Source organism: Euleptes europaea, chromosome 14, assembly GCF_029931775.1.
Source record: "Euleptes europaea isolate rEulEur1 chromosome 14, rEulEur1.hap1, whole genome shotgun sequence".
Classification (NCBI taxonomy): Eukaryota; Metazoa; Chordata; class Lepidosauria; order Squamata; family Sphaerodactylidae; genus Euleptes; species Euleptes europaea.
This window is the reverse complement of record NC_079325.1, coordinates 53,464,624-53,585,927: the sequence shown is the minus strand read 5'-3', so window position 1 is coordinate 53,585,927 and position 121,304 is coordinate 53,464,624. Positions and strand designations below refer to the sequence as shown.

The 121,304-nt window shown below is 45.9% G+C and overlaps 3 protein-coding genes across 4 annotated transcripts; 1 reads left to right on the top strand and 2 right to left on the bottom strand.

The window, feature by feature from the left end:
• Window positions 1–12,091: 12,091 nt before the first annotated feature.
• Window positions 12,092–55,730, top strand: LOC130486883 (kynurenine--oxoglutarate transaminase 1-like). Its single transcript, XM_056860182.1, has 25 exons — window positions 12,092–12,134; window positions 13,726–13,784; window positions 17,903–18,050; window positions 20,119–20,268; window positions 22,776–22,862; window positions 24,341–24,469; window positions 25,788–25,908; window positions 27,489–27,565; window positions 27,764–27,853; window positions 29,190–29,376; window positions 31,008–31,084; window positions 32,242–32,328; window positions 34,859–34,923; window positions 39,654–39,732; window positions 41,184–41,226; window positions 42,741–42,857; window positions 44,287–44,446; window positions 45,612–45,701; window positions 47,102–47,151; window positions 48,756–48,886; window positions 50,142–50,214; window positions 51,538–51,636; window positions 52,001–52,103; window positions 52,987–53,134; window positions 55,639–55,730. The coding sequence occupies exons 2-25, from the start codon at window positions 13,732–13,734 to the stop codon at window positions 55,711–55,713; spliced, it is 2,439 nt and encodes an 812-aa protein (XP_056716160.1). The 5' UTR covers window positions 12,092–12,134; window positions 13,726–13,731; the 3' UTR covers window positions 55,714–55,730.
• Window positions 55,731–58,821: 3,091 nt separating this feature from the next.
• On the bottom strand, window positions 58,822–63,669 carry ENDOG (endonuclease G). The gene is made up of 3 exons (XM_056860975.1): window positions 63,154–63,669; window positions 60,946–61,055; window positions 58,822–59,134 (listed from the first exon to the last, which is right to left on the bottom strand). Exons 1-3 carry the CDS (start codon window positions 63,667–63,669, stop codon window positions 58,849–58,851), a joined length of 912 nt encoding a protein of 303 aa, XP_056716953.1. The 3' UTR covers window positions 58,822–58,848.
• Window positions 63,670–73,578: 9,909 nt separating this feature from the next.
• On the bottom strand, window positions 73,579–101,460 carry TBC1D13 (TBC1 domain family member 13). Of its 2 annotated transcripts, XM_056860972.1 has the most exons (12): window positions 101,421–101,460; window positions 92,436–92,509; window positions 89,488–89,528; window positions 88,784–88,845; window positions 86,696–86,795; window positions 84,769–84,851; window positions 84,437–84,596; window positions 83,458–83,668; window positions 82,436–82,599; window positions 78,844–79,004; window positions 75,855–75,912; window positions 73,579–73,644 (listed from the first exon to the last, which is right to left on the bottom strand). In XM_056860972.1, the coding sequence occupies exons 1-12, from the start codon at window positions 101,441–101,443 to the stop codon at window positions 73,579–73,581; spliced, it is 1,203 nt and encodes a 400-aa protein (XP_056716950.1). In that variant the 5' UTR covers window positions 101,444–101,460. The 2 variants fall into 2 exon arrangements, with proteins under 2 accessions (XP_056716950.1, XP_056716951.1); XM_056860973.1 differs by lacking the exon at window positions 75,855–75,912.
• Window positions 101,461–121,304: the final 19,844 nt, after the last annotated feature.

Below are 121,304 nucleotides of genomic sequence, written 5' to 3'. Positions count from 1 at the left end.
GATGCAGGGAAACTTGCCTGACAGGACAGGTTTACTCAAAATCCTACTTCAGCTCAATGGAGCTTACTCCCAGGGAAGTGTTATTAGTATGGTTGCCAACCCCCAGGTGGTGACTGGAGATCTCCTGGAATTACAACTGATCTCCAGACTACATAAATCACTTATTTATTTAAAAAAATTATTCCTCTTGGAGAAAATGGCTGCTTTGGAAGGTGGACTGCATGATGGCATTATACCCTACCGAGGTCTCTCCCCTTCCTAATTCCCACTCTCCCAGGCTCCACCTTCAAATAATTTCTGAGCCCAGAGCCGGGAACCCTAGTTATTAGGATTGCATTGTGAGAGAGGAAGGCAAACAGAGCGCTCTGCTCCCATAGGGCAAAGAAGTCTGAAGTCCCCATGCTGATTTCAAATACTGGGGATTTTATTTGATTAGTATTTTAATGACTTCTTCTAAGCTGTCTTGGAAACCACTCGGCCAAGAAATAATAAATAAAATAAATGAACCATAAGGGGAGGGAAACCACTAGCACAACAGCTCTTCATTACGCCTGAATCCTGATCTAGTTGAGTCAAACAGGCTGATTCAATGTGAAAGGTGGTTAGTTGTCCTGTGTTTTAAAATGTGTATTTTTGTACTTCTTCAAGCACTCTGGGTTCGTCTGCAGGGGCTTACAGGAGAAACAGGACAGTTGGCAGCAGAAACAAGGGAAACGGAGGGGCAATGCAGAAAATTTAATTCATTTTTCTTTTGAGAAGTTTTCCCCCACAGAAGCAAAATTAATTGAGAACCAAAGTGGCATAATGTTTAAGAGACAGGCTGTGTAGACCTAGATTAAAACCTCCCACTCTTTGTATGGAGAAATAATGTTTTTCTGCAGCAAGCTATCTTCTCCTAGCCCCTGTTGAACCCAAGCCCGAGAGTGTAAAATCAGAAATTCCAATCTCCCTTCCATCCTTCTGCTGTATGTACCCTTGCATATAAACAAAAAGGAGTGCTTGTGGTGCTTTAAAGACTAGCCAATTTATCGTAGGCAAGGTCTAATCCATGCAAGAGAATGTCTCAAGAAATCTGCTAGTCTTTCAAAGGTGCCACAGGATAATACGACTACCTTTCTGGAATCAGGCCTATATATTCTGACCATATCCTCATGTCTTTGATGCAGGACACTTTGGACATATATGGATGGCCCAGGCTAGCCTGATTTCATCAGCTCTCAGGAGCTAAACAGGGTTGGCCTGGTTAGTATTTGGATGGGAGACCACCTGGTTAGTATTTGGGTGGGAGAACCCCAAGGAAGTCCAGGGTTGCTACGCAGAGGCAGGCGATGGTAAACCACCTCTGCCTTGAAAGCCCTATGGGGTCACAAACCGGCTACAACTTGCCGGCACTTTCTACCACCATGCACACGTGTGTATATAATTGAGTATAGATGACAGATGTTCTCTGTGTGTGTATACATACAAAGCATCTGTTATAAATATTAGCTCTGGATCACAGAGCATCTGTCATATATGACAGATGCCCTGTGATCCGCAGCATCTGTTATAAATATTAGCTCTAGATCACAGAGCATCTGTCATATATGACAGATGCTCTGTGATCCGCAGCTAATATTTATGACAGATGCTCTGTCATTCAGATCTTGCTTCATCAAAGCCATAGTGCTACAAGGTTCTTTGCAGTTTCGGCTTCAGCAAGCTTACAGAGATCTGGAACCGAACAGGCGTTAGCAACAGGAACCATGGCATTCCCTCGCTCCCTCCCTCCTCCTGGAAAGCCTGCCCTTCTTTGTCGGGATTGGTCAATGGCCCTGCTCTGTCACCATCCAGGAAGTCATCTAGCAGCAGTGGGCGGAGGGTGGGGGAGAAACACGTCCGACCTAGAGAGTAAACCTTAACCCTGGGGTACACGCTGGATTCTCAAGCATTAAAGAGACTTGGAGTGCTTTAGTAAGTGAAGCCAACTTTCCAAAAACTGCCTTTTTTTGTCATTCGCTTGCATTTGCTGCTGTCCTCCTCCCCTGAAAATGAAGTCGTGGTGTTGCCTCCGTAAGCATTCTTGCTTTTAGCCAGCTGTTTTGGGCCTCTAGCTAAATTTTCTTTGAGCTGACCTTCCTTTGAGACATGCTGTTATGTCTAAGGGTAGCCAGAGACCCAGGGGTGTGTAGCAAACAGCCCGGCGTGGTTAGGTTCTTAAAGTAATTCTGCCTTTCCTAGAGGGCTGGCATGACTCCTTAGAAAAAGAACTTGCCTTGAAATAGACCAGCCTGATGAGAGCATATTTAAAGGAGAGTCTCAGTTCAGATCCTCGCTTTGCCAAAGGGTAAAGTCAAGCTCATGTGAGGTTTGAAATCTATAAGGCTTTACTTTACTTTTATGTTTGTTAACGGTCTTTGCATATTCACATATATAAAACATTCAAGTGAAGAAGAAAACAATTTTCGATAGGACAACACCAGAAGACTTATTCATGATCATAGTAAGACCGTTTTACCACTTGTATAATTCCAATGACAATGGAGTCTATACATAAATCTATAAAAGCTAAAATAAACATAAAATACAATAAAAATATGATTATTAAATTTGAGATTTAAATTCATTTAACATTTTTTCCATTGTACTTGTGGCGAACTTCATATACAAAAGCACAGAACTTAGCAACATTACTTGTTACCTGTGAATTTTCATCAGGAGTTTTAATCTATAAGGCTAAATTTAACCCTAAAAAGGCAGAGTCTTTAGCCTACTGGGACTTAAATTGGTGTGTGTGCATTTTCATTTGGGGGGAAGAGCTAACCCCTCTTTTACACAGCACTACAGCTGTGATCCAACTTTTTCCATTCCAGTTGCTCTATTTAGGGCCCAAGTGATCAGTTTGGACTTTCAAATCATGGATTCCCAGCATCTGATGAATAGTTTGCCCATTATTGGGGCATCTTGGGTCACTCATTCTTCCAGCCTAACCTACTTCACAGGGTTATTGTGAAGATAGAAATGGACAGAGGTAAGCTGTTTGGGCTCTTTGAGAGAACAAGAGAACAAAGATTTGCATTTCATGGTATTCCGTTTTGTGCAAGTCTTTGTTCTGTAGAGTACTACAAAAGAGCAAGATCTTATCCCAGGGGTTCCCAACGTGGTGCCTGCCAAGTTGCCCAGCATGGCGAGTGGCCACTGGAGATCTGAGTGGCTGGACGGATGTCAGGCCTTTGCTTCTTTAGAAGTAGAGGTTTGCAGGCCAGAGGCTGGCTCCCTGTCAAGGCCAGGTTCTGGCTGCTGGTCAAGGGTTTGTTTTCATGCTGCGAATCCTGTTTATCCCGTCTCCGTGTTATGTCTTTGATTCTATGGGAACCGTTATCTCTTAGTACGGCACTGCAGTTTCACTTTGTATTGCTTTTTTGCCTTGAATGCTTTTAAACTGTAACCTGTCTGCACTGACTCCATTAATACCCTCTCCTGCGAGAGAGGCAGTCAGCTTCTGTAAATCTGTCTTTTTGCTCCTAATAAATTAGCATTGCTTAGGTTCACATGCCTGAGCGTGTCTGTTTATGGGACGCTAGGGATAGACACCGGAGCTGACATTGGATCAAAAGAGCATTGTTTCAACAGCGGCTGCCATCACAGGGTTGGTTTTATTCTCTTTCACTCCTCTTTCCCAGTGTTGTTGTTGTTTTTAATTATCCCTCTTCTCCCCTGCACTTGGGCTTCTTCTGTGAGTCTGGCTGTGTTTCCTGTGGTGGTTATTTTGTACCTGTAGCCACCACCCTGTATCAGAATTCCAAAGGTGCCCACAGGCTCAAAAGGGTTGGGGACCCCGGCTTAGCCTGTGATATGCTAGAAGAAGAAGAGTTGGTTTTTATATGCCAACTTTCTCTGCCACTTAAGGGAGAATCAAACCGGCTTACAATCACCTTCCCTTCCCCTCCGCACAACAGACCTCCTGTGAGGTAGGTGAGGCTGAGAGTGAATGACTTGCCCAAGGTCACCCAGCTGGGGAAACCAACCCAGTTCACCAGATTAGCCTCCGCCGCTCATGTGGAGGAGTGGCGAATCAAACCCGGTTCTCCAGATCAGACTCCACCGCTCCAAACCACCTTAACCACTACACCACGCTGGCTCTCTGAACACATGTTATATAAGGAGTTTTGGCTCACTGCAAGTTTGCTTTTTGTTTCATTTTTAATCGATGGTCTGATTTGTCTTTAAAAGCCACAGGCTCCCGCTGCATCTTCAAAACAAACTGATGGCACTTAGAAACTTTAAAGATCTACTTACCTTGCTTTAATTGTAAGCCACCTCGAGCAGGACTTGAAGAGGCGGCTTAGAAATATCCTAAATAAAAATAATAAGGCACATTTTGTCACATACAAAATGGAAGTGGAAGATACACAACGGTATGAAGAAAGAAAATCTGTCAGTGTTGAGGTCAAAAAGCCACAGTAGGAAATAGGAAGCAATTGGTCTGTCACCTCTCTTAGTCTTTGTCCTAGTGATCAGCCTCCATCTGGGCTGCATTGCTTCAAACCGCCAGTGCGTGCTCATGTGATTGAATTATATATATATTCCTATATATATAGGTGATTGAATTATATATATATATATATATATATATATATATATATATATATATATATATATATATATATATATATATATATATATATATTCAACCACCTATTCATAGAAAGCTAGCTGATTACATTTCCCTGACATCCTATTCTTCTATGTGCAGGGATTTTAAAATGGAGAAGTACTGATTCCTGTGAGTCCACTCCTGAAGTGATACAGCCCAGAAGTGGACTGATCACCTCTTTAAGAAGTAGGCCTTTTGACTCTTTACATTCAAGTGTTTCTGGACCCGTTCTTCTTTCCTCTGTTCTATGGTTAAAGGACTAAAATGGCGATCCTGGCGTCTGTTGGCAGTACAGAAATCTCTGGGGCGTGCTGGTTTATTTCTGTAGAGCTGCTGGCTCTGATCTGTATTGTGGTGTTACTTGTAAGGCTGTAAAGCATAAAACATGTAGCGAAAGAAAATGAGTTGAGGGTCAGTCGTGGGTGATAATGACCTTCCCAGTGATGTTCAGCCTTGCTGCCAGCTCCTGCGACTTCATGTGTAAAATTAAGAAAGAAGCTATACTATAGTAAGAGCTGGGCTGGCTCTTTAAAGGGCAGTCTTGGCCTTGAGAGGTTCACGCCCTGGGGAATTACAGCTGGGATGGTTTTGGGAACAGCTGAAACTAATCAGGGTCAGATGATGCCAAAAGCGGCCCATTAAGTGAAAAAGGGAGGTTTTTCCACTGGGTAGCTTTTCTTTTGGGGGTTTCGTCTTGTGTTACGTAGACTGGCAGTAAAAGTAGGGTTGCCAACCTCCAGGTACTAGCTGGAGCTCTCCTGCTATTATATCTGATCTCCAGCTGATATAAATCAGTTCACCTGGAGAAAATGGCTGCTTTGGCAATTGGACTCTATGGTGTTGAAGTCCGTCCCCTCCCCAAACCCCACCCTCTTCAAGCTCTGCCCCTAAAACCTCCCGCTGGTGGCAAAGAGGGACCTGGCAACCCTAAGTAAGAGGCAATGGGATCAGCTCAGCTTTGTAAGTAATTAGCACCGCTATTTAGTATTTTTTTTTATTTTCCTTTTTATTGCCTTTATTTTATTACTCTTATAAATCAATTAAATTTGTTGAGTTATTTAAGCAGAGGCGTAAGGCGAGTTTGTGCGTGGCTCTTCCCCTTCCCAGAAAAGAACCTCAAGGCTGGAGTAGTAAAGCCTGAGTGATGGGAAACTACCAGCCTGAAATAAAATAGGTCCAGGTCTCTCTCTCTCTCTCTCGTTTGTGGAGTAGAGGGGAGGCTGGAACCTTACTAGCATTGCCAGGTCCCTCTTTGCCACCAGCGGGAGGTTTTTGGGGTGGAGCCTGAGGAAGGATGGGTTTGGGGAGGGACTTCAATACCATAGAGTCCAATGGCCAAAGTGGCCATTTTCTCCAGGTGAACTGATCTTCATTGGCTGGAGGTCAGTTGTAACAGCAGGAGATTGCCAGCTAGTACCTGGAGGTTGGCAACCCTAGCATTTCTCCTTAAATGACAAGTAACTAAGGGTCTGGTGGCATACACCTGCTCAGAGGCAGCTTGATTGTCAGGTGATGTCTGGTAACACTTTGGCAAACTGGGCCTTAGTTGGTTTTGCATCGTATTGGTCTTAAACATGGGCAGTGATCCATCGGCATCATTTTGGAACTTGTGTACCAAGAATTACAGGCAAATGATCATGGTGTATTCTGTCACTGTTGCACTAATAGGACGGGGGATTCTGGCACATATCCCTTTTTAATAGCATATTTAAGACAAATGTTTGACAGTGGGATTTTTTTTTTTGCCAGAATAGAAGTGTTTGCTAAAGTACAGGAAATGCCTGCCAAAGCTTGTGAGAAACAGGCTGTATCTGATGCTTTCTGGATTCAATTTCTTGGATTTGCAGAGTTGCCTTTTGTAAGACTGCAGAGCTGGCTTAATATTGAGTTACACTTTGGCATTTGCAGGCGGATTGAACAAAGTAGACTTAACCAACCACCTTGGGGGGTAGGGAGGCCCTATTTTCATCCTTTTAAAGGCTCTTGACCAGGTTACTGTTTCTTTACCCCAAACATTTGCTTTCTATTAAGTTTAGCTCCATGTGCTGGTAGTGGAGGAAACAAACAGGCAATGTACTTCAGTGCCGCCAAATTAACTCTAAGAAACATGTATACCTCCTTCAGGGCACAAAAGCATAGTGGTTGCTGAAAGGAAGTGGAGAGCTGAATTTATTTTAACCAGCATATTTAAATCTGCCTTTCTTTACTGCAAGTGGGAAGATGTCATCATACCTGACTGCACCAGAGTTCCCTGCAGCCTTTCAGAGGTGTGCGTAACCTTGGCCAGATCATTAATAATAATGGCTCAAAGTGTTAATTTACAGTTGCCACCCTCCCTTTTTATTGCAGTGTCCTCTGCCTTTGTTCATGATGCTATGTCACTCCTTAGACAGTGGTTGCTGCCTTAGCCAGTTTCCACACCTGCATGGTGTAGTAGTTAAGAGTGGTCAACTCTAATCTGGAGAACAGGGTTCAATTCCCCACTCCTTCACATGCAGCCTGCTGGGTGACCTTGGGGCAGTCACAGTTCTCTCCTCACTCTCTCAGCCCCACCTACCTCACAAGGTGTCTGTTGTGGGGAAGGGAAGGCGATTGTAAGCTGCTTTGAGACTCTTTATAGGTAGAGAAAAGCAGGTTATAAAAACCAACTCCTACTCCTCCTTCTGTTTTAGCTGTCTGATTTGCGCTGCTTTTCATATTTTGTAATTCACCTTGAGTTGCAGTGAGAAAGGAGGGCTAGAAGCGAAGTTAATAATAATAGTCACTAAAACAATTTATATTCAGAGATTTAGGAAATAAACTTCCACAAAAGGAAAACAGTTACTCCGCTTCTATATTGCAGGGGTGATTTCTGTAACGGCGCCTGTAATAACAGCTTTGCAGGCAGAGGTAGCTCTCAGCCTGATGTCTTGGAGAAGCTTCCCTTGCAAATACTTGAAAATCAAGCTGTAGCTATTTATTTATTTATGTCCTTTATAGTCTGCCTTTCTCTCCAATGGAGACCCAAAGCGCTTACATCACTCTCCTCTCATCCATTTTATCACATGAACACATGAAGCTGCCTTACTGAATCAGACCCTTGGTCCATCAAAGTCAGTATTGTCCACTCAGACCAGCAACAGCTCTCCAGGGTCTCAGGCGGAGGTCTTTCACATCACCTACTCGCCTAGTCCCTTTAACTGGAGATGCCGGTGATTGAACCTGGGACCTTCTGCATGCCAAGCAGATGCTCTACCACTGAGCCACAGCCCCTCCCCCTGATATCCTCACAAGAGCCCTGTGAGGTGTGGTAAAAAAAGTGCTCTGGAGCTCTGCAAGGAAGTCAGGGGCTTCCAGCTTCACTTCCGAGCCATTTTTGCCAGTGGAAACAACCACAAAGGAGTCTTTCAGTGTTACTTCAGTGTTACTCCTCTGAAGATGCCTGCCACAGCTGCTGGCGAAACGTCAGGAAAGAAAATACCAAGACCACGGTTACACAGCCCGGATAACCTACAAGAACCAACAAAGGAGTCTGTTTGCCCCGCCCCCCACCACAGCTGTTTCTGCTGGTGAAAATGGTGTTGTAGGGAAGCTGGAAGCCTCTCCTCCCTTGCAGTGCTCCAGAGGCGCATGGAGTGTTTTTTAAGTGAGTAAACACTTTTCATATAGGGTTGCCAGCTCTGGGTTGGGAAATACCTGGAGATTTTAGGGGTAGAGCTTGATGAGATCAGGGTTTGGGGAGGGGAGGAATTGCAATGGGGTAAAATGCCATAGAATCCACCTTCCAAAGTGCCCATTTTCTCCAAGTGAACTGATTTCTGTCACCTGGAGATCAGTTGTAATAGCAGGAGATCTCCAACCCTCACCTGGAGGTTGGCAACCCTAATTTTATATGAGTTGTTACGTGGGACAAGGTTAGAGTTTCACTTGTGGCATCTAGTTTGAAAGGCATCTCCAGTGAAAAGGATCAAGTTATAGGACAGGTGATGTGAAAGACTTGTACTTGAGGCCCTAGAGAGCTGCTGTCAGTCAGAGGAATCAAGACTGACTTTGCTAAGTCAAGAGAATGACTCTGTAGAAGGCAGATTCATGTGTTCAGCTCCTTGGGAGTGAGGTCTTGGTTTAGTGGTAGAGCACCTGCTTTGCATGCAGAAGGCTCCAGGTTCAATCCCGGGCATCTCCAGTTAAAAGTATCAGGGATTAGATGATGATGAGTTGGTTTTATATGCTGACTTTCTCTACCACTTAAGGAAGAATCAAACCGGCTTACAACCACCTTCCTTTTCCCTCCCCACAACAGATACCCTGTGAGGTAGGGGGGAGCTGAGAGAGCTCTAAGAGAATTATGACTAGCCCAAGGTCACCCAGTAGGCTTCATGAGTAGAAGTGGGGAAACCAACCTGGTTCACCAGATTAGTGTCCGCCGCTCATGTGGAGGAGTGGGGAATCAAACCCAGTTCTCCACATTGGAGTCCACCACTCTTAACCACTACACCACGCTGGCTCTCTTAATGTGAGTCCCCTGGAGAGCAGCTGCCAGTCAGGGAAGATGATGCTGACCTTGATAGACCAAGGATCTGACCCAGGTTACTGCAGATTCATGTGTGTTCATATTGGAGGTAATACTGGTCCCCCTCAGGAGCCCGTGGCGCAGAGTGGTAAGCTGTAGGACTGCAGTCAAAAGCTCTGCTCATAACCTGAGTTCGATCCCAACGGAAGTCGGGTTCAGTTAGCCGGCTCAAGATTGACTCAGCCTTCCATCCTTCCGAGGTGGGTAAAATGAGGACCCAGCTTGCTGCGGGTAAAGGGAAGATGACTGGGGAAGGCACTGGCAAACCACCCCGTAAACACAGTCTGCCTAGTAAACGTCGGGATTTGACGTCACCCCATGGGTCAGGAATGATCCGGTGCTTGCACAGGGGACCTTTACTGGTCCCACTCCCCCTCACAACGTTCTTATAAAGATGACTAAGCTAAAGTGTTTTAAACATGCAGGGAAATAGCTGGGCCAAGGGTTCTTCCTGTTGTGGTGGTGTGGTTAATAAGTTTGGCATCCTGGTCCATTGGCAGCCTGTTATTTAACTGTGGTCAAATATTTGCAAGTGTTCCATGAAGTCACGGATGCCAGCGTGTAGGTGGCACCTTCCTCCCCTTTTGTTCCTCGTTCCGGGGTGATGTATAAGCAGGGGTGATGTATAAGCAGGGGCAAGTGGAAGGGGTCCTTGCCCCCAAAGCCCAGCAGCACAACAAGGCTTCTCTTCCTAGCCATCTGCCATAACCGGAGGCATCTCCAAACAGGAAATTTGTCCGGTTGCTGTTATTTTACTTTCGTTCTGTTTAAAAAATGTTTGGAAACGTAGGCTGCCCCCAGCGCTCCAAGATAAAAGCCAAAAGGAAGACTTGTCTTGAATTGTTCCCACTGTTACTAATCTCACCTGCAGGTGTTTGGTTATAATAATTTATTCATTTTTGCTTTATAAAAATTAGTTTGGTTGTTGTACAATAGCAGGTGATTTTTTTTTTTAATTGGCATACATATAGGGTTGCCAGGTCCCTCTTCGCTACTGGGGGGAGGTTTTTGGGGCGGAGCCTGAGGAGGATGGGGTTTGGGGAGAGGAGGGATTTCAAAGCTATAGAGTCCAATTGCCAAAGTGGCCATTTTCTCCAGGTGAACTGATATCTATTGGCTGGAGATCAGTTGAAATAGCAGGAGATCTCCAGCTAGTACCTGGAGGTTGGCAACCCTACATACATATCACATTCAATTATTAAAGATTATGTACCAAATCAGAGAATGGGGTCACGCTCCACAGGAAAGCACAAGTTCTCAGTCTTGGGGGCACTGTTAGATCTTTGTTGACAAATGGAGGCACAGATCCCCTCTGTGACACTTAACTCCTTTGACCAAGTTTTTTGGTTTACCAGCTGCAGTCCTTCCTTGAGAGAGGTGATTTGGCCACAGTTATGCATTTTATAGCTACCTGCAAGCTAGACTACTGCAGTGTGTTCGACTTGGGGCTCCCATTGAAGATGGTTCAAAAGCTTCAGCTAGTTCAAAATGCAGCAGCAATATTACTAGCTTCTATAAGTATAGAGAACTAGCATGGTGCAGTAGTTAAGGTGTCTGACTAGGATCTGGGAAACCCTGGTTTGAATCCCTGCTCTGCTATGGAAACTTGCTGGGTGCCATTGGTCCAGTCACACACTCTCAGCCTTGACCCTGGCAAGTATTTGGGTAGGAGATCTCCAAGGAATACCAGGGGTGTGGCTTGGAGGCAGGCAATGACAAGCCACCTCTGAATGCCTCTTGCCTTGAAACCCCCCCTACAGGGTTGCCATAAGTCAACTGTGACTTGATGCCAACCCCCCAACCCCCACCTCCAGAACTCATATGCCCTGATCTGCATAGCCCAGACTAGCTCTATCTTGTCAGATCTAGGAAGCTAAACAGGATTGGCCCTGGTTAGTATTTGGATGGGAGACCACCAAGGAAGTCCAGGGTTGCTATGCAGAGGTAGGCAATGGCAAACCACCTCTGAACGTCTCTTATCTTGAAAACCCTAAGGGGTCACCATAAGTAGGGTTGCCAGGTCCCTCTTTGCTACCATAGCATTAGCTTCATTAGCCATAGCAGCTGTTCCTTTTTATGACATTAGCTATTCCAGCTCAAGTGATATTTTTTGTATTTAAGTACCTGGAGGTTGGCAACCCTAACCATAAGTTATCTGTACCTTGATGGCAGAAATAAATAGAGCACAATTACCCCAGTGCTAAAGAATTCACTTCCAGACTCTATTCAAAGTGCTTCTCATGACCTTTAAAGCCCTACACTGCTAAGGACCGGAGCACTAAAGGACCGCACAGTTCCATAGGAACCTGGCTGGCTACTGCTGTCTTCATCTGAAGCCCTGCGCTGTGGGATTGTCCTCTGAAAAAAGGAGGAGGCCATTCAAGGTGGGGCTTTTTCTTTGGTGGCCTTTTGATTACAGTAAACTCTCCCCACGGAGATTCATCTGGTGTCAAGTGGGCTCAGTTTCAGAAGCCACTAAAAACAAAAGGCCCACCCACGTCAGAAGATGGCCACTCTTCTTCCAACTGCCTTTCTCCAGGCCTGACAAGCAGTCTTCCCTGGAACATTTTTCTTCCAGAGAATAATCCCCCTTCTCTTGACTTGTACCGAGGCAAGCAAGCTCTTGCCCAGCCTGTGTGGAAATCATCTCCGAGGGCAGTGGTTTCAGAGCAGGCAGGGCCCACTGGGTAATGAAAAATCGGCCACAAATAATCAATACAATATTTTAACGAGGCTTACAATAGCAAAATCAGTCTGTTGCTTTGAATGATGGCAATAATTAGATTTTCTTTCTCCTTTGCTCCTCTACCTGTGCTTGGATGGGAGCAGTTCGGGTTTCTGACTGCAAGCAGGTCCCTCAGTGGCATGCTTAGGAGATCTGGACTGTCTTTATCTCGGGAGATTCTGAGAAGAAATAATCCTCTTGCATTCTGTTTGTGCTACTCCAAGGTACCAAGCATTTATTATATATGTAATTCATTTATACCCTTCCTTTCTCCCCGATGGATGCCCAAACCAGCTTACATATTTTCCTCTCTTCCATTTTTCTGCACAACAGCCCTATGAGTAGAGTTGCCAACCTCCAGGTGGGGCCTGGAGATCTCCCAGAATTGCAACTTATCTCCAGGTGACAGAGATCAGTTCTCTTGGAGGAAATGGCTGCATTGGGGGGTGAACTCTACGACATTATATCCCACTGAGCTCTTTCCCTTCCCCAAACCCAACCCTCCCTAGGTTCCATGCCCAAAACCTCCAGGAATTTTACAACCCAGAGTTGGCAACCCTACCTATGAGGAAGGTTAGGTGGAGGCCTTTTATGTACAGGTTGTTTTAATTATACATGTATTTTCTGACCTTCAGAAGTCGCCTTGCTCTCCCCTCACATTTCCCCTGTGTTTTTAGGATGTTTTACCTTGAGTTTAAAGTCTGCCTAGATCCTAAACTGAAAGCCAGTCCTGTGCATACTTATCACTTCGGGCTTTTCTCCCCACGCCCATTCTCATTTCTCCCTCCCACGTGTCTGTCCCCCTCATCCAACCCCTCCCCTCGAAGCCATTATCTAGTGCACTAGTGAGAGAATGAACCTGGAATACCATGTGGCTGCTTATTTGGTCAGTTTCATAGCAAGTGTGGGTCACTTTCAGTTCTTGCCAGGATGGAACAGAGCTGGGCTGATTTGCCACCCTCCCCTTATACACATCCTCTTATAGGCATGAAAGCCTTTTAAATTTTTTTTTGTGGGTGCAAGACTACCAATGGAACGATGAATGTCGCAAATGACTGTGTGAGTGTTTTTGTGTTCTTAGGCCCCTTGGATTGAGTTATACAGAAACAAATTGGTGTGTGGGGGGGAGGGGTTGTCTGGACCCTTCTCTGCTTTGGCTGTAAAATAGCCACTCGGTTCAGATCAAATCAAAGAATCCTGCTGTGGGGCTGGCGGGGCCTGGTGAAGTATTTTTTAAAAAAATACACCACAGCCAATTACAAAGCAGCGTTTTCAGGGGGGAGGGACTCTCACATGGTTCAGAAGCTCCATATTTTCACTGGGGATCATAATTGATCACAAGGTACTCCTAGACTTTCTTTGGGGGGGAAAGCCCCTGTGCATAGTGTTTTGAGAATTCAACTACAAATACTGTGCAGTTAGAGAGTAGCAGATTCAGCAGAAATAGAACGTGCATAAAAGGCCTTAATGTTTGACTAGCTGTAAAGTTTATATCTTTCATCCATAGGGTTTCCCATTGTTGGAGAGCTATCTCTTCCTCACAGTTTTGCATTCATCTACCATACATGTTTTAACTTGTTCTATTTCTGTGTCAAATTGAAGTAAGAGCTTGTAAATTCGTCCTAATAAATGTTATTTTTGCTGCATTATCACCTTTTCAAATTCAGTCAGCTCTTGCTGTGTGAATGTCCTTCTTTAATCTTGAAACTAGTAGAAAATCTAGTAGCCATTGTACTTTTTTTGCCTGGCAAAAAAAGGCTGTTGATCATTCCATTTAACATTCTGACCCTTCTTCCCATTTCGTCCTTCCTCTAGGCAAAAATGTCTACAGTGTCAAAGGCTCGGAGGCTGGAAGGTGCGGACAAGAACATCTGGTATGGTCCTGTTGAAACTTGCTCCTTGGGTGGGCAGGCTTTGTTGCCGGGCATGGTTCTTGCATCACCAGTGTGGGCCCAGGTTTGCCCACACACACCCCTCATTCCCTCACGTTGGCCAATGGACCTGGATGTTACCTTGTGCTTATGCAAATAGCGTTTTTCCCTCACCTAGGGTGTGACTTGCCTTGAGGCCGAACCAAACCTTTCTGGCTGTTTAAACACAGAATTATCTCATTCATTTAAACAAAGGGGGTGGGGAGCAGGTCTGATTTTTAAAGGAAAAAGGAGGCCTTTTGGTGAGAGGTTGAACCCCCCCCTTCTGATTTACCTCTGTTACAAGCCCTCTGTAAAGCTTATTCTCCTATCCAGAAATGCCTGGGGAGAGAACATGAAGATGTAAGCCAGCGTAGTTCAGTGGTTAGAGTTCTGACTTAGAACTGGGGAGAGTGAGGTTCTAATCTTCACTCAGCTTGGAACCTCACTGAATAGTAGTGTAGTGGTTGGAGTGCCGGACTAGGATCTGGGAGACCCAGGTTCAAATTCCCTCTGTCATGTAAGCTTGCTCAGGCCAGTGACTCTCAGCCTAACCTACCTCACAGGGTTGTTGTTGTGAGGATAAAATGGAGGAGGGCAGAACGATGTTGGGTCTCTGTTGGAGAGAAAAATGGGGTATAAATATCTGAACTGACTTAAAGTCAGTTGCTCTGTCTCTGCCTAGCCTTTCAGGGTGTTTTTTAAAAAAACTTTTAAACTTATTTTTGTTATTATTTAATAATACAAACAGAACAAAGATATTAAAATACAGAATAGAAACAATAATACAAATAAAAAGATACAGATTAGTAACATACGCATATCAAATATTAATTACCTAATTGAGTTTGCTGCAAAATATATTTTAATCTAAAATATTATAATTACTTTCATAAATTAATTTACCTTTGCATAACTTAACAACGCTCCGTATATGTTTTTAGGTAGTTTTATATTTCTTAAAAAATGATCTTCAGTCTTTTTATGTTTAACTCTAATCCTATATATTAATGAATTCTAAATATTTTAACTTTAATTTATGGAATCTTGTTCAAAACATTCTAAACATTATATAAAACATGTATGTTTAATTAGTCATATGATTATAACTGAGTCAATCAATTTGATTATCTCTTAATTATACTAGTTAACGTCTAAAAAAAGGTAAAGGTCCCCTGTGCAAGCACCGGGTCATTCCTGACTCATGGGGTGATGTCACATCCCGACGTTTCCTAGGCAGACTTTGTTTATGGGGTGGTTTGCCTTCCCCAGTCATCTTCCCTTTACCCCCAGCAAGCTGGGTCCTCATTTGACCGACCTCGGAAGGATGGAAGGCTGAGTCAACCTTGAGCCGGCTACCTGAACCCGACTTCCATCGGGATCGAACTCCGGTCGTGAGCAGAGCTTTTGACTGCAGTACTGCAGCTTACCACTCTGCGCCACAGAGCTCCTAGTTAACATCTAACCTCTACATAAAACATAACATTTTAAAGTTTATTCTTATTTACTCTGAGATTTTTGCACAGAAAATCATATTCTCACAATACGCATACAACCCTCACCACAGATTTTGAGAAGTATATAAAAAATATAAGTTAACTTCTCGGGGTGGTTTTGATGATTAAAAAGGAAGAGGGGAGAATTAGACATCCTACCCTGAGCTCCTTGAATGGCAAGGTGGAATAAAAACGTGATAGTTAGACCAAAAAGTGTGAGAGCTGTTTCCCTGCCCATATGCTTTTGAAATGGGACCTGCTTGTTCTATGAAACTGTGGCAGTTCATGTTTAAACTCCTGGAAGTGCTGCCGTTCCATCTGGTCTGGTCCACACTGGTGGAAATATTTGAGGAATATGTCTTTTCTGTTGCTTCTTTTATTTGGAAAGGACTGAAGAGGCAACATGGGAGGCAGTGCTCCACGCATTAGGTATAGGTACCTGTCTCTCCCCACCCCCATCCATCAGGACTAATATCAATTTAGATGGGGTGATTTAGAGCAGGCAGAGAGATGGTCTGAGATGCAGAATCAAATGCCCTCCCACCACAATTTTTTTGATCCAGTGAACATTTGGCTGCTTTGAAGTCCAGGAATTGGCACTGGGAGATGTAATTGTGGATCTTCCCCACCAATTTTGTTTTGGCCTCAAGGCGGCTATCTGGTCCTGAACATTCCTGCTAGGGCAGGGATGTCAAAAATAAGGCCTGCGGGCCTCATCCGGCCCCTTTCTCGATCTAGGATGGCAAGGCATGGCCTGGCCCGACCAAGTGACATTTATGCCATATCCGGCCCTCATCACAATTGAGTTCGACACCCCTGTGCTAGGGTAATTATTGCAAATTGTGTGCTACCAGAGAACTGCTAGGGTGCTGTGAAAAGGTAATTACATAATTAACAGTTCTCATAAGTCACAAGTAGTAAGCGGCCTCCAGAGCTGTTAATTATAACATGTATCTGTTCAGAGGAGAGAGTGCTTGCTTTGTCTCTGCACGAGTCACTGTATTAGCCTTGTCTCAGACGCTAAGCAGGGTCAGCCCTGGTTAGTATTTGGATGGGAGACCACCAAGGAATACCAGGGTTGCTATGCAGAGGAAGGCACTGGCAGACCACCTCTGGTAGTCTCTTGCCATGAAAACCCCAAAAAGGGGTCGCCATAAGTCGGCTGCCACTTGATGGCACTTTATACACACACACACACACACACACACACATTGGAGAATGGGCAATTCTGCTGTTGTTTTTAATTGGGTATGATTTGAATACAGAGATGCTTCAGAGCTGTCTGTTGTCTAAGGAGGCTGCCTGATTTACCCATGTATGAGTTACTGTGTGCAGTTCGGGTTTCTCTATTTCAAAAAGGACATTGCAGATCTGGAAAAAGTACAGAAGAGGGCAACCAAGACGACAAGGGGTTTTAGAAAAGAGACAATTAAGGGGAAACATGATAGAGGTTTATAAAATTATGCATGGGGTGGAGAGAGTGGACAGATATAACTTTTTTCTCCCTCTCCCAAAATACTAGAACTTCAGGGCATCCAGTGAAGTTGATGTGCAGTAGACAGACAAAAAGAAATACTACTTTATTCAAAGAGTGAATAAAATATGGAATTCACTGCCAGAGAATGTAGTGATGGCCACAGGCATAGACGGCTTTAAAAAGGGATTAGACAGATTAATGGAGGAGAGGATACCAGTGGGTACTAGCTATGGTGAATAAAGGGAACCTCCACAATTAGAGGCAGAAAACCTTTGAATCCCAGTGCCTGGAGGCAACATCTGGGGAAGGCCTTGATCTGTATGCCCTGTTGTTGGCCCCCTAGAGCAGTGGTTCCCAAAGTGGGCAGTGCTACCCCCTGGGGGGCACTTAAGAGGCAAGGGGTCAGCAGGGGGGGGCGCTAGAGGTGGGCCCCTTCAACTGTGTTGTTGGATAGGGTAGGGGCGCTGGGGTTGAGTTTGTGGAACCAAGGGGGCAGTGGCCTGAAAAGTTTGGGAACCACTGCCCTAGAGTAACTGGCTGGCTACTGCATAAGACGGGATGCTGGACTAGAAGGACCACTGGTGTGATCCAGCAGAGCTGTTCTGACATTATTATGTACTGCTCTGGCCTGGCCTACAACTCTACGTGTGAATAATTCTGCCTCGTCCCTAGGGTAGGTATAGTTTGTGCACTCTATCACTCCTGATAAAATGCAGTAGAATTGGCTGTCTTTGGAGGAGGCCATCTGTTGTCTCTGCATGAGCTACTACTCTGCATTACTGCCTCCTTCCTATTTGGGGCTTGGAGTCCAGGGCGGGCATCCTCAAGGGACCACAGAGTCCCTCCTCCCACTGACCCCAACCTGCAGCTGTGAAGCAGCAAACTACAGATACTGCCTGCCATCTTGCTCTCTGGGCAAAGGGACCAGGCCTTTGTTCCACTCCCTCTGCTGGGAGGACACAAGAAGAATGGGCGAATGGGCTGGGGTGGGGACGGAGTCCACTGGAGGCTCAGTTACCGGGGGCCCTCTAAATCCTGTTTTCAGCTTTGCAGAAGGTTGGAGAGTCTCGCCGTATTGTCCTTTCTCTCTTGCGTTCTCTTCTCCTTAGGGTGGAGTTTGTGAAACTGGCCGCCACATACAAGACTGTGAACCTCGGCCAAGGCTTCCCTAACTTCCCCCCACCAGAGTTTGTAAGGGAAGCGTTCGTGCAGGCGCTCAGCGAAGATACCTTGATACACCAGTATACGCGTGCTTTTGTGAGTGAGGACCTCCTCTCTGGTCAGCTCTGCGCTTTGGACTGGGTGGAGGTCATGGCTGAACTTGGGTCTGGCTCACACCGGGGAATGAGGTGGCAATGCAGTGGTGGTGGCATGGATTGCACCACTGAAGATGACCTGTAGAGCATTACATTTTAGAATGCTCCCCTAGGTTTTAGAAACTTCAGAGCAAGTAGAAAACAAGCACAGCAACATTTCCCAAATGGATAGAGTACTGGCTTTCTAAGCCAGGGATTGTGGGTTCAAGTCCCATTGGGGGTGGAGTGTGCTTTTCCCATGCAAAAAGTCAGCTGTTCATGTTTCCAGGATTCATATGGTGCCTCTTCATGGGCCATATTCTCAACCACTGTGTTTCTTGGGGGTGGAGGTGGGGGGCTGTGGCTCAGTTGAAGAGCCTCTGCTTTACATGCAGAAGGTCCCAGGTTCATTCCCCTCCATCTCCAGTTTAGATGAGTAGGCAGTAGGTGATGTGAAAGACCTCTGCCTGAGACCCTGGAGAGCCGCTGCCAGTCTGAGTAGACTGTACTGACGTTGATGGACCAAGGGTCTGATTCAGTATAAAGCAGCTTCATGTGTTCCCCCTGGCTGTGCTGGTTTTCAAGGAGTTCTTTATGCAAAAACAGGGTCAGAGCTGAGCTTCCTCAACTGCAGCGTGCCATTCTGATGCTTCAGGGCTCTTCCTCTTCATTCTCCTGCCTGTGTGAACTGCACATAAGTGATTGGCAGGGAAGGCGGGTTCTTGGACCATGGGTTGTAACTTCTCTGTCACAAAGGGAGGTGAATTACAGGGTGAAAGTGGCAGGCAAATAAAGGGTAAAGTTTCACTGGCTTCCTACCTGCTGCTTTTCACCTGCTCCCCCTCTGCCCATCTGAGTGTGCTGCCAAATGTTTGTCTGGCTAATGTGTGACATACATCCAGTGAAAGTAGTCGTTTCCCCGTGGTCAACCCCCCCACCCCGCCGACTGCTTTGGGGCTTCTTTTTGATTATGCATGCTTTTCTCACCTGTCAGAGGTAATCTTGCTTTCCCTGCTCATTTTGCCTGTGTTTTCCAGCCAAAATCTGTAAAATGCGGGCAAAATGCGTGGGGAGAGCGAGGCGACCTCTGACAGGCGGAAAAGGCATGCATAATCAAAAGGAAGCCCCGAAACAGTTGGCGGGGTTGACCGTGCGGAAATGTCCCTGCATAAAACTCCTAAAGACTCTGAAATTTTCCTTGGGAAACCCAAAACGATTGGACGGCATTTCAGAGCTGCTAGGAACCTCTCTCCATTAGTTGTGTCAATATCTGTTTTATCCTTGGCAACTAATTGTTCTTTCCCAATTCCCAGGGAACATGAAAGGATGGGTGAGGTGAAGCAGCTTTGTACTGAGCCAGATCCTTGGTCTCTCAAGCTCAGCCTCATCTACTCTGCAGGTGGAGGTCCTTTCAGGGGTTGAGCCTGGGGCCTTCTGCTTGCAAAGCACATGCGCTTCCACTGAGCCCACAAACACAGCTCTGATGGGATTTGAACTCACAACCTCTGAATGACGTAATTGCCATACAACCTCTGTGCATTATCTATTGCGCCACAGAGCCAATCATTTTGAGGCGACCTTGTGCAACGTCTATAGAGGGGCCACAGCTCAGTGGCAGAGCCTTGCAGAAGGTGCCTAGGTTCAGTCCCTGACATTTGCCAGTACAAAGGCTCTCAGGTAGTTTGCACTTGGAAAGATCTTTGCATAGCCAAAACCCTGGAGAACTCCTGCTGTTCAAAGTAGATATGACTGAGCTAGGCCCTGAAGTAGTTGGTGGGGTGACCGGCAGGAAACAGCCATGCATAAATGGCCTAAGTGTAACCCTCATCACAAGGCTGTTGTTCAAGTGAGGAGAGGACAAATCATGCTTCTCGGAGGAAGGGTGGGTAAATACCAAATAGGGAAAATAAATATCCTTCCAGCTAGTCTGTGCAAATTCTGTTTGTGTGTGTGGGGGGGAAGGGGGATTCTACAGTTGTTCCAGCTTCTGGTTAGCATTGCTTGTCTAAAGTTCTGCTCTGTTACTCCAGGGACACCCAGCTCTGGTGACCATCCTGGCCAAATTCTTTGGGAAGTTACTTGGACGAGAACTTGACCCTCTGAATAATGTGCTGGTGACCGTGGGTGCTTACGAAGCTCTCTTCTGCTGCTTCCAGGCTCTGGTGGACGATGGAGATGAGGTACCTGCTCTCTTGCCCTCTCTGGGTACCCGTGGCAGTGGTTTCTCAAACATCTTGAACCTTGGCTCCACTACCAATGTTACTTCCCAATCCTCTGGCCATCATTTCTTAGGCATTTGAGTGTGCCGAGACTTTGCTTGCTGCCAGACATACAGCCTGCTCCTGTATACACGAGGAGTTGTGGATCGGGGACCTAGTCCAGCACTGGCATTGGAAGAGAGGTATCTCTGACCTCCCGCAAACCAGCCAGTCAAGGAAGGAGGCAGTCAGGGGAGGAGCTGCTTTGACCAGAAGCCACTGGGCATCCCCTACACTTCCTTGGTTAGCGCGCAGTTTTGGTAGCTGCAGCAGAGACCTTTCCTTTTTGTGAAGGGCAGAGAGTGGTGTAGTGGTTAAGGTGTTTCAGTTCCTGGATCCAGCTGAGAGCCCTGCCCTCCTCCTGCTGTCATAAGCAATGCCAGAGGGAGAAGAGACTGCAGCCAGTGGGACTGTCCTATTGTGCCTGGATTCAGCTGAGAGATCCCCCTTCCTCTGAGCTACCAGCTGCCATAATTGAGTGCAAAGAGAGAGAGAGAGAGAGCAAGAGAGAGTTGGTGGCAGCTAGGCATCCTCCCAGAGCCAGTGTAGTGTAGCGGTTGGGAGCGGCAGTCTCTAATCTGGTGAACCAGGTTGGTTTCCTTGCTCCTCCATATGAAGCCAGTTGGGTGACCTTGGGCTAGTCACCCTTCTCTCAGACCTCTCTCAACCCCACCTACCTCACAAGGTGTCTGTTGTGGGGAGAGGAAGGGAAGGAGATTGTAAGCCGGTTTGATTCTCCTTAAAAGGTAGAGAAAGTCAGCCTATAAAAACCAACTCTTCTTTTCCTTCTCCTCCTCCCCCCCCCCCCGTCTGTGGTTAGTGGTACTGGAGGAAGCAGGAAGTCTCAGACCAACATCTTTTCCTGGCTAAATCACCCAACGTGTTTGTTTAGGGAAGCAGCTTTTGTGACCCCCTCCCCCGAGACCCTACTTCTCGGTTAAGGGGCATCCTTCCAATTTGGCAATGGGGATGCAAGCCAGGGGGTGTATTAACTCCCCCCTAGCTGTAATTTTTCCTTCTCTCTTACCTTTCTTGGGGGAGGTGCTGTGGCTTGGTGGAAAAGCCTCTGCTTTGCATGTAGAAGGTCTCAGGTCCAATTCCCAGAATCTCTGGTTAAAAAGGACCAGCCAGTAGGTGATGAGAAAGACCTCCGCCTGAGACGCTGGAGAACCGCTGCCAGTCAGAGTAGACAATACTGACCTCAGTGGACTGATTGTGTTGTTTATATGTGTTTGTCCAATTTTCCTTGGCACCCTGATTCATGAGGTTACCCGGATGGGATTAAAGGCTTCAATATTTCCCTGCCCCATCTACCACTGGCACCAGCCTAGACCACAGCAATTTTTTGTGCCAATAGGAAGGCATGCTGCCCACCTCTTAAGAACCCCGAGATTAGTTAATAGGGTCGACTGTGGTCTAATGTTTATACTCTTTCCACTTAGGTTGTCCTTAAGACTTGTTGCTAAGAAACAGCCCTCTTTGCAGTCTGGGGCAGGAGCTGAAAATCCAACTGTGAGATAGTTTCATCCTCCTGTCCCTTGGTTCCTGAACTCCTGCACACTCTCTTGTGTGTGCAGAGAAGAGCAACCAGAATGATCAGGGGGCCAGAGCAACTGCCCTATCAGGAATTGTTAAAACTCTTAGGGCTGATTTGCTTGGAAAGAACGCGGTTAAGGGGGGACGTGAGAGAGGTCTATAAAATTATGCATGGTATGGAGAGAGTGGACAGGGAGAAGCTGTTCTTCCTCTCTCATAATACCAGAACGCAGGGTCATCTGCTGAAGCTGGAGGGTGAGAGATTCAAAACAAACAAAAGGAAGTATTTCTTCACACATAACATAGTTAAATGGTGGAACTCCCTGCCCCAGAATGTGGTGATGGCTGCCAACTTGGAAGGCTTTAAGAGGGGAGTGGACGTGTTCATGGAGGATAGGGCTATCCATGGCTACTAGTAAAAATGGATACTAGTCCTGGTGCATACCTATTCTCTCCAGGATCACATGAGCATGCCTATCATATTAGGTGCTGTGGAACACAGGCAGGAGAATGCTGCTGCAGTCGTCTTGGTTGTGGGCTTCCTAGAGGCACCTGGTTGGCCACTATGTGAACAGACTGCTGGACTTGATGGGCCTTGGTCTGATCCAGCAGGGCTTTCCTTATGTTCTTATGGAGGATGGGGCTATCGAAGGCCACTAGTCAAAAGGAATACTAGTCATGATGCATACCTATTCTCTCCAGGATCAGAGGAGCAGGCCTATTATAGCAGGTACTTTGGAACACAGGCAGGAGAATGTTGCTGCAGTGTCTTGGTTGTGCGCTTCCTAGAGGCACCTGGTTGGCCACTGTGTGAACAGACTGCTGGACTTGATGGGTCTTAGTCTGATCCAGCTTTTCTTAAGTTCTTGTGTGTATGTGTGTGTTTTTTTTAGGTGATTTTAATTGAGCCATACTTCGACTGCTATGAGCCGATGGTGAAAATGGCCGGTGGGACTCTGGTGTTCATTCCACTGAAGCCAGTAAGTGAATGGGTGCCCTAGTTTAGGGAAGAAAAGAAGATGGCGGCAGGGAAGAGGGTTACTTGGGTCGTGTCTGGGAGCGTCCCAAGCTGCCACACTTAATGGGTAAACAGAGGCTCTGGTTTTCTCCCCCCCCCCCCCGCCGTCACATAAGAAGAGCCCTGCTGGATCACAACAGAAGTCCATCTAGTCCTGCTGTTGTGAAGGAATGCTGAGAAAGTGGGGGCCACTCTGTGAGCACCACAGGGGATGAGGGGTGGATGGACTGGGTGTTGAATAAGGATTTGCAATCTGTTCAGCCGAGCCGTCTGTATAAAATTGGTTGTTTTTCCTTGGCTAGTCTAGAACAACCATTCCATAAATAACTAAGTAGGTTCTAGATCAAATCAAGCCTGAACTCCACTTAGAAGTTAAAATGACTAAACGGAGCCTATCCTGCTTTGGTTACATCATGAGAAGCCAAGACTCGCCGAAAAAGACAATAATGCTAGGAAAAGTTGAAGGCAGAAGGAAAAGAGGAAGACCCAAGATGAGATGGATTGATTCCGTCAAGGAAGCCACGGCTATCAGTTTGCAAGACCTGAGCAAGGCTGTAAACGAGAGGACATTTTGGAATTCTGATGTGATAAATCCGACTTAGTAGAAGATGGCTTCATGAGTCCCATCTAAGAGACCAGACATTACTAAGCTGGATGGGCTAATGACTTGGCTTGCTTCAGTGGTAAAACCAGAATAGGCCCCCGTGATTCAGGGATGCTCTAGGCTGATCCTGCATTGAGCAGGGGTTGGACTAGATGGCCTGTATGGCCCCTTCCAACTCTATGATTCTATGATACTCAAATTACAGGGATTGGGGAGAGGGAGCAGATTTCCTGCCTTTTGTGAGACCCCCAGCGACTGGTTTTTAGAAAGGTGTGGGGGCAATTGGTCAGGTTTGAGGGGTTAAGGTTCAGGTTCAAGTTTATTGCATTTGGCCAAAGTCTGTTACAAGAACTGATAAAAATCCATATAACAATCATTGATAAAAGTTACATTTTGGTAACCAATTAAAACTCAATAACCTGCCAGAATTTATCAAAATACTGGAGAATGACACAGAACATTCTTTAAAAATGTAACGTTCGAAGTTATCTGGGAATACCCCAACATTAAGTAAACAGCAACACCAAACTTACTATGAACTAGAATAAATCCTAATAATTAGGTCTCAAGCCCAGACTTTGAAAGGCTGCCCAAATAGTTATAATTAATAAATCCCACTTCCCATCAAAAAACAAGCTTACGTCTCAGTTCTGTTTCAAGGGGGTTGTGAATTTCACAAAGAGTCCCTTATATTTTCCCATATAATTCTAGCACTCTTCTGTGTTGTGCAGTTCAGCATTTGGACTGATTCCTGGTCAGCGCCAGGCAGGGAGCAGCCTCTGTCTCCCTCCTCCCCCTTCTCTTGTCCTCATGCTGTGATTCCCTCTTCTCTCCAGAAAGCACCGGAAGATGGGAAACTGATGTCCAGTGGAGATTGGCAGTTGGATCCAGAAGAGCTGGCAGCCAAATTCACAAGTCGAACCAAAGCCATTGTCTTGAACTCTCCAAACAATCCACTGGGAAAGGTAAGCACCAGCTGGGATACTTTTGCAAGTTGGCAGACATTTAGTGCCACTAGTGTAGTGTCCTGCTGCCTTCAACTTTTCCTAGTACCATATAATTGTCTTTTCCAGTGACTTTGTCTTCTCATAATGTGATCAAAGTATAACAGCTTCAGTTTATTCATTTTAGCTTCTGAAATTTCACATTAGTGGCACCTTTTAGATGTAGGTTACTGTGTAAAACTGAATGTATGGGCTGGTTTATAACTATTGTTGTAATTATTTTATCATGTTTTAACCTTAAAATCTATTTTATGTGAGTCACCCTTAGCCCAGTCTAGGCTGGGGAGGGTGGATTATAAATTTGATTAAATAAATACATAAATAATGTTGCTTGTTCAGACGGGTAATCACAAACTGTTAGCAAAGATTTAAGCAAAGTTTGCAATCCTCTGTGCCTTGTTAGCGCACCCTCTTTTCCTCTCTTGTGTATGTTGCTTAGCCAGCAGGTATCTGTTGAACTCATCAATGAAATAATGGTGATTTCGCCAAACTTCCAGACTGTTTGTGCAGAGACTGGCTCCCAAATAAACTTTTGAATGCTGGCTAGTCTAATCATAAATTGTTTAACCTGTCTCTTACTCCAAATTGACTTCCAGCTCTGTCCAGTGTAACCCATCCAGCTTTCTCTTAGCCTCTAGGCTTCCAGTAGTAGTAATGTCTAAATCTTTAATTCCATGGTAAAATCCCAAAATGGTTTTGAAGGCCCCTACATTCCAGAGTTCCCAGATATACACTGAGATACAAACCTGCCTTATGCTGAGCTAAACCAATGGTCTGTCAAAGTCAGGATGGTCTGTTTGGCTGGCAGACTAGCATTTAAGGTCCTTCACACCACCTGATTCTTTGTAAACAGAGGATGAACCTGTGACTTCCCACCTGCAAAGTAGTTTCTCTTCCACTAACCCACAGCCCAACTATAAATGAAACTGCCTTATATGGAGTAAGATCCTTACCCTATCCAGGTCAGTATCATCTGATTGGCAGGAGCTCTCTCCAGGGTCTCAGAAAGAAATCTTCCACATTTCCTACTACCCTATTCCTTTTGACTGGAGATGCTGAGGACGGAACCTCCCCCGAACACCCTCCTCTCTCTTTCCCTTCCTTTGTGTGTCTTGTATTTTTTAGTTTGGAAACCTGAGCGCAATGGCCCCATGTCCCTTGAGCCACTTTTGGAGACAGTTGTCTTTAAAAAATGGATATAATGTACAAGCAACATGGCGGTTTGCTTCTGGCCACTGAAAGCCAAACTAATCTCCCACCTGTCTTGTGTGCTGTGCAGGTTTTCAGCAAGAAAGAGTTGGAGCTCATTGCTGGACTGTGTGTGAAACACAACGTCTTGTGCTTCAGCGACGAGGTGTATGAGTGGCTGGTCTACGACGGAAACAAGCACGTCCGGATTGGTAAGGGAAGCCTGACTTGGCAGAGTAGGAGTCCAGCTCTATAGACTGATCTCAGTCTGCTCATGCTTTGATTAAGATAGGATGACTTGAGACAGTTTATAGTGATGAGTTTTAAAAATTATTTTATTGTAATTTCTGGGTCTAATCACAAAAGCATCCAGAAAAGAAACTCTTAAAACCAGCAGAATCCTAAAAAACATAAATGAAAATTTTAACTTTTTTTTTAATCAGCAAAAAACTACCATGAGAGCAGAGTGAGCAAAAGTTTCTAATTAAAATGAAACCTTAAAGCGAGCAATAAGGATATTGGGGCAGGAGGAGAGAACAAAACAGACGCAGGCTGAACACATACAGACTGACAGACAGACATAAGCTGCCTTATACTGAGTTAGACCCTTGGTCCATCAAAGTCAGATTGTCTACTGAGACCTGCAGCGGCTCTCCAGGGTATCAGGCAGGGGTCTTTCACATCACCTACCTGCCTAGTCCCTTTAACTGGAGATGCTGGGATTGAACCTGGGACAGATGCCAAACAGATGCTCTACCACTGAGCCACAGCTCCTCCCCTACATCAATCTATTTTTATTTTATTTTTTGCTGTCAAGTCACAGCTGATTTCTGGCAACCTGTGTTGGGGTTTTCAAGCCAAGAAAGGTTCAGAGGTGGTTTGCCATTGCCTGCCTCCGAGTCAGGACCCTGGTATTCCTTGAAGGTCTCCCATCCAAATACTTGCTAAGGTTGACCCTGCTTAACTTTTGAGGTCTGACAAGATCAGGCTAGCCTGGGATATCCAGAGCAGGGCGTCAGTTGATTAAAGCACCTGTTAGACTTCTTGGTACCTTTCTCTGGCTGAGGCTCTGGAGAACTCCTTCCAGAAAAAGCAGACGGTTCTACAATAGACATACCAGTGGGCCAATATAAGATAGCATCACATGTTCACACGAATGTACCAATTCATGTATAAACTATGTTCATTCCTGATACTGGAGGTCCTTTGACTGGATCTCTCAGGGGACCTTCTGTGCGGAAAGCAAATATCCTTCAGTTAAGACATGGCCCCTCACCTAGAGCCAGCATTGTATAGTGGTTAAGAGTGGCGGATGCTAATCTGGAGAGCTAGGTTGGTTTCCTCACTCCTCCACATGAAGCCTGCTGGGTGACCTTGGGCTAGTCACAGTTCTCTTAGAACTCTCTCAGCCCCACCTACCTCACAAAGTGGCTGTTGTGGGGAGAGGAAGGGAAGGAGATTGTAAGCCACTTTAAAAAGGTAGAGAAAAAGGTAGAGTCTCCTTTAAAAAGGTAGAGAAAATCAGGATATAAAAACTAACTCTTCTTCTAGGCCCACAGTTTGGAAAGCTGCTCTTCTAGAAAGGGCACTAGTGAGAGGGGAGTGATCTGGTTGAGGGTCCTTGGGCAGATCAAGCCACTAGAGAAGTACCACTTAATATTTATTGTAACTTCCTAAGGAAATCAATTAGATCAAGATAGAGGGTCAGAAAGGCCCGTTTTCTCTTCCCCTTCTTCTCTTTCCCCTCCCAAAGAAAGTGAATGTAAGTTTCAGCTTCTCTTCTCTCTAACAGCCAGTTTACCAGGAATGTGGGAGCGTACTGTGACCATTGGGAGTGCTGGCAAAACCTTTAGCGCAACAGGTTGGAAGGTAAGCCATCAGGTTGTGGGAGGATTGGGCATCTATTTGTCTGTTCTCCAGCCAAATTGTAGAATTGGTTTGTAACAACAACATAAAACCCCTTTGACTTACTGTACTCTTGAGCTTTAACATGAAGGAGTGAGTTTGGACTTAGAATCATAGAATGATTCTTGGACTTGGACTCGTCTTCCTTCACCTTTGCAACAGGTTGGCTGGACCCTTGGGCCGGATGAGCTTTTGACACACTTAAGGACAGTCCATCAAAATTCGGTGTATCACTGCGCAACAGCTGCACAGGTGAGGAAGCGGTCGGTCTGTCACAGAATGAGCACTAAACAAAATGATGGAAAAGTGGGAGGTGGAAGGAGCTGAAGGTCGTTTACACATGGCTAGGATGTCATTGGTTTGTCCCTCTCATGTCTCACGCTTTTCTATCCCGAGATAACAAAATTAAACGCATGGTGAACTCCGCCCTGCATCAATTCCACAAAAGATCAGGGAGGAATGTCCCCATGTGCAGCGCCACGGGATAATAGGGGAGTGGTCATAATTTTCATCACTGCTTTGTGATTGGCTGAGGCTGGTTAAGGGTTGACCTGACACCAAGATATGTTTTTTTTAATATATTTTTTAAATATTAAACTTCCTCTCTCTTTTTTTTTTTTAGCAAGCATGGTTTTAGACCTCCCCCCTCCTTTCAGATCTCTTTCTCTGTCTTTGCAAAATAAAAACAGCCTGGCATCATGACTTTTAGGGTGCACTGAGGCATTGAAAGAGTGGGAGGGAGAGGCTTCCCACAGACCTTGGAGGAGGCCTACCTTTTAGTTCTTGGCGGGGAGGGGGGGGGCCCTACTCTTGTTCCTCCCTGCACTGTGTGCCCCTTTGCGACAGCGGCTGCTGCAGCAGAGGGGTGTGTGTAAGAGAGTGTACAGGGGAGCAATGGCAAAGTTCCCAGCCACACTACTTCACTTCTGTGTTTCTCTAATACTGAAGCATCACCCACCACTCCAATTCATTGGTATGCCGAAATACCATCAGAAAAATTGCAGAAGTCCTGTTGGTTTTTGCTCAGCAGGGCTTGCCCTTTTAAATACTTGATAATTCTATCTTTAATAATATATCACTTTACCTGGAACAGACATTAAGTTAACTGGCCTATAGTTTCCTGGATCCCCCCTGGAACCCTTTGTATAAATGGGAGTTACATTGGCCATTCTCCAGTCCTCTGGTACAGAGGCTGGTCTTAGGGACATATGTTCTCAGGCTCAGGTATTTGAGTACCATGAAAGACAGTGCCAGAACATGATTGCTCTATATTTTTCACAGACTTGCCAAAGCTATCACTTGGGCTGGTGTGCCTTGCCTCGTGGTGTGGCCTTCTCCATCTGCATTTATTTCATTCCTTGATCTGATTTTTGTGCATGCATTTCCAAGTCTCTTTTTACACCATCTGCATCTCTTGCTTCGGTTGCTTTTGTATGAATTAATGGCGATGGCAGAATTTGGTGCGGGTCTTTCCCTCTGAATTCTTCTTCATGCAGAGTTCACTCAACCCCAGGGTGTTTTGTTTTCCCACTCCACCCAAGAAGCCCCCTTTCACACCCTTCCTCCTTTTCATCTCTGCTGGATCCAGGAAGCCGTGGCTCGTGCTTTGCGAATGGAGTTTGAGCGCATGGAGAAGCCAGAAAGCTATTTTGTCCAATTGCCAAAAGAGCTGCAGCAGAAGCGGGACCGACTAGTTGAATGTCTGTCTGCTGTGGGGATGAAGCCTGTGGTTCCCGAAGGCACTTACTTCATGATGGTGGATCTCCAGGATTTCAGTAAGCTTGGTTCTGAAGTTTGGCTGAGTGGGCTACTGGCTGTTGTGGGCTCTTTTGCAAATTCAGGGCCAATCCATCATTGGGTGGGAGGAAGGAGTTCCAGGCATGGATAACAAATGGTGCTTGTTCCATTATAAGCCTACCTCTCAGTTAAAGATCAGCTTAATTGATATACAACTGCTTTCAAATTGGAAGCTTTGCCTCCGAATCCCAGTTGTGGCAGGATCCCTGACCAAGCCAACTGTATTCATCAAACTGAGCCTCTTATTCCATTGGTAGTGAGAATATGGATCTGTTTAGGAGCAGGGCCTTCCCCTAGTAGCCCCCAATGCTGTGGAATGATCTCCTCCCCAAGATGTGAGTTGAAGCTCTTCTGCTCATTTTTAAAAAGGGTTTAACGTGTTCCTGTTCAGCTGGCTTTTGGTGCATGAGGTTTATCAGTTGAGAGACGTAGGGTGAGTGAGTTAGAATGTTGGTTTTCTTTGGGTTTATATATGGCCTTTATTTTGCTGGGTTTTAGTGGTCTTTTTTCTTGTGTAAGCTTGTTTTGAGCTTGGGGCAGGGAAGCAGTTTCTCAAAAGGGTTTAAAATAAAGGTTACTCCAAAGGCGGAGGGAAAGTATCCTGGCCTTGTGAAAGCTCTACACAATATGGGACTGCATCTTTGGCAGACCTCCTGCTCTCCTGTAATCCTGTTACAAGCCTCATTGGAGGCCCTTCTGTGTCTGCCTTCCCCCATTCCAAAGAGAGGTTGGTGGCTCCTTGACCTGTGGCAGCATCTCCACTGATGGAACTCCCTCCTTGTCCACCCTTAAGTGTTGGCACAAGGCATTTTTATTGTTTAATTATTTCTGATTACTTATTGCAGATGGTGGTTTTAATGCTGTTTCAGTGCTTGTATCAGCCATTTTATGCAGCTTTCCCTCTATGTTTAATGATACTTTTATTTTAATGATACTTTAATTTTTAATTATACTTTTTATTCGTTTGTTTAAATCCCTCCCTCCTCCAAAAACCCCCACCCTTCTGTTACCTAAGGACCAAGTAATCTTCCCTGGCTTATGTTTTCTGCTTTTGCTCATAGCCAGTGTCCAGTGTCTTATGGTGAATGTATTGAATGAAAATGCATTTTCTCCTCTATCCTGAAAGCAATGGTTGGGGGGGATGTCAATTTCTTATGCAGTATAGTAGAGATGGAATCAGAGTATGTGGTAAGCCATCTGTTCCAAACTTCCAACCCACCACCATCAGCCCCTTCCCTGACAAAACCATCTTTTTTGGCCTCCATTAGAAAGTCCCTTCCTGCCTTGTCCTATGGAGATGCATTAATCCCTGCATGAAGAAATTTGCTTCCTTGATGCAGATCGGAAGCCTGGCATTTTATCTAAATATTTATACTCTGCTTTTCTCCCCCTCATGGGCCCAAAGTGGCTTATGCCATCCTTCTTCCTTGTTCTGCTCTATTCTCACAGCCATCACCCTGTGAGGTAGGCTAGGCTGAGAGCGTGTGACAGGCCCAAGGTTGCATGGCAGAGGGAGGATTCGAACCTGGGTCTCCTGTATCCTAGTCCAGCCCTCTGAGTCTGCATCATAACCAACTTTGTTGCTGAAAATTTTCCTACTTTCTTGTAGAAGCTCCTGTGCCTGGCCTTCAGGACTCCGAGGAACCCTATGACTTTCGCTTTGTAAAGTGGATGATCAAGAACAAGGTAAGTGCCTAGGATCAGGCCCAGCCCTGCTATAGGTATTGGCTGACATTAAAGGCTGGCGAGTCTTCAGTTGTTTTCTAATACTGTGGGGAGTCGAAGCCATTTTGATTTTCCAGTGAGCACCAGAATGAAGCTGGCTCCTGCTGAGGGGGATCACTGGTCCATCCAGCTAGGTGATGTCATGTTTTGTCTGTAGCTCTCTGGGGCCTTAGAATCTCGCCCAGCCCTCCTAGTTGCAGATGCCAGGGTTTGAACCTGAGGCCTCCTGCGGGCAAAGCAGGTGCTTTCCAACTGAGCTACAGCTCCTCTTTTTTATGTGATCCGGGGTGGCTCAAAGATTGTTTTGGGGTGCAGCTGGGCCCCAGTGTCTGTATGTGCATTTGTCCTGGGGGCACTCCACTTTGGAGCAGTTAGCACAAGAGCTGGGCTTTGGACCAGGATCCAGCTCATGTCCCCTTGGAGGGCAGTCCCCCGAATGTGGGGGTGTATGATGTGTGGTGGTCCAAACCTTATTTTGGGGGGCAGAGCTTTTAAATTGTCCTCGATATTTGTCATTGGATTCAGGAACTAGGAAATGTAAATAAGGAACAGGGAACTGGGAACCAACTTCAGCCTCCTGAATAACTAAAAGGTTGAGACAAAGGACAGAAGACATTGGTTAGGAAATATACAGTTTTAATAAAATCTCATCAGAAGCCTAAAAGATATAAAACTCCCTGACCAGGAAAAAAAATTGAATTATAAATTCACACTAAAAGTGGACTACACGTTTGCAGTTCAACAAAAATAAAAATAACGAAAGCCTTCATCAGTGGTCAATAATATATCCAGTTGCTGGTCACAGAAGTTTATACCACATATCTTTCAGGCTTTTCTACGATATTTTATTAAAATTGTATATTCCTTAGCCAGAGTTTTTATCCTTTGTCTCGATCTTTTGGTTACCCAAAATGGGGATTTTAATTTGGGTTCTCCCACTCCCCACTCTGACAATCCAACAACTACATCCTTCCCGCTCTTATGTGTCCCCTACAGTAGAAAAATACATGGCATTGCTCATTGGATTTGTGTATCATACAAGATCATACAAAGCAGATGGAGGGGGGAGGGAGGGGAAAGGGGAATCTATCCTCATGTCTCACCTTCCGCCTCCACAGGGTCTAGCAGCCATCCCAGTCTCTGCCTTCTACAGCACTCCACAGAAGAAGAACTTTGACCATTACATCCGTTTCTGCTTTGCAAAGGTGAACTATCCCGGGAAATAAAAGAGGAGGGGGGTTGACAGCAACTGGGTACCAGCTGAAGTTAGGCTGAGGGACCTTCAGATGGAAGGAGGGATATCCTGCCCTGATGAGCCAATCCCTGGAAGCCTTGACTCCTCCTTTGGGGCTCTTCTATTTCTTCTATCAGTGCTGGGATAAAGGCAAGAGGAGAGGGGAACATGCATCCAAAGTTGCCTTATATTGAGTTAGGCCATCTTGCTTGGTACTGTTTACTCTGACTGGCAGTGGCTCTCTGGGACAGAAGGCCTTTCCTGCACACTGACCTCCCCTGACAGGAGATCCCAGGGGCCTCCTGCATCCAAAGCAGAGGCTCCTACTGAGGCACAGAGCCTCTCCCCTGCTGTCAGACTGACTGTTTGAAGCTGCCTTAGACCGAACCAGGGGGCAGCAATGCCACAGGCTGTCCCAGCCCCATAAGAATTGCCATTTTATGAGCTGTACATAGGGATGGGTAGGGGCAGCAGCATGGTATTGTTTGATCTCGTCTAATTTTGGAAGCTGAGCATGGTCTGTTCTTGGAAGGTAGACCACCAAGGAAGGCTCTGCTGAGGAAGGCAATGGCAAACCACCTCTGCTTCCCACTCGCCTTGAAAGCCCCTTGCTGGTATACAACAACAACACCTTTATTGGCATATATGCAATTAATACAGGGGCTAAAAAACAAGGAGAACAAAAGCTAGGACCAGAAAGGATCAGGATTTAGATTCTCGAAGCCTCATCACTAGTTGTAGAAATTTTGCTACCCTATCCATTATACCAGAGCTTTGTCCAGAGAGAAAAAAACTGAACTTTACAGTTGTCCGAAACTCTGTGTCATTCATCTAAGAGTGACTTAAGAAATTTAGCTCGGATATCAGCATAGAAAGGGCAATACAAAAAAAACAGAAAAAAATACAAAAAAACCCCAGAAAAACATTCTACACTGCTCATACTGCATGGACAGAATCTTTTAGAATATGGGATTTTCTGAAACCTCCCAACAAGTACAGCTGAGGGTAAGACATCAAACCTCGCAAGCATAAAAGCTCTTTGTTGTTGCAAATTAACCAAGTGGTGAAAGTAAGGTGCCACACAATCCGAATTAGTGGGATCCTGAGATTTACAGGGGAACAGGTTTTCTTGGCTGCACAATTTAGTTCCTGTAATTCTGTGTCTGGGAATTGACCTTTTATGATTTTAAATGCAGACGCTTCAGACGCCAGTACAAGCGAATCTAAACGGATACCTAATTAAATTATTTTTTGCTCAATGTAGCTTAACCGTTTAGAGGACTGATACTCAGTTAACATTAAGTAGGTAAAACTAGTTGGATTGGACTTAAAAAGTAAATGCCTTGCTGGTGTCGTGATTAAGAGCTGCAGACTCTAATCTGGAGAATTGGGTTTGATTCCCCACTCCTCCACATGAAGCCTGATGGGTGACCTTGGGCTTGTCACAGTTCTCTCTGAACTCTCTCAGCCCCACCTACCTCACAAGGTGTCAGCCCCACCTACCTCACAAGGGAAGGTGATTGTAAGCTACTTTGAGACTCCTTAAAGATAGACAAAAGTGGGATAGAAAAACCAACTCTTCTTCTATAAATTGGCTGCAACTTAATGCCACTTATGTACATGCATAGGGATGTGACATTTTGTGCAACACTTTCAAGGAGAAAATGCTTGTTGATGATGTGAATTCCAGGGGAAAGGGACCAGGACTTAGTACAGGCGTCTTGTTCAAGAGAACAGTGTACATGGAATCATAGAGTTAGAAGGTACCACCAGGGTCATCTAGTCCAACCCCCTTCACAATGCAGGAAATTTACACTACCCTCCCCCACACACACCCCAGTGACCCCTACTCCATGCTCAGAAGATGGCTGACAGATGGCCATCTAACCTCTGCTTAAAAACCTCCAGGGAAGGAGAGCTTACCACCTCCCGAGGAAGCCTGTTCCACTGAGGAACCGCTCTAACTGTTAGAAAGTTCTTCCTAATGTCTAGACGGGAACAGTTTGGTTTAATTTCAACCCGTTGGTTCTGTTCCGACCCTCTGGGGCAACAGAAAAAACTCTGCACCCTCCTCTATGTGACAGCCCTTCAAGTACTTGAAGATGGTTAATGTTTGATTGTACATGGAAATGTACGATCAAACATTGCACCATATAACCCCTTGCATGTTTCTCCCAGCCTAATTCACATCTGGCATTGAAGCAAGGCTGGAAGAAAAGTGTCTGGAGGTGGCAGCATTTGAGGAGGATGAAGGGTCTGTGCCCTTAAGCTGCACATCTCTTTTTAGTGGTTAAATCTTAAACACAAGTGAGGACATAAATGTGTATGCACACGTACACACACAAACTGCTTGAATGGGACAGATCAAACACAGCTGTGGGTGTCACAAGTCTCCTTGGTGGGACAAACACCTTATCACGCAAAGAAAAGGATCGGGTTCAGGATCACGGTGATGCCTGTGAATGGGTGTGGCTGTGATAAGACTTTTGCTTCCTTCTTAGGAGAATGCCACTCTAGATGCTGCAGCCAACATCTTGCAACAGTGGAGTCAGATGAAGCCTGGTCAATAAGTGGTTCCTTTTAAGCAGGCTTTATAGCCGGAGCTTTGGCACAGGTGGAGAGGGAGACCTCTCTGCAAAGCTTCCTGCTGCTGGGAGATCATCGTGGGATCCGGCATCACGAGATACCAAAAGGCTCTGCCCTTCTGTATGTGCAGGGAGGTCATTATCCCCAGGAACTGATTTGATGGGTGATTCTTACTTCCTGTTCCCCAGATTTGTGAAACTCTCAGTCATATTGGAGTAATCCTAAAGAAGAATGTTTTCTTCTTGCTTCGATTCCAAGAGCATCACTTTTGATGGGGAGGATTTCAATCAGGGAGCTAAATATGCTGCCTATTGGAACTCCTTCCCATGGGTGCAAAAGAGATGTGAAATAACCCCTTTCAATGTTCAAATGGAAAAACTTTGCCTGGACTTGCTCCAATCAGAGTGGTGTCCCCCCTGCCCATTATATTGTGTACTCTCCTGGCAGGTGGCTTGTAACTCTTTATGCTGCTGAGTCATTTTTTGGCCTTTTGGAACTTGTGGTCACATATGAGCTTCGCCAGTGGAGGAGAGGGAGGGTCTCTCTCTACTCCTTAGCGGCATTTATCCCCTATCCCTAAAGGGTAGGCTAGCCATTAGCCTTGCACACCTGACTTAGCTGTGTTACAGGTGAAACAGGAGAAATGGGCGGGGGGTGATGAGGGTGTTCCTGTTCTCCCCTTTGTCTTAACAGGGTTAAGTACACAGGCAACTCCTGTCGGTCATGTGACCCTCCCGATTTTACTACGTTGCATTCTAGGAAAGCCATCAAGGAAATTGTAGCACTGATTGCCGATAAAAGAAATGTTATGTAAAGAAGGTGGGTTTGCATTGTGTATTCATAGGATGTAGGAAACAGAATCGAGGATGGCTTTGGGATTGTACAAGTTTGCACAGGTTGTATTTTGACTATGAGGTGCTTTCAGTCCCCTGTAGTCCATTTCAGCCCATGCAGGTGGCTCCTGGGACCTAACATAGCTAGTGGGATTGGTCGTATTCATTTAGAAGATATATGTCCTGCCTTTGAGCCCTATCAGGGCAAGCAAAGGCAGCCAAGCTTTACTTATTCCAGGGATGATAAATGCATTGCAGTTCCATGTAAACCCAAAGAGGAATTTAGTTTATGCAGCTTGGTTCTTGAGGTATAATCCCATGTAAAACTAGATGTGCTTGAACCTGTTAAGTACATAAACTGAAAACCAGACGTCATTGCAAAACAATGTTTTACAGAAGCATACACAAAGAACATAAGAAAAGCCATGCTGGATCAGACCAAGGCCCATCCAGCAGTCTGTTCACACAGTGGCCAACCAGGTGCCTCTAAGCCCACAAACAAGACAACTGCAGCAACATTATCCTGCCCTTGTTCCAAAGCACCTAATACAATAGGCATAAAAACATAAGAAAAGCCCTTCTGGATCAGACCAAGGCCCATCAAGTCCAGCAGTCTGTTCACACAGTGGCCAACTGGGAAGGCTATAAACAAGATGACTGCAGCAGCATCCTGTCTGTGTTCCACAGCACTTAATATAAGGTTGGGCAGCATAACCAAACATACATCTTCCCAGATTTAGCTAGTTACAGCCTCTCTCTGTGTGTATCTGGATTGCAATAGAGTCCCTAAAAATGCATGCATCAAAACTTGTGACTGCTGCACTTGAATTCAGAATTTTTTGAACAGCCTCCAGTGAGGGCTACACAACTGGCATAGATTAGTCTTGGTAGACGCTTCTTGGTCAGATAAAAAGGTGCTTCCAATTAAGCAGGAAGCCCATTAGAAATGATAATGCTAACAATAAGTAGCAAGTGGAGTTTGTGATCTAGATATAAAAGTCTATAATAAACAAGAAAAGGTCACCTTTGTCATTGTATCTGCCCCTTCAAGACATCACATACCCTCAACACCGTAAATTTTTGTGAATTAGAGCCCACCATAACTGGTGAACTGCTTTGACCCGTGAGGAAAGGCAGGATACAAATAGTTGAATAAAATAAAAACTTCATGACATTGTGGTAAATCATATATAGCTGTGTATATAAAAAATTGCAAACAGTAGGGCTAAATGGACCTGCAATGCAATCGGTGTTGTGTGATGTTTGTATAAAAAACTCAGTGGTATATAGTATAAACCAGTGGTGTCAAACATACGGCCTGTGGGCCGGATCTGGCCCCTCGAGAGCTCTTATCCAGCCTGCAAACCAGCCAAGGCAGCCCCCTCCCCACACTCTCAATCTGAGCTGGCGAGGCTTGGCCCGGCTGACTAAGTGACATTTATATCACATCCAGCCCTCGTAACAAATGAGTTTGACACCAACATTTTCCTGCCTGTGTTCCACAGCATCAAATATATTAGGCATGCTCCTCTGATCCTGGAGAGAACAGGTATGCATCATGACTAGTCTCCTTATGACTAGCAGTCATAAATACCCCTCCTCCATGAACATATCCACTTCTCTCTTAAAACCTTCCAAGTTGGCAGCCATCACCACATCCTGAGGTAGGGAGTTCTACAGTTTAACTCTGTTGTAAATGGTAGGGCCAAAACAGCCACGACGGCAAAGGGCCAGTCTGTGATGCTTCTTGCAAACGTCAAAGAGCAAGAAGCAGCGTCTGCTCATAACTTTAGTACACTGGGAAACGACTGCCATCTTCCTAGCTGTACTCCCATGTAATTGACACTGAAAATGCAAACGCTGGAAATGTCGATGCAACCCCAACTCAACACTTCCAGCACCAAGCCTTGAAAACCCCACCAGGGGTCGACGTAAGTCAGAGGGGTGTGTGTAGATTGCTGTCAAACCGCAGCCAACTTCTGGCGACCCCATAGGGTTTCCAAGAGACGTTTGGAGGTGGTTTGCCATTGCTGTGGCTCACGAAAGCTCCCACCCTGCAAGAGGTTTTGTTAATCTTTAAGGTGCTACTGGGACTCTGGCTCTTTCCCACTGCTCCGGATTAGAATCCGCCGCTCTTCACCGCTGCACCACGCTGGCCCAACTCAGAGGTGACTTGAGAGCGAAAAAGGGAAGGGGGTTACTGCACTTTGTATTCCCAGCGATGTATTAAGAGTTTGAAAATGTTGTAAAAAACATCGGCTGTTACCGCACTGGGTATTCCCAGCGATGTATTAAGAGTTTGGAAATGTTATAAAAAATACTGTTCGCACTTTCTATGTACTCCCACCGATGTATTAAGAGTTTGAAACAGTTATAAAAAATACCGTTTGCACTTTGTTCGGCCCCTTTAGCTGTGAAGACGTCTTCCAACCATTTTTTAGCCGTGGCATCCAAAAACCCTTTTAAAGTGATGTTTTTTATAACATTTCCAAACTCTCGATACATCGCTGGGAATACCTAGCGCGGTAACAGCCGTCGCTTTAAAAGGGTTTTTGGATCCCCCGGCTTATAAATGGTTGGAAGATGTCTTCACAGCTGAAGGGACCAAACAAAGTGCGAGCAGTATTTTTTTATAACGTTTTCAAACTCTTTTTTTAATTAATTTTTTTTATTTTCTTGATTTAAAATATCAACATATAAAACAATATCCAATGATAAAGAGTAATAATACTAAAGAATCAAATAATATTAGTAAATTAACTACTAATTGACTTCCCCCTCTCCCTCTTCTATCTAAAAATAAGTTGTATAAACTTTTGCTAATGGAACTAATCCCTATACTATTTTAATTAATGTATTCTTATCCTATCTAACATTAGATCAATACCTAATATAAAATTGATAAAAAGTGTAAATAAGGAATTAGATCAGAGAGTATCCTTTAAACCAGGGGTGGGGAACCTTTTTTCTGCCAAGGGCCATTTAAATATTTACAATATCATTCGCGGGCCATACAAAATTATCAACTTAAAAATTAGCCTGCTATATTCTTGGGCGGTCCTAGCAGCTCCATAGCTAACGACTCTTCTGCAAGGGGGGAAAAGGTTCCTTTTCTCGGCAAAACAAACTCACATCCGCCTTGAATAGAGGCTATTCCTGTCCGCGGGAGGGGGCGGACCACCAGTCTTAGATCCTTCTGAGCTAGAGATCTGCCAGGACCCACAAAGGGCCAGACCAAATGAGTTCGCGGGCCTTAAACGGCCCCCGGGCCTGACGTCCCCCACCCCTGCTTTAAACGGTTCCATTAAGGATTTTTCCAAAACTATTAAACACATAGTTTAACAATTGACACATAAACAGCAAAATATAAAGACAAATAGGAACCATTATTAAAGATATTTATATGTAATCGAAGATATACTAACTTCCCCTACACCTCCCTCCATTTCCATTACTTTTTCAAACTCTTAATACGTCGCTGGGAATACATAGTATTTTTTTATAAAGTATTTTTATAACGTTTTTTTATAACGTATTTTTTATAACGTTTTCAAACCACACATGGCTGGGGATACAAGCGCGGGAACAGCCCATGTTGCTGCCTGAGGGGCAGGTCCGCGGAGCGCCCGGCGAGGCTGAAACGTCACGACGATCAACGGCTGAGCGCCCGGCGAGGCTGAAACGTCACGACGATCAACGGCTGCAACGCAGCCGTTGATCGTCGTGACGTTTCAGCCTCGCCGGGCTCTCCGCGGCTGACCTGCCCTTCAGGCAGCAACTTCCCTTGGCACTAAGGCGCACGCGCGGCGGCGGGCAAACAGGCGACGCGGGGTGGGGCCGACGTCGCGCCCCGCCCAGGCCCGCTTGGCCCAATCAGAGGCGAGCGAGGCGGAAGTGGCGAGCGGCCGGTTGGCGGGAATATGGCGGAGAGGAGCGGCGAGAAGCGCTTGCGGGAGGTAGACGTGTGGGGGGGGGGATGGGAGGCGGCAGGCGGCGCGCAACGGGTTAATGGGCGCCTGTGGACGTCCGGGGAAAGCGGTGAGAGAGAGAGAGAGAGGAGGGGGCGGAGCTGGAAGGTGAGGACGCTGCCCTTGCTCGCTCAGGCCGGAACGGGGGCATCACGAACACGTGGAGCTGCCTTCTACTGAATCAGACCCCCCCCTCAGTCCATCAAAGTCAGTACTGTCTACTCAGACCGGCAGCGGCTCTCCAGGGTCTCAGGGGGAGGCCCTGGAGCAAATGGCAGCTTTGGAGGGTGGGCTCTGTGGTACTGTACCCCACTGAAGTCCCTGTCCTCTCCAGGCCCCGTCCCCAAATCTCCAGGGGTTCCTAGTGGCCAGTGGGGACCAGGCCACCCTACCCAGTGTTCTGTTCTCAAACAGCGCCTAGCCAGCTACCTTTGGAGGAGCCCACAAGCAGGGTGTGAATGCAGCAGCTTTCCACATCCTTGTCTACCTGTTAGCAGCTGGTCTTTAAAAGAGGAGGGGCAAAATAAGATGTTTCAGGCCGTGATCTTAAGGCCTTGCCTCATAACCATCCTGTGTGAAGTGTGGGCCAGGTATTCAGACTCTAAACGGTGCTGGTGTCAGGTTGCGCTCTCAGCCTTCTGAGAAAAAGAGTAAAAAGCAAGCGATTTGTTGAGACTACTAAGGCCAGCAGTTGATCAAACGTCTAACATTTTATCTGTGTCTCCCATCTTGGTGCCTTTGGTTAGCGGAAAATTGCCAGCGGTCCTACTTCCCTAGTATAATCATCTTTGCAGGGTGGTTGTGCAGAAAAAATGTGGGAAAGAACCATGCATGACATCTTGAGCTCTTTGGAAGGAAGGTGGGATAAAAGTGTGACACATCTTCGTAATTCATTCTGTGGCCACTGCCAGAGATTTGAATGTGGACGCTGTATCTTAGCCTAGAGACCACATAACTCCAACCCTCCTTCTCATCCAAGGGTACTCTTAATACCAGATCCTTCAGTTAGATAAGGGTTGCAGATGGAGTATAAATTTGACCAAGATAGATAACATCCATGTGCAGAAACAATGTGATATGGGGGAAGGGATCTGTTTCATGTGAAGCTACCACTAATCTATGCAGCCCAGGATGGTTTTCCTCTGACTGGTAGAGGCTCTCCAGGCCAAATTTTTTTTGTCAATTCCATCTACTGGAGATGCCAAGGATTGAACCTGGGACCTTCTTCATTCAGAGCAGTCTGAAAGTGTAGCTGCTTGCAAAGGTGAGAATAAGGGGATTGAAGGCCCTTTACATGGATCCATAGAGTATGCTCGTTGTAGCTCTTTGCCATGGATCATCTTTCTTGGTGGACATGTGAACTCATCCAGTTGGGTATGCCAGGAACACCCTTACATAAATTAGTTGCTGCAATTTCTGTCTTCATCTTTCTTCTCTAGGGTGAAGAGAGAAAGATTGACTGGCGCAAATGGAAGCAAGAAAGTAAGGATGCTTTTGGGGTCCCTGGATGTTTCCTACCTTGTAAATCTTCCTAAAACAGCCACCCGTTTTGTCAAAAGCAAGCCTCTTTCTTTCAAGGTGGTCATTCCAACATTAGGCATGTTCAAAACCAGAAAACAGTATTTTGGGCAGTGATGTGGGTTTTCCAGAAGAACTGGCATCAGAAAATGTTCCAGAGTGTGAGCTGATTTAGCATGTTTATTTTTTATAATTTGTAGTAAACAAAAAATGTCAGTATACCCCCTGTTAATTTTGTGCTCCAATTGTAACAGATACGTGCTCTGAAATATTTGAAAAAACAAATCAGTTGGGGTTCCATTCAAACAAAGCAGGGTCAGCCCAGATTAGTACTTGGATGGGAGATCACCAAGGAAGTCCAGGGTTGCTACACAGAGGCAGGCAGTGGCAAACCACCTCTCAATGTCTCTTGACTTGAAAACCCCATAAGGGGTCGCCATGAGTCAGTTGTGACTTGATGACATTTTATAGAGCAATAGAATATACATGTGTTGTCTCATACACAGTTCTTACGGATAATCACCTAAAATAAGGGTGTCGAACTCAATTGTTCTAAGGGCTGGATATCACATAAATGTCACTTGGTTGGGCTGGCTATGCCTCGCCAGCCCAGATCTAGAGTGTGGGTGAGGGGCTGCCTCAGCTGGCTCGCAGGCCAGATAAGAGCTCTCGAGGGGCCACATCTGGGCCTTGGGCCTTACATTTGACACGCCTGATTTAAAATATTTGTTACAGCTTTGGAACTGCCAAGTTTCCCTAATCTTGTATTGGCAATGAGACCTATTCATTGTGCCATGACTCTTCAGAATTGAAAAATGTTCTTCCTCACATTTCTGCTTTTTAGTATATTTTTACTAAAGTTTTGGAAAACACCTGCTGTGGGATGTGCTGTGGTGCTAGTGTGGGAGAATATGTGGTCCTAGTGTTGGAGAGAATGCAGGGCAACAAAACAGTCCAAGAGTTGGTGTGTCTTCCCAGTAGGGAGAAGCTAAAGAGTTTGGGGATTCTCAGTTTAAAAATAAGACAAAGAGGGAACATGACAGAGGCTTATAAAATGATGGATGATGTGGAGAAAGAGGCTGGAGAGAACTTCTTTTCCTTTTCTCAAATTACTAAAATTTAAGGGGAAGGTCACCCCAGGAAATTGATAGGCAGGTAAAAAAGTACTTTGTTCAGTGCAGAGATAAATTGTGGAACTCACTGCTACATGATGTGGGAGATGCTTGTATAGGTGCTAGCACAGATGGCTGCTGGCAAATGGGGATTACACAGACCCATGGATAAGAGATGTGTGGGGGGGGGGTTGGATGCACTTGTTGAGAGCATCAGACCCTTGGGGGAAAAAACCTAGTTTTTGATTTCCTGATTCCCATTAATTCCAGCATCCTCTACCTTTTGAGTAGTGTTTAAATGCCAGCAGTGGCCCCTGCCCTCTTTATCTTGACTTGTTTCCTGCGTCCTTTCTTTCCCTCTTCCAGAAAAGGAGGAGAAGAAAAAGTGGAAGGAGATAAAGCTGTTGAGAAAACTAGAAAAGCAGAGAATGCAGGAGCTGAAGGAGAAACAGAAAGAAGAGGCGAAGCCTGAGGAAGATAAAGGTAGCCCTTCCTATGAATGTGATAGAAGTTGAATTGAGTATCAGATTATTTAGGGGAGGGGCTGCGGCTCAGAGGATGAGCTTCTTCTCTGCATGCAGAAGGGCCTTGGTTCAATCCCTACCATTGCCAATAAACAAAGAAAAAAATCAGATATTACATGATGCGAAAGATATTGAGAGATATTGTGTCAACTAGACACTGGTATATAGAAGAGTCCTTCCAGTGGCAGATTGCTACTGATCTTATACTCTTTTTGGAAAATCACTGCAAGACCAACAGATTCCCCTGAAGATGCCTCTTGGCGAAACATGTAGGGAACTGTGGGAATTTTAACTGAGTAATAAAAAATATTTTTACTTTATTTTGCACCGTCTGCCTTAGCCTTATTTTTTTTATCTCCTGATTCAGCATAAGGCAGCCTCATGTGTTCATCATATCCCGAGGAGAGTAGCACAGTGGAATAGCACAGCCCATCCATGAATCCCTATGTTGGCTCCAGGCCCCCTCTTCAATCTCACATAAACTCCCTGAAAGCCCCCGAGGCCTTGAGCTGCCCCAGTCTTTCTCTCCCAATACACCCCAATCAGAATTCTTTGCCACTCCAGCTTCACCAACCTCCTGCTTCCCCAAACAACTCTACCCTTTCTTCTTTACTGCCCTTGATGCCTCAAACTGCCCCCCAGGGCACCTGCGTGAATCTGATTCTCTTGCTTCGTCCTCAAAACTCCTGTAAAGTCTTTGGCACTACCCCTTAGCACCACCTCACTCCCTTCCCCTATGGAAGTCAAGCTAAAATGCATGTGTGACCGGAATGACTGCATCACCATGACCCTGTTTATGTTTGCCTCCACCTCCTTCCCTTCCCTTCTGTCAAGTATTACATTGTTCAGATGGGGCTCCATGAAACTCATGGGGGAGATCCCATCTCCCTCCCCCATCACAGCTCCAGGCCCCACCACCTACATTTATCTCGAGGACCCCCCCCCCCTCCACAGTCCCTCTCTTGGCGGGCTGCAGAGCAGCTGCCGGGCATCCTCCTCATTTTCTGCTCATGTGCATTTTTTTTTAATTGGGGGAATTTGTTTGTTTTTTAGTTTTCAGATTTATCTCCAAACTTGGGGAGTACCCGAAGTTTGAAGAAACATCTGTTTGGGGTGAGCATGCCCCCTATCTGCAGATTTAAGTATCCACAGGCAGGGGGCACACATGGAAATTAGATATATAGATGCTCCTTGGGGCAGGGACCTGCCTCGTAGCAATCTGTCGTGTGCATTGATATACTTTGTAAATAATAGCCTGGTTTGAATGGAATGCCGGAATGAATTATTTTCTGTTGACTGATCCAAAAGGCTGTGGTCTACTTAATGGGGTCTGGGAATAAATTTTGGCAGATTCTGCCTTTGCAGTTTTAGTGCCTCTTATTTCTTAGGGCGTCACTACACGGTCAGCGTCGCCCTTCCGGGCTCCATTCTCGACAATGCCCAGTCACCAGAGCTGCGGACATACCTCGCCGGTCAGATTGCCCGGGCTTGCACCATCTTCTGCGTGGACGAGATTGTGGTGTTTGATGAGCAAGGAGAAGATTCCAAGTGAGGACGCACTGTGTTTGGTTACTGAGGTGAACCTTGGTCTCAGCCCCTGTGTCAGTTTTCAGTTCCTTTTGACTGTTTCTGCATGGAACACAGAGTGGAAATGGAATTTATGGTCCATTGTACACAGCTGGCCTGAAAAGAGCCTCTGTATGGTCAAAAGCCTCTGGCTGACAGTGGCATCTGTTGGTTCCTGGAGATGTGATGCCTTGATCAGAGAACACAGTTCCAGCCCTCTTTTTGCACCGCTGGTGACTTGTTCTTCCTCTGGCAGTGTGGGGATTTTTCTTGCCAACACCCGTGGGAATAAGTCCATTTTTCCTTTCCATTTATTTACTAGCTCCTTTGACCAAAGGTCTTGAGCTTAACCATAACTGTGGGAATAAGTCATTGCTGTACAACTTCATTTTGATACTTGTGGCATAAGAAGAATCCCCATGATGGGAAGGGAGAACATTCAGAGGACTGGATTGGAATGAGGTCTGGGACTGATTTGTTAGAACTGATAGCCACTACAGGCAGGGGGTGGCTTCCTGGATGAACTGGGACTATATTTTATTTCTGTTGTATCACATTGGCTACAAAATCGTTAGGAAGTCCTAGATCTGAATTTAACCTCTGCCGCAAACAAACTAGATAACCCTAAGTCAAGCTGCTTTCTCTCCACCTCACCCTCAGTGTATGATTGTAGTAATGACCCACCTTATCAGATTGTTGAAAGTATTTCATTGTAATATATGTGTAGTGCTTTAACCATGAAAACATGCTGTATCAATTGAGATTAAATAATAACAACAACATTTCTCTGCCAAACAAGTCAGATTTGGTCCCGTGCCAGATAAATTTGGTGTGTCCTCATGCAATGGCTTTCACAGTGGGAAGCAGTCCAGGAGTTGGGCTTGCCAGCCCCAGGTTGTTAAATACCTGGAGATTTTGGGGGTAGAGCTTGAGGAGGGCGGGGTTTGGGGGGGAGGGACTTCAATGCCATAGAGTCCAATTTCCAAAGTTGCCATTTTCTCCAAGTGAGCGGATCTCTATCAGTTGGAGATCAGTTGTAATAGCGGGAGATCTCCAGCCACCACCTAGAAGCTGGCAACCCTACCAGGAGTATTTGGATGGAGCAGAGAACCTGTGACTAAAACGTCGTTCTGGTTTTCCCTTTCAGGACTGTAGAAGGAGAATTTGAGGGGATCAAGAAGAGAGGGCAAGCCTGCGTGCAGCTGGCCCGGATTTTGCAGTACCTGGAGTGTCCCCAGTAAGTCCCACAGGAGAGCTGTGAGAAAATCTGAACAGTTTCGGCATTGCTGAGGGTTCCTGGGCAGTCTGATTGATCTGGGCTAAAAGTGGAAGAAGTCAGCGTCTTGGAAAGGGGCAGAGAATGAATTGGTTGGTTTACTGGATGATCTTGGTAGCTATGTCTATCAGAATAAGATCCCTATTGGTCCAGATCAATGGTTCATCCAGTCCAGTGATCTGTTTGCTGCGGTACTCAGCAAGATGCCCCCGGAAGTCTGCAGGCAGGGCATGAAACCAATAGCCCTAGCTGTAGTTTGTTTCCTAGCAAGTGGTTTCCCGAGGTGCACTGCCTCTGAACGTGGAGGTTTCGTTTAGCCATCATGGTCGGTAACCATTAGCAGATCTGTCCTCCATGAAGTTGTCTCATCTGCTTTTAACGCCATCGAAGAGCCAGTGTGGTGTAGTGGTTAAGAGCAGTGGTTCGGAGCAGTAGACTCTGAGCTGGAGAACCGGGTTTGATTCCCCACTCCTCCACATGAGCGGCGGAGGCTAATCTGGTGAACTGGATTTGTTTCCCCACTCTTACACATGAAGCCAGCTGGGTGACCTTGGGCTAATCACACTCTCTCAGCCCCACCTACCTCACAGGGTTTCTGTTGCTGAGAGGGGAAGGGAAGGTGATTGTAAGCCGCTTTGGTTCTTCCTTAAGTGGTAGAGAGTCGGTTTGGAGCAGTGGACTCTGAGCTGGAGAACCGGGTTTGATTCCCAACTCCTCCACATGAGCGGCGGAGGCTAATGTGGTGATCTGGATTTGTTTTCCCGCTCCTACACATGAAGCCAGCTAGGTGACCTTGGGCTAGTCACACTCTCTCAGCCCCACCTACCTCACAGGGTATCTGTTGCGGAGAGGGGAAGGGAAGGTGATTGTAAGCTGCTTTGGTTCTTCCTTAAGTGGTAGAGAAAGTTGGCGTAAAAAACCAACTCCTCTTCTTCTAAGCTAGTGACTGCAATTGCATCTTGTGACAGTGAGTTCCGTCTGTTCCACAGTCCAAGCATTTTCTGTTCTGAATTGACTGCCCATCAATTGTGTTGGGTGGTTTTAATTTCCTGTTATACAGGATTTATTATTAATATAGCATAAGCCAGTAAAATACATGTAATCATTTATACAAAAAGTAAAAAAAAAAAAAGGTAAAAAAGGTTTTAAAAGTTATACAGGATAGGGAGGAAAAATCCCCATGCCATGCATAATGTTATAAACCTCTGTCATGTCTTCTCCCTCCCTCTGGTGGCCTTTTCTTTAAACTATACGCCCCAAATGTTTTGGTTTCCGCTTGCAAAGATGCTACTCGGACCCTTTCATTGCTTTGGTTGCCCCAAATGAACAGAATGTGGCTTTTTTGTTTTCTTTTTGAACAGATACCTAAGGAAATCTTTTTTCCCCAAACACCAAGATCTGCAATTTGCAGGTAAGTCTTGAAGTCGTTGCCCTAGACCAGCGGTTCCCAAACTGTGCCCCACAGAGCACTTGGTGCTCCACATAACTTCTCCTAGTGCTCTTTGAAGAGATTGGAAAGAAAAATACTACTGTCATTTGGTCTAGTATATAGGTGCTAGGTGAAAATTAGTGCCCCGTGACAATTTTCTCCTGAAAAGTGCTCCATAACTCAAATAATTTGGGAACCGCAGACCTGGAACTTATCCAGAGTCCCCACCATTGGCAGTGGGCCCCGGGCCGGTAGTTCAGGTTTCTGTTCCTCTCATGGGTTTCGTGGGCGCACAGGGCTTTCTCCTGCCTTTGCCTCCTTCCTGCCTTTGCTTCCACACAAGCTTGTTGGCCCCTCCCAACTTGGATCTCCTCCTGATGCTCAGATTAGGTCCCTTCTCTATGCTTTTAGTAAATTCCTCCACCCGTGGCCCAACTTGCCTGCTACTCTCTTGCTCCCAATTCTCCCTTTCCCACCCTCTCTTCCCCATTTGCTGATCCGTGACTGTCTACCATCATCCATATCCTGGTTGTGTGGAATACTGCTGCCTCACTGGACAGAGACTGGGTTGTTTCTGGGTACAGGCACTGCAGTTAGAAAAATGCAATTGTGCTGTGTTTTGTAGCAGAAATCAGCAGTAATCATTCCTTAGAGATCACCTCATGCCAGAAGGCAATCTCTGGTTCCTGGCTATGCCATAAACTATGGGTCCCCAACATGACGTCCCATGATACCTTTCCTGACACCCACCAAGTGTTTTTTAAAGAGTGGGGCTGGGGGGGGCTCCTGCCCTCATTGGCCATTGGAGATCTGATGGGCTGTGCAGATGAAAATAACATTGTTTTAATGGCAACTGCCACCACAGTGTTGGTTTTATTTTCTCTTACTCCTCTTTCCTGGTAAATTATTCCTCTTTCCTGGTAAATTATTCGTCTTGTCCCCTGCACTTGGACTTCTTCTGTTTATATGGTTGGCTCGTCTTAGTGTTGCTGAGCCTGGCAACTGGTAGGAGAGCTGTGGCTGGGACATTGGGGAGTGACATTGCTATGTCATCTCTAGGTAAAACCCAGAAGTGACAATGGGTAGCTCTAGGAATCACTGGGCTGTGGTAAAACCATAGAGTTTCCTGCGATTCCTAGAGTTGTCCTGTAAAACCCAGAAGTGATGTAGTAATGTCACTGTTCTTTATTGTCGCTGTTATTTTTCTCTCGCCACCACTCAGAGCAGTGGCAGGCAGCAGCGCTTGCTGGCAGGAGGTCTCCTACCATAACAGGAGGCCTGGCAAGCCTGGCTCCACCTCCCTTAGTGGCCATTTTGTGGTTGAGCCCGCCACCCTGTGTCATAATTCTAAAGGTGCCCACAGGCTCAAAAAGGTCAGGGGCCCCTGCCTTAAACCCTTTCCCTTCCAGTAAATCTGTTAAGTGATCAGTTTTGTTTCTTCTGGGGTAGGCGGGGGGAGGAAACGGGGCTGATTCAAAGTATTTTGTTACCCCAAGAGAGGAACACCATCCTCTCCTGGGTTTGTGCGGCTGCCAGCTAGGGCCCAGCCACTGTGGCAACTGGAGATATTTCTGTTCTCATTTCAGGGCTCCTGAACCCCTTAGACAGTCCCCACCACGTTCGGATAGATGAGGAATCGGAATACCGCGAAGGGGTGGTTTTGGCGCGGCCTACCAAGCCAGGCCGAGGGTCCTTTGTCAACTGCGGGATGCGGAAGGTAAGTTGCAGGGTTGTACAGAGAGCCCGTTTTGTGCTGTCAGGGCCTCTGGTCTTGAGCCAAACAAGCTTGCCCAGCCGTGATCAAAGACCAGTTATGGGTGCCTGCCATGGTCCCCTCACACTAGCCGAGCTGGCAGATTTGCAAGACGGGGCTGTTTCAGGATTCCTTGCCCTAGGAAATCTTTCATGCCCCCCTCAATTTGAGCCTTCTGGAAACTTGCAAAAGCCATTTTATTCTGGGAAGCCTTTGGAATGTTTCATTCCCTGAAGCCCTTTTAATCTGTAGATCAGGAGTCCCCAACGTGGCGCCCGCCAAGCGTTTTTAGGAAGTGGGTGGGGCCAGATAGGGCTTTTGCCCATCAAGGCAATTGGCGAGTTGATTGGCTGTGCAGATTTTTTATAATGTTGCTTTGGCAGCAGCTGCCACCACAGCACAAAAACTGCACTGTGTCACTGAAGTTAAGCTGTGGCAATCATTGTGCGACTGGCTCCGCCTCCTGTGGCAGCCATTTTTTCGCCACGCCCACCATGCCATGTCAGAATTCCAATTTGTGCCTGCAGGCTCCAAACGGTTGGGGACCTCTGCTGTAGATCCTGTTGCTGACTGCTGATATAACAACTGCTGCTTTTGGAAAGTGTCATTGCTGTTTTGATGATTGCTTTTGCTCTATTGCTGGCTACTGTTTTGGATCATTTAGATTCTTCTAAAAACGGTTTTATCATTTTATGGTATTTAAATTATTATTTGCCCTGCTGGGGGAGACATACATTCAGGCAAACATTCTGTATGCTTCCTTCCACAGGGCAAACAGCAACTGGGTGGGGAATCTGAGGCTAGGGGAATGGCAGGGTGGGGAATGGTTGCTACCCATCTAAAAAGTGTGTGTGTGTGTGGGGGGGAAGCTGTAAAGTGTGTGGGGGGGCTGTAACTGCTGTTTATCAATTAAAAAATAGCACTCATCTGCTGAATTTCCAGTATCTCATTTCATCGATCTTAATATTTCTTTGCCTGGGTCCTTAAGACTGGCAAAATACCGATCGAGAAAAAAGAATCTGCAAACTAATCAGTGGCCGGTGGCATCCAGCCAAATCCATCGGGTAAAGAAGTTAGTTTAAAAAAAAAGTCGTGACATGATTACGAGCTCATTGAATGCCTGATGAAATAGAAATGCATTTGTCATTCTCAGAAAGGAGGCAAGATTGTGGTGTTTGTCGTTTGTGGTATCTCCAGTGTCCCGTGTTCTCTCCTGCAGGAAGTGCAGATAGACAAGCAACTGGAGGCTGGCCTTCGGGTCACCGTGCAGCTAGAGAAGCAGCAAAATCCTGGTAATTATCAACAGCATGCTTGAAGCCCCTATGTACCCAGTTGTTTGGGGGGGGGCTGCTAATATAAAATGTGTGGGCCAGATAGATTGGGAACTTCGTTCAGGCTTGGACTAGGAGTGGGGAGACTGGGTTCAAATTCTGACTTAGTAACAAAATTCACTAGGTGTCCTTGGACCAGTGACTCTCACAGGTTAATCTACCTCACAGCGTTGTTGTATGTATAAAATGGAGGAGGGGAATAATGTATACCACCCTCCTTAAAGGTATGGAGTCACCCTCAGAGAGTCAGCAGATGGCAACATACCACAGGGGCTTTTCAGTGGTGGGCTCAGTACTCTGAACTCCCTCCTCCATGAGATGCAATTGGCTCCTTCCATTTTGACTTTTAGGAGGAAAATTAAAATGTTATCTGTCTCTTTTTTTGGTGTGGGGAGAGGCCATTGGGTTGGCTGATTTGATCTTTAGTTGCTGGACTTTATTTAATTTATTTAAAACATTTGTTAGCCACCTTTCTACCTTGTGGAACTCAAGGCTGCTTACAGTGTAAATAAAACAACAATTATAAAAAACACATAAAATGCCACAATTTAGCATCTCAATTAGAACTGCCAATAAATAAACACTAAATTAGTCAAATGCAGTCCTAAACAAAACTTTCTTCAGCTGCCTCCTGAAGATTGAAAGTGAGGGGGCCAGGCACATCTCCCTGAGGAAGGTTGTTCCATAATTGTGGGGCTTCCACTGAAAAGGCCCTGGTTTGTATACCCACCAAACAAGCATCTTTGGTGGGATGGTCAGGAGGGCCTGTGCAAGTGATCTTAATTCCTGGGCAGGAATGTACGGGACAAGCTGGTGCCTCAGAGACCCCCGGTTCCATTCACATAGGGCTTTAAAGGTCAAAACCAACACCCTGAATTTGGCTAGAGAGCTGACCAGTTGCCAGTGTAATTGCTGTAGCATTTTTAAAAAAATGATTTTTATTGTTTTTTCAAAAATACAGAAAAGAAAAGGGATAATGGGTAAAAGGGAAACATAATATGATATTAATTGCTGTAGCATTGACTGGATTTCTCCACCAGTTTTGATGGCTGGATTGTTGCTCTGTTGGTTTTACTGTGATTTTTTAACGGATTGTAACTGAGAGTTTGACCATCGAAGCTGCTTCGACAGTACTTCCTGTACTGAAAAGCAAGATATAAATATTGCAGTGAATAACTATAAATGCACCGTGAACTCTGGTGAGCTGAGGAACAGGCGGTGCTGGTGGGTCTCCAGGGACTTGTTCTGGTGCTTTTGGTGCTGATCCACCAACTTCTCTTCCAGACAGCAGAACACAGAAGGGCACAGTGGTGTCGTCGCACCAACCCCGGACCGTTTCGGGCCTTTACTGGGGCTACAGTGTTCGCTTAGCTTCCTGCCTGAGTAAGTGTGCGTCTTTGTTTGACTTGCTTCTCTCTTCCAAATTACCATTTATGTCATAATAAGGCAGGCATGAGCCAGCTGAATGGTCAGGGTTCCAGAGCAGTGGGGAGGTGACCTCAGGCGCACACACACACCCCCGCCTTTCTTTGCTTCCCCTGGCCAAGAAAAACAACCAAATGCTTTTAGAGGAAACTGAAATGGTTGTGGCTTGTATCTGCCTGCTCAGCTAAGTTGGAAGCCTTTCCCCATCCTAAGGAGCTTTCCTCCAGCTTCAGTGACTGTTGTGCTGCTACCTCAGGGGCAGAAGTCTATCGAAATGTCACTGCCCGACAAAGGATTTGATGGCTTCCGTCCCTTTCTCCAGGTGCCGTGTTCGCAGAATGCCCTTTCAAAGAAGGCTATGATCTCTCCATCGGGACGTCTGAGCGGGGGACCACAGTGGACCAGGCCCCTCTCCCTCCTTTCAGGTAACCAGCTGGGCTCACTGGATTCCTCGCAGTAGTCTTCACGCTGGGCCAGAAGCCTCAGTATGTTCAACGGGACTCTTTCTTACAGGGCTGGCTGCAGGTTTATATGAGGCACAAACCTTTGGGAGCCTTTCCATCATAGCTTCGTCTTAGATCATAGACGCATCTCCCTCCCTTCCTCCCTCCAAATTGGGGCTCTGTTCTGTCCACCCAATCACAGAACCACATCAGGGAGTGAAATTTCTCACATTTTTTGCCCCTTCAGTGCCAGCAGACCTAAAACAAGCAAGCAAGAGTGACTTGTCATTTCATAGGGGCCTCTGGGCCAATGGGAGGCAGCAGAGTTGAGTTCTCTTGTGCTCTGCTTCCTCCACTGTCTCCAGTCAAGGGCCCAACATCTCCAGTAGGAGGTGGGTGGGGGTCCTCTGCCATGCGCTGGGAATAGGGATGCCAGCCTCCAGGTGGGGCCTGGGGATCCCTTGGAATTACACCTCATGTCCAGATTACAGAGATCAGTTCCCCTGGAGAAAATGGCTGCTTTGGAGGGTGGACTCTGTGGCATTGTGCCCCACTGAGGTCCCTGTCCTCCCCAGGCTCCATACCATGTTTCCTTCTTTTTTCTTTTTTCTCTGCTCTTATGACAATAGTCTTGAGCACAAACAGTTCCAACAACAGTAACAATAATAATAACAATAAATACACCTATGACAACTAGGGCATCAGGTTGCTCAGATCTATCCAACAGGCTCCATCCCCAAATCTCCAGGAGTTTCCCAGCCTGGATATGGCAACTTGACCACCCCCCATCCCCTGCTGGTGGCTGGGGAGACCAGGCAACCCAAGCTGGGAACCAAGGTGACCCCAGGTTTCTTCTTTTTCCCAGCCATGCTCTGATAGTTTTTGGTGGCTTGCAAGGCCTAGAAGCTGGTGTGGATGCTGACCCGAACTTGGAGATCTCAGATCCGAGCACTGTGTTTGACCTTTATTTGAACACCTGTCCAGGGCAAGGAAGCCGCACCATCAGGACCGAGGTATGGCACTGTCTGTCCTACCCTCTCTCATGGGCTTGGGGTGGACGTGGGAGAATTTCATCCCTGCCTCCAGAAGGGCTCACAATAAAACTTAAGAATAAGTTCTGAAAAAGTGAGCTGTGACTTGTAAAAGCTCATACCCTGCCAGAAATTTTGTTAGTCTGTAAGGTTGTACTGGACTCTTGCTTTTTCCTACTGGTAAAATCAGACTAACACGGCTACCCATCGTAATAAAACTTAAGATTGTGATGCTTTTTTGAATGGGCCACTTGGTTAGTCCTAACAAATGCTTTAAAAATATTATGCCGTCAAGTCACATCTGACCTATGGTGACCCCTGGTTGGGTTTTCAAGGCATGAGACGTTCAGAAGTGGTTTCCTATTGCCTGCCTCTGCGTCATGACCCCGGGATTCCTTGATGGTCTCCCATCCAAATACTTGCTGGGGTCAACCCTGCTTAGCTTCTGAGATCTGAGGAGATCAAGCTAGCCTGGGGCTATCCCAGGTGAGAAGAAGAAGAGTTGGTTTTTATATGCCGAATTTCTCTACCATTTAAGGGAGACTCAAACTGGCTTACAATCACCTTCCCTTCCCCTCCCCACAACAGTCACCCTGTGAGGTAGATGGGGCTGAGAGAGTGTGACTAGCCCAAGTTCACCCAGCTGGCTTCGTGTGTAGGAGTGGGGAAACCAATCCAGTCCACCAGATTAGCCTCCGCTGCTCATGTGGAGGAGTGGGGAATCAAACCCGGTTCTCCGCTACTCCAAACCACCCCTCTTAACCACTACACCACGTTGGCTTAACAAGCATTTTTTTTTATTAACATATATAAATACAATTACAATTCACAAACATGTAAACAAACAATATAAAACTGTCAGACAGCCAAGACAAAAACAAACAACAACAACAAAAAACGGAAAGCTATCTTTGCAGCACTTACGGTGGCTCAACAAGCATTTATTAATAAATGTTTTGCAGGCATGTATTGCTTTGGGAGTGGTCAAAGCATCTTGACACTGTGCTTCTCAAATATTGTTTGCATCGTTGAACTTTATATTTATGATAGTCCCATATTGCAGATGAGGGAACAGAGGCTGGGAGGGAAATGAACTTGTGTCAGGCCACCCTACTGACCTCTGAAGTGGAGGGCCGGCTGGTGCACATCTCCCTGGGAGCGAAACTATATCCACAAAGGGTGGAGTTCATGATTAGGCCTCCTAGTGGTGCAATCCGGCTCTAAAGAACATCTGTAAGCCTTGCCGTGTCAGATCTAGACCATGAATCGGGGAAAAGGGATTCTGGCTCAATACACAGCGTTTGCGTGACCTAAACTCCTTCCAGGCTGCTTTAAACCCCCAATTGGGATACCCTTACTGTGCCTGCTACCCCCCCCCTCCATGGGGAAAGGGCATATTTTATTAGGGAAATAGTGCAGATGGGAGAGAATTCATCTCTTCCTTCCCCATGCAGCTGCAGAAGAATGTAAGAAGAGACCTCCTGGAGCAGACCAGCGTTCCATCTTGTCCAGCATCCTATTTCACACAGCAGCCAACCCGTTATTCTAGAGGGCCAATAGAGGCCTTCCCCTGATGTTGCCTCCTGGCACCGGGGTTAAGATGATTACTGCATCTGACTATGGAAGTTCCCTTTAGTCACTGTGGTTCGTAGCCACTGATAGACCTCTCCTCCATGAATCCCTCTCGCCCCCTTTTAAAGCCATCTGCTGCTGTGGCCATCATTACATCCACTGGCAGCAAATCCCAGAGTTTATTCAGACCTCAAGTCAAGAAGTGTTTCATTTTGTCTGTCCTGAAGCAATTCATAGAATCATAGAGTTGGAAGGGACCACCAGGGTTATCTAGTCCAACCCCTGCACAATGCAGGAAATTCACAACTGCATCCTCCCCACACACCCCCCCAGTGACCCCCTACTCCATGCCCAGAAGATGGCCAAGATGCCCTCCCTCTCATGATCTGCCTAAGGTCATATAATCAGCATTGCCGACAGATGGCCATCTAGCCTCCGCTTAAAAACCTCCAGGGAAGGAGAGCTCACCACCTCCTGAGGAAGCCTGTTCCACTGAGGAACCGCTGTGTTAGAAAGTTCTTCCTAATTGTCCATCAACTTAACTTGCTGCTTCTTTAAAGGCAAAATATACCATAGGAGGTTCTAATCTCAAAACTGACATTGCCTGTCGTTCAGTCCAGGTCTGTTACACTGCACAAAGTGGCAGATTAGCTGGATTCGTGGATTTATTATATTTGTCTTCCCCTTGGAAGAGTGCATATTTGGCTACTTTTGCCATGCTGAGGGGGACAATGTAGCTTAGATTTCTATATGGCAAGAAGACCCTCCCCCTCCCAGCAGCCCCCAAGATCTTTAGCAGCTGTTTGCTCTGCCTTAAATGCCAAGATCTTCTGGGTCTTAGCTGGGGACGAGCGTTAGGCATGTCTGTCATACTGATGCACGTCTTAAGGATGCTGTTTTGGGTTCCCTTTTAGGAAGCGATACTCATCTCTCTATCGGTGCTGAGACCCCGGATTGACGAAACAGCAAAGAAAAGCAGGGGCAAATGAATGAAGGGTCCCGACCAAAAGTTGTGACAATTGGTAACTCTTCCTGCTTGCTTCCCCCCCCCCCCCAATTGTCCTTGGGGGCTAAGCTAAAAAAGGCGATGGGGTACTTAACTTCCCCAAACTGCTTAATCATCATTCCCACTGCCTGGCAAGGGTCAGGAAACAGGCCAAACTGTATTTGTATGGTGGAAACAACTCCATCTGGAGCACCCAAATGCAAACAGAGGAAGAACTGGATGAGCTGTGTGATCGGCTGAGGCTGCATCATCTTAGAATGAGAAAATTCCTGCTCTGAACACTTCTACATCTGTTAATCAGGAACAACGTTAATATTTTGCATTGTCTGCCATGCAGACTTTCAAGGAAGATGCAATTTAAACAATGGATGTCTGGCATAGTAAAGTATAATATTGCAGAAATGTCTAAATAAAATGGGCAACTTTTAAAATACACGTTGTTTTGGGATTAACTTTTCTTTGTCTTGCAAGAAATGAATGATACCTTGTTTCTTTTATCAAAGAAAAGATGTGTACATCTTTCCAGTTGTTTTCAGATCAGTGTTTGATCCTGATGTGGCCTGTCATGGCAGCAAAGCTACTGAGAGAACTGGATTGGAGCAAGAGACTCTCAGTGCCATTTTATGCCGTAACTCCGGTTGAAACCCATTAGAAAGCAATGGGCGACTGGAGTGACAGTGCCAAAGATCACACGGTTAATCTGGTGCAAGACATTTGGTGTGGTGATGGCTGCATTCATTGGACAAAGGCTCAGAATGAAACAGGAAGTCCTCAGGCTTGCTTGTTCCTCTCTCACGCTGAACAGAGGGAGTAAAGATTGGCCGGCCACTCTTGTTTTCGCCTAATCTGGAGGTGAAGCTTCACTGTGATTTTTTTTTCTGTTGCCTGCAAACAGGATTCTACACTACCGTTGAACCCTGCTTTACAGGCACAAACTACAACTAGGTCACTTCACTGGATGTCATGACAACCAGGTTTGTCCTGGACTACGAAGCCCTCGCTGGCTGCACAGCACTGGAAGCCAGGGGTTGTTGGTGTTTCCTCGTGTGGATGCTGCCCACCATTTCCACCTTGGTAGGAGACAGAAAGGCAGCCCTTCCCACAGGGTACTTATTTGTGGATCTGCACATGTGGGAGGGAGGGGGCTCTCCCATGCGCCTAAAGTCATAACAACATGTCGGTGGGGTGTGAAGGTAGTGCTCTCCCCTTAAAAAATAACTTTTTAAAAGGTTTTGGTATTGATGTGCAAAACCCTAAACGGTCTGAAACCATCATACCTGCGGGACTGCCTCTCCCGGTATACCCCCCAAAGAGTTCTTCACTCAGTTGGTGAAAATTTATTGGTGATCCCTGGCCCAAAAAGCATCGGCCTGGCCCTCTACCAGGTCCAGGGCCTTCTTAGCTCTGGCCCCGGCTTGGTGGAACGCAATGCACAGTGTGGTACGGGCCCTGCAGGACTTAAAGCAGTTCTGCAGGGCCTGTAAAACTGAGCTGTTCCACCAGGCATATGGTTGAGGACAGTGATGGTTGTTCCATCTGGCTGGCCTCCCCTTCCTCCTTTCTTTGCCTCTGCTGTTCCCACTAATGGAAAGTGTTGATGCTGCTTATGCTGCTGTTATATGGTATTGTCTTATAGATGTACTGGTTATTGCTACAGTTAAGGGTGCCTGGTTTTAATACTGTTTATAACAGTATTTACTGCTGTATATTTTTTGATTGTTTTAAAATTGTTTTAATAAGGTTGTTAGCCACTGTGAGCCTGGCTTGGCCAATCGATCAATCAAAAAAGTAGAATCTTATTGCAGGCCAACTGGACAGAGAACCGGTGTTTCGCATTTTCAACTTATTTTATTCTCAGAAAGCAGCATTCACAGGAACTGGTAGAAAAATCAGCTTGGGTTCCATGGGCAGAGCTGCAATGCTACCGGGGGAAGCAGCCCACATTTGCTACGGTAACACAAATGCAAGGTCCAAAGACATACGTAAGCCTCTGTGTGTCTTCCAAGTCTCCCCCCACACCGCCCCGCCAGCTGCTTTACCTCCACCAAGGTTTGGAGACCAGCTGCACTAAAAAGGGGTGGTGGTAGTTGCACAGCAAAAACAGTGCGAGGGAGAAAGGGTTAAGCACACACCCCATCCGCTGACTTGCCCCTGCAAACTCCCCACCTTCACATTGGCATTGCAAGAAAAACCCATGGAGAGTTCAGAACTGCACACGTCTCTCACAGCTTCTAGTTCTGCCCTGCTGTCGGCCACTAAAAACTAGCTTGCTTTCAGCCCAGTGGGAACCAAGTCCAAGTCTCCTGTAGTAATATAATGTCAAATGTAGACAAGAAAGAGTTGACCTCAGGGAACAGGTGTTTTGTTCTCGCTCTGGATAGGAGGGCATCTTCAGAACGGGTTATTTCCCTTCTCATGCTCAGGAAAGGCAGGAAACACAAAATCTTTCAGTCCTTCCTGTCCCCCGGGGGAAATGACCCCTCCTCCTCCTTTGACTCCATTCTGTTTCCTGCCTCAGATAGGAAAAGCAGAGTTCCAACCAGCTACATTCCAACTAATGATTCTTACATTATTATGGCGGTATGGTCCTTGACTTCCAGATATATCATTTTCTATTGGGCCAGCTGAAAAGGCAACTCTAGGGTTAACAGCTGGCATTTGAACTTCAGGTTCGAGGGGAATTGGTGCTGGTGGGTCGGTTAATGAAATATCCTGATTAGGCTTTTTCACAAGAAACAGGATAATTCCTTCTGAACTTTTAAAAGAGAAGTTTCCCTTCCAATGGGAACCCTTAAAAGAGCTATTGGCTGTTATATCAAGGATATAGGCCTTCTCAGGCTTGCCTCCCCCACAGTCAGAGAACCCTGGACATCTCCCTGATAGGGAAGCCCAACCACCGGCTCTGCTGTCTCGAGGCCAGGAGGAAGAGATCCCCCACCGCCGCCCAAACAGGTCCTGAGCAGATCTGCAACCAGTAGTCAGGCTGTGTCTCAAGGCCTCCCTGTAGGGCAGCCGGACAGAAAATTCCCCCTAAGTACCAATCCAAGGAAGCACTATAGCAAACGTTTTGGTTCTGCTGCCATCAGCAGGCGGTCCGCTGTCAAAATCACGAGGAAGATTAGGTCTTGCTGCCAGCGGTGATGGCTTTCAGGTTGCTCGTCCTCTTCAGGATGTTGGGGACGAAGAGCAGCCCCGATGCCCGCTCAATGCTCTCGATGGGCACCAGGAATCGCTCCAGCGGGAGCTTCTCGTCCACGGGGCAGTTGGGCATGACGTAAGAGCGTAGCTCAATCTCTCCGCCGGGCTTCTCCAGGATCAGCACTTTGAAGAAGTGTGTCGGGACGGCCACGTGGTTTTTGCCGATCACCTGGTACTTCACGTACATCTTCCCGTCGGCTTCCATCCTGCAGAGAAAAGAACAGGTGAGAAGCTGCATGCACAGAATCCCCACTGCTGTCAGAATTCAGGGTTAGTCCACTTGGATGAGAGGGATGAACTCATCTCATTCCGAAGCACCTCCATAAACAGCCTTCACATAATTCTAAGTCTGAACTGATGGTGTGTTTTAATCAAAAATACTGCAACTCGAAGGGTCAGCTTGATCGGGCACCTGCTGAGCTCCATAGCCTAACAGAGAAGCCACTCCTGACAGGTGAGGCTCAGTCAGTTTCCCAGTGGGAAGCGCACCGGGAGGCAGCAAAATAGAGAACTGCACCTTCCCAGTTAGTCCTCACTCCACCCAAAGCCCCCTGCGACATCACAACGGCTCTTGGGGGTTCCTTTTAGCCCCATGACCATTGATGGGGTTAAAAGGAGTGTGGGAAAGTTGCATTTTGTGCTCTGCAGTGCAGCAGGGAAGATGGTTGCAACTGTGGGTTGGGGGCAGAAGAAGAGTTGGTTTTTATATGCCAACTTTCTCCACCACTTAAGGAAGAATCAAATTGGCTTACCATCACCTTCCCTTCCCCTCCCCACAACAGACACCCTGTGAGATAGGTGGGGCTGAGAGAGCTCTGTGACTGCCCCAAGGTCACCCAGCTGGCTTTGTGTGTAGGAGTGGGGAAACCAACCCGGTTCTCCAGATCAGAGTCCGCTGCTCCAAACCACTCCTCTTAACCACTACACCATGCTGGCTCTCTAGACAGGAGATGATGGAGAGACCTATGGAAACTAGGTCCAACTGCCAGTAAAAACCTGTTCAAATTCCATGGGTGTACATTACAGCCCCTTAACTTTTCACAAAGTAGTGAGCAAGTGCGCATGGTCCCTAGAATCCTTCTGGACTTTCAGTACAAAATAGAGGGGGGTGGTTTTAGAGGGAAAAGAGGTTTTAAGGCCTGATACATGAGCCCCAGAGTCTGCAGTTCATACCGGTCTTGATAGAACACAAGAGGTGGTGTGCAGACAAAATCAATTAGATGGTGTTGCCATCAGCTCTCCCTTTGACAATATAAAAGCAGCAGTGATTTGGAATCTGTCTCTAGTAGTAAGCACAGAGGAAAAGTGAAGAAAAATATCGCAACCCTTTTATGCTAATTCTACTGAGCAAATATTTGTTCCCAAATCATTACAGTCATATACAATCATTTTACTATGAGGTCAGAAACATGTTACCAGATAATACCAGATAACATGTTTCTCCCCTACGTAAAATTTCTCTAGCATTCACACAGTTATGCTTTGCCCTCATATTTATGAGCCGGGGTCCTAATCACTTACCTTATACACATTTTCAAGTTAACAGCTGCAAATATTTTCAGCAACCTCCGCGCAGCTTTGAGAACCAGCATAGTGTGGTGGTTAGAGGGTCAGATCAGGATCTGGGAGACCCAGGTTCAAATCCCCATTCTGTCATGGAAGCTCACTGGGTGACTTTAGACCAGTCACACACACACAGCCTAACCTACCTCACAGGGTTGTTGTGAGTATAAAATGGAGGAGAGGAGAATAATGTAAACTGCTTGGGGTCTCCACTGGGAAGAAAGGTGGGGTATAAACGAAGTAAATAATTTTTTTAAAAACTGACAGTTAAATGATAAGGTACAATATTTTAGCTTGTTCATCAACATCAGATGTACGCCTTATTAGGTTCAAAAGAAAGGTTTCCATTCAGTGTTGATTTCCTGGTTCTGCTGCAGCCTTTGCATTGTGGGCAATTCTAGAAGACTGCAACTGATGTGACAGCTTTATAAATTAGGAGGAAGGTCATTCTTACCTGGGTAGAAAAAGTGGTCCAGTGCAGACGTAGACATTCTTGTTATATTTGGTTAAACTCCTGCAGTATTTCTCCAGATTATTCCAAGCATTCTGATTCAGATGAGGATCCTAGAAGCAAAATAAATTCCCAGACAGTCTGGCTGAGCATCAAAAGTAGATGTGCAAGATGATGTAGATAAGGTGAAGATATAGGCCTGATCTGCAGGTGCGGAAGGATTAAGAGGATAGAACGGACTATACTACTGCATGTGGGGGAAATCACATTTCTTAATTCTCCATTATATTAAACAAAAAAGGCTCTGCAAATGGCAAGCTAGCTCAGCAGGGGCTTAGGCTATTCCAGAAATGCTTTCCCTGATGTCCCTGCAGGGATGAGACTGTGGAGGAGCTATTAGGATCTCTCCTCTTCCCAGATGTCTTAGCTTCTAAGCACTCTTGCAAAGTTACTAAGAGATCTGTTGTATCAAGCTTGCGATGAGTTCCAAAAGATTTAAAATTATTCATGCTCTGAGCAGAGAAAACTTTCCAGATGCCCATAAGATAATGTTCTGCCACTAAAGATAGATGTGAATTAAATTTCTGTGGCAGAGACAGGGTCAGGGATGTGGGCTGGAAATTTTTCCAAAATATAAATTTTTTCTGTGCTTAATTTTTCTGTGACAGAGTTTCCATTGGTAAAGCTTGTGTTATAAAATTAATAACCAGGAAGGAGTGTCAATTGGCAACAGGATATTAGACAAGGTTGGTGGTTTCAGAGTAGCTACTAACGTCTTTCAGGAGATTGTCCCTAGCATTGGTGTGAAAGAGTTAAGTGTACATTTCCTTTCCCTAGATTTAAGAGCCCCTGGCTATCCATCAACCACGTCACACTTTAAAAAGGGGAAATGAAATTTAATTTTTCCTTGACACTATAAAAAGAAAAGTTGCCACATCTCTCACGCAACTGACCGATCTATCTGACAGCAGAAAATGCAGTATCCACTTGTCAGAAAATGTCTTTAGCTGTTTTATCCAGGGAGTGATATATTTATTTTGAGCAATATTATTTTGTGGACATGCTAAAACAATGTGGGCTAGGGAGTCTATTCGATCTGTACAAAATGAGCATTTTCATTCTTCTGCAGTAATTTCATTGTATCACCCTTGTGTCTCGGCTGAGTCTAGGACATTACATCTTGCCAATAAGAAAGCTCATCTGAACTTAAGAATTTCTAACCAGCAGAAATAGTCTGGCAAGGAGTCCATTGAAGGGTATCTGGAAAAAGCGAGGTGAACATTTATGATTTGCATCCTTAAACCGTAAGGATTAATCCTCATTTAAGATCTTACATAAGAACTTAAGAAAAGCCCTGCTGGATCAGACAGAGGCCCATCAGGTCCATCAGTCTGTTCACACAGTGGCCAACCAGGTGTCTCTAGGAAGCCCACAAGCAAGACTAATGGAGCAGCACCATCCTGCCCGTGTTCCACCGCACCCAAAATAATACGCCTGATCCTAGAGAGAATAGGTCTGCATCATGACTAGTATTCATTTTACTAGTAGCCATGAATAGCCCTCTCCTCCATGAACAGGTCCACTCCCCTCTGAAAGCCTTCCAAATTGGCAGCCATCACCATATCCTGGGGCAGGGAGTTCCACCATTGAACTATGCGTTGTGTGAAGAAACGCTTCCTTTGATCAGTTTTGAATCTCTCGCCCTCCAGACTGACAATGTACAATTTTGGGGGGAATGGGAGACGTGGAGAATTTACTGTGAAAATTATTTTTCAATGGGTCATTTTAAAGGACACTCTTTGATTTAATCCTTTCTATTTACTTTGTATAATGATTATATTAGGATGATTACAGGAATATCAACTAGATAAAATAAGAATCGTATAAAGTAACCGAGCAGAGGGGGATTATACTGTTAGCAAAAGTATATACAATTAAATTTTGGACAGAAGAGAGTGTAGGGGAAGTCAACTTTTCTTTTTTATCTTTTAGACTGGAAATTCTTATAGGTTTTACTCTATATTGCTAAAGCATTAATGAAAATTGATCTACGATGTATGCAATGAGAAAATAATAAAAAAACCTTTATTTTTTAAAAAAGTAATGGTTTACAGCTTGCTTGACGTGTAGATTTCAGTGCTCTGTCGACGGAGGGAGGGAGGGACGGAGGGGGGGGGTGAACGCCGCCCCGCGCTTCCCCGCCCTGCTCACCTGGGGGGCGACGTTGCTCAGGTAGAAGGTGTCGCTCATGGCCTGCTGGCTCCAGCGGTGGTTGGCGGCGGCGGCCAGGTGGCCCCGGTCGAAGCCGCTGCCGCGGTAGTCGGCGTTGGCGGCGCGGTGGTAGCGGTGCACCGACTCGTCCTCGCGGAAGTCGCAGGCGGCGCGGTCCGAGGAGCCGCGCAGGGCGGCGTCGTGCAGCTGCTCCACCACCCACAGGGCGCTCCGGCTGCGCGGGTCGTAGCACAGCACGTAGGACTCGCGGCTCCGCAGCGCCGGCAGCCCCGGCAGCCCGTACTTGGCCAGCTCGCCGGAGGAGGAGGGGGAGGAGGCGGCGGCCGCCACGGCCGGCAGCACCGGCAGCCGAGCCAGCAGCCCCCCCGACGCCTCCGGGCTCGGCAGGCCGGGCGGCGGCCGCCTCCACCCACCCAGCCCCGCGCCCAGCCCCAGCCCCAGCCCCAGCCACGCCGCCGGCGCCGCCCACCGCCCGCGGCCCCACACGCGCTGCATCGCTGCGGAGGCGGAAAGGCAGCCAGCCGCCGGGAACGTTCGAAGGACACGACCTCGCAACACTGGGCGCCGCCTCCTCGACGTCTTAAAAGGGCAATGGCCTTTGAAGACGTCGAGGAGGCGGCGCCGGCCAGTGTTGTGAGGGGTTGTGTCCTTTGGGCTCCGCCATTGCCCTTTTAAGACGTCGAGGAGGCAGGGCCAAAAGGACACCGCCTCGCAACACTGGGCGCCGCCTCCTCCACGTCTTAAAAGGGCAATGGCGGAGCCTTTGCCAACAACAAATTGTCGCTGTTTTTTGTGTTGAAGATATGCTATATATGGTAATTTATGGACCTAATAGGTATCTAAAGCCATTTGCACATAACAAAATATTGCACATAACATAATGCCTTTTTTATTAAGCGACAGGGACCCCAAGGCTACATTGTCAGTGGCAAGATTTGTTTCAGTCCTTATATCCCTCCAACACTAGATATATGCTGCTCAAGATCAATGGATCAAGGAGCTTCTAGGGGATAAAAGGAAGGAAACACGAATAACAAAATATGTATTTTATCAAAGTAATTGTTGAACTGAAATACAATTAAGAAGTATATTAATAGTTTTTTTCCCCTTTTAATGTTTGGAGGGGGCCCAAGAGAGTGGGGCCCTAAGCTATAGCTTGTTTTGCTTATACGTAAATCCGGCTCCCAGTGACCCTCTGCTGGGTCCCCGCTTGGAGTTCGCGGAGAAACCACGGGGCGGGGAAACGCACCTGCTGCCATCCTCCAGGAGGCGGCTGGAGATCTCCCGCTATTACAACGGATCCCCAGCCGATAGAGATCAGTTCCCCTGGAGAAAATGGCCACTTTGGCCATTGGACTCTATGCCACTGAAGTCCCTCCCCGAAAATCTCCAGGTATTTCCCAAAGAGCCGTTTCAAGTCAGGCAGCGGCGCTCCCTTCCGACGACACATGCGCGCAGGATCAGGCCCCGCCTCGCGCGCCGCCTTGCGAAAGGAGAGCCGGAGCCGCTGACCTGGTTTAGAAGCGCTGCACCGGCGGACGGGGAGGGGTTCTCCAGGGTAACGTTGCCCTTTTAAGGCTTCTGACCTCGTGGCGCTCTCCTTCTGCCCTTGCAGGCACTTGCTCATTGAAAGGGAGGGGGCAAGAAAACCGACCCGACAGAGGCGGACAGGAAAGGAGAGCCCCGAAACCGCCGGCCCCGAGCTGCATTGCTCTCCCCACCCCCCACCGGTTTTCGTATTGAGTCTTAGTTCCGCTGTTCTGGAGTAGCGTCCAGTACTAGGGAAGGGGGCTTTTCCAAAACAGGTTGCCTGGAGATCTCCTAGACCAGTGGTTCCCAACCTTTTGTTGACCAGGGACCACTAGGACTTTTTTGTTCGGTGCAGGGACCCCAAGGTTCAAAATAAAAATTCCGAGAATTTGAAAATAAACTTTAATCATAATTGTTAGTTAAACATTAAACTTATAAAAATATATATTCAAATATTATTGTAATAGAGAACTTTTAATTGACAATATTAATTTATTATGGGTTTATTACTTTGTTTCGCGGACCTTAAATTTAGTTCTCACGGACCCCTGGGGGTCCACGGACCCCCGGTTGGGAACCAGTGTCCTAGACGGATCTCCAGATGACAGATGTTGTATATGTATATAGTTGGGGAGTAAGCAAGGGAGACTTAGGAGCTTGAGTTCTGCACGAAGGATCCTAAACCCTGCTCACCCTATTGGTCAAGCAAACGGATCCTATTGGCCCTAAGCCAACATGTCCCATTGGTCGCCGAGAGGGTATTCCCCCCCTATCACGGATGGGGGGGGGAATGGCCGCAGGCGGCCAGGGGGGCACATAAGCAGGGCACGTTCAGTGTGTTAGTTCTGTGCTGAAATCAAATAAAGCTGTGTTGTTGAACTCCGTCTCTGATCTCGTGAATCCTTCCCACGCAGACTTAACAACAGAGTTCAGCTCCCCTGGAGGAAAAGGACTGCTTTGGAGGGTGGAGTGTATAGCGTTACAGTTTCTTCCATCCCCAAGCTCCACTTCCAAATCTCCAGGGATTTCCAAGACAGAAGGGGGCGACCCTATGAAAGATGGGATGAGATCACAGGAAGACAACCAAGCTGGCCAGGACTTATTTTCGACACCCATTAGGAAAAGTTGAGGGAAGGAACTGGGGATGCTTAGTGAAGACTGGAAGGAACCCCTAACTATTCTCTCGGAAGGGGCTGTCCTATTTATTTAATTGCTTTATACCCTTTCTCCCCAATAGGGACCCAAAGCAGCTTACATTGTTCTCCTTTCCTCCATTTTATCTTACAACAACCCTGTGAGGTAAGTTAGGCTGTAAGAGTGTGACTGGCCCAAGGTCACGCAGCAAGCTTCCGTGGTACAAGTGGGGATTTGAACTTGTGTCTTCCAAATACTAATCTGACACCATTAACTGCTACATCACACTGCCTCTCACCAGTGGAAGAACCTTCTCTACTCCTCTAGAGGGGAGAACTTGGTTGAATAAGCTAAAGTTACAGGAAGGGGGCTTTCAGGTGAACATTAAGAGAAATTCCTAATAAGAAGATGGCTCAACGATCGGACCAGTGACTGGCCCAGGTTCAGTGGCCTTCAAATGGAGGCTGGCTTACTAACTGCTGGGAACACTCTAGAATATCTAGGTTTCCTTAACTAAGCTGGGGTTTTGGACTACATGGTCTATAAGGCCCCTAAACAAAGCATGCTCCAAATTTGCTATTTTGATTGATCCAAATAAAAGAAGCACTACATTGCTAGTGGGAGCCAGCGTGGTGTGGTGGTTAAGAGTGGTGGACTCTATTCTGGAAGACCAGGTTCAATTCCCCACTTTTCCACATGAAGCCTGCTGGGTGAACTTGGGCTAGTCACAGTTCTCTCTGAACTCTCTCAGCCACGCAGAGTCAGGAGTGGCAAACCACCTCTGAATGTCTCTTGCCTTGAAAACCCTACAGGGTCCCCATAAGTCAGCTGTAACTTGACAGCACACGCACACACACAGCTAGCAATTGGGAGATTCCCCCCTTCCCCAGACCAACATGCCTATCCTAATTTGTGAACAGTTAAAAGTGCCCAAGAACCTCCAAACCCCTACAGCTCCCTAAAGCAACTCAGAAGGATTTCCTCTCCATTGCAGATTTGGGAAGTAGCTGAAGCTCCACAAACCAAGTCCAATGCTTGTTTTGCAGCAGTAGGATTTATACGAAAGCAAGCACAGTTAGAACAACAGCATGGAAGCTGCACACATCTAATGAGGGCTTTCCTGGCTTATACTCTTTGTTCTATTTATGTTGCCAATCCCATTCTTCACAGCCACAATTGGCATAGCTGTGACGGGCCTTTCTGAGAACTCTAGCCTGTGGCACCTTTAAGCAGAGGTGGACCAGCCACAGGTTTCTGGAGAGGGCCTTTTTTTTGCAAAGAATGTCCATAGCCCAACCGTGTTTTGTTTATGGAATGAGAACACACTCACAGTCTTAACGGGACACATAAAACCCAGGGAAGAACCAGTGGCTGGGAGAACCCCTCACACCCTGAAGTACCACTGATCTGAGAAGACCATATTAGACCCTGGAATGCCACACATGCAACCTCTGGGGCTATTTTGGCTCTAGAAGCCCCTCTTCCCCTGCAAAAGGTTCCTGAGATAAACTGCCACCCTGCTGTGCTCTAAACAGCAATTTCCAGCAGCTGCTGTGTGGCTGAGGGGAAAGTGAGGTCCAGGGGAACCCAGAACCGACTCATTAAAAACTTAACACGTAGCCTCTCAAGTGGTTGAGGCCCTTTGACGCACAAGAGTTCTCGAGTGTACATTCTTAAGACCATATGAACTTAAACACAACATGTTGGGATGTATCAGTGTTCATTGGTGGCAGCATTTTTGCAAGCATTCCAGCAACCACAGGATGCTCACTGGACCTCAGGATGGACATGATCTGCTTTCTAGATGACCTCATTCCTGGCTCCTCCGATTCATCTTCTTTCCTTGCAGACTCTCCTTGTATATCCTACTCCAGAAAAAGGGAGCTGTTGCTGTTATTTCCTCCTTGTCGAAACTAAATATGGTTTAGGAATTCTACTGTTCTGACTGCTGCTCATGAATTGGATAGCAGCACCCTCCCAAAAAAAAATTAGCAAGCCACAACTTATAAAGGAAGATGTTTATTCAGAACAAAAACAAAAAGGGAGGCTGCAAGAAGCAAAATTCCTGACAGTATTGTGGTTTATCAATAACAGAAACTAAGCTGCAGTTTTAGCAAACACAAAACACACACACAACCCAGAACAACTTGTGTAGTATAAAAGGATTCACCCTTCAGCCCTCCCAGTCATCATCTAAACAGCCCCAACTATCGCCTGCATACATGCCAGCATTAGATCTGCAGCAAAATATCGCACCCAATAAAATGCACCACTATCATGTTGCTCATACAGACTGCAAGTTGCCACCTCCCTGAGACACACAAGTAGTTAACCTTTGCAGGTGAGTGATTCGTCGCCATGCCTTGTTACTCAAGGAAAAACTTAAATCCCTGCATCTGGCTGATACCCAGCAGGCCCAGTTTCTCTCAAAACACTTTCCCTTTACACCCTCAACTATGAAGTGGTGGTCGGAGATCTGGAAAGTGATTCCTGATCAACAGTTGTCTGTTGAATGTTTCTCACACAAATTAAATACTTAGGAACTCACATCTGAGCCAAAGGTTCTACACCATGCTTCGCATACTTCTATCAAATAAATAAGTTTGGATCTTCCTATTCAACATCCCCCACCCCCAAACTGTAAGCACACAATTAGATGCCACTTGGACACACTACAAATCTGGCTTTACCATTGGCATATAGACCTTAAATGCTCTAACTACTTCTTTCTGATCCACGTGATAGACGTTAAGACTTCTGAAAATGTTCACAGTAGCACCTTTTACAAACTCTAAATGTGGAAGTACAGTTAGACTGAAGCAACAAAAAAAAAGGATCTTCAGAGTTTTTTTTTTTTTAAAGCAAGCAGACCTGGTATAGAAAAGTGGGAGAAAAGGAGCAACCTTGAGACATGTTTACTGAACTTGTACTGTAACGGAACCCTTGTTCTTCAAGGAAAAAACGTTTGAGGAAAAAACTGTACAGAGAGACCCATAATCCCTCCCACAATATTTTAGAAACGATACCTTGATGTATTGAACATTATTCTTGGATACCTAATCCGTGTCTTGCAGAAACACCTGAGTTTTTATTCCATTCAGTGGTTGAATCCTGAACAGTTCTTAGGCTGTCCCAAGACCATTTTTACCAAGACCAAAACTGCACATGACCCTAAGTGCACCAGCTGCTACCAAGAACAGCAGTCCTTTCCCCCACCCCACACTATCTGGTACAACTGATCGGTGCTCTAGTGTTGTGGAGCCAGAAGGGTCCCCACCAGTCAATGACATGCCGCAGTGGCAGCCACAGATTTAAGGTAATTCTGGCCAACCCACTTCCCATCCCTTTGTTCTATGCAACCCGTCATTGCAAATTCGTTCTCCTTTCTCTTTGGGTTTAAATTTAATCCCCTCCCAGGGGAGAAGGCAGAAAATGAAGCTGTGAAAGTGGCAGTAATCATGCTTTGTCAGAGCTGCAGGGCCAAAGCGAGGGGATCCACTTGGAAAGCAAGTCAAGAGGCCCAGCAATTTCAGCCTTTGGTCTCTCCACAGCCAGAAACTTCACAAGGCACTGTGCAATACTAGCTAAACGGGAGTGGGTGGGTGGGTGAGGGCTGCAGGGAATACCCCTGGACCTTTCTGGGGGCTTGCTCACCAGCCTGCCCCCACAGCAAAGCAAGTTCTGGAGTTGGGTCAGATTTTAGATCCGCCATGATTATTAGAGCAGCTTATGTGCCAGTTAGTTAGCACTGATGGCTTTTAAGAAAAGCCATAAGCACAGCAAAGGGAGAAAGACTTGCAAACAGATGAAAAATGCCTGTGTGCTCTCTGAAAGTCCACTACAGAGTAGGAAACAATCAAGGCAACTGTACAAATACATCCAAGGAGATCCTTAAAGCAATATTTGGGGGGTGGGGTAAGGGAGAACAAACCTAACCCCTTTCACAAACTGAGAGGAAGCCAGTCAATAGTCTCTGAAGTAAAATCCGAGACCTCTGTTGCTACTTAAAACATGTCCTTTTAAAAATAAATCAACTTGAGCCAGATTCAAATAATTTAGACATTTCTCACTCTTATTGCCCTGCCACTTTTTGGTGATATTTAAATCATCTAATGAGTTCTCTAAATGTTGCAAACACAGCCTCTAGTTTCTCACAACCCAACCCGGAGCAGCTGCCCAACAGAACAAATGTAGGATCAAGATTTAAAGTGAAATCCAGTTAGCCTTCATACTCCCTCTGGAATTTGTTCTGAACCAAAAACCAAATGCTGAAGGAGCTAGCGCAAAAATATCTTCACTTAGAAGGGTCAAGCAATCCCTGCATTCTTAATCCAAAACAAATAGGAAACCCTTTCTTGTTGGTTGCTTCTCTTCTCCTTAGCAGCCATTCAAAGTTCGGAGTGGGCGATTTAGTCAGGGCCAAGGTTTCTTTGTCAGTTTTCCGTTGACCCTGTCTTCTGAACTTGCCCACTTCCCATCCCTTTGTTCTATGTAAACACACACGTTTTTTTTAAATCACCAAAATAGTTCCTTGCAGTGTGATTGGCACCGATAAAACCTCTGTGCTGGCCCCATTCATAAGTTTTGTTTTCTACTTAGAGTTGTGTGCTTTTAGATCAATTCCTGTCATTGTGGTTATGGATTGTCTTATGAACGAACACCTGCTGTGCAACAAGTCAGAAGGACCATTCAGTTCATGGCCTCTGAAGTTTCACCAGGATGCAGCTTCATGGCCATAGCACTAAAAACTTGGCTGCAAAATTGGAATGGGATACCATGAGGAGGAATGGTAGGGCTTTAAGATAGACACCCTTGTTTGTAGCAAACCGTACAATAATATCACAGCAAGCATTTATGGAACAGGTTTTTACACGGTGTCTCAGGGTTAGGGAGCGTCAAGCAAAAGGTCTAATGACATAATCTCACCAGTTCCATTCTTTAGCCATAAATTTTAGAACCAAAGTATGGAATTCTCCCTGATTCAGGGAAATTTAATAGCTGGCCTAGGAAAAAATGCGGTGGAAGAGAAGCATGAAGCAGAACAGGCTATGGATATCCGAGAACTTGAAATATCATTTCGAGCAGAAACTTGATTTCAGCAGAAGGAGAGGTTCGCTATCTTCACTAAGACCACCTAGAGATGTCGCTAGCAGCTCATTTTCTTACAGGTATCACACTCTGAGAACGAAAAGATAAAAGGCCAACACCCCCTCCCACCACCTGACCTAGTTGTCACCGAGGTTAGGCTGCAGGTGGGGGCTCACATCACAGAATTCTCCTTTATCCAGAAACTCCCTCCACACAGAGAACTAGAATGTCAGGGAGAAAGCGCTATGCTAGATCCATCCCCCTTGACAAACTAGTGTTCAAGGTGCGGAGTTTTATTTTTTTCCTCCCATGGGGAAGCATCCAGTATATGAGCCACACCTCCAATCTCAGCCCACAGACTTGGGTTGACAACCTCAGCAGAGAGGCAGTTCCAGGCTGATTTAACATCTGCAGGTGGGTGATTTGTCTCCATGGCTTGTCAGTCTAGGCAAAACTCAAATCCATGTACTTGGTTGACACCCAGCAGGCCCAGCTTCTCTCAAAACGGTTCCCTTTTGCTCCCTCGAGGCAGTTGGAGATCTGGCAAGTCAATCCTGATCAACAGTTCTGTTTACTGAATGTTTCTCTCACAAATCAAATGCTTGTGAACTCACACTGGCAACCTCTGTTGCTGCCAACAATTGATTTTAACTCCTTCCCTGCCCATAGTTTGCTTCTGGGTCACAAACTGCAGGGATAGGCAGTATCCCAGTATATGTATGGGGCGGATTTAGCCCACCAAGAGACCCCCAGCGGCTGTCCTCAGCATAAAAGCTTTTTAACTACATAGGAATAGCAGCATTTTGTTAACAGAGCATGCTATTCAGGAACTTGGACCCCCCCTCCGAGAGATGTCTCACTTCCCTTGGTATAGGCAGTCTTTTTTCTTGTTCCACTATTCTGACCGGGCAAACAGAATTTTTGAAACATTACAAACACTTGTCAGTAGGGAGCGGACAACAATGCCTCTAATCCTAACACCTTCAACTCTCTGAAAAGAGAGTGAGCAGAGGCTAAGCTCTCAATAACTCCAAGCACAAGGACAGAGTGCAAATTAGGACCTTGATCGTCAGTAATTTCCTTAAGCTTTTCCAACCTTATCCGAGCACAGCAACATTGGAAGCAGGAAAGCAAACCTGGAAGACTGCACAACAAGTTATCTCTTATATCAAAGTACAAAGACATAAAAGGTTCAGGCTGTCTCAGATGATGACACAGAAATGAAACCATGCTACTCCACTGATCATAGTGACTTGTGGCAGATTTCCTCCCTTGCAAGAGACAGGCATTTAATTTCATCACTAAAGGCAGCTCTGACTTCACTACACCATCAGGGGAAAAGAAAACAGAGCTGCTCGAAACTGGCTTGGTTATCACCTCACATCTGCTCTTTATATAAACAGATTTAGTGCTGATTAATGATATTTGTAAGTTACTTTGGTTAACAGGTAACAAGGGAAATGATGTGGAATTGCTGTTAAGGACCCAAACATGTGTATGTCAAAAAGTCTTTTAAATACTGCAAACATTTTCCCCAAGTTTTTTGGGTTTACGGGGTGGTGGTGCCACTATGTTGATAGTATTTTGAGACATCCACATCTTGTGTGGCAGTTCTAACACCAGCCCATTTCAACTCGGAGTGTAGTCTTATTGCTAGCTTCTAGACCCTCCCTTCCAAACACCCTCAAGGATGAGGTCCTGGAGAGCAAATTACCTGCACAGCCCCCACATTTATGACCAACACCTTGCCACAATCCTCTAACAGAAAAGCACGGAAACATCCTGGATTAATGCCTGAGGCAGAGCATTAACTCTAATAAATCAAAAGTGATCGATTCTATACCCACTCCCTGTGGCATTCAAAACAAAAGACAAAATATCCCATCAATCTGATCTCTGGTCTTCCCTTTAAAGCTGCCATTCCGGCGAGTGATCCAAAGTGCCAACACTACAGGCAACAGGTAGCTCAAACATTCTCAACAGCAATCAATGGTGGGGTGCTTGCTCTAAGGCAGTGGGTGATAAGGCTGGTCCAGCTTTGTTCAGCCCGCATCTGCCTTCTAAGAACAGCCAGCATCAAACAGGAGACAGGGTACATCAAAGGCAATCATGGGCAACAGCTTTACTTGGGGATATTCAGTCATGCCACCCCTGTTTAAAGCTCAGGGGCAAAAGAAGTCTGGGCCTCCACACAGAAGAGGATTCCCGCAGCTCCTTAGACAGAAGATGCCCACTCTTCCTCACCCAGTCAAAAGCCGGTCTATCCCATGGATGTTCCAAACATGTTGCGCCTAAGGACTTGCTTCCATAACACCCTTTGCTGCTGTTGATTCCATAAAAGATTGAGGAATGTGTAGCTTTGTCTTCTCCACACCTAGAGACATTTTTTAAAAATTACAGAGGGAAAAATATTTTGCTCAACATGGAGTCATTCAGCAGATGAGATCTGAGAAACCCAGAGTACAGAGCTTGACTAAACCGAAGGTCACTCTTTCACAAATTAATAAATAGAGTGGAAGGGATCTTCCCCCAGGGCAGGCAGCTGGAACACAATGCCAGGCACTCTGCAGATGCATCAGCAGTTTCCACCTACACAGTCCACTGTCCATCAGACTTTCTTCCACATACCACTAAACCTGGGGAACGGGGAGGCTACTTGGAATCTTGAAGGTCTTTTGCCTTCTTCAAAATCAGATGAACATCTGAGATGGGGTAATCCTGCATTTAAGACAAAGGATACAATAAGGACTCACATGACAGAATCTCTTTCCATTAGCAATATTCTAGGATTCGGAGGTAAAGCCAAATCTGATGCCTAGTATAATTCAGGATATTCCTATTTGCTCTGAGTAGAATTAATCCAAAAAGGGGATAGAAGGAGCATACTCTTCAGGAACACTTTGGAAGCATCAGGAAGTGCCCCCCCCCACGTGATTTTCAGGATTGCACTGAAAGGGGGCAAAAACGCCTGTCCCCACAGAGCACAGGCAATGGGTGATGCCATTGACTGGCATCATCCACATGACTGACGTGAGAAGCACCACCTGCCCTCAAGGACACCTAGCCAGACTCTACTGGTTATAGATGTGATGTCACACCACAGCATAAAAATCCCTAATTGGCTGGGATCATTCCAGGAATAAGAAACATGTTGGGGGGGGGGCACCAAAGCAACAAAAAGGTGAGAGGCCAGCAGGAGAGTGACAAATATTTTGGTCTGCTGCAACAACAGATCTGTGTGGCTCTTTAAGAACAAATTTATCTCTGCAAAAGTTTTCATAGGCCAGAGCCCACTTTGCCAGACGCATTGGAGCAAGAAAGTCTTGAGGGGGGATGTGACCATTAATTAACTTATTTACTTCGCTTGCATTGGGCTTTTCTCCCCAAAGACCTAAAGTGTCTCACATCATTCTCCCCTCCTCCACTTCATCCTTACAACAACCCTGTGAGGTAGGTTAGGCTGAGAGTGTGTCACTGGCCCAAGGTCACCCAGCAAGCTTCCATGATAGAGAGGGGATCCAAACTTGGGTCTCCCAGATCCTAGTCTGACCCTCTAACCACTACGCCACACTGGCTCTCGAGGGTCTTTTTGGGGAAAAGTTCTACTTTGAGCCTGAAAGCTGAAATAAGCACAGACTTCACATAGTCCAGGCCACGAAGCTGGGGTTAAAGCAACATCTTCACCATCTGCATCTTGTATTAAAAATGCCCTGCTCACTTCAAAACCAGCTAGTACTTCACGCCCTGATGACACACAAGACTTGCTCCTGGATCCTCCACTATTGGTTGCTGGAGGATCCTTACATTACATCTTAAATTGTCAGGCAGGCAGGCAGACCTTTGCTGTGGCTGGCCCACCATTTGGAAACACGCCCTCCAGATACACTTCTGAGATAGATGGCCATCTGTCAGCAATGCTGATTCTGTGACCTTAGGCAGATGATGAGAGGGAGGACATCTTGGCCATCGTCTGGTCACAAGGGTGTGGAGGGGGGAGGTAGTTGTGAATTTCCTGCATTGTGCAGGGGGTTGGACTTGATGGCCCTGGTGGTCCCTTCCAACTCTATGATTCTATGATTCTATATCCATCTTGGCCCCTTCCTCACCATCTATAAAGACCATCTGAGGACATTTTAATCTTGCCAAGTTCTAGTTTATACCACTTCAAAAACCTACATGCACATCAAGCATTTCTTTTGCACTGAAAAAGGCACAGATCCTATCAAAGAGTACAATGTAAACACCCTCTTCCCACAAATCTTCAATATAAATATGCCCAATTTTGCAACCTTTTCTCTTGGATTCCTAGCCTTTTATAGTCAGTTGCTCTTCTTCCCTCTGCAGTTTTCTGTCATTGCTATGAATGACTTGAGCGTGCCTAAAGTTGGGAGTTATCAAGTAACCCCATCTGAAGCTTATCCTATATCATGTTGAGTGACATTCTTATTGACTGGTCATTTTCACACATGAAGTTAAGAGAGAATGGCATCCTTAAAAAAAAAGATGAATGAAGTTGAAAAATCAAACAAGCTCTGGAATTCACTGCCTGAAACAAATTCAATCTTCTTTGTAGCAAGGCCAATTATCCCAGGAGCCAGCGTGGTGTTAGTGGTGAACAGCAGTGGTTTGGAGCGGTGGACTCTGATCTGGAGAACCGGGTTTGATTCCCCATTCCTACACATGAAGCCAGCTGGGTGACCTTGGGCTAGTCACAGTTCTCCTAGAGCTCTCACGGCCTCACCTAACTCACGGGGTGTCTGTTGTGGGGAGGGAAGGGAAGGTGATTGTAAGCTGGTTTGATTCTTCCTTAAGTGGTACAGAAAGTTGGCATATTAAAAGCAACTTCTTCTTTTTCTGTGCCCAATACCTTATACAGCGGGCGACCATTTAAAAATTACCCACTCTTTCCTAAGAAAGCTGCATTTTACCTGTAGAAGTCGCATGTTCAAAGTGAAATCTCCTTCCAGTAAGTGGTCCCGAATGAGCCTAGGGGTGACAGAGGAGGGGGGGGGACTTGTGTTTATCAAAGTTGTCAAGAAACAGACTCCCTTAACTTTCTTGTTCTTTCAGACATTGGTTCTGTGGTTGAGGCTTTTTTGGGGGCCTACAAGGTAAAAAGTTCATGAAGGGATAATCACTGTACTATCCTTGTTTGGAATTTAGCAAGCTGTAACTTTTAGCAACAGAGATAAGAACTCCAGGTGCTGGAAGGCTAGCAACTTCTATTTTAATCCCTCTTAGGCCGTCAAGGGCACCAAATTCCGTTTAATTAGATGAGAAATTAAGGTCTGCCACATGAGAGAAAAGGGTGGTCTTAGCTGCAGATAAGACCTCCCACTTTTATCTCACATTGACCCTTTCGGTCATCTGGCCAGCAACAAGCTGATGCAATTAATTGAGATCATCAGCCAAAGATCTGATTGGTCAAGAGCTCAGGCCAACTCAGCATCTGTTGGGCATAAAAGTATAGCGTTTCCAAATTGGCTTTGTTCTTGGATCCTATACCATGGATCCATTATCCACCTTTGGACCTCGTGTTTCTTGCTTGCTTTTGGGGACTGGACATACTTTCAGCCCCTGACTCTGGACAGAGTGCATTTCTGGATGGTAAACATCTTGATGCTTTGAACTAATGTCTTGCCTTGATATATTTTACTATGTAGTTCGTTCCTTTGCTCAGCTTTGTTATTTTAAACTGCCTCACTTGCTTTTTGTCCTTTTAGAGATATTCTTGCACAGTGTTAATAGATCACCTTAATTATATTTTGTGTGGCTTCTGACGTCAGGGAGCTTCAATCTAATTCCAGTACCTTGACCAAAATGCTACACCAACCAGGGTAACTATTTGTGAAACTCATGCTGCAAGTGTACTATCTTGGAGAGCTGACTTCCTGACTTTAATCTCAGGGAGGTTGGAAGTTTGCCTCTTGGCTTCTGGCTGTTTGGGTTAAAGAAAGGGGCTAGCGGCAGCTACTACCTCTGAGGTGCGAGGATTCACACTCAGGGCTTTGTGATTTTGTTAGCTGATTCGACCCACAAATACTTCCTTGGTCTAGGGCAGGGGTCTCAAAACTGCGGCTCCAGAGCCGCATGCGGCTCTTTGGCCTGTTGAGTGCGGCTCTCCGAACTTGGAACCCCTGCTCTTGCTCGTGCCGGCACGCCTGAGAGAGAGAGAGCGGGAGCGCAGTCTCCCCCCCCACCGCCGTGGAGAATGGCCAGGTCCCCCTTTCCCTTGCCCTCAATGGTTGGGAGGCTAAAGCCTCCCCTCCCCTCTAGTCGTGCGATTGCTGGGCGGGCGGCTCGGCGATTCCTGGCCCCCCCGCCTATCAGCTGTTGGGCGGGGCGGGGTTCCTTTGGTAGACCTGGCCTTCGGCTGAGTCCCATTGGGAGGCCATGTCTACCCTCTGGCTTTCTTGGCAGTACACCTGGACTCCCGAGGAGGGGGAAAAGTCCCCCTTCAGAGGCCAGGTCTACCAATTGGCTTCTATGGGCCTCCGGAGGCCAGGTCTACTGCCAAGAAAGCCAATGGGTAGACCTGGCCTCCCAATGGGACTCAGCTGGAGGCCAGGTCCACCAATAGGCTTTTATGGCAGTAGACCAGGCCTCCAGACGAGGACTCTGGACGGGGAGGGGGAAATGGCAGGGACTTAGAATTTAATTTTTATCAATAAATAAGATCACTATTAAGTATGATATCAGGTTTTATTCAGTGTACCTATAGTTTAATTAAGACTTAAAACTTTAATTAAAGTTTATTAAGTAAATAAACAGTGTACCTACCTATATAGTTTAAGTTTAAGAAATTTGGCTCTCAAAAGAAATCTCAATCGTTGTACTGTTGATATTTGGCTCTTTTGACTAATGAGTTTGCCGACCCCTGGTCTAGGGGTATTTGACAAAAGCAAAATATTTTTGCTTCTTCAATACCAAAAGGATAGTTTAGAGAGACAACGGTATGTGGAACACAGGACTTTGGGTTTTTTTTGTGCTGTCCAGTCACAGCTGACTTATGGCGACTCCTTGGGGTTTTTAAGGCAAGAGACTTCGGAGGTGGTTTGCCACTGCCTGCCTCATCGTCAGGACCCTGGTATTCCTTGGAGGTTGCCCGTCCAAATACTACTGAGGGCCGATCCTGCTTAGCTTCTGAGATCTGCCGAGTGCAGGCTAGGCTGGGGCTATCCAGGTCAGGGTAACATAGAGTGTGGGAGTAAGAAAAAGACTTTGATTGCGCCAGCACTTCACTGCTGGAAAGGCTTTTCCTTTTGCAAGATTCAAGCATCTCCCACTCCTCCAAAATGTGCCTGCCCCCAGGAAGAGCAGCAGTATCTTCTTTTTGCCTTTTGCCTCATTTATCAGCCTAAGAAAACAGAGGGTCCCAGGCTACAAGCCCCCAGGGGGCAGTGCTCAAAACTCACACAGGTTAGTGCAAGGGAAGCCAATAAGAAAGGTGGGCGGGGCTGTGGCCCAGCAGTAAAGCACCCTGGCACCTTCCATTTTCAGGAAGCAGGTGCTGGGGAACACCTGGCTCTGCCCGATGCTTTGGAGAGCTGTGGCTCGTCAGACGAGACAACGCTAAGCTAGATGGACCAGCGGTCTGACTCAGATAAGGCAGCTTTTAACGTACTCAGCATCAAAACTGCCTTGCTGGACCAGATCAAAGTTCACCTAGTCCATCTCTGAATTTCCAGAAGCAGCAAGCCAGAAGTCTCCAGGCATTCCCATGATGATGACCACACCATCCTCCAGCCTTCAGAGTTGTTCAGCTAAGAATTATACCCTTAGCTACGAGGGCTAAATCCTTCTGGAAAGTCATCCGAGTTGTGCAGCTATTGCCACATCCTGCACTTATTAGTTCTAAAGAACTGGGAGAAAGGGTGTGTCACAAGTGCCCTCCATGTGGAGCCTGTGATTGCTCACATCAACATGGCGCAACAGACTAGCAGCAGGAAGTCGAAACGACTGTCGTCGGCAAAGAGGGAATCCCAGATGCGGATGACATCTGGCAACAGGAACTCTTGGGACAGCAGCAGCGTCAGCCAGCGGAAGGCGAAGAACTGGGGCTTGATGTTCTGCTCTTGCTGTTGGATACGGAAGAGAGAGACAGAAAGATCAAGTCACCGAGCTAGTTTGCTTAAAATGAGGCGGGGGACATAACCATAGAATCATAGAGTTGGAAGGGACCACAGGAAATTGTTAAAGGATATTAACACCTCCCCCCCACATCCCCAGGGACCCCAACCCTCCCCCCGCCATGCAGGATCCCACAATCAAAGCACTCCCGACAGATGGCCATCCAGCCTCTGCTTAAAGACCTCCAAAGACGGGGACTCCACCACCCTCTGGGGCAATGCATTCCACCATTGAACAACCCTCACCATCAAAAACATTTGAAGGAGAGGCTGTGGCTGCCAAAAAGAGGAAGGGATTTTGGGGAGGGGCAGTGGCTCAGTAGTAGAGCATCTGCTTGGCATGCAGAAGGTCCCAGGTTCAATCCCAGGCATCTCCAGTTAAAGGGACCAGGCACATAGGTGATGTGAAGGACCTCTGCCTGAGACCCTGGAGAGCCGCTGCCACTCTGAGTAGACAATACTGACTCTGATGGACTAAGGGTCTGATTCAGTATAAGGCAGCTTCATGTCTTCAGCACTCTCCCCCCTGGGCCCAGGCACTGTGCCTGGTGCCACCACCATTAACGTTTAGGTGCTGGATGAAGTTCTTTCTCTTGCTCTTATAATGTATTTAACATTTCTTTATTATCTTGCTGCATGGTGTAGTGGTTAAAAGCAGCGGACTCTAACCTGGAGAACCGTGTTAGATTCCCCACTCCTCCACATGAAACCTGCTGGGTAACCTTGGGCCAGTGACAATTCTCTCCAAATTCACTCAGGGGCAGGCAATGGCAAACTGCTTCTGAACCTCTCTTGCCTTGAAAACCCCAAGGGGTCGCCATAAGTCAGCTGTGACTTGACAACAAAAAAAAATCCTTTTATCTTGCTGCTTTTATCTTTTATTTTAAAGTTCTTTTTTTCTCTGTAAGCCAGGAACTGGCTTTGAGGGCAGCTCCACTTATTCAGTTCAGCCACAAGATTACGTGAGGCTGAGTTCATGCATGCATGAGGATCAAGCGCCAGAATAGGCCGTGGGTGGTGGACTCGTTTTGAATGTTCCTTTGCATTAAAATAAATAATAAAAAACTGACCACAAACAGAAAAACAGCAAAGCACAAAGAAAGGTACAACCAACTTTCCTTGCTATGCTGGCTTTCTGTTTGCAAGGAGTGTGACACTTCTGCCCCAGCAACCTATTCTCATTCCCCATTCAGGCAAATGGCCCTCGAGAAAGACAGATGCAGGCCTATTCAGAGGCTAGGACAGAAGTTGTCTTTTGGGGGAGGGAGATCCACTTATCCCTGAAAAAATCCCTCACACTCCCCAAATCCCTGTTAAACAGGGTTCAGACCCTTCCTTCAGGTAGCTGGCCACCACCTCCTGGTTACTGACCCCACCCTTCTCTAGTCTGCTGCCAGGAGTTACAGCAAACTAAGGGAGCGTTTTCATAGTGTGCCAACAGTAAGACACACTGGGCAGGAACCAAGGCAATGTGTTCTCTTTAATACAGCTTTATTACTACAGTCCTTGACTACAGAGCAAATACAGTTTAAAGGACTAGGGTGCAGACTAAGAAAAGAAAATGACACATGGAAAGGGAGATTCAAATGGGTGTATGCATAAAAAAAGATGCTATCTTCCCTCATCTCTCTCTCTCTCACACACACACACACACACACACACAGAAAAGGGACAGCTCCTTCTCAGGTCTCCCTCCACCACGTGTGTAAAAAGGCGTTAATACAACCAGAACTCAGGTTCTGAAACAAGAAGCCCACCAGAACCAGTTTAGCCAATCAAGAGGCATTAACGTTGCAAAGTATGCTATGTTTTCTAAGCATATCCAGCAAGATAAGTTTTTTCCCTAGCCCTGGTGTCACCTTAGAGCTAAATGTCGTGTTCCGTCTGCCCTCATCTGTCAGCTATTCCACGTCATCCTCCACCTGCTGAAGTAGTGCAATCTATTTGGCCCCTTTACTGCATGTGCAATGAAGTCCTCGTCAACGCTCTCCTCTAGCTTAGGAGAAGACTCCCACAGTATAATTGGCAAGTTTTACCATTTGAAAAATGGACTATGTTGAGTTTGCTCCGAAGAGTGGTTTCTGCCTGAAGCATTTGGGTGCAGGCCTTCTCTATGCCCTAGAGGGGCAAATGTCATTTGAATTGACCGAAAGGCTTTTTTTTTTTGCCATGCAGAGAAGGGTCCGGCAACCTGTAAAACTATTTTCTCAAATCTTGAGGGGGAAGGAAATGCTGCTGGTTGAAAACCACAAACTTCCTCTCAAGCGATACAGTGGCTAAATGGAAACTTGTTTTAATTACCTAGAGAGTAGCTTGTGGGGAACAACAGTTCTGTGCAGTCAGGACGAAACCGAAGAGGACAAGAACACTTTTAGTAGATGAACCTTGGAGGATGCAAAGTTTTAAAGTAACTCTTCATCAGGCAGAATGGAATGGGTAGCCAATTTTCAGTTGTGTGCAAGCTCAAATACTTTTTTAAGGCATTCTAGTAGAAGGTGCTCCAATCACCAAGTGCTGCCGCCTCTTAGTACAGTGAGAACTGGACAATGTCCAGACAGTCTTTGGAGACAGTCCAAACAAGTCCCCTGACCCTTAATTGAGGGAAACAATCAAAAATTGGGTGTAGGTATAATGCAATTAGTAGTTTGCAAATGGTGAGACAGCTTTAAGAATGCAGGGTTAAACTCCCTGCCCCAGGATGTGGTGATGGCTGCCAACCTGGAAGGCTTTAAGAGGGAAGTGGACATGTCCATGGAGGAGAGGGCTATCCATGGCTACTAGTCAAAATGAATACCAGTCATGATGCATACCTATTCTCTACAGTATCAGAGAAGCATGCCTTTAGGTGCTGTGGAACACAGGCAGGATTAGGTGCTGTGGATTAAGAACACAGGCAGGATATTAGGTGCTGTGGAACACAGACAGGATGCTGCTGAAATCTTGTTTGTGGGCTTCCTAGAGGCACCTGGTTGGCCACTGTGGGAACAGACTGCTGGACTTGAAGGACCTTGGTCTGATCCAGCATAGCTTTTCTTATGTTCATGCTTCCCCTCACCCCCTCAGGGGCCAGGGAGAGGCAATTTTTTTTGGCCCAAGAGCCCAGCCAGCAAGCCAGTAAACCAAGGGGATGGAGGATAAGGCAAGACATACAAGACATACAAGGACCCTTGGCAAGACACACAAGGAGCAAGGTGAGTTTCAGAAGCACTTCCAGTATCTCAAGGATTCATCTTGTTCCTTTGCACAGCATATTGGCCTGAGTTTGCCTACTGACAGTCTGGTCCGAGTTCTGTGCTATAGTTAACACAAACCATGGTTTGGTGTGACATCCAATCTGAAGTGTGAAACCTACTGAAGTAGGTGTTGGCATAATTCCTTACCAATTTCATGTAAAGCTCCATATCTTTCTCTTTCAAAGTGGAGTAGACCTTCTCCATTTTGTAGGTGATGCCACATTGGGAGTCATCCAGACTTTTGATAAAGTTATCCCTGATCTCAGACATGAGGTTGGTGAAACAGAAGAAGGTATCCGCTTCTGCATGTTCTGTGCAGGAAACAAGAAGAGTAGTACCCTGTAACTTATGCACAAGATGTAATGGACACTGTCTCTTCTGAACCTGAATAGCCTAGCCATGCTAATTCATCCTACTACAATGTCCTTTTCAGACTACTGTAGTGTGTACTACATGAGGGTGCCTTTAATGACAGTTTGGAAACTTCCTCCAGTGCAAAATGCAGATATTTGTTTCCAGATCAGGACAAACATCTATGAACACATTCTCATTCTAAAACTGCTTCACTGGTTGGTTATTTCTGGGCTCAATTTAAGTTGCTGGTTATTACCTTTAAGGCCCTTCACAACCTGGAACCTACATACCTGAAGGACGGGCTCCCCCTATACAATCCCATATGCCATCTGAGTTGCTCCAATCAGTTCCTTCTCCCTGTTTCAGCTGTTAGAGAAGTGCATTAATTTGCAGGCTACTTATGGGTTTACTTGGTTGCAGCACCGATTCTGTGGCTCAGACAGCCAGAGAAAGGGTTCTTTCTCCCACCCTAACATTCACCAAGATTTGTGAGGTAGTTATTTTCCAAAGGCTTTTGGCTGAAAGTGGTGGACAGTTGCAGTTTATTGTTTTGGTGCTATGTAAATAACACATGGGATTATGACTTGTAAGCATAAGTATATGCATCTTCTTGCCCAGGTTGTTTTTAACTTTGCCTTTGTTTTAATCTTTATGCCTTTAATCTTTATGCCTTTTTACTTTCAGCCTACTTGGAGGAGAGGTAGATAAAGGTGTTTTAATAAATAATACATTTCAATAATAAAAGGACACGCTCCATTTTCATTTACAAGTACCCTACCCAAAGTGCATGCAGGGCAGGCAGCTGATCCTCTTACCTTTCCAGTCACTGTTGGAGTCTGTAGCAAAAGTGTAGTAAAGAGGCCCTACTATTTCGTTCATCCCTTGGACATAGGCTATCCCAGGGTTCAGCTTAGCATAGATGAATAAGATTCGCTCCACCACTTCCCAGTGAGCCTCACAGCCATTGGGCAGAACTTCATACTCACTCAGTGAATGAGGCGCTGATGTTTTATGAGGGGAACTCACCTAGGAAGCAAGGGGGGAGGAGAAGAGTAAGTTTAGGCAGCAGTAAGTCTGCAAGTTTTTAGGCCTTTGTGTTTTCACATCACAATAAATGTGCTATAGGACTGTGTTGGTTATGCTAGGGGAAGCATGCTGACAAAGATAAAGTTTATTGTTACGGTCATAGACTAGCACATGCTGACAAGACTTGCCTACACTTGTTAAAGAGGCAGAGAAAAACTTCTCAGTCTGGCTTGTTTGACAGATGTGGCCTATAGAACTGTATACAATTTGTTGTTGAGAAGGTGCTACTGGTGTGTTTGAGACAGTAAGGAGACACATACATGCCATGCTCCTGCTGCCCTAGTGGAAAGAAGCTGAGCACAGATTTCTCAAACTTTCCCCCACTCCAGTGATTTCAGCATCTCTCATGTTTGTCATTCAGAAAAGCCAAAACTTTTACATGTCTGCTTTGTACTTCCCTTAACCTCCCTGACTTTGCTTTTCCACATATAGTGACAAGTTTGAGGCACAAAAAGCACCCCTCTCGGAAGGCTCAGCTTCACATGTATTTGCATACCCAAATACGGACATAACTTTGCGTAGGACTCCCCCCCCGAAGGCGGCCTTGCACAGAACCCTCTCAGCTCTGGGGCGATGAAGAAAAACTGTACACGAAGAAAGCCAGCCACCCAGCAACCCCTTGCCAGTTTTCCAGTATAAAACTCATCTCTCTGCCCCTTCATCCACTTTACCGCTGCATGGCTGTCTGCAACTGCAGTTGCTCCTTACATTGGTGACACCGCTCCGGTTTCGTGCCACTGTCTGTGACTTGAGTGTGGTCTGCTCCACTCGCTTGCGAAGGGTCTCAAACTCATTCTGGGGGTCCAGGATCAACAGGCAGGGGTACTCGGTTGGGCGTTGGAAGAATGCCATATCAGGGTATAGTCTCCTGGACAGGCAAGAGAATTAATCGTTTTTTTAAAGGGTGGATTGCCAGAACCAGAGTCCTCAGTAGGGCTGTTTGAAACCAGACATATTCTGACTATGGGATTCAATATTGTGAGGCTGTAGGTGGCAGAAAAGCCCCCCCTTGCTCCCCAGACTTTTTCACACATACACACCTGACATCCTTGTCTATCTGCAGCAGCACCTCATTGTCCTTGAAGTAAGTGTTCCACCGGCTGTCTGGATTCGGGTTCAGTGGCTGCATAAGGAGTATTTCAAAGAGGCAAAACACAGAAAAGATGGTCACAGGAAGCTGCCTTACAATGAATCAGACCCTTGGCCCATCAACGTCAGCATTGTCCTTACAGCAAGGAAAGCATTCAGCAGCAAAAAGCACACCATGCATCTCAACCACTCCCAGGAGCGCTTCCATGAATGCGGACCTGTCACCAGGCTCTCCGTCAATATCACTGCTACACCTCAGGAGCTGTTCTGTTGGTCATGGCAGGGTGAAAAGGAGGCTGCTGACTCCGAAGAAATGGCTGCCAGGGAGCTGCGCCTGCATCATGGAGTGCCCTGCCAGCCATGCGATTATGCCCAGCTCACAATATAATATAGATTGTTCATTTATACAGTGCCAGCATTGCAGTGGGCTTTATGGTGTAACGAGAGAGAGAAAGAAAGAGACTTGCTGCTGTCAACAAGAAAGGGATGAATAGGAACTGATGAAGCCACTTTGTCAAAGTTTGCATCCAGACGAAAAGATACCCCAAGTTGCAGTCATGAGGTTAGCTCATTTTTTCCCCTTTTACAGCAGCCCTGTGAGGTAGGTTAGGCCAAGACACAGTGCCTGTCTCAAGGTCTCCCCAGCAAGCCAAGAGGGAACCTGAACCCAGCCTTTCCCCACTTCACCATCTCCTTGGCTCTCTCTGCAGAAGAAATTCTTGACCGTGTGAATTGTCCCCAAGATGAGATGCCAAAAGGCACTCTTTTAAAACGTAATATTGTGCACTAGCACTGAGCCCCACACAGACACACTACAGTGCTTGTGTTATACTCCAAAAAGCAGGCAACAGGTAATGACAGATCAGCAGAAGTGTAGCCAATGAAAACAATGTTAGGGACAGGCTTTGCTGAAGGAGCTGGCCTCAAGAAAGACTGGATAGCACAGAAAGGATTGACGAACAAGAGAGGGAAAGGCAGCCCTTGGTGTAGAAGGCACACAGACCAGAGTGGACCAATGGGGAGAGACACCTGCACAAACAAACTCAACAAAGTCAGAAACATTGAGCCTTTTCAATGAACAGTTATGTGAAGCAGATTCTGAAAGCAACATGGAGCCAGTGAAACACAGGCAACCCTGCCATGAGGCAAATGTTCACAGGTGCCATGAGAAGGGGCAAGATGGGTGACAGACCAAACTAACCCACATAATTCACTGGGTAGTTCTCCTATGCCAGCCTCATTAAAATGAATGGTAGACACATCTTGGGAAGACACAGGTGAATCTTACGGAAGAGGAGGCCCTGCTCCTGTGACAGTCATGCAAAGAGTTCAGGATTAAGGATGTCTGCTGCTTTTTAAAAAGAGGTTTGTTCTTTTACCCTTTATTTGGGGAGGGTCAATAGCTGAGATGCACAGTGCAGGCTCTGCCCACAGAACATCCCGGGTTCAATTCTTATCAGTTCCAGTTAAAGGCATCTAAATCAGCACGTGTTGAGAAAGGTCCCATCCCGAGACCCTGGACAGCCAGCTGGAGGAGACAGCAATAGTCTATATGGATGGGCTAAGGCAGCTACAAGTGCTCCAGATAAAACATTTTTAAATGAAAGTAAAGGCATTAAATAATGACATCTCATTTTAACAAGTGTGTTTTGTACAAACAATGCCATAAAAATAGCCATGTAATCAAGTTTGTACTGTTTCAGCAATTGCAAACCCCCCCCCAAAAAAATAAGAGGTACATTAGGTTCTCTAATCCCCCAAGTTTTAAAAAAAGGACACGCATTCCATGTGCTCCAACATGCAGCCATATCAGTATCATAGAATTAATTGTAAAATGTAGCCCTAAATTGTACTAAAGCTAATGGGGACATAACTTACGTGGTCTTCTAAGGTTACGTCTTCCCTGAAGACCCCAAGGTTGGCTTTGGCTATTCCAGGCTGTATAATCATTTCCTTCAAGAACTGGGCATACAACTCTCTTTAAAGAGAAAACAAAATAGAAAGTAGTTGTGGGGGGGGGGGGATGATGACAACACACAGCACATTTGAACCCATTATCATTAGTTCTCTCCATGTCAGTCTGCCAAACACAGAACAGCTCAGCCCTGAGCACTGATCGAAACAGTTTAGTGCTGTAGTACACTCAACTCTGTTTAAAATGGTAGAGATATTCAATGAAGCAGTGTGCCATGTGAGCTGGCCAATGCACCAATATAAAGTAGTACCTATTTTCCAGCCAAATTCAAAATACTGGGTGTTGCTTCCTTTCCCCCCCTTTTTTTTTGCTTATCAATACCTAAATTATTTGGGTCATACACACTCAAACTACCTCTTCCCTTCTACCCTATCATACCACTGGGGCCAAAAGCTACCTCTTTACAGTGCAACACCTTGCAAGGGATAATGTAAAGAGAGGCCCTCTCATCACATAGAATCCTAGAGTTGGAAGGGACCACCAGGGTCATCTAGTCCAACTCCCTGCACAATGCAGAAAATTCACAACTACCTCCCCCCACCACCACACACACAGTGATCTCTACTCCATGCCCAGAAGATGGCAACAAAAATCCTCCAGGGCGTGCCAAAGCGTAGTCCTAGTAGCACTGCGCGCCTCTTATCCGGGCTGGAATTTGGTGGCAACAATTCAAAATGCCGGGTGCAACTATATTGCCTTTGTTTCAGAGCCATTTCTATTGGACAAAACCACTTACTCCCTTCTCTTGAAGAAGCATTAACTCACTTCCATATCCTTCATGTAACTGCTTTAACTGCCAAAAAGGTAGTCAACGGCCACTCCAAAGCTCTGCATTATTAGAAAACACAAAATTGTCTGTACTGCAGCTAAGACAAATGCCTTAGAGGCAGCACAGATGCAGACTGGCCTTTAGAAACAGAGATTAAGAATGACCATACAATATAAATTCATACTGAAAGCGAAAAAAGTGGTGTCATTGATTAGACTGACATGTCCGTATCATCTTTCTTCACAGAACTGCAAACTCAAAGCAGTTTATACAAGCATATGAGCCAAATACTTCTAAAAGAACCCAATACAAATAAGAAACTAAAACTGCCTACAGTTTAGCATGCTGACAGGCGGGGCGACAAGACTTCTCTCCTTTGTGGCCAGTGTTCGGGGCTACATCCATTAGCCCCCCAAAAGGCAAGTGTCAGTTAAGTTCAAAGGAAGGGCCAACGACTGTGGTATGCAAACAACTTATCACTGTGGTATGCAAACAACAGGCCATTTTGTTTTCAGATATCCTGAACTATGGCAGATTTAATGCTGTTCTTCCTGGCATCACAGGCCCACAGGCCAAGTGCCCTTTTGCTCACACTTTTGCAAATCTCTGGGTTTTTCAGGAGTACCAGAACAATTACCCCTGACTGATGCTTCCTCTTCATCCTCCTCTACCATTTACTCTCCGTTCCTGTGGTATCCTGTGCAGCTACAGCAAAGTTGCATTTCGGACTAACAGTTGCTCCTCTAGAGCTTCTGTGGTTGGAGGCATTGCAGCTGGCTCAGAATGGACTCTTGTACTTCGGACAACACATCTGGACTTCAAACTTGCATCATCATGCAGTAGCCGATGTCGCTCAAACAAAAAGCTAAAAAATTACCTTTCCGTCTTACTATTTTTATGTTAACTTTTGTTTATTAAGCTTTCCTCATGCCACACGGCCTGATTCTTTAAAAAAATGCTATATTTAAGTTTGACTTACAGTTATTTACATTTCATTAACCAATGAAAAATCAATCGATGATCAACTAGAAATTCTAAAAGATACCCTAAAAAACGTTTACCAGATACTGTTCTGCTTAACTTCTGAGGTTAAGGACAAAGTTAACACTGCGGCAGTGCCTGTACTCAGGGATCCGGTGTGATATCCTGTTCTTGGAGCTCAGTACTGAGAAGTTGGCGATCTGTACGCGAGAATGGAGACTACAGAAAATATTAAACTCACCTCTGCTTTTTCAGTAGGGAACTCCATAAGGCCCTCTCCACAGGGAGGTAGTTCAAGAGGATCTGTGTAAGGAGAACCACACACACAAGGGCTACATTCAGCCATCAATATAGACCTTGGCTTGCACAACAAAACATTATTTCTATGCAAACCCTAGTTTGTCTGCTTCTTGCCTTTCTCCTGCCTCCCAGCAGGAAAGATCTTCAATACGATTCTGTATCTGTCGCCAAAAAAGCATGGTGCTACTCAACAAGCTGCAGTTTGTAAAATTAACTGTCACATCAAACCAGTCTGTAGAAACTGTGATTAACATTCCAGCTACAAACTCTGTGTGAAATCCTGGTTTGGTGCCAATCAACAACCCCCACTCAGTTGGACTGTTCACATTCTAATGTCAGAAGTACCTCAACATTTGATCAGACCTCAGTTTATAAACCATGGCTTATTGGGATGTCTGAGTGCAATCATGTTCTTCAGAGAAATGCTGAAGGGCAACAAATCTGGTTTTCTAGCTGAGAATTACAGAGTTGCAGAAAAATTCTAGACATTCAAGCTGCATGCCATTCAGGCAAGGCACTCTTTTTGCAAATGGGGTTTGTTCAGAACTTCATAAAGCACTTAGAAATTTTGGGGGGGACCCCACCCGCATCACCAAGCCTTCAAAAATTCAAAGAGAACAAAGCAAGGCCCCAACTAAGACCCACCTTCCAGCAGAGACAGCGCAATCCACTGTCAAAAGGAATCCCTGCAATACAAAAGAAATGGAATCAATTAGGAATGGATACACGTTGCCTTTACACACTACTGTGCTATTACTGCCATTACTAGTAGGGATGAAAAGTTTCAGTAGGTAACAATCCTTTTAGAAGGAGGTTCTGACAATAATCTGTCAGTATGCTTAGCAACTGGCAAAATATACTTATTTCACAATTAAGTGGAGAGCACAAGAAATGCAATGCTCAAGAAAGAGGTACTCCTGTTAACAGCAATACATTATTGTTCTGAATTCAGTTTCAGGGTACCACAGTTTAATGCAGATTTCTGCAAAGAATTGGTGTCAGAATGGCTAAGAGAATTAACTGTGAGGTCGCTGTTTCAAACACAGTCTGTGTCATGAATCCACTAGGTGAGACTGGAGACTGTCTTCTCCCATATGATCCTGCCCAGGAATTAACATCACAGGTGTCCCATCAATCAAAGAGCTTATTTGGTGGGTACATGAGAGAGGGCCTTTTTAGTAGTCACCACACAACTATGGAACAACCTCTCCGAGTGGATGTGCCTGGTCCCCTCACATTTGATCTTTAGGAGGCAGCTGAAGATGGTTTTATTTAGGAGTGCATTTGATTAAAGCAGTCCTGAATTATGATTTTAAATTTTAGTTTTATGTAACTATGTACTTTATGTGTTTTATCTATGTTGTAAGCTGCCTTGAGCTCCATAAGGAAGAAAGGTGTCTAATAAATGTTTTCATTAATTAATAAACTAGGTGGCCTCACGCAAACCACACTCTCAGCCACAACTCTTCCATCTGCAATATGAGAATAATACTAGTCAGTTTTACTGGTTTGTTGAATGATTACAACAAGATAATGGGTAAGATCTGACAGAGAAAGACTCTCCATTAGCAGAAGAGAGACATTGGATCCAGTCTGAAATGAATGAAGTCCTCTGACATCTGGAAGATAAGGGTTACAGTTCTGATAAAAACAGAGGGCACCATAAGCTCCTTGGAAGAAGGGAAAGCTGAAAATACTATAGAGAAATTGTTTATTATGGGATAAGGCTCAAACTAGAGAGCATCATCATGATTATTGATAATTTATATGCGTGTGTGTGTGCCTTCAAGTCACAGCTGACTTATGGCGACCCCGTAGGGTTTTCAAGGCAAGAGACGTTCGGAGGTGGTTTGCCATTGCCTGCCTCCACATGGGCTGAGAGAGTTCTGACAGAACTGTGACTGACCCAAGGTCACCCAGCAGGTTTAATGTGGAGGAGTGGGGAATCGAACCCGATTCTCCAGACTAGAGTCCACTGCTCTTAACAACCTCACCATGCTGGCTCTAATAATTTATATACATATATCATATTTTTAATTCACCCTTCAACCAAGGAAATCAGGGTAGCTTTTTATCCTCAGAAACATTTTTTTTTAAGTGGCTTATGCTGAGTGATTGACCCAAGATCACCCAGTCAGCTTCATGGCTGAACAGGGCCATAAAACGACAGCCTCACTGGTCTAAGTCCAGCAATCTAGCCATGTCAACACACTGGCTTGCTCTCAGATACAAACTCAGTCAGGTAAGGAACACGACCACTTATACAAACATCAATGAACAGCAGAGATTAAATTTGGTGCAAAACTTTAAGCTTGTAAGACGTTTGGGGGTTAAATATTTATAGAAGTAGTAACTCAGTGACAGCAAGGATGGCCTTTGGAGGATTTTGGCACCTTACACAGATTATTTCAAGATTTCCTATTAACTCTCTGCTAAGTGGGTATGCTGGGGGGGGGGGTTATGTGTCACTGTTAATGAGGTCAATATCTAAACATTTACTACTTGCAACAGTTTTTACAACAAGATGACTAAACTGTTTAGCCGGACTATAGTTCTCTTATCAAAATACATTATTCACAATGTAGATTAGGTAATGGCTTTGAGGACAGATTGGTGTTTTATCTTGACAAAGTAAATGGGGGCCCATGGGGAAGAAGAAGAAATAGTATGGGTACAGAGATAAATTCCCTGGTTGCTGAAGTGATGGCCAAATACACACCAAGTTTGATTAAAAATAAGCAGCTTGGCAAACCAAGCTATTTTATGACAAGAACTGGAAACCCCCCCGTGACCCCTACTTCATGCCCAGAAGATGGCAACAAAAACACTTCAGGATCCCTGGCCAATCTGGCCTGGAGGAAAATTGCTTCCTGATCTCAAAGTGGAGATTGGCATTACCCTGGGCATGTAAGAAGGGTCCACGAGAGCCAAGCACTGATGCATCTCTTCCTGCCCTCCTTCTTATGATCTGCCTAAGTTCATAGAATCAGCATTGCTGCCAGATGACCATCTAGCCTCTGCTTAAAAACCTCCAAAGAAGCTTCATGTTTGTCCGACAAGAAGCTACTGCATGCTGGCCTTATAATTTTCTGCATGCTCCTGGGGTGCACTTCCCACTGTATATGTCTATGTTTCTAAGAAACAGGCCAGGTCTATTAGACCTTATCTCATATGAATTCAGCCAAGCATACACATGCACTCGTTTGTATGTTTCAGGAAGGGGGGGAACCACAGTGGTGGGCAAAGGGCCTTTTAAGGGGGGGAAGAACTGCGCTCTGTTAAGCCATCAGACAGCAACTTTCTACACAGTGCAGTTCAGGCCACATCTCTACTGGCAGCCCCACAGCATGGCAGAGACAAACCGCAGATAATTATCTCCAAACCCTTATGGTGTTTTTTTTGGGGGGAGGGGGGATGAAATGCTAGCATATCCAGAAAAGCTGTTTCTCTTCTGATTAAAGTATCATCTTTGTGAGGATAAAACAGTTGCAACTCATATCTCCTGGCAAGTGATCAACCCAGCCTTAGAGCGAGCTCTGAAACCCGATCCGTGCTACTGCCTGTAACAGCAAGAATTTGCCAAAATCATTTACCGCTAAAGCAAAGTTTGCGGAGCTTCTGCAGCACAATCTTGGGTTCACTAAGGATCTCCTGAAATTCTGCAATCCTAGAGGGAAGGGATCACAAAACACAAGAAAGAATATAAACAATAGATGCATGAATTGCCAGGTGAATAGTTACATTTGGGCAAAAATTCAAAACATTCTTTTTGGATTAAAAGTCATCATTATTCAGCACGTTTATGATTTAGGCTAAAGGCACATAAAGTTTCTTTCACGTCTGTCTATCCCTCCTCCCCCGCCAAGGACACTCAAAACAGAGTCAAACACACTGTAAACATGCAGTTCAGATAAGGGCTTTTATCAAAACAAAAGCAACGCAAGTACTAGGCAGACCACAGGAAAAAACAGTCACATGTACAACAAGGACAGCTCCAACATCTCAGGTTCTCACCTGATCATTCTTAATTTTCTTGAAGAATAACAACAGGGCGGAAGACCTATCTGAAAGGAATTAGGGGAAGAAGTCTGCAAGGACCCCTTGCTTTAGGACCAAGGGAGGGATTTAGATCTAATGAAATGCAGCAATTCCTCCTTCATCATGGAGTCACTGAAGAGTAATTGTTGCAGCATGTATGAACAAGGAGCCAAGGGCAGCTTGACCTCTGAGCAACTCTGACTTGTCCTCTCTGGTACATGGACCTCTCATGGACTCTGGTACCAAAACCTGCAACAAACCAAGGTGCCAACTTTGCTCTCATATAGATTCTAGCTACACCATCACAGGCCCAGCAACCTCAGCCGTACTATCTCAGGTTCATACTCCTGCTCATCTTCTAATGCGATTTATGCTATCACATGCCAGCAATGCCCTTCCACCCTCTACATTGGACAAACAGGCCAGTCCCTGCGACAAAGATTAAATGTGCCTAAGTCTGACATTAGAAACCACAATGTTCAAAAACCAGCGGGGAAATATTTTAACCTTCCAGGATATTCAATTGAGTAGCAGTTCTCTCACAAAGGAATTTCAAAGGGAGATTAGAAAGAGAGACTGCTGATTTACAAATAATAATGAAGCTCAAGACAATGCATTTTCCTGGACTGAATAGAGACCTAGGATCCCTGTCTCATTACTGATTTCTCCATGCCTACTACCCTTCTGCATATCACACTTGATCCAATCACGCCTGGTAATGTAAATTACCTGGTATTGACATTTACATGCTATTGCCATTGGGTGTCTGAATTTACTCTTCTCTACTTAAGGTCAGATGGACTCACATTCTAGCTGTATCTGAAGTAGTGAGCTGTGACTCAAAAAGCTATCATACCTTGCCAGAAATTCTGTTAGTCTTGAAGGTTCTACTGGACTCTTGCTCTTTTCTACTGCTATGTCTAACACGGCTACCCATCGTGATCTTTGTCCTCTCTGGGTACAGTCACACCAAATTTGTTTTGTGCAGCATTTAGCATCAGAAATGCTCTGAGCCCTTGTTAAGTACTGAAAAGCATCTCTAGGGCACTACAGCACTAGCAAACCCACTTGGACAAGAACTAGCATGGTGTAGTGGTTAAGAGCAGTGGTTTGGAATGGTGGACTCTGATCTGGAGAACCGGGTTTGATTCCCCACTCCTCCACACGAGCAGCAGAGACTAATCTGCCAGGTTGGTTTCCCCACTCCTACACACAAAGCCTGCTGGGTGACCTTGGGCTAGTCACACTCAGCCTCACCTACCTCACAGGGTGTCTGTTTTGGAGGGGAAGGGAAGGTGATTGTAAGCCGGTTTGATTCTTTCTTAAGTGGTAGAGAGTCGGCATATAAAAACCAACTTTTCTTCTTCTTCTGCAGTACATAACAACATAAGTAGCATCTGCGGGATCAAACCAACGGTCCTAGTCCAGTATACTGCTTCACAACCAGGTCAACCAGTTGCCCTGGAGGATCAAATAAACAGGGCGTAGAAACGGAGGCCCTCCCCTGCTGCCTCTCAGCACTGGTATTTTTGCTACTTCTGAATATGGAGACTCCCTTCAGTCACCATGGCCAATAGCCACCGATGGACCTCTCTCCTCCATGAATGTCTAACCACTTAAGGATAAGTCGGCCAGGACACAAAATTAAGGAATTCATTCCCATGACATGGAGATGGCAACTATCTTAGATGTTTACTGAAAGAGTTAAAAGCTTGGTTCAGACACAATAGGAAACCATGGCTTGCTGCCGCGTGGACCAGTTTCGAAGGGGCTTCAGGCTCACACACACAATCCACACTTTATCCTTCCCTCCTCTCTCATGGGCAGTGAGGTAATTAGTCATTTTCACTTATGCAGAGAACTGTTTCATCCTTGCAGATAAACTATCACACTATTGTTTGCCCAGCAAACCAGGATTGCAAACTGGGAACAATCTATAGTGTGACAATTTTGGACGTACCAGCAAGCTACGGTCTGCCAGACAAATCACTAATTAGCTCACCATGTGGAAAGGCGCAGTGGGCAGCAGAGATTGCACACACAAGGCTGAAGGTCCTTCAAAGCTCATTCACACAGCTGCTGTCTACAATTTGCCCTGACATCTGAACCAATCCTTATTATAAGTCATGGAAGATATGGCTAATATTGATACGCCCAACAAAACAAACTGGGCCTCCATGATTAGAAGCAGTTTACCTCTAAAAGGGGAGAGGCTGCAGAGATGGCTACATCTTGCATTGTCTATGGACTTCCATAGGACCTGGCAGGCTTAATGGACTGCTGGTTTGATCAGCAAGGCAATTATTTTCTATTACTGAGCTTTCTTGAGAACTAATTTCCCGACATTCACCACAAACAGTAAGTTTCTGGCAGGAACTGTAGTGCATCAGCAGCAAAAGTAATCAATATGATGGAAATTAGTACTGAGTACGTTCAGTGCTAGTTCACGTCATGGTTTAAAATGCACACAAAATACTTAGTTCTTAAAAATGAGAAACACTTGCTTGGTAATAACACCCGTTGGCTAGGAAGCTGTTTCTTCCTCATTCCACGTGTTCTGGTTACTCAGTTGGTGAAGGAAAGGCACCGGTTCAGTTAATTCGTTCTCTTTTGTGTTCTAGGGCAGTGTCACAGCACCAAAAAGAGATTCTAGGGAACGGAACTTGTGAACACGCCCTCCGACACGCTTCAAGGACAACCACTCATCTATTTGGCATTTTAAACATCGTCAGTGTGAAAAACCGCATGTAAAAGCGGGTCTCCATAGAACAGGAAGAAAGGTTTATTGGCAGTTGAGGAGAGATTCCCCCTCCCCCTGCAGCTTCCTTCTTTCTACAACATTTTAGATATGGAAGTCTCTCACAAGCACCCGACAATAACACCAACAACTGAGAACAAGCATGCAAAAATGCACAGCCTGCAGATTTTGCTGCAAGAGACTAACAGTTCTATCCCCTTGGAATTTTCCTACAATGTAGAAACTAAAGGGTAATTTTCAACCCTACACACACTTCTAGCCAGTAATAGTAATCAGAAGGTGAAAAGGTACAGATCAACAGGCTGCATTATAGAATCAAGGGGGGAAAACACAAATATCTATTTTAAAAATCTACAGGGAGAGTTTGTGGGTGAGGCAATTTTATGAGGTTATAAAACTAAAGGTTAAGGTTCACTGGGGGGCAGCAAAGACAGTGACACTTTGGAGACTAATCAATTTCATGTGGCACTTTATTAGACGTATTTCGTGTGGCACTTTCATCACACTAGACAAGCACACAGAGAAATAAACTGTAAACCAGAGGGGCAAAAGGTCACAAAATGCAAGTGGTCCAGTCTATGAGAATTTTATACAAAGTTCAAATGTATTCAAAAGCAGCAGCAACCACTCACAAGAACAGCAGCTAATGATAAAGCCATCTTTCTAGCTTTATGATGCTTCAACACTTTCAATGGGAGAGAAAACCCTGGCCTTGATGGTCAACCAAAGATTCCCAAATTGGTTTGTTTCCTGTAGCAAAGGCCAATGCAGTCATCGCAGCAGGTGGTGTGTTGAACCATGATCTGGAGACCTGGGTCAGAATCCCTGCTCAGCCTCAAAGCTCACTGGGCCAGCGATCCTGGACCTGTCACAATTTTTCCGTTTAACCTACCTCATACACATTACCAGAATAGCCTAGGAAAATACTTGATGTACACCATCACAAGTTTGATGCAGGGTGTGATGTGTGTGTGTTAAGTGCCATCAAGTCGCTTCCGACTCATGGCGACCCTGTGAAAGTCCTCCAAAATGTCCTATCTTTGACAGCCTTGCTCAGATCTTGCAAACTGAAGAGTGTGGCTTCCTTTACTGAGTCAATCCATCTCTTGTTGGGTCTTCCTCTTTTCCTGCTGCCCTCAACTTTTCCTAGCATGACCGTCTTTTCCAGTGACTCTTGTCGTCTCATGACGTGACCAAAATACGATAGCTTCAGTTTAGTCATTTTAGCTTCTAGGGTCAGTTCAGGCTTGATTTGATCTATAACCCACTGATTTGTTTTTTTGGCAGTCCATGGAATCCGTAACACTCTCCTCCAACAACACATTTCAAAGGAATGTATTTTCTTCCTATCAGCTTTCTTCACTGTCCAGCTTTCACACCCATACATAGTAATAGGGAATACGATGGCATGAATTAATCTAGTCTTGGTGGCCATTGACACATCCTTACACTTCAAAATCTTTTCTAGCTCCTTCATGGCTGCCCTTCCCAGTCTCAATCTCCTTCTGATTTCTTGGCTGCAGTCTCCCTTTTGGTTGATGGTGGAGCCAAGGAATAGAAAGTCTTGAACAATTTCAATTTCCTCATTGTCAACCTTAAAGTTGTGTAATTCTCCTGTAGTCATTACTTTTGTTTTCTTGATGTTCAGCTGTAGTCCTGCTTTGGCACTTTCTCTTTTAACTTTCAGCAGTAGTCGTTTCAAATCTTCACTATTTTCTGCCAGTAATGTAGTGTCATCAGCATATCTCAAATTATTAATGTTCCTCCCTCCAATTTTCACTCCACCTTCATCTAAATCTAATCCAGCTTTCCTAATTATATGTTCTGCATATAGATTGAAGAGATAGGGAGATAAAATACATCCTTGTCTGACACCTTTGCCAATTGGAAACCATTTCGTTTCTCCATATTCTGTTCTAACTGTGGCCTCTTGTCCAGAGTACAGGTTGCGCATCAAAACGATCAGATGCAGTGGCACACCCAATTCCTTTAAAAACAGCCATAGCTTTTCATGATCCACACAGTCAAAAGCTTTGCTGTAATCTATGAAACACAAGCTGATTTTCTTCTGAAATTCTCTAGTATGCTCTAGTAACCAGTGCCTCTTCCTTTTCTGAAACCAGCTTGAACATCAGGCATTTCTCGTTCCATATAATGTAACAGCCTTTGCAGTAAGGTTTTGAGCATCACTTTACTTGCATGAGAAATTAATGCGTTGGTCCGATAGTTGCTGCAATCTTTGATGTCTCCTTTCTTGGGAATTGGAATGTAAATGGATCGTTTCCAGTCTGTGGGCCACTGTTTTGTTTTCCATATCTGTTGGCATATTCTTGTCAAGATTTTGATGGACTCCGTTTCTGTGGCTTGGAATAGCTCTATTGATATCCCATCTGCTCCTGGTGATTTGCTTCTCCCGATTGCTCTCAATGCAGCTTTCACTTCACTTTCTAAAATTGTAGGTTCTTCTTCAAAAGATTCTTCTTGGAAAGAATCTTTTATCCTTTCAACTCTTCTGTATAGTTCTTCAGTGTATTGTTCCCACATTTTCTTTATTTTGTCCTGTTCAGTTAATGTATTTCCATGCTGATCTTTCAGCATGCCTAACCGTGCTTTAAATTTTCCTTTGATTTCTTGGATCTTGTGGAACAGATCTCTTGTTCTTCCTTTTTTGTTGTTCTCTTCTATTTCTTTACACTGGTTATTATAATAGGTCTCTTTGTCTCTACGTGCGAGTCGCTGAAACGTTGCACTTAGACTTTTGATTCTATTTTAACAATTTCAAGCTTACCCTGATTCATGCTTCTCACATTCCATGTTCCTAGTATATGCGCCAAACAGCTTCGGACTTTCCTTTTGCATCTATTCATGTCAACCACTGAACGTCCTTTCGGCTTTAGTCCAATCGTATCATTAAGAACAGCACTACTCGTACTTGTCCTCTGCTCTACCCCAGTAGCAGATTGAGTGCCATCTGACCTGGGGGTCCCATCTTCCAGCACTATATCTTTTTTCATTTTGGATTGTCTCATCATAGGGTTTTCAAGGTAAAGGTTGGTCAGAAGTGGTTTACCAATGCCTTATTCTGCGCAGTACTAACCAGGGTTAGCCGCAGTGGCACTGCCGTTGTCTACGAAAGATCCTCCGCCAGTGTCACCTTTCACTACTGCTGCTGCCCAGTAGCTAACCTTCAGGGATTCCTCTGCCCCCATCCCCATTGGAACTGCCTGTTCTCTTCTACGGATGTGGCCATTGATCCCTTAAGGGGGTGGATGCATCTTCGTCTGGAGTCTCAGCTGTGACCATTCCGTCTTGAGTGACTCTGCTAGGAGTTTAGTCTCTTGATAGAGTCTAGACCCATTACGGTATTGCTCTCAGCTTCCCTAACACACACAAACCCCCTCACCACGTTAAGATGTGCATCCAAAAGGGGATGTGAAAACAGGTGCAGGGAAAGGGAGCAAACCAGTGCTGTTAGATGTGTGATAATCCCTTCCACCTTTAGTCCACCTTTCGTCTTTCCAAAAAAAGAGTTGGTTTTTATATGCTGATTTTCTCTACCTTTTAAGGAGTCCCAAAGTGGCTTACAATTTCATTCCCTTCTTGTCCCCACAACAGACACCGTGTGAGGTAGGTGGGGCTGAGGCAGCTCTAAGAGAACTTTACTAGCCCAAGGTCATCCAGCTGGCTTCATGTGGAGGAGCGAGGAAACCAACCTGGTTCACCAGATTAGTGTCTGCCGCTCATGTGGAAGAGTGGGGAATCAAACCCGGTTCTCCAGATTTCAGTCCACCACTCTTAACCACTATACCACGCTGGCTCTCAGGGTGTTCGTTACTTGGTTTCCTCAGCCTTTGCTTTAACCTTTTAATGGAAGGGGAGGGGAAAGAAGTGGAAGAGGTTCCCCAGGCTTTAGGAGGTAGCTTAAAACTAGTGGGTGGTCAAAGGGAAGCTCAGCAACATTCAGGAATATGTGCACACTTGTGCAAGCTCCCATCAATTTCACGATGGGGCCAGAAAGGAGAGGTTGGCCCCACTCTTGCAAATACAAGTTTATGGGAGGAACTGGGGGTGTTACAAAACAGAGACTGCTTTAACCAGAAAGCTGTTAAAAAATCAGCAGGGGCTTACCTACTTATTGGAGATTTCCTAAGTAATACAAGACGGAGAACATTTTGTTCTCTAGAACATGTCAAGAGTCTAATTAAAACAGGATCAACTCCCCCACCTCTTCATATATTACAGAGGACACAAGCTGGTCCCCACTCTTATGTTCTGTGTAACAATCACATGTGATTTATTTCCAGGACCCATGATGGGTTCTCCTCAGTTCCCTTGCACACAGTGCCCAATTTGAATCACAACTGCAGTACACATGAAGAAGAGGCTTCTGTATTTCCCACACCATTTCCTGACCTGAAATTCTGCTGGCGTTATTTGGCCAGTTGGGGAAAAACCATGAGTGCCCATGGGGGTCCCCCCAAGCGACCAAACGGCACACCCTCTGGGACCACTATAGGTTGGAATGGAAAATGTTGCAGGGCCAGAAGGCTGAAGTCACTTCGGCGTGTTCACAGTCCACACTGGGCACTGCATGCAAGGGAATTGGGGAGAACCCCCAAGGTTCACAGGAGTGGTCCAGATCAGACTCAGGTTGGGGACCCCAGACCCAACCTGTGCACTCCATAATGAAAGAAGACACAACTATAAAAAGCTCATTCAGATCAAGAGAAGCCTTCTCAAACAGAGGAATGGGACAAAAAGAAGGGTTGTGGAGAGAGAATCAAGAACTAGGAGGAGCTCCTTTCATTTCATGAACACACCAGTGTGTGCGTGTGTGGGAACTTTCATCCTATTCTGCTAGGGTTGCCAACCTCCAGGTGGTGCCTGGAAATCTTCAGGAATTACAACCGATCTGCAGACTATGGGGATCAAAGCCCCTGGATAAGATGGGTGCTTTGGTGGGAGAGTGGACTCTATATCATTGTACCCTATTGAGGTCCCTCCCCGAACTCCATCCTCCCCAGAGTCCACCCCCCCAAATCTCCAGGAATTTCCCAACCCAGATCTGGCAACCCTACACTCTGCTAAGGACAGACTGCTGGAGTGTGGTAGTGGGGGGGTGACCCAACGTTTCCCTTGAAAAGGAGATCTTCCCACCTTCCTCGTAAGCAAGGACCCCTAAAGAAAATAGGTGCCCCTTCAAATGAAAAGGTGGGGGGGTTGAAAGGACAAAAAAAGGAGTGCAGAAAGTTGATTTCAAAGTGAGGGGGGGATGAAAATACGGGACAGCAACGAAAAACATTTTTAAATGGGAAAGGTGCGGTCGGGGAAGCTACTTTTACATTGCAATTTTAAAATTGGAACGGGGGGGGGGTCTAGAGGGAAGGGTCCAAAGGGGGGGGGGAATGAAGAGCGGAAATGTTAAGAAGCAAGAACAAGAAAAGTTGTTTCAAAAGGGGGGGGGGTTCGGGTCAGAAGCAAAATTCATTTTGAAAGGAAAACGAGAAGCAACAAACGGAGGGGGGGGGAGAGGAACGCGCCCATAAAGCGGGGAGAAACAGAAATAACCCCCCCACACACACACACACACACCCGCATAAGAAAGAGCAGAAAGGTTGCGGGGGGGGGGGAAATCCTTGTTTTCTCCAGGAAAAAGAGACGGAGAGGGGCCCATGAGGAGGAGGAAGGGGCCGCCTTTTCCCAGGACGCCCCCCCCCCGTGAAGACAAGGGACTGGGGGGAGACACAACAAACCCAGCGCGCCCCACCTCACCCCGCCCCACCTGCTCTTGTGGAGACTCGACATGATGGAGTCTCCGTCTCCTCCTCGGGCAACAGCTGCTGCCTCGTCTCCTTCCCTCTTCCCTTCACGCGCCAACGGGCGGCGGCGGCGGGCAGCCCGGCATGAGCCTGCGAATGGGCTGCTGGCGGAAACCCGGCCTGGCTGAGGGGAATCAATCAACGCGATGGAGCGGGGGGAGGAGAGGAGGAGGAGGAGGAGGCCGGGCCGCTCTCCGCCTCGCCGCCTGCCCTGAGGGGACCGGGGAATGGCGGGAAACGGGGGAGGCCGGCTCTCCGTCTGGCTGGGGCGGGAATGGGACGCCATATCGAGTGGAGGCCGGGGCGTGAAATCGGTTGTGGGGTGGGGGGGTCGGCGCGCGCTGCGGATTTCCCCACAGGCCGAAGCAGCAGCTCGCCTACGCGAGCTGCTGCTTCGGCCTGTGGGGAAATCCGCAGCGCGCGCCGACCCCCCCACCCCACAACCGACTACCGACTTCACGCCTTCGCTCTATATGGCGTCCCATTCCCGCCCCAACCAGACGGAGAGCCGACACCTTGATGTTTTCTGGCCTGGGGCTGCAATCAAGCCGTTATTATTCCTACATGGAGAGAAAAGGCCTCTGTGGGCGTTTGTGCGGGCGCGCTGCAGGGGCTTTCGGGCGGCGGCCCCCAAGAGCTGTGCAGCACCTCTTTCCCTGGGCGGTTTGCCGCCGTTTCTCCCTTTCAGAGAGCGCCGGCGTGGCGTAGTGGGGAAGAGCGGTGGTTCGGAGCGGTGGACTCCGATCTGGAGAGCCGGGTTCGATTCCCCCGCTCCGCCACACGAGCGGCGGACTCTAATCTGGCGAACTGGATCGGTTTCCCCCACTCCTACACTCTTTTTTTTAAAAATAATTTTTATTTTCTTGATTTAACGTCTCAACCTATAAAACAATTTCCAGTGTTAAAAGATAATACTACTACTACAAAAGAATAATAAAATTACTACGTTGACAATAAATTGACTTCCCCCTCTCCCGTCTGAAAATAAATTGTGTAAACTTTTGCTAACAAAACTAATCCCTACTATTTTAATTCACACATTCTTATCCTATCTAACATTATTCAATACCTGATAAAAAGTGTATATAAGGAATTATATCAAAAAGTATCCTTTAAATGGTCCCATTCAAAATTAAATTTTCCCAAAAATATTAAACATATAGTTTATTAAGATGAACAGTAAAAAACAAAAACAAATAGGAACCATTATTAAAGATATTTGTATATAATTAAAAAAATGTTAACTTCCCCTCCATTTCCATTAAAGATTAATGATTTTATAAGTCCTCCTTCCCACTCCTACGCTCAAAGCCATCTGGGTGACCTTGGGCTAGTCACACTCTCTCAGCCTCGCCTACCTCGCAGGTTGTCTGTTGTGGGGAGGGGAAGGGAAGGTGATTGTAAGCCGGTTTGAGACTCCTTAAAAGCAGAGAGAATTGGGGTATAAACATCAGCTCTTCTTCCTCTCCATCTGCATGGAGGTATGCATCTCCCCCTTTCCCTGTTTTGTGAGGATAAAATAGCTGCATACATAATTGATTTGGATGGGGACCATGGTGTCTAGGGAGTCAGGGCTTAAGCCTTCCAGGGAGCCACTGTTTGCCTCACTGGGGAAACTTTGCATGTACCGGTTGGCTAACACATTAGCAGCACCTTGAAGCCATTTTAGATGGGGAAAATGGTATGGGGGAGGCTGAAGCCCCCTCTTCCTCTGTGCTGTAGTTATGCCTGGCTGTTTCCTCACTGTCGCCGCACCGACTACTTCGGGGCTTTGCTTTGATTATGCTTGCATTTACCGACCGTCAGAGGTCCCCTTGCTCTCCTTTCTGCGCGTTTCCCCACGTTTTGCCCACATTTTCTGGATTTGTTTCGCCAGCAGCCAGAAAACGTGGGGGGAAACATGCGGAAACACACGGGGAGAATGAGGTGACATTTTATTGGTATGCTTTTAATTTTTATCTTTTTGGTTTAATTCCTGGGTTTTCCCCTGCTGATTTTTTATATGGGGTTGGATAGTTTGGGGGCTGTTGTTGGGAGTTTCTCCTTTTCACTTTTAAAGTTTACAGTTTTAAATTTGCATGCTGCCCTGAGTACTTTTGTGGAAGGGTAGGATGATCGACAAAGATCAAGGTCCATATTTACTTACTAGCGGTACCCGGCCACGCGTTGCTGTGGCCCAGTCTGGTGAAATGGAAAAGAAAGAAAAGAGAAAAAAAGTGCATGTTTCTAATATTTTAATTTCACAATGCTTGTGGGTATACAATATTTTTTGTTGTTCCATTGTCTGTGCAGATATAGAGATTGTCTGGTTTGCCAACTCTAGAACATGCAACATATAATTGTCCATGTGAGAAGCACTCCGTGTCTAGATCTAAACCGCACAATTCGAAAGATTGCCCCTGAGCTTTGTTGATGGTGATTGCAAACACCAATCGAATTTTGAATTGCAATCTCTTAAATTGAAATGGCATATCCGTTGGAATCATAGGAATGCGAGGAATGAGGACATCTTCACCTTTGAAAGGCCCTGTCAAGATTGTTGCTTCTACGACGTTGCTCATGAATTTTTTTACTGCAAGCTGCGTGCCGTTGCAAAGCTTTGACTGGTTGATATCTCGCAACATAATTGGCACGCCGATTTTCAATTGCAGTACATGCGGTGGCATCCCTGGCAGATAGAATGAATTCAAAAATTCTGTTGGATAATTAACCGCTTCATCTGCTTCCACAACAGTGTCGACGGACTTGTATGTGACTGCCTCGCTTTGAATGTGAGACTGAATAATATTGTGAAGTTCGTAGACGTCTTTGTTCTTGGCCGCAAGAATAGCTCGTTCACTCAGCCAATCGTCATTCTTATAATTGGTTTGAATATTGGGAAATACTTTTTCAACCAATTCTTGTTTTGACGTCACTAAATTGCTGAAGTTATGAGGCAATGAAATTCATCCTGAGGTCAGATCAACCAGTATCTTTCCATTCCCAATTTCCAGCAATTGATGTGAGAATATCTCAGCTGATCGATCGTTTTGCAGCTGGACACACATATTTGTAGTTAATTTTAACATCTTTACGTGTCGCCACAAAGTAGAGTATTTCAGGCAAGCATTTATTTCGTCCGCTGGTGTCGATGGAGGAATTACAGGGAATGTTTGCCTGAAATCTCCTGCAAGCAATATTAATGTGTTCCCAAATGGTCTGATGTTTCCACGCAAATCTTGCAATGATCGATCGAGAGCCTCGAGCGATTTCTTGTGCGGCATTGTGCATTCATCCCAAACAATAAGTTTGCATTTCTGCAATACTTTTCCCATGCCGGATGCTTTGGAAATATTGCACGTGGGAGTTTCAATGAATTGCATGTTCACTGGCAATTTCAAAGCAGAATGAGCAGTTCTTCCACCTGGTAGCAATGTCGCAGCTATTCCGGACGACGCAAGAGCTAAGGCTATGTCATTTTGGGATCGCATTGCTGCCAGAATCAGTCTAATTAGGAACGTCTTACCAGTTCCTCCTGGTGCATCTAAGAAGATAGCGTGTGTTGCTTTTACGTCCAACAGATGGCGCTGTTTTTCAAAACATGTTTTTACCTGTCACAGGTGTGACATCTATATAATATAGGTATATAAAAACACGCGCGTATTCGAATGCAACGTTGTGTCAAAATTTCAAAGCAATCGGTGAAGAACTCTGTTATGATTTTATGTTTGTTTTAGCTTTTTTAGCTGATAGTTGTATTTATACTGATTTTTTCTTCTTCTTTGTAATATTGGATATGCCATTAAAGGTTGATTGATTGTTCAAAATCTTAAATCTCCGAAAGTTCAAACGAACATTTACATTTTTATTTATATAGAAAGAAAAGATAGATAGATAGATAGATAGATAGATAGATAGATAGATAGATAGATAGAGAAGAAGATATATGATGTAAATAAATAGATTTCAGATTTTTGACTTGTAAAGCCCTAAGCAACTTAGTACTGGAGTACTTGAAGGACCACTTTCAGTCCCATGTGAGCTTTCCTGTAACAAGGTCAGCTTCTGGTCTAGGGTTGCCAACCTTCAGGTAGTGGCTGGAGATCTCCTGCTATTACAATTGATCTCCAGGCGATAGAGATCAGTTCACCTGGAGAAAAGGGCTGCTTTGGAAGGGGGACTGTATGGCATTATACCCCACTGAAGTCCCTCCTTTCCCCAAACCCCATTTCCTCAGGCTCCACCTCCAAAATCTCCAGGTATTTACCAAACTGGAGCTGGCAACCTTATTCTGGCCCTTGGTTCCACAGGCCTGCATTAGCCTAGGTGAGGTGAGCTGGGGCTTTCTCAGCTCTTTACCCCAGACTGTGGGTCTCTGTGCTCTAGGAGTTAGGCCCCCTGACTCTTCCTTCCAAAAGGTTAAGAACTTGCTCTGGAATATAGCTGCTACATTTCGTTGTCTTGTCTTTTGAATTCAACACAGCCTTAATATGAACTGACAATTTGCAGTGCTGATCTTGATGTCTTTATTTATGAATTGTTTTCTTACCGCCCTGGAGATTTAATTAGTTTGGGTTTTACTGCTATTTAGTTGCTTTTGTGTTTGTTTCCTTCTGACTGCTGTTTTGCATTTTATATGTTCGTATTTAGACTTTGAGTATTATTTATAATGGAGAGGTAGAATATAACTCTTCTAAATCAAGCAATCAGTCTTGCAAGCACCTCAGCTCTGTAGAAAAGAGATTAACTGGTAGGCCAGTCCATTCATGTCGGTTAGCTTAGGCCAGGGGTCTGCAAACTGCGGCTCCCAAGCCACATGCTGCTCTTTGGCCCATTGAGTGCGGCTCTCTGAACTCGGTTCTGAGCCCCTGCTCTCGCGCCCGCTCGTGCCGGCAGCCGGGCTGCGGAGCCGGCACGCCTGAGAGAGAGAGAGAGAGAGCAAGAGAGCAGGCGAGCAGGCGCGCTGTCTCTCCCCCCCCCCACCGTCGTGGAGAATGGCCAGGTCCCCCTTTCCCTTGCCCTCAATGGTTGGGAGGCTAAAGCCTCCCCTCTAGCCGCGCGATTGCTGGGCAGGCAGCTCGGCGGTTCCTGCCCCCCTGCCTATCAGCTGTTGGGCGGGGCGGGCTTCCTTTGGTAGACCTGGCCTCCAGCTGAGTCCCATTGGGAGGCCATGTCTACCCACTGGCTTTCTTGGCGGTAGACCTGGACTCCGAGGAGGGGGAAAAGTCCTCCTTCAGAGGCCAGGTCTACCCATTGGATTCTATGGGCCTCTGGAGGCCAGGTGTACTGCCAAGAAAGCCAATGGGTAGACCTGGCCTTCCAATGGGACTCAGCCGGAGCCCAGGTCTACCAATAGGCTTTTATGGCGGTAGACCAGGCCTCCAGACGAGGACTCCGGATGGGGAGGGGGAAATGGCAGGGACTTACAATTTAATTTTTATCAATAAATAAGATCACTATTAAGTATGATAATTGTATGGCATTATACCAAGTTTTATTTAGTGTACCTCTAGTTTAATTAAGACTTAAAACTTTAATTAAAGTTTATTACGTTAATAAACAGTGTACCTACCTATATAGTTTAAGTTTAAGAAATTTGGCTCTCAAAAGAAATCTCAATTGTTGTACTGTTGATATTTGGCTATTTTGACTAATGAGTTTGCCGACCCCTGGCTTAGGCGTAGGTAACACTTGCAAAGGCTCAGACTAAAGCAAAATGTATGAAGCTGATGCTATAGATACGGGTCTTTAGACTGCCGTAATCGGTAGGGTTGCCAACGTCCAGATACTAGCTGGAGATCTCCTGCTATTACAACTGATCTCCAGCCGATAGAGATCAGTTCACCTGGAGAGAATGGCTGCTTTGGCAATTGGACTCTGTGGCATTGAAGCAGCTTGTCACTCTTAGAAAGCAGGCCGGCTTATGTCCAGTTCATAGAATCATAGAGTTGGAAGGGACCACCAGGGCCATCAAGTCCAACCCCCTGCACAATGCGGGAAATTCACAACTACCTCCCCACTCCACACCCCTAGTGACCAGAAGATGGCCAAGATGCCCTCCCTCTCATCATCTGCCTAAGGTCACAGAATCATCATTGCTGACAGATAGCCATCTAACCTCTTCTTAAAAACCTCCAGGGAAGGAGAGCTTACTGCCTCCCGAGGAAGCCTGTTCCACTGAGGAACTGCTCTAACTGTTAGAAAATTCTTCCTAATGTCTAGACGGAAACTCTTTTTATTTAATTTCAACCCGTTGGTTCTGGTCCAACCTTCTTGAGCAACAGAAAATAACTCGGCACCCTCCTCTATATGACAGCCCTTGAAGTACTTGAATATGTTTATCAAAGCCCCTCTGTCTTCTCCTCTTCAGGCTAAACATACCCAGCTCTTTCAACCTTTCCTCATAGGACTTGGTCTCCAGACCCCTCACCATCTTTGTTGCCCTTCTCTGGACACGTTCCAGCTTGTCTACATCTTTCTTAAATTGTGGTGCCCAAAACTAAACACAGTACTCTAGTTGAGGTCTTACCAGAGCAGAGTAAAGCAATACCATCACTTCGCGTGATCTGGACACTATACTTCTGTTGATGCAGCCCAAGACTGCATTTGCCTTTTTAGTTACAGCATCACACTGCTGACTCATGTTCAGTGTTTGGTCTACTAAGACCCCAAGATCCTTTTCACACACACTACTGCTCAAACAAGTCTCCCCCATCCTATAATTATGCATTTGATTTTTCCTACCTAAATGCAGAACTTTACATTTGTCTTTGTTGAACTGCATTTTATTCTAGCCCATTTCTCCAGCCTGTCAAGATCATCCTGCATCTTGGCTCTGTCTTCTACTGTATTTGCTACCCCTCCCAATTTAGTATCATCTGCAAATTTAATAAGCATCCCCTCTGTTCCTTCATCCACATCATTTATAAAGATGTTGAACAACACAGGGCCCAGCACAGATCCCTGAGGAACTCCACTAGTCACTTCTCTCCAAGTGGACGAGGAACCATTTACCATAAATATCAGGACATTCGGGATTTTCCCTTGTCTTCCGTTTTCAGCAGAAACTCAATCCACAGGAGGTTGAGTAGGGGTTAAGGATTCCTACAACCTCTTGTTACTGCAAGGAACTCTGCACATGCTCCAAGGAACTCGCTACAGCCTAGATAATGTGTGTTTAGCTTAGTTCAACTGTATGGCTTTATTTATTTATTTTTCAGATTTATAGCCCGCCCTCATCCCCAGCGAGCCAGGCTCAGGGCGGGCTCTGTGCTATTTTTGTGTGCCTTCCTGGTATTTTGGTTTTGCCCTTTTTTAAAAATCCAACCACCCTTTTCCATCTGTCTTTTATAATACATATTTTTTTATAAAGACTTCCCCCCCTTTGCTTAATACATTTTATTTCTCTGAATAGTTCTCTTCATTTTTTCTTCCCCACATTCTAGACTGCACAGGTACTACTGGATTAGTTATAAGGTGTTTTCTAGGGTTTCTACCATGTCCCTTCGTTAATGCTCTAGTACTGCACTGGAAGACTGCCTTCTCACTGGAGTCTGTCTAGATATTCTCAAGAGGTCCTGCGTAGTGGCAGATGGTTACAAGGGTGCCAGGGTGCTTTCAAGGGAACCCTGGGACTAAGGGAGTTTCCCAGCAAGGAAAGACACCATTTATCCCTTCCTACCATAACAGAGGGGGTCATAGTGGGGAATGTAACCAGACATGATGGAAGAAGAATTGGTTTTTATAGGCTGACTTTCTCTACCTTTTAAGGAGAATCAGACCAGTTTATAATCTTCCCTTCCTCTCCCCACAACAGATAGCTTGTGAGGTAGGTGGGGTTGAGAGAGTTCTGAGAGAAGTGTGACTAGCCCAAGGTCACCCAGCATGCTTCATGTGGAAGAGCAAGGAAACCAACCCGGTTCACCAGATTGGAGTCCGACACTCCTAACCGCTACACTACACTGGCTCTGGGAGGATGCCTAGCTGCCACCAACTCTCTCTTGCTCTCTCTCTCTCTCTCTTTGCACTCAATTATGGCAACTGGTAGCTCAGAGGAAGGGGATCTCTCAGCTGAATCCAGGCACAATGGGACAGTCCCACTGGCTGCAGTCTCTTTTCCCTCTGGCACTGCTTATGACAGGTGACAGCAAGGAGGAGGGCAGGGCTCTCAGCTGGATCCAGGAACTGAAACCAAGGGAATGCTCCCCGCTTTTGCCACTGACAGGCTGTTTCAGCACGGGTGGAGGGGGCAGCACATCTGCTTATCCATGAGGTCCCCAGAAAGACTGATGCTGCACCTCCAAGGTGCCACAGCCAACTCACAGCCCTGCCTGTCAGCCATCAAAACACACACAGGCACACACCTGCCAGTTCCCTTCAACTGGAGAGGAGTCACCTTCACCAAGTCCTGAGGAATGCTTGGACAAAACCATTTCCTAAAGGTCTATTGAAGATATTTCTATAATTGTTAAGAAAGATTGTAATTATTTTATCAGACGCTCTGGCTAGGGTTGCCAACCTCCAGGTAGTAGCTGGAGATCTCTTGCTATTACAAGTGTTCTCCAGCTGATAGAGATCAGTTCACCTGGAGAAAATGGCCATTTAGGCAATTGGACTCTATGGCATTGAAGTCCCTCCACTCCCCAAACTCCGCTCTCAGGCTCTGCCCCAAAAATCTCCAGGTACTTCCCAACCTGGAGCCGGTAACCCTAGCTCTGGCTCCTCTCAGGCATACCACTTTAGGTGAAGGAGGAGCAGCTGTGGCTCAGTGGCAGAGCATCTGTTTGGCATGCAGAAGGTCCCAGGTTCAATCCCCAGCATCTCCAGTTAAAGGCACTAGGCAACCAGGTGATGTCAAAGACCTCCACCTGAGACTTTGGAGAGCCTCTGCCGGTCTGAGTAGACCTTACTGACTTTGATGGACCAAGGGTCTGACTCAGTATAAGGCAGCTTCATGTGTTCATGTGAAGTACATACAGTAGGCTGATTCATTTCAAAGTTGCAACAGGCATGATGGGATGCTGCCTGGCTGCTGTCTCTTCTCTTTGAATTAGTTAATTGCTTATGGCCTCTTTGTGTGTTCATGATTAAAATTTGATCTGGGGTCCATGCTGGGGAGACAAGCAAGATATAAATTAAGTAAAATAAATATATAAATAAATACTAATTTTAAAAGCAAGGGATTCAATATAAAAACAGCAGATAAATAGCATAACATCAGTAAAACCACCTAAAAACAGCAACAGCATAAAAAGGAGATGAGCCTCTCCTTTCTAGATAGCCTCTTGGAGTTGTCCTTAAAGCAATAGTACCAATATACCACAAAGAGATGTTCAGAGGTGGTTTGCCATTGCCTGTCTCGGTTACAAACCAAGCTAAAAACTACAATAGGTCTAAAAAGCCTTAAAAACCTTTGTATGACAGGTCCACATGTTCCTTCCAACTCTCCTTACTTTCCACTCTTTCCTGTTTCATGGCCCCTGCCCCCGCTAAATCTCTATCTCTATTTTTGCCTCTTGGAACTTTGCTATTTCACATTCTGTAACAGCTGAAGTGTCTTTTTCAACTGTGGTGCGCTAGAAACATGAATTTTTAACCCAGATCTGAGATTTAGTTTCTGGAGGCCCTGGTAAAAACTGAACTAGATGAACAATCAGAAGTGCATCAATTCACACTAGCAATTAAAGTACCCCCACACACACACACACAAAAGTAGGGATAGAATATGGGCAATGACTTCCTGGGAACAGGAACCTCTGCAAGAAAACAGGGCTCCTAATAAATAAGGCAGGATAACGCTGCTGCAGTCGTCTTGTTTGAGGGCGAGGCACCTGGTTGGCCACTGTGTGAACAGACTGCTGGACTCGATGGGCCTTGGTCTGATCCAGCAGGGCTTTTCTTACGTTCTTATGCCTATTACATTAGGTGCTGTGGAAGACAGGCAGGGTGCTGCTGCTGCAGTCGTCTTGTTTGTGGGTTTCCAAGAGACACCTGGTTGGCTACTGTGTGAACAGACTGCTGGACTTGATGGACCTGGGTCTCGTCCAGTATGGCTTTTCTTATGTTCTCATGAAAGTGAAGCGCACAGTCCTCATATGTGGCTGCAGTTGTAACCTTTAAAGACAGTGTATATTGGAAGTTTAAACATGATCGGCCATTTGCCTGCACTTTTAACTTTTTAAAAAGATTCCTACTAACTGCTTTGAAACCATGGCCAAAAGCATTGTTGCCTTTTTTGTTGTAAAATAAAAATGTGTGGTACTGAAGATGCTGGCGTTAGATTTATTTGCTTTTCTCATTTCCTACATCCAAGAGTGAGCAGCTTCATGATCATTGGTGCTGGGGCATGGTAGAAGTTCTTTAGACTCTGGGGGAGGCGGTTATGCGTGTGTGTGTGTGAAAGAGGCTTCCCCAGACCCCGGAACTCTCGTGTCGCAGCCCTTGTTGCTCAGGGGAAGACCGGACTCCTTTGGTTCCGCGAGTCTCGACGGGAGGCCGGCTGCCGGAAGTGACGTCTTGATTTGTTGACAGCGGCTGCCGATTCTGTTGCTGCTGATGCCGCTGTGAGACAGAGGGGGGAGTGGACCCCGGTGGGAACTAGGGACTCCCCCTCTCCTCCCGGAACCGGAACCAACTCCAACCCGGACACTTCCCTTTTCAGCCAGGGAGCAGGGTAGCCAGGTGAGTGACTGATGCGATGGGGTGAGAGAAAGTACAGGGAATGTTTTGGCATACGGGAAGGCAAGGGATCGTTGCTGCAAGCTGGGATCCAGCAGGATCCACTCTGCTGCACTCGTGGGGGAGGGGGAAAGGGGATTGAAACACCTTCCTGGGATCCGCCAGTTGCAAAGGTGCATTGACCATCCCCGGTACTGCCACCTTAAAATCAATTGAAAATGGACTCTGGCTTCTCAACACTGGGATTCACCTGTTGAGACAGGAGGGCAGTGACACCCCTCAGCCCTTTTGGGATCCATTTGTTGCAAACATGCGAAGACTGATCTAAGCAGGCTACCTGATTGGGGGTGGGCATGCGGGCTCCATACACACACTGGAATCAACCCATCAGAATGTGTCCCAGTCTTGGAATTACTTGCAAGAACGGGCTGGTCATCTGATCTCTGGGATTCCACCTGCTGCACGTGGGAATGTGAGATCTACTAATTGCAGCTGAGTGGGTTGTGAGAGAGTGAGCTCAGGCAGCTCTAAATCAAACTCCCTGGAAAGGACTGTGCAGACAGATTCCCTTCCCTGATACCTGTCCCTTGATTTATTTAAGGTATTTGTAGTCCATGTTTCCAGTCATACCATTCAAGCAACTTGAGCCCCTGTTAAAAATTCTGCACGCTGTTTTCAGAAGCTACAGAATGCAATTAATTAAAAACAAGCAAACGTTGCTACGGGTGTGTGGACAGACAGGGTTTTGTACAAAGCTCCTTTTATGAGTGTGATTGTTAGGCTGCGTCTGAAACAGCAAGCACAAAAGGAGGTGCTCAGCATCCACCTGGAAGGTGTGGATTGGCAAGTGGAATCAGAGCCTTCAGGGCCCCAGGAGCCTGTTAGAAATGAAGCAAAGCACAAAAAAAATCCAACGAGACATTAGCAGAGGGGGTGTGGCTGTCTTTATCAAAGTAAATTTTAAAAGCTGTTTCAGGATTGGCCATAATGACTGAATGGGTAAAGGGATGGATAGTTTTGCATGTAATGAATATACTTCATTGAGGTGCACTGTCAGACTGGGTTTGGTGAAATCTGGGTTGAAATTCTCACTCCAGTAGATATTGATGCTACAAGAGGCAGTAGCAATTCTATAAAAGATCTGCCTTTTTATTGAGCTAGGACATATGTAGCTTGTATGTAGGCATGTGTAGGATTGCATACGTAAGGACTTATGAGCAATAATTCCTATTGAACTCAGTGGCACTTACTTCTGGGCAAATTTGCATAGATTGTGCTGTAATTCATCATGTCCACTATTGTGGCTGGCAGGAACTCCAAGATCTCAGGCGGAGGTGTTCTCCAGCCCTATAACTGGAGAGCATTTTATGATGATATCGGCCATTGAGTCTTGGACCTTTGCCAGTCAACGAAGGCTTTACAATAATTTTATGTAGTGCTTTTGTGTGTTCAAAGTACTTCATATCTCAGTAATGGTGTGATGGTTAGAGTGTGTTAGAACTGGGTAGTCTTAAGATCCAATGCCTACTCTTCCTTGGTGCTCATCATGTGACCTTGTGCCACTCTTTCTCAACCTGACCCACCTCACAGGGTTGTTGTGAGCATCAAATGGGGACCATGATCATATATATTATGCACAGGTCCTTAGAGAAAAGTTGGGATAAAAAAATTGAAGTAATCCTTAGAACAGCCCTGTAAGGTAGATCAGTATACCCCATATCGTAGAGGTGTTACTGAAGGACAGCAGTTTATTTAAGCTCAGCTGGTACGTTCATATGAGAGTTGAACTAGGAAGACCCAGGTTCAAATCCCTATTTGCCATGAAATTCAACCGCCATAAACCAGTCATTCTCAACCTAACCTACCTCACAGGGTTGTGGTGAAAATAAAATAGAGGAGGAGGGGAGAATGTCATGTGCTACCCTGGGCTTCATGGAGAACAGGCAAGTTATAAATGTACCAAAAGAGGAAATCTGGGCTCAGATTATACATTGTCCACTCTTTATTCACATTTTAATCCGTCATTCCTCAAAGGAGCTTATGACGGCTTGCAAGGATCCTTGTCTCCCGTCTTACAACCACCCTGCGAAGTAGGTTAGACTGAGAGAGGAGTGGCCTGAGGTAATCCAGGGACAGGGCTGCCAGGTCCTCAGCGTCCCAGACCCTGAGGCTAATGGGAGGGGCCCTGGCAATGTCACATTGAGTAGCTGCACCAGTGGCAGTCCTTCTACGAACCATTCTGAATTGAGTCGTGTGATATCTGTGAACATGTGGCATCCCAGTCATGTGGGTGGGATTGAAGAGAAGGACTGTTCAGGGTTGTTTCATGCCAGATGATTGCTTCCCATTTCCAGCTGATGCATGCTGGAGTGATCACAAGCAGGTATGCATATGAGTCTTGCAAGAAGCCATCCAGTGGGGTGGGGGGCATGCTGACAACCATGATATTTCAACCTGCTGCCCTGCAAATGATCCCAACCACTTGAATCTTGGGACCCAAGAATGAGATCTAGCAGTGAGCTTCATGGCCTGAGTGGGGATTTGAACCCATGTCTCTCTAATCCAAGTTCAGCAGGTTAACCAGTTTGTGCACTACCTCTGTCAAGCCATTGTCATTATGCACAATTTTATAAAAAAATTAAAACTGCAATAACCTATCTCATAGAATTATTTTTCAAAAAGCATGTTATCTTCTGTATAAGTAACAATGATTAATACATATAAGTAAATGCGAAAGAATGACTGGCGTTGGCATGGAAGGGGTGGCTGGTTAAGGCCCTGTTTCTACAAATATTTATTATCTGCCAACTCTTGATTTTTGCAGTCACTAATCTGCCACTCAATGATTCATAGCTGATTGGGTCAACTTTTTTGTGTGTGCCCTTCAGTCACAGCTGAACTTATGGCAACCCCAAAGGGTTTTCAAGGCAAGAGATATTTGGAGGTGGTTTGCCATTGCCTGCCTCTGTGTCATGATCCTGGTGTTTCTTGGCTGTGACCCGTTCAAATGCTAACCAGGGCTGACGCTGCTTAATTTCTGAGATCAGGCTAGCCTGGGGCTATCCAGGTCAGGGCTACTGGGTCAACTACCTCTTCTGAAAAATAATGTGAAAACTCAGATCAGTGGAGCATTATTGGTGACAGCTCATTCACACCTACCAGCCTTCCCTGGATATTAGGGTTGCCAACTTTTCAGCCAGCCCCTGTAGCTGTGCTTCTGTCAGTGATTTGACCTGCAGGTGAAGGTATGTATTTCATTGAGATAATGATTATATCATCTGGTGGCTGCTCCAAATGAAACTGCTGTTATAAAGGCATAGCTACAGAGGCTGGTTGTAAAGTTGGCAACCACATGTGATATTGTTGGAACCTGTTGTTTTGTGAGAACAGCACAATGGTGGATTCTCCTGGGCTTAACCACAAAATACTTACAAAAGAAACTAGCTGCCAGGTGCATGCAAAAGCGTCAAGAAAAAGAAGCACTTGTTGACACCCAGATCCATGTGGAGCTTAGCACACTCCTGAGTATTGCAAAGGATTGTAATACAGCTGGCTGAAACTGAAGGCAGTCTGCCTCAGTTGATTCATAGTGCTGCAAAGCTGCTATAAGCCATCTACTGAAAATGCAGCAACGTACAACTGAAATCATCTGATTTAACTCTGTTGCAAGTTAAGTTAAGAAGGCCTGCATGCAGAGAACTGAAGCGATTCTGAATTTTGGGTTTTACTTTGAGGTAGACTAGATTTCCTCCTTAAACAGCTCAATCGTTTGTTTGGAGGTCACACGCACAAATTTCAATGGCTTCTACATAATCGCATGAAGGATTGTGGCTTAAAATAGCTATGGCAGCCTCTCCTGTAAAAGGAAGGCGCATTGGTGTGTTGCCAGCTGTTTGTTCCAAAGGTCCACATTTGTGGCAGTCTGTGGAGGCGCAAGCCAGGATGACAAAGTGCTCTCTCTTCAAAACTGATGCTGAGATTTGAAGTTTTTGTTCAGCCTTCCTCTCTGGCTGTTGGGTTATCTTGCCCACCTGCCTCCCAAACACACAGACTCTCCCTCTCTCGATCTGTTCGTATGAAATTCAAGATCTGTGTTTAGGAAGGTTGTACTGGATTTGTGGTGAATTTGGTCCAGCCTTGCTCACTAGGCTAGCAGGAGGATACGCAAGGGATTAGTCAGATACACACTTTACTTGGCAAAAGGAGAAAGTGAAAGAGACTCAGCTTGAGTCAGGCTGCTGGTCTGTATAGGGCAGTGTTAGCCATGCTTGCATAACAGGTAGGGTTGCCAACTCTGGGTTAGGAAATTCCTGGAGATTCGGGAGTGGAGTCTGGGGAGGGCAGGGTTTGGAGAGGGACCTCAGTGGAGTATAATACCATAGAGTCCACTGTCCAAAGCAACCATTTTCTTCAGGGAAAGGGATCTCTGGAGTCTGGAGATCAGTTATGATTCCAAGAGAGCTCCAGGCCCTGCCTGGAGGTTGGCAAACCTCCTAGCAGGGCTTCTACAGGATCTATCTGTGTGAGTATTTTTAATCCTTCCCTTCTTGAGAGCCAGCATGGTTTAGTGGTTAAGAGCGGTGGACTCTAATCTGATGAACTGGGCGGGTTTCCCCTGTCCTACACATGAAGCCAGCTGGGTGACCTTGGGCTAGTCACTGCTCTCTTAGAGCTCTCTCAGCTCCACCTACTTCATAAGGTGTTTGTTGTGGGGAGAGGAAGGTGATTATAAGCTGGTTTGAGACTCCTTAAAGGTAGAGAAAATTGGGGTATAAAAACCAACTCTTCTTCCTCTTCCTCTCCATCCCCATGGAGGTATGCATCTCTCCCTTTCCCCATTTTATCCTCACAATAGCACCATGAAGTTTAGGCTAGGTTGAAACAGAATTATTGACTTAAGGTCGCTCAGTGAACTTTATGACTGAATGGGAATTTGAGTTCAGGGGTCTGAGATTTGTATCAGGTCACCACACTGGGTCCCAGTTGGAGGGAACGGTGTCTAGCAAAGATCTGCTATCTTTGGTTTTTTACTTAGAGATGCCAGGAGTTGAACCAGAAACATTTCATGTAGAAAGCATGGGATGTCTTGCTGAACTATGACTGGATTGGTCCTAGAATTCGGAAAGGAATTTAGCAGAGGAGACCCATTCATGCTCTAGCCAAAAACAAATATCTGGTTTAAAATTCAAATCCAGTATATTCTAAAAAAGTTCTGCACATGGATACAGCATATCCAAAGGTGGTGAACTAGAATGATTTATTCTCTTGCACTTGTGACCAAAGGACTTAATACAAGAGTTCAACGTACCCAAAGGAGAGGGGGCTTTGAGCGCCTGTTTCTCAAATTACAGCCTGACCTCCCCTTCCCACACAGAAAAGTATTTTTCCAAAAGGCACTTTCCAAAGCAGAGTATGCTACAGCATTGGGGGGGGGGGAGTCTGCTGTTCAAACAAAAATAAAATTTTTAAATGCATCTTTGGTAGCTCTTTGGTTTTTGGTTTGTAGCATTGTGCAGAGTACAGGGTGACCAGCACCCCTGCAGTAAAGTTATAACAAGAGGGAATGCCACTTGCCCCAAATTTAGGTAGAACGTGTGAACTTGTCCCCTTCTGAGGGCAGCAGCTCTGTGTGCTGCCACCTTCTGAAGCTGTCTGGGTAAGCCCCAAAGACAGGGGCTTTTCCATGTTGGCACCTTGGCTTTGGAAGTCCCTTCCCACAGGGGCACGCCTGGCACCAAATCCAGGTGAATATGTTTTTATTTTCACAAGCCTTTCTGACCCCCTGCTGTTATTTTTAGCTGTATCATTTTGCTGGCACTGCTTTTAGGCTCTGGTTTTTAGAGGCTCTTTTAATGTATTTTTTTGGACATTGAAGGTCATATACATTTTAGTGTTGCTATTTTGTCTGCTAAGAAAGCCAGTGTGGTGTAGTGGTTAAGAGCTGTGGGCACTCATCCAGAGGATTGGGTTTGATTCTCCACTTCTCCAGATGAAGCCTGCTGGGTGACCTTGGACCAGTTGCAGTTCTCTCCGAACTCTCTCAAACCACGCAGAGGCAGGCAAAACCTTTAAAACCCTACAGGGTTGACATAAGTCAGCTGTGACTTGAGGACAAAAAAGAAAAGATACTCACATGCCCTGATCTGGATAGCCCAATCTCATCAGATTTAGGAAGCTAAGTAGGATTGGCCCTGGTTAGTATTTGGATGGGAGACCACCAAGGAAACCCAGGGCCCTTATGCAGAGGCAGGCAATGCCAAACCACCTCCGAACATCTTTTGCCTAGAAAACCCCAGCAGGGTCGCCATAAGTCAGCTGTGACCTGACGGCACTTTCCTCCACCCTATTTTGTCTATTGCTGCTGTGTTCTCTTTTTATTTGATGCTTTGTTGTATTTTTTGTTTCTTTGATGTATATCTTAAGCTGCCTCAAATATGCTTAAAGAGAGAGGTGTGAATTAGGCATTTTAAATAAATACGTAGTTGTTTGTTTAAAGCGTTATTCTTCTAATCTGATTAGTGCCCTTCTAGCACTAGGGCACAATGAAGGAATGAAAGGTGTGCCCGGAAGCAGGTAGGAAACCCCTCAAGCCTTCCCTGTTGCCTCATACCAGTCTGAACAGAACTTGCTTCAAGTTGGGACTGACTGGTTGCTTCTTAAAGGAACAGTTTGGGTAGGTGGGGAGCAAATTCTTGCCTTTGTGGAAGGAGCTTTCATCAAGCCAGGAGCTACTGCTGGGATTCCTAGAGCATCACCCCGCTCCCACCTTTGCAAATGCTAACACTAACTCAACATGGTTTATTGTAGAGCTTCTTTTTTAACCCTGGAATATTTCGTGCTGTTCTTATAGGATCTTTTCAACGCAGATTATAACATAAAATGTTTTACTTTGATTTTTTTTGTACTTACTGTACCCTGTAGCTCTTGTACTAAAACTACTTGCCCTTTTCGTCTACCCCCACCATCTTATGGAGTATTCCTTGATCTTCTTGATATACAACAGAGGGTTTTCCCCAAGGCGAGCTTATATCAATAATAATTTGAAAAAAGAGATCATCAACCTGGAGGTTTGGGGGCGGGGCAAGGGGCGGAGGTGATGTCATGCAATGTGCAATGTCATGTCTGGGTGAAAACCTGGATGAGATGTAAGGGCATCGGGCAACACTCTGGGAGTACTTACCATGGAGTTTTTAGGGATTCCTAGAGCATCATCCAACATGCTGATGTCAGATCTGGGTTTTTGCCTGGACATCATTTCTGCCTCAGACATTTCTCCCAGCGGTCCTTTAAGCAAAGGCAGGACAGTGGACCATCAGAGGGAACTATCCCATACCCAGGGGGTAGGGATAGGGTTGCTAGATCCCTTTTTGCCACTGGCGGGAAGTTTTTGGGGTGGAGCCTGAGGAGGGCGGGGTTTGGGGAGGGGACTTCAATGCCACAGAGTCCAATTGTCCAAGTGGCTATTTTCTCCAGGGGAACTGATCTCTTTCGGCTGGAGATCAGTTGTAATAGCAGGAGATCTCCAGCTAGTACCTGGAGGTTGGCAACCCTCTGTAGGTGGCTTCCTTATGCAACACCCATAGCTAGAAGGAACTTTTTACGTTGATGGCCTTTGTCGGCAAGCAAAAAGAGGCATCCTTGTCTGTTGTGGCAAAGCAAGAAGCAGCTAGGGCCAAGGAGATAAACTGGAACTCACAGCTTTATAGGGTCAGGTGGAATCCTAGTGGCTCTTGTGCTACCTCCTCTGTACAGAGCCAGCAGCTGCGATACTGCCCTCTGCTGCCTGGCTACTGCAGCACATCAAAGCACGAGCTTGCAGCTCCTCCTCCTCCAAGCTGCCCCAGCAGTGCATCCAGCTGTTTGAACCCTAGGTTTGAGACCCCGGCACCTTATGGTGACCAATTAGGATCCACCGGTAAAGGTCCAAACATATTCAAACATTGTCAAATTGTGAAACTCCCTGCCCCAGGAAGTGGCAATAGCTGCCAACTTGGAAGGCTTTAAGAGGGGAGTGGACATGTTCATGGAGGAGAGGGATAGCCAAGGCTACTAGTCAAAATAAATACTAGTCATGACGCAGGCCTATTCTCTCTAGGATCAGAGGAGCATGTCTGTTATATTAGGTGCTGTGGAACACAGGCAGGACAATGCTGCTGCAGTCATCTTGCTTGTGGGCTTCCTAGAGGCACCTGGTTGGCCACTGTGTGAACTGACTGCTGGACTGGATGGACTTTGGTCTGATCGAGCATGGCCTTTCTTATGTTCTTATATTGAACATTTCATTGCACCAGTAGAATGGGTTGAATTCCATTGGTGATGACCCAGTGCTACAGTTGCCAGCTCCTGGTTGGGACATTCCTGGAGTTTTGGGGGTGGAACCTGGGAAGGGTGAGGTTTGGGGAGGGGAGGGACCTCAGTGGGGTATAATGCCATAGCGTCCACTCTCCAGAGCAGACATTGTCTCCAGGGGAAACTGATCTCTGTTGTCTGGAGATTGGTTGTAATTCTGGGAGTTCTCCAGGTCCCACCTGAAGGTTGGCAACCCTACCCAATGCATACCTTTCAAAAACTCTAGAGAATTGTCTGAAAGTGTTCGACTTGGAGGAAGGGCAAGATATAAACTAATAAACCATCGTTGTTGTCACAGGGATGACTTTGACTTCCTACCTGTCTCCTGTATCTCACCCCACCCTGGTCCAACTTTGGTGTTGGTTGATGGAGCCGGAAGCTGATGAGGCAGCCCTTTCTTCCCCCCCGCCACATAGCTGTTGCTTCCCTTTCTTCCTTTGTGCATTTTCAAACACTTTGTAAAGCCGTCTTTTTCCTGTCAGACTTGGGGCATGACGCGGAAGCCAAGCGGATTAGCAGTCTTGTCCAGGATACCCATCAGAAAGTCCACGGCCACATAGAAAAGTGTAGTTTATTTGTACAGTGCAGAAATATATACAGATACTCCTTTCACACTCTTTGCTCATAACATCCCGCATAGAACTGCGGTTTCACTTCATTATATACACCTGGTGGACGCAGCCACCAATCACAGTAGATATCCAATTATCCTGGTATTGCTACTGCATTGCATCAGCCACCTGGCTCTAACTGGGTCAGGCCAGCTTTCTCTAGCTCCCCAGGTACTTTCCAGGCTGATTACATCATCCTTAGATCTCACTGATCTATCCTGCACCTGTCAA

Excerpts from the sequence above, each read along its gene's own strand:
- LOC130486883 (XM_056860182.1), top strand. The coding sequence starts at position 13,732 with ATGTCTACAGTGTCAAAGGCTCGGAGGCTGGAAGGTGCGGACAAGAAC. Across the intron at positions 13,785-17,902 it reads GGTGCGGACAAGAACATCTG|GGTGGAGTTTGTGAAACTGG; the intron begins GTATGGTCCTGT and ends TCTTCTCCTTAG. Across the intron at positions 29,377-31,007 it reads GGTGGATCTCCAGGATTTCA|AAGCTCCTGTGCCTGGCCTT; the intron begins GTAAGCTTGGTT and ends ACTTTCTTGTAG.
- ENDOG (XM_056860975.1), bottom strand. The coding sequence starts at position 63,669 with ATGCAGCGCGTGTGGGGCCGCGGGCGGTGGGCGGCGCCGGCGGCGTGG. Across the intron at positions 61,056-63,153 it reads TGAGCAACGTCGCCCCCCAG|GATCCTCATCTGAATCAGAA; the intron begins GTGAGCAGGGCG and ends TTTTGCTTCTAG. Across the intron at positions 59,135-60,945 it reads GGACCACTTTTTCTACCCAG|GATGGAAGCCGACGGGAAGA; the intron begins GTAAGAATGACC and ends TTTTCTCTGCAG.
- TBC1D13 (XM_056860972.1), bottom strand. The coding sequence starts at position 101,443 with ATGTCGAGTCTCCACAAGAGCAG. Across the intron at positions 84,597-84,768 it reads CAGATAGACAAGGATGTCAG|GAGACTATACCCTGATATGG; the intron begins GTGTGTATGTGT and ends TTGCCTGTCCAG. Across the intron at positions 75,913-78,843 it reads GTCTGTTGCGCCATGTTGAT|GCTCATTCGGGACCACTTAC; the intron begins GTGAGCAATCAC and ends TGTCACCCCTAG.